Source organism: Rhodamnia argentea, chromosome 1 (genome assembly GCF_020921035.1).
Source record: "Rhodamnia argentea isolate NSW1041297 chromosome 1, ASM2092103v1, whole genome shotgun sequence".
Taxonomy (NCBI): Eukaryota; Viridiplantae; Streptophyta; class Magnoliopsida; order Myrtales; family Myrtaceae; genus Rhodamnia; species Rhodamnia argentea.
Window position 1 is genome coordinate 5,827,837 of NC_063150.1, and position 102,811 is coordinate 5,930,647.

The 102,811-nt window shown below is 39.5% G+C and overlaps 9 protein-coding genes across 18 annotated transcripts; 3 read left to right on the forward strand and 6 right to left on the reverse strand.

Annotated features, from left to right (window-relative positions):
• Nucleotides 1-7,942: 7,942 nt before the first annotated feature.
• Nucleotides 7,943-15,041, reverse strand: LOC115754547 (ribokinase-like). Of its 6 annotated transcripts, none has more exons than XM_030693599.2 (12): nucleotides 14,891-15,041; nucleotides 14,638-14,727; nucleotides 13,014-13,091; nucleotides 12,823-12,897; nucleotides 12,393-12,445; nucleotides 11,617-11,764; nucleotides 10,397-10,507; nucleotides 9,920-10,046; nucleotides 9,731-9,831; nucleotides 8,685-8,823; nucleotides 8,343-8,395; nucleotides 7,943-8,170 (listed from the first exon to the last, which is right to left on the reverse strand). In XM_030693599.2, exons 1-12 carry the CDS (start codon nucleotides 14,933-14,935, stop codon nucleotides 7,982-7,984), a joined length of 1,209 nt encoding a protein of 402 aa, XP_030549459.1. In that variant the 5' UTR covers nucleotides 14,936-15,041; the 3' UTR covers nucleotides 7,943-7,981. The 6 variants fall into 6 exon arrangements, with proteins under 6 accessions (XP_030549459.1, XP_048137437.1, XP_048137439.1 ...); XM_048281480.1 differs by having other exon boundaries at nucleotides 14,819-15,010; XM_048281482.1 differs by having other exon boundaries at nucleotides 9,731-9,828; nucleotides 14,819-15,004.
• A 5,372-nt stretch (nucleotides 15,042-20,413) lies between these two features.
• LOC115754546 (ketohexokinase-like) lies at nucleotides 20,414-28,400 on the reverse strand. Of its 2 annotated transcripts, XM_030693597.2 has the most exons (13): nucleotides 28,235-28,400; nucleotides 28,078-28,147; nucleotides 27,866-27,955; nucleotides 27,525-27,602; nucleotides 27,378-27,452; nucleotides 25,622-25,674; nucleotides 25,238-25,388; nucleotides 23,298-23,408; nucleotides 22,750-22,876; nucleotides 22,485-22,579; nucleotides 21,552-21,690; nucleotides 20,690-20,742; nucleotides 20,414-20,590 (listed from the first exon to the last, which is right to left on the reverse strand). In XM_030693597.2, exons 1-13 carry the CDS (start codon nucleotides 28,339-28,341, stop codon nucleotides 20,507-20,509), a joined length of 1,233 nt encoding a protein of 410 aa, XP_030549457.1. In that variant the 5' UTR covers nucleotides 28,342-28,400; the 3' UTR covers nucleotides 20,414-20,506. The 2 variants fall into 2 exon arrangements, with proteins under 2 accessions (XP_030549457.1, XP_030549458.1); XM_030693598.2 differs by lacking the exons at nucleotides 20,414-20,590; nucleotides 20,690-20,742; nucleotides 21,552-21,690 and adding an exon at nucleotides 21,889-22,410 and having other exon boundaries at nucleotides 22,441-22,579.
• A 1,730-nt stretch (nucleotides 28,401-30,130) lies between these two features.
• Nucleotides 30,131-34,290, forward strand: LOC115754572 (WD repeat-containing protein WDS homolog). 3 transcript variants are annotated; one of them, XM_030693628.2, is made up of 6 exons: nucleotides 30,131-30,282; nucleotides 30,499-30,574; nucleotides 30,715-31,511; nucleotides 32,282-32,383; nucleotides 33,030-33,665; nucleotides 33,879-34,290. In XM_030693628.2, exons 3-6 carry the CDS (start codon nucleotides 30,867-30,869, stop codon nucleotides 34,068-34,070), a joined length of 1,575 nt encoding a protein of 524 aa, XP_030549488.1. In that variant the 5' UTR covers nucleotides 30,131-30,282; nucleotides 30,499-30,574; nucleotides 30,715-30,866; the 3' UTR covers nucleotides 34,071-34,290. The 3 variants fall into 3 exon arrangements, with proteins under 3 accessions (XP_030549488.1, XP_048139385.1, XP_048139388.1); XM_048283428.1 differs by lacking the exon at nucleotides 30,131-30,282 and adding an exon at nucleotides 30,378-30,426; XM_048283431.1 differs by lacking the exon at nucleotides 30,131-30,282 and adding an exon at nucleotides 30,378-30,426 and having other exon boundaries at nucleotides 30,499-31,511; nucleotides 33,030-33,676; nucleotides 33,864-34,049.
• Nucleotides 34,291-38,735: 4,445 nt separating this feature from the next.
• Nucleotides 38,736-39,427, reverse strand: LOC115754571. Its single transcript, XM_030693626.2, has 2 exons — nucleotides 39,226-39,427; nucleotides 38,736-39,157 (listed from the first exon to the last, which is right to left on the reverse strand). The coding sequence occupies exons 1-2, from the start codon at nucleotides 39,360-39,362 to the stop codon at nucleotides 38,899-38,901; spliced, it is 396 nt and encodes a 131-aa protein (XP_030549486.1). The 5' UTR covers nucleotides 39,363-39,427; the 3' UTR covers nucleotides 38,736-38,898.
• A 6,105-nt stretch (nucleotides 39,428-45,532) lies between these two features.
• Nucleotides 45,533-50,687, reverse strand: LOC115754570 (acetyl-CoA acetyltransferase, cytosolic 1). Its single transcript, XM_030693623.2, has 15 exons — nucleotides 50,562-50,687; nucleotides 49,894-49,961; nucleotides 49,083-49,181; nucleotides 48,792-48,965; nucleotides 48,574-48,679; nucleotides 48,216-48,354; nucleotides 47,835-47,912; nucleotides 47,685-47,750; nucleotides 47,356-47,441; nucleotides 46,879-46,978; nucleotides 46,642-46,752; nucleotides 46,521-46,562; nucleotides 46,250-46,336; nucleotides 45,984-46,088; nucleotides 45,533-45,708 (listed from the first exon to the last, which is right to left on the reverse strand). The coding sequence occupies exons 2-14, from the start codon at nucleotides 49,940-49,942 to the stop codon at nucleotides 45,999-46,001; spliced, it is 1,227 nt and encodes a 408-aa protein (XP_030549483.1). The 5' UTR covers nucleotides 49,943-49,961; nucleotides 50,562-50,687; the 3' UTR covers nucleotides 45,533-45,708; nucleotides 45,984-45,998.
• A 6,083-nt stretch (nucleotides 50,688-56,770) lies between these two features.
• LOC115754588 (protein ACTIVITY OF BC1 COMPLEX KINASE 7, chloroplastic) lies at nucleotides 56,771-62,771 on the reverse strand. 2 transcript variants are annotated; one of them, XM_048282733.1, is made up of 18 exons: nucleotides 62,392-62,771; nucleotides 61,511-62,103; nucleotides 61,280-61,423; nucleotides 60,983-61,108; nucleotides 60,670-60,757; nucleotides 59,997-60,090; nucleotides 59,630-59,723; nucleotides 59,411-59,465; nucleotides 59,218-59,309; nucleotides 58,929-59,099; nucleotides 58,680-58,736; nucleotides 58,496-58,579; nucleotides 58,302-58,386; nucleotides 57,977-58,038; nucleotides 57,793-57,867; nucleotides 57,591-57,695; nucleotides 57,264-57,405; nucleotides 56,771-57,118 (listed from the first exon to the last, which is right to left on the reverse strand). In XM_048282733.1, the coding sequence occupies exons 2-18, from the start codon at nucleotides 62,084-62,086 to the stop codon at nucleotides 57,057-57,059; spliced, it is 2,112 nt and encodes a 703-aa protein (XP_048138690.1). In that variant the 5' UTR covers nucleotides 62,087-62,103; nucleotides 62,392-62,771; the 3' UTR covers nucleotides 56,771-57,056. The 2 variants fall into 2 exon arrangements, with proteins under 2 accessions (XP_048138690.1, XP_030549519.1); XM_030693659.2 differs by having other exon boundaries at nucleotides 56,771-57,156; nucleotides 62,392-62,760.
• Nucleotides 62,772-70,470: 7,699 nt separating this feature from the next.
• LOC115754593 (nudix hydrolase 2-like) lies at nucleotides 70,471-74,415 on the forward strand. The gene is made up of 9 exons (XM_030693662.2): nucleotides 70,471-70,989; nucleotides 72,080-72,306; nucleotides 72,411-72,476; nucleotides 72,640-72,777; nucleotides 73,130-73,207; nucleotides 73,291-73,341; nucleotides 73,438-73,472; nucleotides 73,607-73,715; nucleotides 74,018-74,415. The coding sequence occupies exons 1-9, from the start codon at nucleotides 70,854-70,856 to the stop codon at nucleotides 74,219-74,221; spliced, it is 1,044 nt and encodes a 347-aa protein (XP_030549522.1). The 5' UTR covers nucleotides 70,471-70,853; the 3' UTR covers nucleotides 74,222-74,415.
• A 1,774-nt stretch (nucleotides 74,416-76,189) lies between these two features.
• LOC115754589 (glucose-6-phosphate 1-dehydrogenase, chloroplastic-like) lies at nucleotides 76,190-80,720 on the forward strand. Its single transcript, XM_030693660.2, has 10 exons — nucleotides 76,190-76,474; nucleotides 77,510-77,703; nucleotides 77,804-77,898; nucleotides 77,976-78,090; nucleotides 78,317-78,522; nucleotides 78,605-78,754; nucleotides 78,847-78,967; nucleotides 79,223-79,452; nucleotides 79,566-79,766; nucleotides 80,227-80,720. Exons 1-10 carry the CDS (start codon nucleotides 76,285-76,287, stop codon nucleotides 80,468-80,470), a joined length of 1,746 nt encoding a protein of 581 aa, XP_030549520.1. The 5' UTR covers nucleotides 76,190-76,284; the 3' UTR covers nucleotides 80,471-80,720.
• A 1,646-nt stretch (nucleotides 80,721-82,366) lies between these two features.
• LOC115754590 (fasciclin-like arabinogalactan protein 2) lies at nucleotides 82,367-84,191 on the reverse strand. The gene is made up of 2 exons (XM_030693661.2): nucleotides 83,573-84,191; nucleotides 82,367-83,371 (listed from the first exon to the last, which is right to left on the reverse strand). The coding sequence occupies exons 1-2, from the start codon at nucleotides 84,107-84,109 to the stop codon at nucleotides 82,667-82,669; spliced, it is 1,242 nt and encodes a 413-aa protein (XP_030549521.1). The 5' UTR covers nucleotides 84,110-84,191; the 3' UTR covers nucleotides 82,367-82,666.
• Nucleotides 84,192-102,811: the final 18,620 nt, after the last annotated feature.

Genomic DNA, 102,811 nt, shown 5'->3' on the forward strand with positions numbered 1-102,811 from the left:
CAAAAAGAGGGCGAAGGCGTAATAAAAAGAGGATGAGTCGAGAAATACTTGAGTTGAGAAGCAATTTTTTTTAACTTCTCAAATTGAAAAAAAAATAATTTCAGAAGTAAAAGTTTTTACCAAACATATTTCTACTTCAGAAATTACATTACCAAATAGATTTTTGCTCCAAAGCTTCTGGAGTAGAAATCCACTTCCATAAATGTTACCATGCGCACCCTTGGATAAATAATGGCAAATTTCACGTGGAGCAATAAAGACAAATTTCCTTTTTTGAACTTTTTTTTTGCGCAGTCTTAATACATGCAATATGATTTGTGAAGGATATGTAACGGGCATTAAAGCAGAAAATTTAATCTAACTCAGCGTCAAAAATAAAATTTTCTTGAGAAAATCGGGACTTTGAATATTACAAAATGAATCGATTGATTGATAAATAGATTCAGCCCAATCAAAATCGTGCAAATAAAACATACCAATTACGAAAGAAAAGAATTAGGTAGAGGGGAAATCATGGTATCAAATGAATTATGTGGATTTGAAATGAAAAAAAAAAAAAAACTCACCAGATCATTCTTATTTTGGGTAAAAAATTCGACTATTCACTTTGCTTTTTCTTGTATTTTTCTTCTATAAAATTGCTCTATTCCCGTGAAGCTATTTGATTACTTTGAAGGAATTTCAAATTTAATTTTCGGTAACAAGATATTATTGAGGAATTTCCACCATTTCGACCCCCTCCAATCATATAATTGGTTACATATCAAACATGACGCGACAATAATTTTGTATGATTACGTATGATAATTAGGATGTTATCTACTTAAGGTGATTTTTTCATGATATATATAGTGAAGCCTATATATGTATATCGTAAAAGTTTCCGAGTATTTTGAATTAAGAAAAAGTCAATATGCATCATCAAAACTTGGTTTATGTGAAAAGGGAAATTTAATCTCTCGGTGAGGTTGATTAGCACTATTAATATCATAACATGTCGAGTCTACCCAGTCTTTGACTATGCATATCAATGCTCTAAAGCCGCTAACAGACTTGGTGGGGTGATTGGCAGTAGCCTCGTTGCCCTCGACCGGAGACCTAGTTCGATCAATAATTGTTATTCGCCTATTGCCACCTAGTCGATAACTTCCTTAACTAGATAAGAGGGCTAGATTGAAGCTAAATCGTCCACGTCGAGACCCATCTCTTGCAGATTCAAACAATTCGGATTCGACTATCGTTGACACGGCTCGTAACGATCATATCGGGATATGCATAACTTATCCACGGTCATTTTTAGTTCCTACCAATTAATCTTGCCTACTGTTGTGTCGTATATTGAGAAAGTACTGTGCGCTATGAAATTTAAATTGGGAAAATTATAGTATCGCTATCACATCAAATGATATTGTTCGAACCCGCTCGGCGTTTTCAAAAATCAAAATAACTATAGTAAAGCGCAATTAAATCGAAACCTTGGCCACGTGGTCCAGAAAATAAAAATAAAAAAGAAATGGAGAAAGAATATTCCACGTCCTTAAAATATATGCCTCCCAAAAAAAGTCTCGACTTTCTCAAGGAATTCGCGGTCGGAGCTTCCTTAGCTCATTAGATTAACGTACGAGAGTCCCTTTCCCCACTGTCAGGAGGGGAAGGGTGGACCACACGCGTCCCCACTGGCCTGTTTTGGCCCCAGGCTGACATACGAAACGGGTGGCGTGAGGACAAGACGCGACGGGGCGCGTGGCAGCGCGTCCGCATGACGTCACACAAAAAGGAGACGTGCGGCTCGCGACGGTGGGACGTGGAAATGATATGAAGGTGGGGGCGGTGGGTGAATCGGAGAGGACGGTGGCGATTGAGGGGCCGATGTTCGGTGCGATCGCGGCCGTCGGATGCGGAATGCGGTCGGGGTCCTTGACTGACGGAGTCAGCGGTGATTGGGTCCAGCCTCGATGATGGTTACGGCTTTTTCACAAGTATGACCAGTGACGAATCGATCGTTAAAAAAAAAAAAAAGTGTTTTTCAGAATTTAGCCCATAACAAAACAGATGCAATTAATGGAATAAATTCTTGCCTGAACCTGGAAAAAAAAAACCGGAGCGCTGGATTTGGTATAATCACAGCCGTTGATTATAAGATCCACATGGGAGGCGCACGAGGTTAACAATCATAATGCCAATCTATGTAGATATGCGTTCAGACAATAATTTATCCCGTGAGTTTTGTTTTGTTTTGTTTTTTTTCGTTTTTAGAGTTAATATCACTATAAAATCCAAATTTGACAAACCCCTGCTATACTTACCCTAGTTTAATTTTGTATAATAAAAAATGCTAAACTGTTTTACTAATACCATATTTACCTTAATGAAATTTCGTGTTTCCAAACCGATACTCTCTTGACAAGTCCACATTTTGTGAACTTGTTTCCAAATCCCCGATGCATTCCTAATGTGGAAACACATGTGAAAAAAAACTCGGATAATTCGCATAGAGTGGATCTACCACAGGAATTCAAAATTAAGTCTCATAAATGGTGTCATTTTTGGGTAGCTAGAACTGAGATTGAGAATTTTGCTAAAAAAATAACAACTTACCCTAAGTTTTTGGTATGTTAGTCGAGTGTACTGATTTGGGATTTCTTTTTACATGAAACTTCATTTAATGTAAATGTGATACGGATTTACCCGGTTTGGATCTTTAGTGGGCATTAATCCTTCTTTTCAAAATGTTGACAAAATAGGTTTTAATCTCATTAGGATTTGCCACGATTCTATTTACTTTCAAAATAGTTTCCTCAGCCGTGTGAATTTAAAGCTATCACATTTAGACTCCATTTGTTTTACAGAAAATAAATAAATTGAAAAATATCGTTTGAGAAATGATTGTTTGTATCGCTCGAAATAATAATTGATGCAAAATGTTTTTATTATCGACAACAATTCATGTCTAAATTTTTTTTATGAATGATGAAAATATTTTTTTATTCATTCAATTATGTAAACGATATAAGCGATCATCTTTAAAAAAATATTTTGAAAATCCTTTTTTTTTTTTCGTGATGCAAATGCACCGTTATTTTCTGTTTTCTTCGCGAAGAAGTAAAGTCCGGGCCCATAAGCGCGAGTGGGTGCCCGAGGAGATTTCAGACGAGGAGGTTGACGTTGATGGGCTTCGCGAGGCCGATTTGTCTTCTCTGCCCATGATTTCATCGTCAATACTAGACGTGTCAACCTGTTGAGTTAAGGTTAGCACCCAGGTTACATTGCAAAGCTTGTTTCCTTTCATTTTGGTTGATTGTTTTCGCTCAGTTTCGTTCGCGCGGACAACGACTCGGGCACCGCAAGACCGTTGTGACCCGTTGTCCAAGCCCGTCTCCTTTGTCGACCTTCGCCGACGGAAACTCGATTGGCCAGTCTTCCATAACCGATCGGCGTGCTCCCTGATGTCGCTGTTAAATGGAAGGCTTTCTCCAATTTGATCTTGCAGAATTGCCGATTAGTCCTAAAAACGGAGCCAAGCAAGGATCGGCCACGAAGGGAAGAACGGTTCTAGCTCCCGATCGCTCGCACCCGGCATACGCCTAGAGTTGGTTAACGATGGGATGAAAAGAACAACTTGGAACCCACCCATAGGTGGCTAAGTTGGTTAGGGCGCACTTGGGATTCTGTGATTAGACGCACCGGTTCCAAGTTTGATTCATCAACTAAGCACTCGTGATTTAAATGGGAGGTCATGGCGGTGGGTTACTATGCTAGTCTTTCTCGAGAAATAGTCGAGGTGCGCGCAACCTGGCTTGGACACCTCGATTATAAAAAAAAAAAAGAACAACTCGGAAGCGACTAATATGATGGAATTACGTAATGTTCCTTTCTTTCATCCGATTTAGCTAATGTTCAGACACGTAGGTATCCAAGATTGATGGTTAAATATCATGCGATACGATGCAGCCGACCTTTTGTGAAGTTTATGATACATAAGCCGACCTTTTGTAGAGTTTATGATACATAAGCAATTTGTAATTTTTGTGGGAAAATTGTCAATCCTAAGTCTATGGCACATTTATCAATTCAATCATAAACTTTTTAATTTTGTCAATTCAATTTTAAACTTTTTGTATTTGTGTCGATTCAATCCTAAACCTTTTGCATTTTCGTTAATTTAGTCCATCCGGCCATCTTTGGCTGGTCGGCGCTGATGTGGACCCAACCGGCGCTGACGGAGCAATTCGTAAAAATATTTTATTATCTTTTTCTTTCTTTTTCTTTTTACTGTCTATCTTCTTCTTCCTGGTTTTCCTCGTTAGTGACCGACTAAACTTCTTCCTCCTTCCTTGCGACCAGCTGGAGTCGAGGTCCTCGCCGGCCATTGGCGCTGCCACTGGGCGAGATCGGCCTCACCCTCGCCCAGATCTGGCAAGGCCGAGCCACCCCAATGCTGGGCGACCTTGGCCTCGCCAGATCTGGGGCTTCCACGGTGTGTATGGGAGGAAGGGACTAAAGACGAGATGCTTTTATCTTAGGGTCCCTTGTGCTTTCTTCATGACTGCAGGCTCTGGGTTGAATTGGAACCGTCAAGAAGGCACGACCTTAAATGTCGAGATAGACATTGGTGGTGAACTAATTAACAACGATAGACAAATTAGCAACGGGGTATCTGAATGGTGGTGAACTTTTTGTGTCTAATGAGGCATGGACAGTCTCCTTTATTTCAGTCGCTCCGCCGCATCCCCGCGACGAGGGATCCCACCACCAGATGGCGCCCAGCTGGGCTATGGCGAGGCCAAACATCGCCCAACCATAGCGGTGCCGGCCTCGCCCAACGGCGGCGCTAGCGGCCGGCGAGGACCTTGCCTCCAGCCAGTCGCGAGGAAGGAGGAAGAAGGTGAGTCGGTTGAGAAAGAACGTGCAAGAAGAAGAAGATAAACAATAAAAAGAAAAGGCAAGAAAAAAGAAAAAAATAGAAAAGAATTTGAAAAGATAATAAAATATTATTAAAAATTATCTCGTCGGCGTTGATCGGGTCCACGTCGGTGCCGGTAGGGTCCACATAAGCATCGGCCGGCCAAACATGGCTGGATGAACTGAATTGACGAAATGCAATAAGTATAGGACCGAATTGACACAAATGTAAAATGTTTAGCACTGAATTGATAAAAATTAAAAGTTTTAGGACCGAGTTAACAAAAGTGCAATAAATTTAGGATTTTTTTGATAATTTACCCCGATTGCTGTTATACCGATATGAAAATGAAGCATGTTCAAAAAAACAATTGCTTATATCACTTACCAAAAGAAATGAATCAGAAATGGTCTAACCATCCGTGAGACTATTAACGAAAATATTTTCATCGACTAGTTTTTTGAAACGATACAAGCGATTATTTTTAAAAACATATTTTCCTATCTATATATTTTTTCGTGGAGCAAACGGAGCGTAACTGTACAAACAAATAAGTGAAGAGTTTCTCGTTCATGGAAGCATCCCCGGGCCAGTTGTGTCCGACCAGCTCTGGTGGGTGGTATCCTTTCGACAATACCCACAACCAATCCACCGGTCAATGTCCCGATCCGCTTGCTTTCAATTCCACCACTTTCCGACAGGCAAATAGGGGCCTCCGTTCGTTTCGCGAAAAACTACATTCTAGAAAAATATTTTCTGAATTTTTCGGCATTTGATTAAGCATCATATGTTATTATCCTTATTGGAAGGTAATCCGGATCTACCAAAACTTGCGGGCTTACCGCTTAAACCCAGATGAGTTAAGGTTAGTAATCAAATCTCCACTCCTTGACCAAATAGGTTACGTGTTTCTAAATTAGTTTTTCGTTAATTCCGTTGGCGAGGACGACGACTAGGCGCTTTTGAGTAGTACTAAGCAGTGATGCTGAGACAGATGCGACGGCAACAGTACAAGGAAACCCGATTGTTAGGGCATGTCGCCGTGTCGACCTTCGCCGACGAGTGCAATTTGGTGATTTGCAACCGAGCTACACGATGTCATTTGCTCGACATGAATCACGTGCATGCTATCATATTCGATGGCAATCAACTAGACGACTTGGTAATATGCAAAATCTGGAGATCTCTAGGTGTAACTCAGGATCGAGTTCATATGGATCTCACATCAATCAACATGGTCGGACATCGCCTGAAAAAATAAAATGTCTCGGCGTTCGTCGGACTCTCCAATAGGTACACTTGCCCATGGCCGTCTTCCATAAATAACTGAGTAGGAGATAGATTACATAGAGACTTGATCACCGTGAGAAATCGATTAGGAAACTACACAGCATCATAAGTCCTAAAACCTTAATATGGAATGTAACGAGGGTCCTAAATTTTTCAATTGGTTCAATCCATTCCTAAAGCCGTCAATTGGTTGAACTAAATCCTCCACCTTTATCAGAAAATCAAACTAAGTCCACAAATTATGTTAAAAAGTGCAATTGAGGGACGTCACGTAAGCATTTTTTGAGTGACATGTAGGCAATCTAGGGTTTTGCTCATCAAAAGGTTTTGATTACATTTTTGAAAGAAGTTTTAGGAGTTAACTGAACCAATTGAAAGATTTCGAATTCGATTGCATTCCATATACGACATTTAAGACTTCCTGTGCAATTTCCCCTTTCAGAAAAGACACCTTCCAAAAATTATATGTAGCATGCCGACATGATACCCCGGGGAAAGTGCAACGAAAATCCTAAATCTTATGTAGGAATGCGATAAAGTTTCAAATCTTTCAATTGGTTTAATCAAATTCTATAATTTTATCATAGGTGGGAGATCATGTCTTCCTTAAGGTGTCGCCGATGCGAGGCTTATCTCGATTTGGGAAGAAAGGAAAATTAAGTCCAAGGTATGTAGGCTCATTTGAAATGTTGTAGCACTACTTGCTAGAGGAGTCATGCCTAACAGACCTATTGATTCAGACTTTTTCGAAAGGAATGGACTTCAGATTCTTTATCCTCTCACCAACCTGCAGCTTCACAACTCCACTTATAATGCTGGTGGCTCGGCCCACAAGAATATCCTAAATAGTATGCGCATACCCACAAACCTTTCAACCGAGTTCACAACTATCTTGAGCACCACAAAATCAAATAATAGTATCCTCCTCATCACCAGAATGTAGCAAAATCAACTCCGAGGTGGTCGGGCATGTATAGTACGGCAAAGGAGGCAGCACGCGCATACGACCAAGCAGCGTGAGAGCTATACGTAGTGAATGCAATCACCAAACTTCTCTAAGGGCGCTTCATAACCCGAATAACGAAACCCCCACAATAATTGAACTAATTAGGATCGAATTGCCCTTCAATTTGGCCATTGAAATCCAACTCTCAAATTTGCAATTCGTGCGCATGAATTGGGGAAGACGCCGCACTGTTCTGGACTCGAAGGAGCTTGGAAATTCGGATCAATAGGGTATCTTCCCTAGCTAGCGATCAGCATCGCCATCATCTCTACCGCCATTGTGGCTATCAGATTCATTTGGTTCTCCAAATTACCCACACGAGATCCGTTATCGGGCTTATCAGAGTGTTTTTATCATTTGTCTAGAACACCTCAGCTGCCGACATTCCTTCGTCTCACGATCCAATTGTTGACTCGTTTTGCTACGAGTTCTCGTGTTTATCAATCACCTGTTTTTTCACGACGCTAATCAGTATCGAGAACATTAAAAAATTTGAAAGGATTAATCCGTGGTAATTGCATTTTCTATGTGTATGCATGCAATGCTCATAAAGGAAATAAGTGCAATCAAGTCCTTTAGGAGGAACACTGCCAAGTTTGCCTTTGGCAGCTTTCGGTTGCATTTTTCACCATAAGTTTAGGACACTGATCACGTTCTAGTAAAGGTTTAAGGATTGAGTTACACCTTATGCTAAAAGTTTAGGGCTTCATTATTCCAATTTAGCAGTACCGTACCCAATTGCATTACATAAAAAAGTGTCCGCATTGATTGCATCTTCTTCTTCAAACACCTGACGCACAACCAGATGCCGATACCATATTGGTGTGCAACATGACGTGACCGTTACACGGAAGGCATTCTCCGTTTGATTTCGCAGACTTGCCCGTTTGTCCTAAAAACGGAGCCAAACATGGATCGTTCCTGTAGGGAAGACCAGTTCTAGCCCCCAATTCCTTGCACCCGGCAGCCGCCTAGAGTTGAAAAACCGCACGATGAAAGGAACAACTCAGAAGAGATCAATATGACAACATTATGTGATATTCCTATCTTTGATCTGATTTGACTAAGTTTAGACACTGTCCAGGTAGCAACTGCAATTTCTCTCATCACTTCATAAAATTCGATGGAAGACAGTCTACTTACCACCGTGGCAGCAAATGGAAGCATTTTTTCCGGGGGCATGTTCATACACAACGCTGCAAGAACGAGAACGAAAGTAAAGCACGTCAAGGACTTCATCTGAGAGAACTGATGCATCAGCACATTTATAGGTCGGCCATGGTCTGGCCAAGCTTGCGATATTTGTACAATGATCTCCGGGTTTATGATTTTCATTGTCATTTTATCACATGACAGAATATGAGTAAGGGGAAACAATTAGTTAAGACATGGTGTGAGCAACCAAGTTCTGTTATCCCAATATGATGATGAAGTATGATTAACTGCACAAACAAGCCAAGAGTTTCTAATATAATTTAAGCCTACCATAGAGAATAGCTCCGATGAAAGCATCGCCGGCGCCAGTTGTGTCAACTAGTTCTGATGGTGGTATTTTCTCAGCTGTGCACACGAACAATCTACCGGTCAATGTCCCAATTCCGTTTGCTTTCAATTTCGCCACTCTCTGCTAGGGAAAACAATCGGTGGTTAATTTTTATTCCAATGTAAACCTTGCAAACCAGACAATGTAATGCATTTTTCCAAGCTGAAAAACAAAGAAACAGCGTGGGAAAAGACAGTACTTCAAGTGCAAAACCAAATTTCTGCGCTAATAGTGTTGCCTGCTTCTAACACGGAAAGTACTATCAAACTATCAGCAACTGCAGAGCTGCCTTTGAGCAATGACAGATATGTAAGTGCTGAAAATTGCCAAAATATTTTTCTCCCCCAGTTACGCCAAACGAATGAAGCAATCGGGACAAAGCAGCTGTTGTACTAAATTAAAACCAGCCTTCCATTCAGGGATCATGGTGGAATGTAGTTTGTGCGAGGCAACTCCCATCCGAGACTGCTTAAATTGTGTTTAAACATCATATATTTATGATCCTAGTTGCAAGGTACGGTACTGGGATGCAATGTAGATTGTATGGCAGTTTTGGGAAGCAAGAAGAGAGTTCATGCTGTATTTTAAAGTCATTAGCACATGAGCACTTTGATCGAATCAGGCTGCATTTCCTAGACTGCTTTGCTTTATAAGCATAGAGGATTGACATGAACAGTGGCTAGAGGAAAAGTATAACCAGCATTTTCAAGAGTAGAGCTAACAAGATATCTGGCAACAAGTTCAAAAAAGAGATTAAGTTGGAGGCAGCTTGTTCACATTGAATTATGCAATTGGTTGGCAGGTTCAATCTCATAATCCAATTTTTCACTAAGCGACTTCCTATGATCCAAAACTTATTACCGGTGGATGTTATATGGAAATGGTTGAATTCACCACGGGATGCTGTTCTTGCATGTGTAACTGGCCTTAGACACAATGACAACACAACAAGCAAGTTTTTTTCACATCGATTAGAGAAGCACATTACTGAGGAAATGCACATTGGTGGGGCTACACTATCATCTTTTTCTTGCTCCAAAGAATGCAATAAGCTATCGGCATCTTCTTCGCCCATCAGCGGGTTCTCTGCTGGACATAAAGTTACAAGTAAGCATCAGTTAAAGGCATTCTCGCATATGGGGGGGAAAGAAATTGATGGCTGGAGTCCCGAACTTACCTTCTGATGATCTCTCCAGCATCAGGCATCCATGTTCCCCCAAGGTCACGATGGCGAATTTCAGTTTTGGTAATCTAAGAAGCATGGATATAAGGGCACTGGGCATAGATGGTGCCTCTGTCCATGCCTGTTGTACAGAAAAATCGTGTCTGAGTTCAGAGTTCATTGACAAACTGAACAGTCAGTAAGCACATACAAACGAAGCGGAGAAACCTCCAATAAACCACTCCAACCCTTTAGAACGAAGCATCAGAAGAAACTTGCGGAATATGGATATACTACAAGTGACACGCGCGATGTAGCGTGACGAGTTTCTTAGCAAAAGCATTCAGTAAAGAAAAACTCAGAAAAGTTTCCTCAACAGACAATAATTAGTTAGATATCAGATGTATATCCGAGCAGATGATCAGCACCTATATCATCTTGCCAAGAGTTCAAGAATCAATGACAGACAGGACTTACTTATAGTCGGTTTACCTTTGGAAATTTGGCTGAACATACGACGTAATCGGATAAGTCAAGAAGATCATCCAATCCCGGTCTTCTCTTTTCCGCATCGAGGAGAATGGGTATATTTTGCCTTGCTGCCTGCATGCACAAATGAGATGCAGTCTTAGAATTTGAGTGTTCAACAATTGCTCCGAAACAAATCAAGGGAGAGAATTCCTAATCTACTGTATCTCATATAGTAAGTACCAACAGAAGCTAGAAGCAAATAGTAATAAAGTGTACCGGAAGTTCTAACCGTCGCCCAGGCAAGGCCAGCCCTCACCGTCCAGGGCCTACGGCTGGTGGCTGGCGACCCGCCATTGGCAGAAAGAGAAGAGAAAGGAAAAAAAAAAGGAGAAAGAAAAAAATTATAGAAAATGTTAATGTCAGCACTGGCTATGCCATATAGGACTGCTGGAATTCACTTCAGAAAGAAGCACTTCATGAAGTCTCCCGGAATTTAATTGATTTCAGGCCTAAATTGGCTGGATGGACTTAATTGATAAAATGTGTAAAGACTTAGGTAGCGAGAACACCATCTCAAAAGATCCCTGAGATCACCCATTCTAGCAGGCTGCTAAGTTAATAAAAATACTTCGACTAGTTAACCCCATAAGTAAAATGTCATCTCTAATTCAGGAAACTGACACACAGACACCCACTCATTAGGGATAAAAGTAGCATTGAATATAAAAGTTCCATGCGAAACAGTAATAGGAACCATCGATGTTAAAAGAAAATGTTTCACACAGCAAATGGCCATTAGAAGCCATCTTCATCTTTCAACTGGAAACTGTGTTTGAACCACACAACATACTCTAGAATCTCTGAAATATAAAAGTTATCCTTGAAAATCCATTAAAAATATGGAGCCTAGTCTGCTCTATCCACTTCATGCAAGCAGTCTGGAAGTTGGAATATTCATGTGAATTGACCAAGTCCTTCCCCAAAGTGGCTCTGCTCACTCTCGTGTGCGTAGGTGTGTGTGTGTGTGTGTGTGTGAGTGAGTGAGAGAGAGAGAGAGAGATGCTATTCATGCAATAGTTGTGGCCTATCAGCATTTTTCGTTAGCCAAGTTGGACGAAGTTAAAGGAAGAACTTGATTACGCAACTTTGACAAGTTTTAGGACTCGATTGCAATTACTCGACAAATTTTAGGACATCTAGTGCACTTATCCCAAGCAAGTAAGTAAATAAGATGACTATACCTCTCTGGCAACAACTACTGCAGTATCTGTGTATCTTGCATCAAAGTAGACAAATCTTGCTCCTTTGACTGCAGATGTTAAGCCTGGGCAAACGTCAGCCGGTTCCATGAGAGGGAATCCCGGTGTAAAAATGCAAGTACGTGTTCTCCTGAAAGTCTCATCAAAGTCAATAGCCATAAGCAAACGCATTTTGTTCTGAGAAATCATACAGTACAAAGTAACACAATAGGACGTTTGGCATGGTATCCCGATAACTACCCTAACTTCTGTCTCTTTTTCAGAATTTGAGCGCATGTGAATTGCAGAGGGAAAAGCATCTTTGAACTCTTAGAAATGACAGTGTTAAATGACTTTCTTTCTGCGGAAAAGATGAACCAGAGTCCGGAGCTAAGAAAAGGCCACTGAACATTGAATGAACCAGAATTAGGAACATGAAAGAAGCATCCATCATCTACTGATTTTGCCACTGAAAAACCAGTATCCTATTCTTGATATCACGAAGTCAAATTCCAACATAAAAGATGCTATGATAGAGAAGCTCAATTGCTCAAACAGGCTTACAATACTTTTAAGGGCGTGTTTGTTTCGGTGAAAATTCAATGATAAAGGAAAGGAATTTATCTTCCTAGCTTTAAGCGTGCATTTCTTTTACCACAATTGATTTCTCTGTTGATTGAACATTTTCAGCAAACCAAACCCGTGAAAGTCCACAAAACCAATTCGCGGAAAATTCATTCACTCAAGCAAATTCATCCTAAGAGAAGAAAAGACCTCACGTTGATTGGTCAACAATAACATAGGAAAACGGCGTTCGTCCATCCTTGGCAACCTGGACAAAAGGAAAGGTTTTAGGTAGGAAAAAATTTACTCGGGGGTACAAGATGCATTGCTCTTCTAGGAAACAACTAGGGCCGGAATTAGTTTCACAGTGAGATCATTCTTTCTGCTGAAGTCTACATTGAAGAAACTGCAGATCAGTTACTTGAGCAAAAACTTGGAAGCAGCTGAGAAGATTCCCGTGTAGGAAAGAAATGATCTCCAAACGACTAAAACTAGAATCTTTTCGAGAGTATGCCGATGAAGAAACGGGTTTGAGCTAGATAATCTGCTCCTGTTTAGTGCAGAAGCTAATCATTTGCCAAGCATATGCAGATGATTACTAGGAGATGCTCCCTTAAATGTCAAAGGTATCAGTCTAAAGCTTACCACGAGAAAAGAGGCATCTACACCATCAGCCCTTAGCTCCTCCAACAGGCTCTTACCGTGGACGTCATCCGCAATCTAGCGAGTTCACAAAACATGCAGAGAATGTTTAGCCGAAAATCCAAATGCAGTCGTCTAAGGGTACCAATCAGACATGTGACTGGAAGAATTGACAGAAAAGCCAACCACTAAACCTTAGAAATAAGCCTTGCTGTCACGCCCAGACGAGCCAAACAAGTTAAAGCGTTCGCCACATCTCCGCCCCCTTGAACCTAACAGTAGACAATGGGTTTAAAGATTGCTCCAGGAATCCAATTGTCTTAAAAGCATCATTGCTTGCATACAATTTTGGTCCATGACATCAACATGAACGAGAAGCGTTTCGAATGATCAGAACTGATTAACTCTAACGTTGATAAGCGAAGAGAAAGAAAACAGATTTCCTCCTCCTGATATCTTATATCTGTTCAATCCTTGCACTTCTTCTCCAGGTTCGTCACCTTCCAACATCTATATTACAAAGCAGAATAACATTTCGTATGCAACTTCTCCTAGCTACAATGCGTGATCCTCACTATGCTTCTCTATGTACTCTTTATCATGAGAACTTGCTGAATCACGTGACTCTTCTATCTAACAATAGTCGGGTGAAATTCTTATCATTCAATGTCCCTTTTCCTTGACGTCAAGGAAACCCATCTTGGGTAGATGAATCCCGGGCTCTCGAAGTATCGCCCGAATCTAATGGACAACGCGAGACATGAGACTAAGCCACAGGACGAATGACCCAGGGACTACTCGTACTTCATCCGGTGCGAAGAAAATGTATGCTCTGCATCAACGACACAAACGGTCTGGACATCTTCGGAACACTTTCACTTATGGAAAAGGACCACATCGTATGTATGTAACAACCCCATTTTCATGTTAAAACTTTTGAATCGATCATTTAAGTAACATGACTTTTAAAAAGCCATCACTTAAGTGACCCGGTTGACCTGGTTTGCTGAAAAATCTGACGTGGCTTGTTGGACTCACTTAAATGCGTTTTCGCAATGATGTAAATTTGTTCTTCAAAAAGAAAAAAAGGGGAAGTAAGTGCAACTTTCTTCACCTCTCAGTAACTGCTAATTTGTTTCCTTCTTCGACCTTGCTCTGTTTTGAGATGGGACAACAGAACTTGCAGCATTATGCAAATATTAACTGCAAGGGATCGCTGCTAGGGAATGTTTGGAAACCAATTTAAAGGAATTTCTCAATTTGTGAACAGTTTGATACATTTATCGACACTATACAGAACATAAATTACGCACCTCACAATTCCATAATGATTCGTGCCAAGACCCTAAGAATTATAATTTTAGTGCCAAAAACTTAATGAACCTTCAATTTAGTGCCAAAACTTTTTAGAAGCCCGCATTTAAGTGACTCCGATGGACCAGTCAGATTTTCACTACTAGAGCGATTGCTCTTTTAAAGTTGTGACACTTGAATATCGTTCGAATAATTTTAACATCAAAGTGAGCGTCGTACTGTTAATACCATCCTTCTCACTTCAGGCAATTAGCAATAACTTCTCTGCAAATTTCAGGCTCCTTTGGCATGCTCTCCGGGAGGAAGACATCAGCTCCCCCTGTAGTTCTCAGTGATTTGAGCCTCCTTATAAGTTACAAAAGAACACAAACCGACACCCAGAACAATCTTCCCATGCAAAAATCAGTCAGCTCAGACCACTTAAAAAAACACAAAGTCCATAGCTATGAAAGGCCAAAGGAACAGATTAAGAAGAAACCACAGAGGAAAGAAAAAAGAAGATACTTTCATGCTCCTGCATCTGGTTTTGTCATCAGGCTTGGGGAAAGTGGACAGAACAGCCAGGTAATCCAGACAAATCCCACCGAAACCCACCTGCGTTTAAGAAAACACAAACATCAATCGCATTTGGGGGGGAAGTTTCTTTATTTCGTTTTCTTCGAGGATCTGAAGAGAGGTAATGAACTTTTTTGTGCCCTCTGCTTAGACGTGGCATGAATGAGGATGTATGCAATAAGAGCGTGTGGCGAGGACGTACAACGAGGCACTCCAATGGCGATGGAGGAAGAGACCAGGAGGACATGAATGATGTCTGGGTGGGAATGAAGAATAGTCAAGAGATAAGAGAGCCAACAGCTGGCGATGGACTCTTCTGAGGAAGAAGAAGCAACATGCTAGACTTTTTATAGAGTTTATTTTGTGTTAATACAATTAAAAATCTCAAATCAGCACATGTAATATTTTTACCCTAAATTAATTAACCTCTCGTAAAAACACGGGAAACTCCTTGACACGTTTGCTCTAAATTAACTTTTGTTTTACAAAAAATCCTAAACCAATACCCTTAATTTTAATTTACCTCAATCAGCATGGTGTCCAGTATCTCGTTAAAATGCATATATGTCAAAACGAGTGAATTTTTCGTGTCGAATTTGGCTATCTTCATGTCATAAGGATAAGTACATTGGGAGTACTATAACTTTTTTTTTTCGTTCACTAAAGTGCCATATCGAAGCAAAATCATTCACTTGAGTGTCATTTCCAGCAAATCGTCTTACGTGGACTTTTTATTTTCAGTGACATGTGGATTTTTTTATATTTTTAATATTTTATGGATTTTTTTATTTTTATTTATTTTTATATGTTCTAAAAAAAATAGATTTCCCCATGGCCAGCAGCTGCGACGGCCGTCGTGGCTCCCCTGACCAAGGGCGAGGCGACCCTTGTCCCTGGGCTAGCTGGCTGTGGCCGACTAGGGCCCTCACGGTGACCCTCGCTGGCCAAGAGGGGAAAAATGGAAAAAAACAACAAAAAAAAAAGTCAAAATACCTAAAAAAATAAAATAAAAATCCACGTGTATGTTAAAAAATTAAAAAAAAATCTCCGGTGATGCCACGTTAGATTTTTCGACTTCCACGTAGGATTTCCAATGGGGCAAATTGGCGATGGCACTTAAGTGATGGTTTTTTCAAAATTGTGGCACTCAAGTGAGCGAAAGAAAAGTTATGGCACTCAAGTGAACGTTATACACAAATTATGACACTTGCAATATACTTATCCCATGTCAGATGCGTCTTGCAGTGTTTGTCATGTGTATTGTTAACGTGATATTGGGTAGAATGTTAACGGATTGTAAGTTTTGAGATTTTTCATGAGAGAAAAATTTGTTTGCAGTAAATGTGTTATGTGATGCTAATTTGATATACATGAATATAATTTTTACATTTCGTAGAACTTAAGAATCAAATTAAAATACACAAACATTACGTTTTTTATGTGCAGCCTTAGTCTGCAAAACTATATGATGAATTATGAATACTTGAGAGGATAAGTTATTAATTTTTTTTTAATGAAAAGCAATTTGATATTTTATAAATTGGATGGATGGCTGGCATGCATGACAACACTTATGGAGTAGAATTTATGCTCCAAAAGTACTTATAGAGTAGAAATACGTTTGATAACACAACTTTTAAAATAGAAATTCGTTTGGTTACACAACTTTATTTTTCTACTTTTAGAGTTTTTTTTTTTTTTTTTTTTTGCTTCAGAATCAGTTTTAGAGCCACTTAAAAAAAAATATTTACTTCTCTCAATAAGTAGAAAAATCAACTTCCGGCCAGCAGTTGATTTCTAAAGCAGAAGTGTTGCCATGCACGCCCATTGGACAACTTTGAGCCACCCGACAAGTGGCATTTGGAAATTGGAATTTCCGCCAAAGTGAAGAAGGATTTATTGAGATAACGTGAATATGCCAATGGCATCATCACAAACATTATTCTAGAGCGGAAAGTCATGATCATGATTAGTAATCAAAAGAACAAAAAAAGGAAGCCATTATACCACGGATGAATGATGATGGTGCCACATTCACGCTATTGGAACCGCGTTAAAGTACGATAGAAAAGGCAAAGCTAATGGAAATAGAATAGTTCGGAGAATTCGCACAATGGCGGAGAGCCGGTGAAAGAATGCCTAGTTCCACCTCATTGTGGACCACAAAATGTGACTGGTCTGGCGATGAAAGATGTTACGTTTTTCTCACGAGATCACGAGTTTGATTCGCGCCTTCAACGAATTTTTGGACGGCTTGTGCAACGTCGCCTAGCTGCACGAACCCTTGTTCGGAGAGGGTTCCTTGCTGCAAGTGTCTTTCTGGGGCTACGGTAATCGATGGGCCAACCTCGAACCTTCAAGCTGTGAACGAACATTCCATAGTAGAAGATACGTAATTAATTGGTCAATTTGCCATGGCTCGGTTCGTTGATTGATTTGCGATAATTTAATGATTTGCGAGAATTCAATTTGCCATGGCATTTGGTGTGGTTCGTGAAATAATGAGACTACTTAGAAAGTATTTTCTTTTAAAATAGTCACTCGTATCGATTATAGCAACGAATAAGTTATCAAAAATTTCATCATTGATGAAGATGTTTATACACAAGTTGTTGACAATAATGAAATACTTTTATTGATTAATTATTTCGACAAGCCATACTAGTGATTATTTTTTGGAAATATGTTTTCTAAAATCATCTATTTTTTCCGAAACAAACGGAGCTTAAGTAAACGGGTTTTGCTTTAAAGATTGTTTGGAAAAAAATTACACTTATAAAGGACTTTTGTTATATGTTCTTTTTTAAAAAAAAAAAAAAAATACTTCAAACCTTTGTTGATAAGGCTTGAGCTGTCGGCAAGTTAGATCTAGCGCTGGCCAACCTCGCCGACAGTCATCGCTTGCTAGATTTCTCTTCGTCCGTGCGATATCGGACTTGACCGTGACGTCGCACAATAAAGCCATTTCCAAAATTTCAAAAGTTTGGCAAGGGCATAAAAAAGATAGATATACTAGTATTTTGGAAATGCTTAAAGCACAAAACTCCAATGGATGTGCCTTCGGTAAAGAGATTTTAGTAAAGCTTTGTCACGGCCTGCCTTTATCTTAAGGAGAAAATAAATTAAATTTAGCGAAGACCGACAAAATTAGGTGTCAACAAGCTTGCCAAAACTAAAGGCTTTTGGCAAAAGGGTAGCGAAATCGTAATCATAGTGCTGTACATCTCATGACACTTGTTATTGTAGCAGCCAATCCACGATGGACCAAATCTAAACAAGCAGCAGCCTCAAGGCAAGCTTGCCGGTTCGGAGTCACGGGCTACTTTGACCTCGAATGTTCTGTGTTGGGCGAAATCATTCCGAAACTCTTGGAGTTCAAACCCTCTGCCTTTACCAAATTGGAAAGTCGAGACAGTTGCCCAGCTACTTTTTTACCCAAAGTCTACGGTGGAGTTTTCATTAAACTCGCCTTTAAACCACCACCCGAGTGAGGTTGCAGAAGACAGAGAGTTAAGTGGATTTGGGCCCCGGAGAACCTCGCTGGCCCCAGAAAAAAAAAAAAGTGAGGCAGAAAACAAACTTAAAATTTTTTTAAAAATTCGAAAAATTTATTAAAATATTATTAAAAGTGTCAATGTCGGCAGTTTTCAGTCAAGATTGGCCGGATATACTCAATTAGCAAAAATTGAAAAGGTGTAGGATTGATTTGATAAAATTAAAAAATTTATAATTAAATTGACAAAAATATAATAGGTTTAAGATTTTTCGGACAAAACCGACAATATTGCTACTCCTCACTTTCTCGTGGGGAAAAGTACACTAGAAGTGTCATAACTTGTGTATGACGTTCACTTGAGTGCCATAACTTTCAAAATGTTCACTTAAGTGCCATAACTTTAAAAAATCGTTTACTTGAGTGCTACGTCGAAGTAAAATCGTTCACTTGAGTGCTACGATAACTTTTCTGGCGTGCCACGTCAACTTTCCGGAGTGCCACGTCATCTTTCCGGCGACTACAGTAACTTTTCCGGCGTCTACAGTAACTTTTCCGGCTGCCACGTCAGCTTTTCCCGCTGCCACGTCAACATGACACTCAAGTGAACGATTTTTAAAAGTTATGGCACTTAAGTGAACGTTTTGAAAATTATGACACTCAAGTGAACACCGTATAAAAATTATAGCACTTCTAGTATATTTTTTCCCTCTTTCTTGTGTTTCAGTTGAGTGGACATGACATTTTAACTTCTTCCGTTCATCGAATCGAACGTCACGGTAGGGAAAGGGAGTAGGACATGCCACCATTCAAGTAAAATTAAGACATCAGGAGACGCACGGCGAAATTTCGAGCCACATGCGGACCCTACATAAGGAGTAACGAAAGGTTCAGAGAAAGTCCTACTTTCCTTTCTTTGTGCCTTTTTTGGGTCAACAGGGTCGAGCATGCAGTGACGAGGATAGCACCACTAGTCTACTGGTAATTCACAAGGAGAATAGCTACTTTCGCGAGGACTTGTCCACTCCCGACGAATCTAAAGAAAGGAAATTTGCCGGTAGTTCGTGTGAAGCACGAGGCAGTATATTCGGTGAAGTGGCCGGCACGGTCCGCGCGTGAACCACGTGGTATGCACGGCTTTCGAAGACCGGTGTCAGATGAAGGACGGCAGGAGGTCGATGATGTTGAGGTACGGAGGCTGGGGAGGGAAACTATTAACGACACGGTTAGTACGCTGAAAAACTTGCCGTTCTTTTCTTTTGGTCGAAAAACTCGCCGTTTTCGACGGTCTGATTTCACTTCACACGCATGTTTAACTCCTTTGATAAATCCTCTCGATTGGGACATATTACGATGCCCCATGAGCACCATGCGTTCAGATTTCGTAGTTATCGAATCAGTCATTGTTTAGTCTCAACCGCGTCTTGTCTTCAACAATTAAAAAGGGTGCGATGTCAACGTCCTACAACCCTAACCCAGAGACTGATTACTCGAAAGAAGGCAAGGATGTATGGTCAATCGAGCGATGTTTTTCTATAGTAAGTTTTTCAACCAGTTCTTGGGTCCTCCTAACAACAATTCTTTGCTTATAAGATTCTATAAAGTAGCTCAGAGGTGACTACCGTCGAGCTGATTAAAAATATTTGAGGAGCAGATGGCTCTTGCCTCCCTCAAAACGCTCAATCGACTGGCCAACTCTCGTGGGGAACATGACAAACATTGACTTGGACGTCTTTCTTTTATGCCGACCGAGTCCAATAATGTCGATGCCCCTTGGGGGCCCCTAGAGATTGACAACGGACAAATGGAGTGGGGGCCCATAACAATGACCAATGAATAATTTCACGAAGACCAAGACTTGCAAGTATCATCGACCTGGGCTCCGAGGGGGACCGATCAGGCCAGTCGCTACACGAGCTTTGAATGAGCCGTCCCAACTACGTATGACATTACGTTTTATTTCAGATCTCTGAAACTTCAGAGATTACCTCACGAGGGACGAAATGTCGACGCAACTTCACCTCCTTTTCTTTTTCTTATTTTTTTAGTTTTCTTTAGTCAAAATGGTCATTTTTAACGGTCAGTGTTTTATATTGACACGTCGATGCTTATGGTGATCCTCATCACTGCTTTCATCGTTTGTGTTAAATAATCAGATTAGCTAGAACCACCAGGGCCTGTGGAGCAGACAAATGACTTGATAGAGGGATTGATAGCACAACGTTTAAGAACTCACCAATAAAATAATGCATAAAAGGCGAAGAACCTCAGGTTCGCCAGTGATGCCCTCTTTTTTCCATGTGCCTGTCAAGTCTTTGGGATCTATCAGCTCAGGAAGGGTGCTAGGCGCGGATCTGTGCGGTGCGGAAGACTTGTTCGAGCTCCCAAAGCTCGACAATTTGCAGCAGCCTGAAAATCAGATGATCGAATTTCACCAAATGAAGTCTTCGGCGCTGAAATAAGTCTTATAAAGATGTTCAGAACTCTAGTTTCTTTCACACAACTCACCACTTGAGCAGCAAAGGGCAACAGTTTTTCAGGTGACATGTTGGCACAGATGGCTAAAAACAACATAGAAAATCATTAGCATCAACAAGAGCCAAATCTGTCGGTGAATCCCTCAAGAAGTACATCATCCGGACTAACATCCATGCTAAAAGAAGCGCTAGTTGGCTTGATAAGTAGTCACAAAGCATGTCCTCTAGCACTTGACTGAAATAATGGGATAAGTGCAGTCCAAAAATTTGTCACGAAAGCACAATCAAGTATTAAAACTTTCAAAATATGCAATCAAGCCTTAAAACTTATCACGAAAATGCATTCGAGTCCTAAAATTTTCAAAAAATGTAATTAGCTCAAAAAACTTGTCATATTGGTTCAATCAAGTCCTTCCATTGATTACACATTTTAAAAGTTTTAGGACTTAATTACACTTTCGTGATAAATTTTAGGACTGGATTGCACCTTTTGAAAGTTTTAAAACTCGATTGCACTTTCGTGACAAGTTTTAGGACTAGATTAAAAATCTGGAATGGCAACATTTAATCGGTGGTTACTTGGCCAAAGCAATCAATAAAAGTTGATACATCAGATGATAGAGTACAAAGAATTTCCGTACAGAAGACGTGGTCAATCTTGAAATGGGAAAATATGGGATAAAGAACCAAGGAGAAAAATAAGGCATTTTTAACTTAATCAAAGAATATGGCCCCAAAAAAGAAAATTAAAGTGCTTTTGATGCAGTAACAATACTGATCTCACTCACTGAGATCATGTAAATGGACATGTTGGTTTTTGATCACTTGATAGTTTCTGACAGATAGCATGGAATTTCTATGAAGAAAACATTCTCAGTTGACTAAAGATGTACCATATAGGGTTGCACCGATGAATGCGTCACCAGCACCAGTTGTATCAACAAGTTCTTGTGGTGGTATCTTCTCAGCTGTTCCCAAGAGTAACCTCCCATGCACGGTTCCTATCCCCTCAGCTTTCAATTGTGACACCGACTGAAAAGGAAAAATGAAGCAAGACAGCTTAAGTCCCAACGAAATGTTACTTTCATGCGTTTGTGATCGATAGACTTAAACACTGCAAAGAAGTACAACAAAAAGCGGTACTCAATGACCAAATGGAAAATAGAATAATAACAAATCCCAAGCTGAAATACGAGAAAATCATATTATCTGTTTGTTGGTCCATCAAGATAACAAGAGAAAAAAGAAATGCTTTCCAGAGAGCAAGGATTGACCTCTCAAACAGGTTACATGTGGGAAAAGTGACATTAGACAGCAGAAGCTCCAACAGATGAGAATAAATTTTACTACGCCACTATTTGGTCACTGAACACTTCAAAAAGGAAATCACTGTCTGCAACACACATGTTCCAAGAAAGTCATGGAGGCTAGTTATCCTGATTCATCTATATGTTGACTCAATCAACCCTTGATAAATCAGGTGAGCCGTCTGCGGCTTGTCCATGATTCACAAAGGGTCCTTTAAACACGCGTAGAAAGAGTAGAAGATATCATGCGTGCTGTACAAGCCAGGGAATTTGAACTCCTCAGTTAGAAGCCCCGCAAAAGACTGAGCTGTGGGTGTCTCTGGGAACTTCATAACTGACAAGGTAACTTATCATGTTACATGGGCATTCCTCTCTGAACTGCAGGTTGAGATTCCACTAAAAAAACTAATAACAAATTTCATGCTCCCCCATAACTTATGTTGCTCTTCTGACTTAATAAACTACTGCCCTAAATTTGAAATCATGACATCCATAATAAAGTTTGCAAGCATACACTACCGAGGAAAAACATGTTGGAATGGTTGCAACACCATCTTTTCTCCGCTTCAGAATTTCTAACGAGTTGTCCACATCCACCACTTCTTGAGAATTACCTGCACTATGGAAAAAGAAATAAATACTTTCATACCAGACTCAAGCACTTCCGGAATCATGCAGTTGTTTGCCACACTTAAGAAAGCACTGTCCAGTTTTAGCCCATATTTGCATAAAAGACAAACACAACTGAAAGACCAAATCTTGAGCATCTGAGGTCGGAACTGACCCTCAATACTTCGCTCGAGCATAATGCACCCTTCACTGCCCAACGTCACAATTGCGAACCTCAGATTTGGTAACCTAAGCATCAAGGATACAAGGGCACTAGCAACAGATGGTGCATCTGTCCATGCCTGTCCCATAACAAATGTTGCAATCCATATTACACATAGTAATATTAGCATACAATGAAAATGCCATAACCAACAATTAATGAAAAAGGTTTGCAATTCAGATCAAACTAAATAAATATGAAACCTAAATATTTCTTTGACTGCGAATAATGATACTGAAAGCAATTGTGAAAAATGAGATGATTGACATGCTACTCAACAAGGAATAAGGAATATATATGGAAGACAGTCGACAGGATCAATCGTGTTTTCACAAAAAGATAAAACATTGTACAAATGAAAAAACTTCAGAATATGCCAACAGTTAAAAAAAGATGGCACTTGGCAGACACTGTACTGACACAAATGCTTCAATGGGCATCGCAATTCCTCCTAATGCTTTGCATGGGTGAGTAAACGCTTCGTAGAAAAACCAACTTACCTGTGGAAATTTTGCAGAACAAACTGCATACTCAGCCAACTTCAAAAGGTCATCCAAACCCTCTCTCGGCTTTTCTGCATCAATTAATATAGGAATTTTCCTGCGAACAGCCTGCACTTTAAAACCCAAAATGCCGACTACTCCTCAACAAGCCACATCGAGCCTCTCTTTTTCCACGAGATGCAAAGCAAGAAATTGGAGATAATTGTGAATTACAATTGGTTTCAAGAGACTTTCTTAGTTGTGCTTTTATTGTTGACATTCAGAAATTGCAAAAGTGGACCACAACCTAATGCTGATAAGATTCCATAATACCAAAAAGATGATAACACTGCATGGAACTAATCATGTCGATGTAAATCTCAATAACTCCTGACCTCTTGCACAGAATCTTAACATACTTTCAAAAGTTGCACAAGCTAGATATACCACAACAGCATCCAAGTGAATTGGCTTTGTCGAATTACAAACTTCCAACGGTTCTGTGGGATTAAGCCCAATAGCCAATTATTTTGTGAGTTTCCAACGTCATAACTACTCATGCTATCACCTTGTGTGAGACGCTCAACACTTCTATGCACAGAAGTGTGTGTCAAATATAACACATTTCAAAGGGACAAAGACTAACTAAAACATTGAGGAGGTGAATGTAAAAAAGAAAAAACCAAAAACAGAAGTCAAACACAAAAACAGAATCAAAAGAAGAAGAAAAAATGTGCTTATGCTGTACTCTCGATCAATTATTAGAAGAAGCAGAGAAGAATTCCAACCAAGATACTATACAAAGGGCATCCGAATCATGTTATGCGTAAAAGGGGTTAAGGTGGATAACTGGCAAATAACTGTGAAAACAGAAGGTTCCAAGATGAGGACTATTAAAATATTCGTGCAAGCAATAACAAGAGTATATGTTGTTCTCTCAACACCTTTGCCAATACAATCACCTATCTTCACAAGTTGAGGAAATTTATGGAAATAAAGAAAACTTGGTCACATGAAAAGGATCAAAGGAATTTAAGAGAGGATAAATTATTGACCAAAAATAATATAGTCATGACCTCACACTTTGGCAATTGCCTATACAAATTCTAAATGCTAAGAACATATTCATGTGACACGTAGTTGCACCTGGTGTTGAGCTTCAGAGATTTTCATTTGTTGAGATACAACAATTGTCTTTAAGAAACCAATTTCACCACCTACTTTAAGTTGGTCTGCAAATACTGTATTCAGTTGAGGCCCATTTGAATAAGATTTTTCAATAATATCAATTATGTAAACTGATTAGCCAATAAGCAATAAGGAGAATTCCATGAATTCCATCTGCAAAATCTCCTCTATCATGTTTGGAATTACCAAAACACGTGAAAATTAAACCACAAGCAGTCACCAAAGCTGTAGAACCTTCTCCTCCTTAATCCCTACACATAGAGCTCCAAAAATAAAAGCTTTCCCGATCCTAACAAGCATGCACCTTTCAGATGTTACTTCATGAAACATATTCATGAGCGCGATGGACTAATTGTTGCTTATGTGTTCCAAAAGACAACTACTATAATAAAATAATGAGAAGATGCTGCAAAGCTGTAAATTTCATATACCTAATATGGAACGGTTTACAACTAGCGATTCTTTTCTTCCACATTGAGCATCCACACATTAAAAAGATAGCTGTAAAGAGACATAATGACAGTTGTGACATCTTAGACCTGAGAGTTTGGACCCTAACGGGGGTCTATAGACCAAAAATTCCCTGTAGACCAATAAAGAATGTGCAATTGAGTACACACGATAAGCAGCGCAATATATCAAAATGTTATGCATTTATTCCTAATAAAGCTTTCGGAGGACTCGCAGGTCAAATAGCTTAATCACATAGCAATATGTTTAGAACGAAAAAGAACAACCGCCAGCATTAAAAGAAATGCTTGGCACATTACCTCTTGTGCAACAACTAAAGCAGTTTCATACAACCTCCCATCAAAGTAGACAATCCTTGCCCCATCAATTGCAGATAGCAAGTTTGTTTGAGAAAGGTCATGCGGCACCATGGGTGGATATCCAGGGGTATGTATACAGGTACGAGTTTTCCTGCAAGGACATGTAAGAACTCACTAAAACTACTATTGGTCTAGGGTGTTTCCTGATCCTCTCTCTATCTCTCTAAATCTGAAAGTGTCCGTGCACTACTCTCGAACCTAGAAAAATGCTAGCACTTTAGATTCTTTTCCAATTTGTTATTGTTCTTAAAGCTTACTTGTCACAATTGAACCTCAGATTTGAAAAGAGGGGGTTGGGGTGGGTAGCGTAAAAGTGATTCTCACATTTGGTCATCAACAATGACGTATGTAAATGGTGAATTCCCCTCCTTGGAAACCTGAAACAAAAACACAAAGTAAGCCCAAGCAACGTTAAGGTTTGCAAAACCGCGGAAGATTACTCTTCCTTGAGCAGTACAGTTTGTACTGGATGAGCTGTACTCGAATTTCTACCCAACACAGAAAGATTAATTCTTAATTAGCTGATGAATAAACTAACAAATTAATAATAATTCAATCAAGGCAAGATCCCAAGACAATGGCAGATTAACAACCCGAGCAACAGAGTAACCGCTGCAACTCTCGAGGAGAACTCAGAGAAGCAAATTGGGAAACTGATTATGTGAGATTCAACAAACAAGTGGCTTTTAATATATAGTTGGAAAAAGGACGAAACCATAGAGTGTGCTGCAAAATATATTGTCAAATGCTTCAGTTTGTTTGTTCAAATGAGTAAATCATGAAGTGGGATTAAACTGCAGAGCATTTCAGAGGAATCTCTTGTCAGGTGCATCATCTACAGCCATACTTGAATGCGTAGAGAGATTAGAAGGCATGAATTATTGACCATAAAAGTTATGCATGGTATTAACCGTTACCATTATGCTAATTAAAGCTAGCTCCACACTTAAGACAATATCTCAAGCTTTTCTGTGATTTCCACCATTGTTTCATACAGACATCTTGGATAATATACTATTGGATACCACAGAAAAATTGTCAGCTTAGGTGAAGGGGATGGTTTTGAGAAATATTGAACTCTTGTGCCACGAATTTAAGAACATCAAGCAGGCATATCCTGCATAGCACTTTGCAGCAAAAGTGTTCCTCATCCAAAATCTTTACCATCTTGACCTCAAGAAGTGCTCTGTCCACCTTATGGTCATCAAGAATTGCCACATTGCAGATACTGACAAAATTAAAGTTTCTTAAGGACACTCTCAAAGAGATCAGGGTAACTTACTGGAAGTCTATAGTAAAGTTGAAGCTATGACTGCAAAGAAGATCAGCAGTATCCACATTTCCAATATCCCCATACTAACTTCTTAGAATCATCAGAGGTTTTGACATCTAGAAAGGTTTACCATCACCAATTTAAGAACATCAAGCAGGCATATCCTGCATAGCACTTTGTAGCAAAAGTGTTCCTCATCCCATAAAATCTTTACCATCTTGACCTCAAGAAGTGCTCTATCCACCTTAAGGTCATGAAGAATTGCCACATTGCGGATACTAACAAAATTAAATTTTCTTAAGGACCCTCTCAAAGTGATGAGGGTAACTTATTGGAAATCTATAGTAAAGCTGAAGCTATGACTGCAAAGAGGAGCAACAGTATCCACATTTCCAATATCCAAATACTAACTTGTTAGAATCCTCAGATGTTTCGATGTCTAGAAACATTTACTATATCACGGGAAATGTCTTGAAGGTGGATTATGGATAGTTGGATCAGTTCATCAGAATCAAAGAAACAAGAAGCAAATGTTCAAGGTAGTGACACGTGTACGGAGCCTTCTCTTGCATTTGAAAGATCCAAAACGAACAACTTGAAGGATTGAATAAGTGCCTTTTAACATGTACAAGTGAATGACACGTGTCATTTGTGCTACTCCATTACTAACAAATGAAATTTACGTATTAGAACGACAAATGAATGATATGTTGACACATTAGTTTACCAAAGACCAAAGAATACAGTGACATCACAGAAAAATTCTTTCAAACCAATTTATCAATTGTAATGACAATAGGAGCTCACCACCAAAAAGGAAGTATCAACACCATCAGCCTCCAGCTCCTCCAACATACCCCTGCCTTGGGCATCATCAGCAACCTAATGATTGTCACATATAGTAACTCCACAACATGAATGCCACATAAATCTGCAAAGAGGTGCTTTCACAACCTTCGAAATTAGCCTCGGATTCAAACCCAAACGCGCAGCGCAAGTCAAAGCATTACCAGCATTCCCACCGCCTTGGACCTAAGCAAGGTGCACCCACCAGATTTTAAATCACAATCTAGCATACGCAATGGCACAATCGAAACCTTGTAAGTGCAATCCTCCCTCTACAATGCACACTAACCTCAAGGCAACTATAACAAACAGGCAACAAGACCTTTGAGCAAGCTTGTGGCGATCACAGAAAGTAGGATGCTAGGCAAACCCAAATGCAACAAGCAACTAAAGTAGAGAACGAGGACAAGGAAGGGGCAGTCAATCAGAGGGCGCGGCACAAGCAAAACCTTCAAGCTGGTGCTCCTGATCTTGTCGTCGGGTTTGGGGTAAGACGCCACCGCCGCCAAGAAGTCCAACGAAACCAATCCGCAACCTAGCTGCAGTTTTCACGGATAGCGGCATCACTCTTCTAATGCCACGGAACTCGTAAAAAAACAAAAAACAAAAAAGAGAGAAGCGACAGCAGTCATCGCAAGTTCGCGCGGGGAAGAGGACGGACCACGACGCGACGGTCGGGAACAGGAGGAGACTCCCGATCGGAGGACATGCTAGACCTCCTCCAGCTTCTGCAACCCAAAAGAAACCGACGGTGCGCGAGTGAGACTGGAAAGTGCGCATCGGAGACTGAAGACGAGAGGGAGAGAGTGGGAGGAATTGTCGAGAAGCTGAAGCGCGTCTGCTTGCTGAAAGACGACGGCGGCGGCGGCGGCAGAGAAACGGCGGCGAGAGCGGAGGAGATGGTGTTTGGACACGAGGAGGTCATCTTCTCTGGCGGTGAATGGCCGTGAAAATGGATTTGGCTAGACGGGACAACAGATGCTCTCCTCTATAGGGGTGAGCATGGTTCCACGTAGAACCGAGAACCTGGAACCGAAACTTGTAGGATCCGGTCTGGTTCCGGGTTCCAAAGTATGCAAGGTAGGTTCTAGGTTTCAAAAATCGAGAAAACCGTTCCAACGGGTAGGTTCCAGGTTCCACTATCTAGAACCCGGAACCTAGACCCTAGATTCTAAAATAATTTTTTATATTTTTCTTGGTACAGGTTTTTGCACAATCATATAATATTCTATGGCATCTGATGATGAGTGTATAATTTGGAGCCAAACAAATTTTTAGGTTTCGAGTTCCAAAAAATGATAAATGTGTTACAATGGATTGGTTTCGGGTTTTAAATTTAACCCGTATAGAGTCTAAAATCACTCACCTATACTTTCTCTTAGATGTTGTAGCGTTATTTGTCATTTTGCTTAACTAAAAATGAAAAAATAAAAGAAAATAACAGAAATTGATAGGTTCTCGGGTACCCTAGAACCGACCCTAGAACCTATGATAGAGTAGGTTCCAGGTTCCAAGGTATGATGGGTAGGTTCCGGGTTCCAAAAAATGAGGAACCTGTTCCGAATGGTAGGTTCCAAGTTCCAAGTGAAACCCGTAAGGAACCTGGAACCGCTCACCCCTACGAAATCCTCTCACTTCGTAAGCTCAAAAGCCCTTTTGCAAATGTTTGCGGCCCTTGCAGTTGCGGGTCAAACCGTTGTTTTCCTCTTCTTCTTTTTTTTCTTTCTATTTTTATTATTAATTTTCTAATATAATTTGAGGGGGAAAGTACTTGTAAATTATATTTAGGCTAATAGGGGTATTTATCTATTTTCCTGCCAAAATTCAAAATGGTATTCAAGCTTGTAAAAATTAAATGTAAATTCATGTGTCGATATTTATATGTGACAAAAGTCTTTCATGCTTAAGATTAGGGAAAAAAAAAATCTAAAGTGTGCATGCCATAAAATTTGTAAAAGAGAAAGAAAGTAAAATGTAAAAGTCATTCTATAATATTGTCAATTCACGGTCGTAAAGTTTCTTGACTTATTAGAGATCAACATGAAACGACCTACTTTACCAAAAAAAATAAAACATGAAACGACCTATGAAATTATTACTTCGTAAGAACTGTGCTTCTAAACACCCGCCCCCCTCAAAAGGGCTAATTTAGCTTGAGGGAGCATTAGGGGATTTCCAATTAGAAATTAGGGATTACTCGTTCAAACCGATGTACGGAAACGGTTTTATGTTTACGCCACACATGCAAGTTCAAGACGCGAGCTTAATCAATTCATGTGATTTAAAAGGGTATTCTATGGACTTTCAAATAATCGGGTCTATGTGCTCGTGCCCTTAGATTATAGACTAAGGAACTACACCTCAATCATAATCCAATCAAGTTTGGAAGTTACAAAAATCTCATTGTTACTTCCACTCATAACTCTTTCTACAAATTATATAATTAAATTATTGGCTTTGAAAATATTACTTCAGCATATATGATTCTAAGGTTCCCTTATCAATCATTCTGCTTTGAAAAAAAAAAATTAGAGTGCTTAATTCATGAATAACATAAACACAAAAAGAAGTTTGGGTCGACAATAACAACAAAAAGTAGTAATTTAAGCCTTTGAAGGAGGGGGGGATGGTAATTTTGGTCTTCTTCCCCAATACAACGACTAGCAATGAATGAACAGGGCGGAACGTCGTCGTTTAAGTTATCTTAGCTGCCTCTGATAGCGAGAAATTAGAGTGAAATCTACGGGGTTTCGCATCCAATTCCCAGTTTACTCCTACAAGCAACTTCCCCTCCTTCAATCGCCATTTCTCAGTAATTTTCTGCGAATTCCAGAAACCGTTCTGAGTTTTCATTCTTCATCTTCAGGTCGGTCCTCTCTGGCTCTCCTAATTTTATGCTGGTCGTCTCCTTCTTTCCGAGGTGCTCGCTGATTTTGAACACGTTTCGATTTCACGTGCTCTTTTACGCGTTCCTGCGTGCGGATATGGTGAAGTCGTGGGATTTTTTGATGTGGGTGCCCGTAAATTTTAAAAATTGGTCACGTTTTCAGTCTTTTGACGCTTAATTTCTGGTTTTCTCTAGTTGTTTTTCCGGCGGTCATGGATGGTGGAGCCTCTGGGCATATTAAAGCTGAGCCTGTGTGTTGAAGATATCGGTGGTCTGTTTGGCGTGGAATCTTGTTGTCTTTGTTTTATTTCTCCCGCTTCTTTCGGAGAAATTGAATTTGAAAATATGATATCAAGTATTGAGCTTGGTGGGATTTGCACTGTTGTACTGATCGTTGGTTTTGATTGATAGGTTCTATATGGAAAAAGGTAGTGCTAATGAAAGCTCTTTTGGAGTATCTTCGGTGACCAAAAATGATTGCCACTGAAAAATCTGCCTTTGACTGCAAGAGGTGCGAGAATTGGCTAGAAGTGATATAAAAGTCTTGGGAGATTTAATATGATATGGAGGATAATCTAACCCTGTTGGGTGCGGAAGGACTTATAAGGAAGATTGAGTTTGTGAGGATCATAATTCAATGCCTATATTCCTTGGGCTACTCAAAGTCTGCTTATTGTTTGGAAATCGAATCCGGGATAAGGTGCAAATCTGCGGAATTCGAATTGCTTGAATCGCAAATTCTTAATGGTAGTTGGGATGATTGTATTAGTACGCTTAACTCGCTTGAGGATTTGACGGATGGCACAAGGGCCTCGGCTTTGTTTTTGGTGTATAAACAGTACATCATGGAGTTTCTGAAACAGGGGAATGATTCTTTGGCTCTCGGATTACTGCGGAAAGAGATTTCGACTTCCGGGCTTGATAGAGGAAAAGTTCAGAAACTTGCGAGCAGTATCCTTTCTTTAAAGGAAATCAAGTTGTTTAGTATGAATGATAGAGCTGAAGAGCCTTGGAAGAATTTATTGATGGAGCTGGAAAATTTGCTCCCACCGCCATATATGCTGCCAGAAAGACGGTTGGTAAACCTGGTTGAAGCTGCTGTTACATCCCAAATTGACCATTGCATTTACCACAATTCATCAGATGCAGTCTCCCTCTATGAGGACCACTGCTGCAATGGGGATCAGTTGCCGACCGAGACCATTCAGGTAACCGTTGCTTGTGGAATTGAGTACATGTTCGTTTCATTAAAGCTTTGGAGTCTACAGCTGATGAATGAATTCTATCACATTGGGCTGGTGGCCATCCTATAAATTTTCGAGTGATGCTGTTTCTTGGAGTAAAAATTTTATTAAGCGAGACTTCATTTATAATCCTTATTAAATCCTTGTCCTGCCTCATTGGAACTTGGAAGAACTTTGATATTAGGAGATGCAAGGCCTGTTTCAACTGGTAGTGAAGCCCAATTGATTTTTTTGAAAGTTTATTCTTTGTATCTGCAAGTCCATGCATATCATAAGTACGTTAATAGTGCTTAAAAACTTAAAGACGGAAATTTAATGTCCCTATGTATTTATCCGCATGTTGAATCAGCATTCAAGCGTTCTGTTGGATTGCATATTGTTACTTTGTAATAGGATATATTAGGTTATGTGCATGCGTATGTGTGAGAGTTCAGTTTCTACCTTAAAAGAACCGTTACTTGCCGTGCAACCTTGCTATCTACCTACACAGGTAATTCATCTGCCAGCATTTTCGCTTACTACTGTAAAGCTTGTCGGTTGGGTAATTAATCCCGAAAGATGTCAATTACCGTCGTGTTAACATTTAGTAGAACCTGAAGTATTTTTTGGGGGGTGGGGGGTAAGACATTTAGAAAATAAATACACCTGAAATAATATCATTGCTTCCTTTTGGTCTTTTTGGCTTGCATGTTTAGCTTGCTACTTTATTGAATTACATTGTGTTGTCGTTGCAGATTTTGACTGATCACAAAAATGAAGTGTGGTTTGTTCAATTTTCGCATAATGGAGAATACTTGGCCTCTTCATCAAGTGACTGCTTGGCTATAATATGGAAGGTGGTTTCTAGATCCTGTACTGGAGTGCTTACAGTTAGAGTGTATCAATAACTTACTATTGTCAATTGCGCTGTTTAAGCAGTCGAGGAAGCAGGATAATCTTTAGTATGTCATTCTGCTGTCTAACGCTACTTTTGCATTTAGGGATATTTTGGTGATGTTTTTCACCCAACGAAAGGGAACTATTTTCTAGGTAACAATGCTCATCGAGTCCGATGAACATAGTATGTTAAAAGCAGTTTTCTGCGATTGGTGTTCCTTCTGACGCTTCTCTTCTCTGCTGAACCTGTTCCAGTTTGAACGTATTTATCCTCTGCTTTTGTTCCTCCTTTTTTTAATAGGAAGGATTTCTTTGTATTGTTTTTATGTACTTCTCCATTGACCAAAATTTTCCACAACAAAAGGAAAAAAGGGAAGCTTTTTATTTTTTATTTATTTATTTATTTTTGTTTGAGGGGGGGGGAAGGGGAAGGAGGGGTGGAGGGGATGTTTCAGAGCTTTTGAATTAAAGCCCGTTTGCATTCTTCAATTCTTTTGTGGAAGCCTTGTTTAGAATAGTAATTAACATTTCAATGCTGGCCTTTTTGTCGTGTAAGCAAGCGATGAATTGCAAGAAATGTGGCTGATTGTTTGTTCACGGTGATAGGTGCTTGAAGATGGTAAAGTAACACTGAAGCACATCTTACAAAGTCACAAAAATCCTGTGTCTTTTGTAACATGGAGTCCCGATGACACAAAGTTGCTCACTTGTGGGAATGCAGAAGTCGTCAAGCTATGGGATGTGGAAACAGGTACATGCAAGCGTACATTTGGAGATCATGACTTCATTGTGAGCTCATGTGCTTGGTTTCCCGACTCAAAACGACTTGTATGTGGCAGTTCCCACTCGGAAAAGGGCATTTGCATATGGGACTGTGATGGGACTCAGATAAAAGCATGGAGAGGGATGAGGATGCGCAACATTCTAGACCTTGCCGTCACACCAGACGGAATAAATCTTATCAGTGTTTTCTCAGACAGAGAAATCCGGATATTGAACCTAGTGACAAATGCCGAGCGAGTCATATCGGAGGAGCATCCTATTACTTCACTTTCTATATCAGGGGATAGTGAGTTCTTTATCGTCAACCTAAACAGTCAGGAGATTCACATGTGGGATGTTGCTGGGAAATTCGAGAAAGCATCGAGGTTTATAGGCCACAAGCAGCACAAGTACGTGATACGCTCCTGTTTTGGTGGGCTGAACAGCAGATTTATTGCCAGTGGCAGTGAGAATGCGCAGGTATATATGTCTTTTCGGCAAATCTATTGTCCTGTCCATTTCAATAGCTCATGATCTGCATGTTGTGTTGTCATAACGGACTATGGATGAGGACATACCCCGTGCCACTTTCTCTTGATTTTCTTTGTTTTGGTTGACAGCATTTCCACGTTTCATCCTGTTGCTTTATATGATCGAAGCACAGGTTCGCCTAAATTTTCGAAATCTTGGCAGGTCTACATATGGAACCGACGAGGTCCTCAGCCAATAGAGATTCTGTCTGGCCACAAAATGACCGTCAATAGCGTGAGCTGGAATCCTAGGAGGCCTCGAATGCTGGCGTCGGCCAGCGACGATCAGACGATTCGTGTATGGGCTCCATCTGGATCCAAGAAGACGCCGCGCCCCCACGGCTTGATGAAGTGAGAACGCAGAGTAAATTTTGAACCCACTTGTACATAGCTGTTGCTCCTTCGATGTATTCATCTGTAAAATTTCCGCAGCTTCTTCGTCTCCTCTCTCTTAAGAAAATTTTGGCAAACGTTTATTTGTGTAGTGTTCTTGTATCATTCCTTCATTTGTTCTCTGATGAGACGGTTGGAGCCGAATAATGCAAATTTTCCATGTTCCGTGGCAACATCGTAAACGACGCCCGTTTACTCGCTATCTGCTGCTTGTCGTGTCGGGACACCTGCTCTTTATAGCTTTAGAATATGAAATCTCCCTCATAACGTGAAGTCGTTTTTCAAACAACGGCGAAATTGTAGCCATTTTTGCAAGGATTTTAGAGAAGTTCCCAAAAAAAAACACACACACACACACACACCCATAACGAAAGGTAAAGGAAAATTATTCAAAAAATCAGTAATTTGAACATTGGAAAATGTAGGATCTTTTTACCACGAAACTTAAGTGACTAATTACTGAAATAGATTAATAATAAAGAATTAGTGCACAGAAAAGACTATCAAAATTAAAATAGAAAATTTCACGTAAGGGCTTGAAGTTTCCTCATTGTTTTAAAAATGGACTTGATCATAGGCATTTTCGTTATTTATATTTTTTTTCCTTCCTTTTTGCCGGTGGTCGGTCTCGGGTGATGGCCGCCACCGAGGAGGGTTGGGCGAGGACATCCTTGACGGTCATAGGCGAGAGCTGCCCGCATCGGCCACAACAAAGAAAAAAAAAAGAAATGGGAAATAATAAAACAAAAATTTTAAAAAAAAATTAGAATTAAATTATGGAAATGGCATTGGTTATACTCTTATTTGAAACAATGAAGACGCTTCAAACCGTTATTTGGAATTTTCCCAAGCTAGAAGAAAGTGAAATCTAGAAATGTTGTGGTGAACAGTAAAAAAATTTTATTGTAGATTCACTATAAAACCAAATCCTTTGCGAGGAACCCCATGTTTGCTGTATTAATCCATGTTAACCAACTTAACATGAAAAATAGGACTAACGTATAAAATAGATTAACCCAGTTTAGATAGTAGAATAAGTTATAAGCGTATCAATAATGACCCATTGTTGTCGGAGTAAAAATATTTTTACCCGTTGCTATAATGCCTATACTTCTTGTTTTCAAGGGACTATCTATAAAGAAGGGGATTTAGAGAAAAAAAATGGCCCAAAATTAGTACTAACATCTCCGCAGATATAAATGGATTTTCATCAAGGTTACAATATGATTTTTACCTATCCATGTCATTGTCAGCACGGTGTTAAAAAAGTGCCGAGGTGACCTGATTAATCTAGTTGGCGCTAATGTGATGTTGACGTGGCGTTTCACATCAATATTTTTTTTATTTACTGGAAAAGATTAACTTTAAAGAAATAATATATATATATAACTCAAGGATCCAAACAGAAAGAAAAAATTCATTGGACTGATCGAACATATCGAAAAGTTCAAGAACCTCCTATGCCTTTATACCAATTTTCATTTGTCATTCACCACCGGTCAATATGACAACTAATTTAGATATGCCTCTCGAGATAACATTGAGAAAAATTTCCAAAAAAGTCTTAAACATATTATATGATTGCCGGATCAGCATTAGATCTTTTGACATTGGCCGGAAGGATTACATTGGTATTTCGTCTAAAGGTTTGATACTAGATTGACCAGATTAAAAAATTTAGAATAGAATCGACGTTCGTAACAATAAGGTTATGACTTTTTATTTATAATTAGCCCATAGTATTGGCACACCATTTTCTCATATCGTTGATGTTACTCTCCAATTTTCTAAGTGTGCCTGTACAATAATCCAACTAGCTAATCCCCCATCCTATATTGACCCAACAAAAAAAAAAAAAACTCCAATTGCGCGTGACACGCAATAAATCCCTGGCCCATTTTCTTGGATGACCACAAACCGCCCATCTCCCCTAGTCTAAGATATCATAAGTAGCCTTCCCAAAATTGATCTTCTAGATTAATGATGGGATTTGTCAACCATCCTACAAAAAAAGTCCTCCTTGATTGGGTTGGGCCCTCCAATCACCTGATTGAAGTGCCAATCAATATCATCAATGTGATTGAGGAGGGAAACTTAGGCATATCTAGTAGCTTTTTCCAAATGACAAATTAAATAATCTCAATAAGGGCAAGTAATCTAGGTTGCATGAATTAAATTTTTTTTTATGGGTCGGAATTGCATGATTTAATTATTTATCAAAAAACTATTGTACCATGATTGTTGAAAATAAAGGAAAATTACCAAAAAAGCCCTCAACATATTGCAATTGTGCCAATTCGGTCTAATTTTTTTTGCCAATTAAGTATAAATATTTTGAAATTGTGCTAATTCGGTCTTGGCGTGTATATTTTTAATAATATTCAATAATTTTTTGAATTTTTCAATAATTTATTTTGATTTTTTCCTTTTCTTTTTTTTGGTTAAGACAAAAAAAAATTATTAAAAGAATAAAAAAATAATTGAAAAACATAAATAATATTAAAATATTATTAAGAATTGTCCACATCATGGTCGATTGGCCAAATGAACTAAATTGACATAATTATAATAGGTTTGGGACTTTTTGATAATTTTCCAATGAAGATAGTGTTTGTATTGTTTAAAGGGTTCACGGTTTTTTAAGAATGATAATGACAAAAAGAAACGAAAATATTATACTCCGAAAGCAGAAAAATTAGAGTTCGATAGATTAAGAAACCGATCATCTCAAGCTACTTAAATGCTTGTAGAAGCTCAAGATCCAGAGATGGGTTAGATGTGAATGGATTGGTTTGTGCTTAAGCAAGAGGTTTGTATTTTCTTGCAAGCCCCATTGCGGACGCTCGATGCGCCAAACCAACTATGCGAGTAGCCTCGTGTTTGAGTCATCCTCTCGTACTCCGGCTTGCATCTTATCTTATCGATGAAGTTAGCAAGGTACTTCATAATAATCAAGTTTATCCATTAAAGACGGAATCTAATGCCGCCGTCCTCATGTGTGTTTTAAGGTTAAATTGCAAGAAAACACATTTCGACTAATTTTGACCGCCATATTTTTCATGAAGGCCATAGTTTCCTCCGGTGCTGATGGTGAAAGATTTCCTCCGATCAGTCTACTGATTGATGATGACTTATGATTATGGACATCAATTACATTTAATTTTTCTTATATTTGCATATTGCTAGAGGTATGATTTGGAGGATTCCTCCAACGGAAGATAGAGCAAAGCATAACCATTTCGTGTTTTTTATAGTTATGTTTACCAGATGAAAAGCATATTCTTGCTCGAGCACATTAGCATGGTCACAAAATGGTGCATGCCCTGCCCAAAAAAGACTTAAGGGCTAGATGCTTGGTCCTTCCGCATTAGGAGGACAACGGTCTCATCCTCGATGCATTGGCCCGTATCGCTTGGTGCTTCATGTAATTTTTTATGGATTAATACCACGAAAAACTCCAAACCGATACACTCACGATAGATTTATTACAAACTGATTTTTTAAATACCAAAAACTCCAAACCGACACACATGTGATGAATTTACCATATGTTACTTTTTGTTAAATTTTGCTGTCAAATTGCTGAATTGGATGACACATGACGGTTAATGGGTGTACCAAATTTAGATTTTTACCCTCTATTTTACGTAGGTATACCAGTTTGGAGTTTTTCATAATAATAACTCAATTTAACGGAAATTAATGGATGATAAATTTATCACAGATATACCAGTTTAAGATTTTTTATGGTAAAAAATTAGTATGGGATAAACTTATTACGGTTCTACCAGTTTCGAAGTTTTAGAGAACAACAAACTAGCGGAGGGCAAATTTATCATAAGTATACTAATTTGAGATTTTTTGTGATGTTATCTTCGTCTTTTAAGATAGATAATACAAATTATTTCCATTTAAACGTGCGTTTATTTCATGAAAAACTCGAGATTTGGAAAATATTTTTCAATAAAGATTGGTTATTTCGCTTAAAAAAGCTAGCCATATTATTGATAATAAAATTATTCCCAATCATTTTCGTGAATGATGAAATTATCTATCATTCATTTTATTTTCGCAAGCAATACAAGCGCTCGTTTCTCGACAACTGCTTTCTCAATTTTGAATTTGTCGTCAAATAAACGCACCCTAAATTCTTAAATTAAAATTTCTCCGGCCCTCCCCCGGTCGAATAGCCAGTTGCCACCTAGCGTGGAAGAGAGAGAGAGAGAGAGACCCGTGTCCTATCTTTGCATCGTCCACTTTTGGGAAGAAGGGCGGTGACAAAAGCTTTGTCCAAGCCGCATCCTAACCAAAAAGGGAGGTGGCATCCACCCAGAGATTAGATCCAAAAAAAAAAAGCAACACCATAGAAAATATCTAAAGGGGATGACCAGTCAAAGGGACATTAAAAGCTCCATTTCAAAGCACCCAACCGCCCCCACCAAGAAGAAGCATCTTAGATTAAGTTTGAATGGGACCTGCATTGACCATTATCCTCCTTTGACCGCTGGCCAGAAGAGATCACCCTCTGATCACCCCACCACAACCTCTCAATGCAAAAAACAAACGAAAGACTGCCACACAGAGAGAGGGAAGAGAGAGTGGGGGAAGATTCAGATGGACAGTTCTGATCGAAAGAATCATAATTTGATGTGAAGAAATCAGGTCACAGGTAAGGGAAGAGGGAGCAGTAATCAGATGTACAATACAAGAGCAAGCTAGCTAGCATGTGAAGATTGACAGTACAGAAGCTGCAAAAGTTGGAGAAGAAGTAGAAGAAGTGAGGAGAAATACTAGGAAGAGGAGGAGGACTCGAATTTGTAGTATTTATCAACAGCAACAGAGACGTCCCAAGTGCAGCTGAGTCCCTTTGGGATGATCACGAGATCCCCAGCGCCAAACTCCACAAATTGGTCTTCTGATGGTGATGGTGATGATGATGATGAGGAAGACGACGACCCTCTTGGATAGACCTTCACTTTGCCCTTCACCAAGTAACACGTCTCCTCGGCATCAAACTTCAGCTGATACTTCCCTGGCGGACAACCCCACCTGAAACAGAAAAGAAATTCAAGTTTCTGTCGTGATTAAGGCAAGAGAGAGAGAGAAGGGTTTTTTACTTGGGCCAACACTTGATGTTCAGCTCAGACAATTTGGACTCCGGGGGGTTTCTTTCGACCAGGATTCTGAGGTTGTTTGCTGAGGAGGGGGAGGAGGAGGAGGAGGTGGAGGAGGGGCTTGCAGTACTTGAAGCCATATGGGGTAGGTATGGCGAATGTGTGTTTTGAGAGAAGGTTCTTGGAAGGTGATGTGAAGAAAAGAAGAGTTGCTGTTCCCTTTTATAGTGTGTTGGGTCTGTTCTGTGTTTGCTTCTAGATAAGCAAAAGGAGAGCACTGCTTTTTAGTTTAATTTTTATTTTTTTATTTGCCTAAAAAATATTTTTTATTGTGGTAGAAAAAAAACTTAATGAGATAAATTTAATGTCGAATTTACATCGAGCCGCACAAGAAAATTACTTATTTACGGCCGAAATATACTTAGCAAGGAGCTAGGTTGGTTTTTTTTCCACTCTTGTGGATCGACAGTTCTTCTAATAATACTTGTTCCGTCTCCTGTTATTAAATCAAATAGTTAGATTCCTAATTTCGCTTTTGTAAAAATTTTGTTTGAAAATATTTTATTAACAAGTGCCTTTAAAGCACCGACCAATCAAGTCAAATAGAAAACATTTATCAACGAACTATAACGAGTATATAATTATACTCCCTTTTCTTTCTTTCTTTTCCTCAAATGAAGGCAATGCCACATTGGGTAATGAGTTTGTATGGAGAGATAGAGAGAGAGAAATTTTGGACTTGTCTGACTTAATTAGTTACTGAAAATTACAAAATATTCAGCATTTAATGGTATTAAGAATTTGCACCCGTGTGCATATATAGGAGGATAATCAAGAACTTGGCATAATTTTCAATCATGAAAACACAACAGTACCCTAAGATCTAATAAGGATCTTTGGGAAGTAAGAAAAACTTTTTGCTGACAATTCTTTTCGTTTTCGGTAGCGGCACTGAGTTAACCCACTCATAAGATGTCATTGTCATGAAAATAAATTTATCCCACGTTCATAGCATGTAAATGATGCCGCAAAAAAAGAAAAAATAGTAGCACGGGCAGGTGACACCTAGTTGATAGTCTTGCAAAGCTATTTTTACCTTTTTTGAGTATAGATATATGCATCACAGCAAAAATATAAGACCCATTAACATCAAAGCTAGCCTTCATTTTCTCCCTTACTAAATGATATCCAATGGCAAAAGAGCACCTAGAGTCTTAGTATTTATATTCGGCGCTCACTTTAGTGTCGATATTTTTTTGGATCATTGAAGTGTCAAATCAGAGAAAAAACGATCACTTAATTGCCAATTACGACAAAAAATATCACTTAAGTGTCAATTCCGACCAAACAATACACGTGATTTTTTTATTAATTTGTTAATATTATTTGGAATTATTCAAAAAAGTATGTCCACATGGCATTCACATGGCAATTTTTCTTTTAAAATTCAGTCCATGTGGATGCCATAAGGGCTTTCAAACTAAAAATTAAGTTCCTTTTTTTAAAAAATTAAAAGTAAACAGTAAAATAACTTTAAAAAAAATTGCAAATGCAGCAACGAGGGCTGCAACGTTAAATTTTTTTATTTTTTTCATATTTTAGTTTATTTTTAATTTTTTTAATATTACGTGGATTTTTTTTATTGGTTTTTAATATATATTTTTTTGGCTGACTAGGATGCTTCGGCGAGCCACGTATGCTTTCCAGCGACGCTCATCGGAGTTGACATTGAAATAACCGTTTTTCAAGAAAATTGACACTTAAATAATAATAAAAATATATTGACACTAAAATGAACGTTGCACATAAATATTGACACTCTATGTGTCATTTTGCCAATATCTAATAGATATTAGAAGCCCTTGAAGCAAGATTTGTAATGTTTCTAATTTGCTAGACATTAATTACGAGTAAAATTATATTAGTCTCCTCAATTACTTGCTTCCATGCTTTAAACTCAGGCCAAAGTCCACCCTTACGCACGAGGGGAAATGTTAGGGCATTTAAATATTAAAGATGATTTCGTCTAATAGTTTAAATTTTTAGAACAGTCGGGTCTCAGTCCCACAAAATCAAACAGCGTTCCCCTCGTGTTCCTCGAGCCAAAGACAAATGAATTCCAACTTTTGCTGCTTTTCTTCGTGCCTTTTGATACCCATGATGTTGTATCGCTTGACCGATGGTCCCTCTCTGAAAAAAAAAAGCAATAAGTACGATCATTTAGGGAGCAGTTGAGAGATGCGTGAGCAAAGCTTTTACAACAGTCGGTCGCAGTCCCCGCAAAAACGAGCTATGTTTCCCACACGTTTCCTCGAGCCAAAGGCATTACATGTTATTGAATCTATACATTCTTTATTGTCATTTGGGTAATCCGAGAGAATTAAAAAAAAAAAAAGATAATTGCTCCTAATGGGCTTTTACTTCTGGACAATTGTTTATTGCTGATGGAAGGAATGGCATGCAAAGATAGATGCTTAAAGGGCTTCGCATGTGACGTTGATTTCTGATCACGTGATAATGTGAACTTCCGTTCACGCTGCCTTTGATAACAAAAGTGCGTCGGTTGCGCTGGGGTATTTGTATGGATAGGGTAAGACAGGATTGGATAGGGGTGTGAATGAAAGGGGACATGAGTTCTTATACGAAAAATTGTCCAAAAAATCATGAACCTATTGCACTTTAGCTAATTCAATCCAAAAAATCATGAACCTATTGCACCCGGTGCTGGCTGTCAACAAATCTTAATAATATTGTAATTTTTTTTTGAATTTTTTTTTATGTTTTCTTATCTTTTTCCTTTTTTCCCCTTAAAGTGGTGGATGCCCGCTCCTCCAAATGGGTGAGGGCATTGTGGCCTTTGCCGATAGCCAGCGAGGGCCTGATGACCCTCTCCCAATGGCCTATGAGGCTCGGTTAGTGTCCAACGAGTAAGTAATTGTAGAAGTGAAATAAGTTGAAAAAATAAGGGCAAAAAAAATTCAAACAAATATTAAAATAGTATAAAGATGATATCCACGCCAGCTAATTTTGCTCAAAATTGGTCGGATGAGTCGATTGGTAAAATATGAAAAAAAAATTATGGCTCAATTGACAAAATTAAAAGGTTTAAGACTTAATTGGTTAAAGTGTAATAGGTTTAAAACTTTTTGGTCTAGTTTTTTCCCAGCCATCAAGTCCCAAAGAAGAGTCATTTGTCCCTAATGGCACGAATGATAACCATTCTATTTCTTTGTTTTTTCATTTTTCAGTACTTGAGAACAAGTTTAGAACAAAAATCCGTTAGGTAAAGTAATTTCATTTTCCTATTTTCGAGACAAATTTTTAATCCGGATATAAACTTGAAACAAAAATAAAAAGTACAAAATTTTTTACTTTTCTATTTTTGTTCTCATGGCCTTGTATTGTATACCAACCGCATCGCACACTCCCCTAGGGTTTTTTTTTAGCCGAACTTAAATTGTGCGCATCGATTAGACACGCACTTATTGGTTTGGTATTTTATGTTCTAGTCGTGATTTCTTTGTTATAATCGAGAAGATAACATGTAGTCGAAGAATATTTTTCTACACTTTTTTGGCCTTCACGATACCCACCAAATCAAGCAAGGGGATAGCTTGTGTAGTTTCTGGATTTCGGAACACACCTCAGAGAATGTGGAGAGAACAAGTGGAGAAGGAAAGACTAAACTTGTTTAAGACGAGACAGAGATCTTACCTTCTCCATTCGTTCTCTTCTCGCACATTCTCTAACGTGTTGTTCAGAAATTCAAAGACTACGCAAGCTATCCCCTCAGCTTCGTTGGGCATGTATCGTGAAAGGGAAAAACAAAAAAAAACGTGTAGAAAATTACACGTCAATTAGCAGGTTATCTCTTTGATTATAACAAAGAAATCGCGGGTGAAACATAAAATCCCGGTGAGCGCGTGTTTAGACATGTTGGGCGGTGCAGAAGAATGCTGCGATGCGCGTGAAACAGCTTGTGATGCAAGGTGGGCAGCATTCCTAATGAGCTCAAAGAGAATGTTTTGGGGGGCACCGTGTTGTTCAGATGATTAACCAGGGGAGGGAGACATGTTCCATTGTATCATTATGTCTCCAATCCTCTTGAGAAGTTTTTTTTTTTTGGTCCAAATCCTCTTGAGAAGTTTAGATTGCATTTTTTTTGCGAAATATTACGTGCAAGCATTACAAACGGTATGGATGTGGGTGAACTTACTTCTAGATCATCGAAGTGGGGCAAGTCAAGTTCCTCTAAATTTGTAAGTAGCGGCGATTACGAACACAAGTACTGCTTCGCCTTTTCCTTCTAATTAGATCCATGTATTCAAGTTGGTTCTACTTTTACAAATTTTATGATCAGGTCCGTCCATCCAATTCTATATCCGACCAATTCGGCGTAAGGTGGATAAAATTTTTCTAATGTAGACATTCTTCTAGACGCATGAATTGGCTAATTTTTATCCATGTCGTACATGTGTCCGCATAGGCATCCGTATATTTTCTCTGCATTGGCAACATTAACTGGATTTAGCCGAATTTAGCGTCAGAGAAATTTGATTAAAAAATTTGTTAAGGTAGAATGTAGTGCAAGTCTAGGGAATAGTTTAGGAAAGGTGTAAATATACAAGGCGGCCAAATATCGATTTTTTCCTTTTCTACCAGTCGGTATGTCTTTCTATAATCTCGTACGTAACAAGCCTATCAAACAATCAACGGGCTTTCAGTCAAAATCAAATTCCAATAATAACTCTTAACAAATGATTTGTAATTATCCCAATGGAAAATATATTCACACACAAAGTAATTATACCAATCCATGCTTCATATGAACGTATACAAGTTCTGTATAATGTGTTTTTCTATTTTGTAATTTCCAACATGAACGTCCCTTGGACAAACAGTAGACTAAACGTTCCTAGATTGAAGAACTAAAAAGCATCGAGAACGAGCCGAGTTAATAACATAATATACGCAACAATATAACGTTTGTTGTAACTAGAAAATATAAATAAAGAAAAATAACTTTGGGGAGGCGATAACTTCAATAATAACAAGCAAGTCACTGAGTAAAAGATGGTACAATGACAAACCAAATTTGAACTTGAACAATTGCAATAATATAGTAACGGAATTAAGTACGGCTAATTGGTGATTAGCTCTTACTAATGAAGCTAAGCAACTTAACGAACTATGCATACAACATCCAGGAACCTGTTTGAATTAGCACTATGCACCGGACTCATTCGACCACTTTTCGACACCAGAACACTTAGAGAACCCCTATAGATAAAACTAGAGGAGTATCTCGAAGAGTCCTTCTATTTGAACTAAAAAGACATGTCTATTTATAGACAAGGAAAACAGCTACAAAAAATTCAAAGGACATGAACTCAAGAGCTATGTCGATTATGCTTATATTCGTTGAGCCGTTAACCCTTAATAATAACCATATTAAAGTCAGAGATTGCAGCAGAACAAAGAGTCAGTTGAGTCATTAACCCATAATTGTTGCAACATTTAGGACATTGATCCGAAGAGACATAACTTCTGAATGAGTGAGAGATGTGAATTGAAGAGACGTCTTACTAATGCCGAGCAATTAATAGCTTATAATTACCAACATTTAGCTGCATTTATCTTGGTTATCTCACTCTGGCTGAGAGTGATATTATGTGCAATCCGTGCAGCCTCCTCTTTCAGAACGTGAATGCGCCTCATTACATCTGGACGAGAAATTTTTGGATGGCCTCAAATTAGTGGAAAGGCGGCATAAAAACGACCACAGAAAATTTCTCATCCTGATCCAAGGCTGCGATGGTCCGAGCAAGGGCCCAGCCATCATCACCGGCTACTTTAAGAAAAAAAAAATAAAGAAAAAATAATGATAAAATAAAAACAAATCAATAAATTAGAAGCTGCCCCTTCTTCTTCTTTTGAGTCGGTGATATTTGAATATGTTAATCCCTTGCATATGAACTAAGGGCCTCATTGCTCGGCCCAAATCCTTTTGGGTCAATTTAGAACATGTTGCAACAAATATTAGAGGGATATTGCAATTTGCAAAGCAGAATGTCTGGTTCAGCTACACAACCCAATTTTCGTCCTTCAACGAGTAGACCCGTTAGACCCCCCATTCACAATTAGAAATGCAAAAGCCCCATTCACAATGAAAGTTATTTTCATCAAATTTTTTTTTTTTTTTTTTTACAGCAGAACATCGGTAATGTCGGGAACAAGGATAATCAGGAAACTCGAGTGATTAGGTCACTCAAATGGCTACAAGTAATTTGGACCGAGGAAGTTGCTTGACGACGATATAGTTAGAGAGAGATGAATTACTCAAGGAATTTATTGTTCCTTGTGGAAACTACATACATTTCTTGCTTATTGCAGCAGAAACAAAGAAGAGGCAATGAGGCGGAAACGCACAAGTAAACAACAGAAGGCTACCGAGGCTCATCTTCGAGAAAAGCACATACTCTTAACCTGTCAAAAAAGGAAAACCGACATCACTTGACTATGGATTGATTCATGACAACTAGTGTAAAATCGTAGATTTCTCATTTTTACACTAGAGTTTAAAAGTTGGGGCCAGTTACAACAGCCGGTGTGGCCGCAGGAGGGTCTACAACCCTTTACAGACATGATTACAACGCACATGCATGAACTCGGAATTCATCAAAACATGCATTTAACTGTGGGGACGGTCTGGCAAACAAGTCTGTTGTGCAACTTTCTACCGTGGCATACAAGATACATACCGCACGGATTATCGTTTACAGAAGCTCTACTACTAGTGCAGATGCACCTCCTCCACCATTGCACACGCCACTAACACCGTGCTTCCCGTTTTTCTGCTTTAGCACCTGCAATACCATAGAAATTAGATTAAGAAAGGCGTAACACGTTGCCATACTAAAATCATTATGCTTGCAATTATGGCTTCAAAAAGAATGGAGTGGATAGGCTACGTCATGCAACAGTACTACAGCATGAGTTGGAGCAACGGAATGAATTAGAGCAGTACCCCCAAAAGAGTGGCTATGATACGAGCTCCACTGCAACCTAGCGGATGACCCAATGAGACAGCACCTCCGTGGACATTAATTTTCTCCTGTATACACGTATTGGGATGACAAATAACCAATCAGAACAAGAAGACAACAATGCCGTTCAAGTCAGGATGCAAATCACACTTCATAGTTACTAAGATATTCGCATGCCACAGAGAAACCTATAAGGCAATCACACATGCACTAGTGCTAGAGCACAACTCATGACTAAGTGGTTCAATTTACCGAGTTAATTCCCAGAAGTTTTTGATTTGCCAGAGCCACAACCTGCACATGGATTAAACCACAATAAGTTATCTCCTGGATTAATTTATTTCTTGAGCGAAAGATAAGCCCATAAACATACAGCAAAGGCTTCATTTATTTCATAGTAGTCAACTTGCGAGGCCTCCAAGCCAGCATTTGCGATGGCTTTCGGAATTGCAAGGGCCGGAGCTGTTGTAAACAACTCTGGGGCCTGCAAAAATTGAGCTCAAATTAGTGTCTAATAGCAGACTCCATTGGATATGCAGAACATGCAGTTTACAATTAAACGGATTCGGGTAAACCGTTCTTCCGGCAGCATGCAACTTATCTCCATTACCTGAGCAGCATCAGCGTACCCTGTGATCTTTGCAATCACCTGAAGCCCAAGCTCAAGTGCTTTATCACCACTAACTAACACAAGGGCTGCAGCACCATCACTGAAAGTTTACAGTATACATCTCAGTCCAATCTTTCATTTATGCAATAGCTAAAAATAAGCAGTCCAATGCCTAGGATATGTCTATAGCCTAAAACATCAGGCTGTTCATAGAAAGATGTGGCAAATGCCCTAGAGCCTAAAGTTGTGACATTGATATCATGCAAATAGTAGACTTATCATGCAGAAACCTGCATGAAAATTCTCTCAAGCAATTCTATATCAATGCTGGAATTGGTGTCTGGTGCGATGCACATAAGGCGTTGAACAGTAGTAGCAAGTTAGGTTATAAGGCAGACTAAGACACACAAGACAGAACATCCTAAATGAATAATCAGCAATTTCTGGACCGCAGTGTCAAATTGTCATGTACCAGACCTTATGCTAGAGGCATTCCCTGCAGTAACACTGCCTCCACTCTCCTTGAAACTTGGACGGAGCTTTCTCAGCTTTGCAGGATCAAACTGAAAGAATACATATTCATGTCAGTTCTTGTACATAGTCAAAACATCGGGTGGTTGTATTTATGGATCTTTATGAGTTCCATTTGTACTTATGAACACTTAAGTACTGACTTTTATTAAATAGAAACAGAGTAGTGAAAGGCAAAACTATCTCCAAAGATGCATATTAATCCAGTCAATTTCTAAGATAGATAATATTCCCGCATTACCGATTTGTCAATGGTCTCTACAGTTATGGGTTACCTTTCCAAGACCTTCATCCTTGTCAATAACTGTTGATGGTTTTCCCCTTCCTCCAGAAACTTCAACCTGCATGATTCCAGGTCAACATTATGAAGGATGCGTAAAAATATCATACAGCTAGCATTAGTCATCAGGAACTATATGTCCCACCGGCACAATTTCCCATGCAAAAGCACCACAGTCTTGGGCAGCAATTCCCCGCTCAAAGCTCTGAATAGCATAGTTATCCTGCATAATCAAAGAGAATAACTCAATAAAAGAATCAAATTGTTTCACGCTTGTGAAAAACAGCGACTCACAATTGTATCTGAAGTACAAAAGAGGCTGAGTATACCAGCTTAAGAAAATAAGACACGAAGCATCTAGCTCTAGATCCATTAAGACATGTGGTGTCATTGGTTTCACTGTTTCTATTAAGCTCAACTTGAAAAATGCAATAGTATTTAGTTTGATGAGGCCCTCAGGCCAGTGGTCGTCCAGTGAACGAGAAATGAACAATGGCAAGAGGGAGGAGGGCTGGGTCATTGTTACCTGCTCTTCCCTTGTTATGGAGTGCTGTTCTGCACATATTTCAGCACATACTCCCATTCCATAATCATTGTAGACATCCCAAAGACCATCCTTTAACATTCCGTCTACAAGTGAATCATGCCCAAGTCTAGACCCCTTCCTGCAGAAAAGCAAGTCACTTTTGAGTTTATCTTGTGCTGTTCACATTGTTTTCCGGTGGAGCTTAAGTGGCAAGGTCATGGAATTGCAAATCTTAATTGGAGCATGCTTAAACAGTAAAATATATTGGGAGGCATCAAGCAAATCCACAAGGAGTGAACAGGGGCATTCTTCTACCATGTACATAATGGTAAAGAAAGATAATTTTGGGATGACTAACCTTGCCTCGGCAAGATATTTAGGCACATTAGACATGCTTTCCATGCCACCTGCCACAACAACCTCATTGATGCCCAGCTGGATGCTTTGTGCGGCAAGCATAGTTGCTGTGAAAAAAGAGAGACAAAAAAGCTTATGGCAGGTGTTTCACAAGCATCAAATGATAAAAGGCTCACTCATTAGTGAGAAATAAAGCTCATCTAAAGTTGAGGAGAGAACCTTTCATTCCGGATGCACAAACTTTGTTGACGGTAGTACAGACCACTGAATTCGGTATTCCAGCTCCTAATGCAGCTTGTCTAGCAGGAGCTTGCCCCAAGTTTGCACAGAGAACATTGCCAAAGAAAACCTCTTGTACTGATGATGGGTCCAAATTCGCCCTTTTCAGAGCCCCTTCAATTTCAACAAAATAAATAATTAGTGACATGAAGAAAAAAAATTTAAAGCGCTTAGAAGTAGTACACTTGGGAATACACATGGGAATGCCTAGAAGAAATGCTGCATCTTTACCTTCAATAGCTATAGAACCAAGCTTGGTGGCTGGCAAAGATGAAAGAGTACCGAGAAACCCACCCATTGGCGTTCGTGCAACACCGACAATGCAAACATCTGTATATGGTGACAAAGACGGATAGTTAGGTTAGTAACCATAAAAATCTCATTGTTTTTGTTTTATCCAGGTCTTGACATATACCTGACATGCTTTGCCAACATACGTACCATTCAAAATTTCAAACATATTATGTTATTTAAGGGATCTCTGCAAAATTACATCTCCTTAACAATGTTTGTATTTTCAATTACTTGATGAAAGAAATAAAAGATTGGATGAAAGTGCGATTGCTTCAGGGATCGCTGTAAAAGTACATCTCTCAGGTAGAGTTCACAAATCATTTTATAAGAGTAAAAATTTGATGGATACTTATTGCAGATGATGAATTCAAATCGGTGCTAGGCATCAGGTCAAGAACATCTCAAATGTCAGTTAGGAACTGGATTGAATCAGAAGCAATGACATCCACTTTCCTAAATGAAAATATTGGCACATATAAATTTCTTACGTGTTTCAGAAAGGAATGATGCATATGAAACAGGACAAACTAATGGAACAGTGGTCAAACTCGATGTTCTTATCTGTCAACTAAGCCGAAAAAATCACAGAGACAGGGCCATCGTCGAGAACTTCTCAAGTACAAGACGATTTCTTTAGGATATCAGAAAATAAATTTAAGTTAACGAGGAACAAAATGTCAATAGGACAATCTGGTGTGACAGCGTGAGGAAGACAGAAGATCTAATCAAGTTTGAGCATGATCATCACCTCTTGGCTTGATACAATCTGAAGAAGCTGTAGACGCAGCTGGAGCCATGGATTCGGTTTGTGAAGATCTGCAGTATGAACGAATGGTCACTCAAATTCGGCCAAGAACGAGCCCAATCATTTTCGCTGGCCCCCGGAATTCGGGAGGCGTGTCGCATGTTGAGTGAGCAGTTTTACCGTGTCGTAACCTCACTAACCAAACCATCTACACACGCAACGTCTCACATCGGATGCTGTAATCATCTCATCGAACGCCTTACACTAAGAAATGCAATACGAGCAAGTAAAGCGACAGTACTCTAACCGAAAGACAGACTCCGACGAAATCGGCTTGTTCTCCCGATCGTTTCCTCGTCGACTGAGTGGAGCGCGACGGAAGAGAAACAGGAAATTCGCATCAGAAACGATACGCGCACCCGCAGATCCAACGTTAAAAACTAAGCACGCGCGCCGAAAACGACAGACTCCGGCGCTGTTCCGAGGAATCTCTTAGCTCAACAGAGGAATCAGAGAAAAGGAACTATGAACACAAAAGTGATCCGATTGACGAAAACGCCGATTCCCACTACTGAAGGAGGATTCAAGATGGATGATAATGAAGATGATGATGGTGAAGACGAAGATGATGATGCGTGATCGACCAAACAGAGCGAAGAGAGGCTTCTTACCTGTCTAGCTTGGCGCAAGCTTTGTGCTCTGCGAGATCGAGCACGAGAGAGAGAGAGAGATTGTAGGCTCAGGAAGAAATGAAGTGGACAGCGCCCTTAAATAGAGAGACGGAGAGAAAGAGCAAGAAGAGCAAGAAGAGCTCGAAATTACCGAATTACCTGGATTATTCAATTTTTTGACTCATTACTGGGGGCTTTACTGTAATTTTGTTGTACTTCCTTTGATAAGGATTTCTTTTTTTTTTGGTCTGATTGATAAAGATTTGATTATCGTATATATTTGATAAGTAACTATAGAGTATAGAGTGCCTTTCCTTTGTTTCCGAGGAAAACTCCGTGCTAAAAAAAATATGCTTTTTGAAAAATTATTTTTTAGAAAAATGATTAATTTTCTTTTGTTTGATGATATGTGACTGAAAATGCTTTCTGGTATTTGATCTCGTTCGAAACATATTTCAATCTCATAATTTTATTTGAGGCAAAAAAAAATTAAAAATTAAAATTATATTTCATTCTCCTTTCCCTATTTTCTTGTCTTTCTTCCTTCTTCCTCCATAGCAATGTCCTCCATCGCGATCGGTCGATGGGCGAGCTCAAGTCTTGCCGGCCTTGAGCTCCCCGAGGTTTGGCGAGCTCGAGACTCCTAGGCTCGCCAAATGAACCAACCGGCCGGCATCAAGACCCGGTGTGCGGCGTGGGTAGAAGTACAAAGAAAAAGAAAGAAAAAAATAAAATCAAATATTAAATATAAGGTTTTTAAAACTTACAAAATCCGAGAGAAGTAATTCCAAAAGTGTTTTCATTTCTTCATATTGATGAATTCACTTCATCGAATTTTGTGCATGAATTTTCTATTGACCGAAAAATATTTTTTGTTGACTAAGTCAATTTCGACGCGCCGTCTAATTTTCGAAAAAAACTTTCACTTAAACAAACGCTCCTAAGGCTCTATTCGTTTAGCGAAAAACAACTTTCGGCAAAATATTTTCTGAATTTTCAAACGTTTGTTTCATGGAAAATAGATAAGTCAAGTAAAACATTTTCCACTCGTGAAAAAAAAAAAAACACATTCAAAAGTGGGGGAAAATGATTTCCTCTTTCGATGAGAGGAAATCATTTTCCCTCATCTTTGCTCCCTCTATATCTTCACCTTCATTTCCTTTTTAAATACTTAAAAAAATCAATCTTTTTTATAATTTTTATTTTTTTGATCTCATTCAGTTTCTTTTTAATTATTTTGGTTTTTCCTTTCTTTTTTTCTTTTTTTCCTTCTTTCTCGGTTGGGGGCTGGCCTATGGTGAGGTTCAAGCTTGCATGAGGCCAATCAATAGCGTCGCTTTGGCCAGCGATCGACTAAAGAAGAAAGGAAAAGAAAAAAAATAAAAAATAAAAAATAAAAAAATGAGTAAAAAGAGTACACGGAGCAAAATTAAATTTTTCATACTAAACGTCGGAAAATATTTTCCATTTTATTTTCAGGTTTTAGCCGATCATCGAAAAATATTGTCATTTTTTTGGAAAATGACTTTCAGGAAAATATTTTCTAGAATCACCTCATTTTTTCGCGAAAAAAAGTAATGTTTATATGTATTAAGGTCGATTCATGAAGACTGATATTGTGAATGATGAGGAAATTCTTACTAAGGATACAACTTTGCCGCTTAAACACCGGTTGAAATTTCTCGCATGTTTTGTTAAGGCTTTTCATTATTTTTTACTTGCATCCACCACAAATTTATCTACCTATGGGATTTATTCATAAACTTGGATCCTTCATCATCTATTCTTATCGTGTTGGCTGGCGCGAAAAGACCTAATTTGACGGCTCACTCTTTATATTAACTCCCAATCAGCAAGTAGAGATAATATCCTGCTCAAATCGCCGCGACGATTGATTTCTTTGGAATTATTTCGCTTTGAGAAAATGAGGAAACAAGGGGGGCTTGAAGATGGGCGGGGAATATCTTTTTAAAATTTGTCTGGGAAGGAAATGAAGAGAAAGTTTTAAAGCCGGCTGCAATTTCTCCCCATGTTCTCTCTCCCTTCGGCTAAAAGTCGCTACTTCTAACTCAGAATACAAGAAACGTTTCGGAAAATGATATTTGTAAGAACGAAAGCCGACCCATTCGATAAGCACACTGAGACATTATGCTACGCTGTCCAAAACATAACAAACTTAACTCTCGGAGTCGATGCGGCTAGTTAGAGTATTAGAAGACTTTCGAATTTAGGAATTATCTTCGATAGAGTTCGCCTTTGAACTTAATTGGCGCGTGAGCGGTCCTACGTTGGATGAATTCTTAAGCAGTTGGATTTGAGGGCTCGTGTCTCTTGGATCATGAAAGATCTCTTTTTGATGAGTTTGGCCAGAGACGCTTGAGAGTCCAAGAGGAAAAGTGCAAGCAATGTAAAACAAAAACAAAAAGGGCTGCAAAAATTTAATGTTGGGGAGGGAGGGGGAGTTGGTAAGGATAGTCAAAAAAGAGCAGCAGCGTCCATCTCCTTTAGGCGTCCGCCGACTAAACAAGTGGACAACCCGCCAAATCGGCGATTTATTCGTCACGTGACGCCCCGACAACGACGCCTCGCACGTGTCGGAAGTCCGGTTGTCGGGCACGTAGATGCCCTCGCATTGGTTTTTAGCTTTAACAACCGAGAGAGAAAGAGAGAGAGACATTGATTTGATTTGGTGGTGGCAATGACAATGGACCGATGGAGGAGTAATTTGGCGTCACAGGACATGTAAATACGAGAGAGATGGGTGGGAGGTGCTTACCGGCCCAACTCCGATGATAAATGAGCTTGATATCGTGGGCAGAAAAGTACGGAATCCTGCTCCCGATAAAGGTGTGAGCGTCCGGAGGAACCGCCCCGAGATATGTAGGGATGCCCCCTAAATTTATGAGCATCAGAGGACTTTTATAGTTTAAATTCGTATGTCTCCATCGGTTGTTTGTGTTTGAGTCCATAAATAACTATCGACATATATGTTGATTGTCGATTGTAATTGAGTGATGTAATGAGAGCTGCGATATACTAATTATAGTGAAATCCTCCGTTAGATGTAGCCTTAAATTAAGGGTAAATCAGGATAAATCTTGTGTTGATTTTTCTTTCTTGCTTTACACTTTACTTTATTGTGATTTGGCGCCGAATCTTAACAGAAATAGCATTTTTAATGAAGTCATTTGTGTCGAGATATACGCATGAGTTGTGTTAGAAAAATCATGAATCGGATAATTGGTGCGACGTTAAGTAGTTAATATGTCTTAATTATTGGCCCATAATTCCTTGAATTGAACTTTTGAGTAAACACGAGTCCAAACAAATATGTTGACGGTCCTTACCCAAAAAAAAAAAAACAAATATGTTGACGGAGCTTGGACTAGGCTTCCTCTTGACCGTCTCTCGAGGACAAGCCTCATGGTTCGGAAACATATCATGAATTAACAAATTGAGACATCTTGGTCCATGTATTGGTTTTTTTACTGCGCACTCCCAACAATGTGAGTCGCGACTAGTAAAGCAAGCGCCATTCATGTCGCCAGAAAATTTAAGAAATAGAACGATACCTGGACTTTTCCTTCTATGCAGTTACTCGAGATGATCGAATTTTCGAATTCAAAGTCGAAATAGTGATTTTTGAGATTTATTTTTGGGGGAGGGTTTTGATCAGGAAAAAAGGGTCATGAAAACATGTCCAAATCCACAACCCAAGGTTTCACCTAATGACAAAGTCAACGCAAACAGTCCAAGCAAAGAACTGCAGTGGCCATGGCCAAGCCAACTTTGATTGACTTGACTCGCGTAGGTCCAAGAAGTGGAATTCTTTTTAATGGATATATGCTTCTTAAATTTGGTCTTTCCCTTCACACTGACTTCTAAGAGTGGGTTTGGTTCGGCATTTTCAATGAGCTTTCAGCCCTCAAAATCTATTGGGAGAATGCTGAAACATTTGGTTTAGCTTTAAGCCAGCATTTGACCAAATGCTGGCAATGCTAAGAGATTTTTTTCCTTCCAAAACTAACCTCATCAATTCCCTATATTTTCGATTTTGCCCCATTTTTTACTATTTATCTTCTTCGTTGGTCCGGGAATGGGTAATTTTTTAATTAAAAATTAAAAAATTGTATTCAAAATCCCTTTGGAATGTTATTTTTACCAAATACCATTTAACTCAAAACCCATTTTCAAATGAGATTTTACCAAACGTAATTAGCATTTTCCTAAATCCCTTTAAATTGAAGGCATTTGCATTTCTTCAAAACTCATTTCAAATGTTGAACCAAACCTACCTTAAGTAGGCCGGCTACAACTTCCTCCTGCATTTAGAATATGGCGTTGGAACATCCAACAAAAAGAGTATAAGAAATTTCAATCTAAAGCTTAAAATAATAAATGGAACGAGACCACACATATATAAAGAACACATAAATATTGTTGTCGTATGAAATTAAACAGGTGGGGGCAGACGGACAAGCGAAATAATCTGAGGCAGAACAAAATCGTAAACTTGCAAGCAAAGGGAGACATTTAAACCTCATTGTCAAAGGATGTCAGATATTTCAACACTCTTCTCACGTGGATGCACAGTAGAAAAAGGGCCGAACCTGACTCCGATGCAATATTAAACGAACAATGAGGATAGGATAGTTAAACGCCCCCATCTCTCGTGGAAGTGGATTAGGAACGATGCATGAAATTTGATGAATCGAGGACTGCACATGCGAAAGCCGGAATAGATGCCAAAAAGCTTAAACTAATAAATGAATGTAGGACACATTATGTGTGGAAATCTCGTAAATCAATTATGTGAGATACTTTAACATATTAATTTTTCTACGAATTCTCAATGATCGAGCGCAGTCGTCCAATTGGCAAATGGCACAAAGAGGGCGTGAATTTTTATGCGTGTGGAACGTTGTGATTTCAATTTGATTTTTATGATATCCCAAGTCAAAGTTCTACCAACTTAATTATTAAATTAAAAAGTCACGGGTGCCTTTTGCTGACTTGACAGCGACTCATTCCATCTTCAATGGAGTTTGGCAGGCAAAATTGCTTTTTAGCACTCGCATGAAAATGCTTGAACATCTTTAATTGAGAAACCAAAAATGACACCCAAGAGGTTGACCCATGAATTGCTTATCACCCTACCCTACTGGACTCGACTCGACTCAAAGTCGTCGCTCTCGAGCAGCTTGCCGTTTAGTAATAATACCATATATATGTTGTCGTACCAAAAGAAAACAAGCCAACATTAAATGCCATCAATTTTTGGTGGAATTACCATTCTTTAGGCATCCCACGCGTCCCTAGTCACATAATAAAAAGACGAAAAAAAAAATGGGACCAACAATATCAAGAAGAAATATGGAGATTCGGCCATTTAATCTATACTTCGACAGTCTGTTGAAACGATTAAGTTTATTGCACTTAATTGAACATATAACTTAGAAAACCACGGAGAAATTACAAAAAGATGGTATCCGTTTGATTCTTCCATGTGAAACTACAAGTTCTTTTCACTTTAAAAATGCCTAGCTTACCCTATCAAATAATCAAAGCGAAAAAGAAGAAGAAGAAGAAGCAATTTCCTTCACCAACCTTAGCGATTGCGTACACTGAACAAACGACCCCATGCCATGAGGTGGGAAAACATTGACTACACACAATGATAGAAAACTACTTTGACTCCTCAACCGGCCTTTGATGACCAAGTGAATCATGCTTCGACAAATGAGTGAGCGTTGAGTAGACATTTGAGTGAGTTTCTAGTATGACTTCTTGGACTTTTCTTCCTCCATAATTTCGGTTTTTTTTTTTTTCAAAAAAAAGTTCAGAATAGCTCCTCACAACGACATGTTAACATGATTTCAACTCTATTTAAATTATCGAAAAAAATGAGACGAGTTTTGTAATCGTTTTCCATGTAATCTATAACAATTTATCAAGTAGAAAGACTGTAAATATTAGAGGAAATAGTGTGAAAGCACTTGATTCAGAAGAACTATGAAATATCGAACATGTCTAGAGTTTTCTTCTTCGGTCGACAAGGGATATCGCTTTATGTGAGCCGATCCCGGGTCGCTGAAGTATCCCCCGCTAACTCATGGGCCGCGTACGATGTGAGCGGAAACCCGGGTATTTGTCCAAACACGGGATGCATAAATGCAAAGATAAGCAAAATTCCCACGAAAAGAAGAAGATTGGACAATATTTGGCTCATTTCTTTGGCACTGAATCTGCATAGATTTTGGCACAAAAAAGGCTCTCTTTCTATTATTTGAACCAATGTCTGGCAATGTGGAGAAATTAAGCTGTAGTATTATCATTGCATATCTCTTTTTCCCTATTTTAGATCTTCTGCATCAGAGCCTATGAACAGGTCAAGTGAAAAAATTATATGTAGAGAAGCTATGCTTGGGCAAGAATACAATGAGTTAACAGTAGTATGCTAAACAATGGAGATTAAGATGCCTTGTAGGGGCGAGATCACTTCGATTTCGGGTGCTCGCCGATCATATCATCTTCTCGAACTTGTCCAACCTCCTCACCCGTTGCATCGACCTCAACAACAATGTGAAAAATATTCCTGGATTTGCACATAGGTTTTAAAAAGAACCATTTAGCAACATTAATGGTGGAAAGAAGAACATTTTGTCTCAATGTAAAAGAGGGTGTTAATGAATGATGAAGAACCTGCTCCAATGAATGAGCCGTTCGCGAAAATCTGACTGCCTTGGCTAGTGAGAGTAACTCCTAAGTTTAATAGCGTTCCTCCAAAGACTGTATACATGGTGGCCATCTGAAGTATCGTTGCTTTCTGAGCCGCTCTTTCAGACTGGACAAACCGAGAAGAAAACCAGTCATTTCACAAGCTCTTGGAGTTAACTTGTGTTAATGGCATCAGAAGCAGATAAAAGGGTCTCTTGGAGCTCCTATGCCTAACCAAAATCTTGTCAAGTAACGAATTGCGAACGTAACAAATTCATCGATGCCATGGTTAAAGTAGGAATAGTAAAATACCTCCAGCACCCGGACTCTGAGTTTTAAATCCCCCGACTCGAGTTGATTCAAAATCTCCTCTATCCGCTGGACTCTGTAAGGCATGCTTACGGTGGAGGTTCTGGCCTGAATGTGTGTACATGGTTGCTCTCAGTACAAATTCTCATCAAATAAGAAAAACAAATGGTCAGAAATTCATATCTAGATGGACTCAAAACCATACATCATCAGCTTGCTTCCTTATCTGCTGCACGAGTTGCACGCCAGTCTGTTGTCGCTGTCTTATATCCAGAAGCTCCTGCAGGCACGAGCGCATGATTATCATTTGGTAGTGGAAACGGGTTACTAATCATAGGAAACTACTAAGAAGAAAGCCATAAATTGGCTCCTGGGAAAAACAGTGGTACCTGAGCATAAGGGGCGGCAATCTTTGCAAAGGAAAAATTGGGGTCGAGGGTGTAGCCAATACCTGCAATATGAATATGACAGTTATAGCACGACACACAAAGGTCAACCTCATCACATTTAGATATTGCCATCTCTTTTAAGACAGAAGGAAGACTTGAGTATATTGGCATATTTTGCTCTTATGGGCAAAAGAGGACATAGCTTGTCCATCAAGAATTATCCAATAACCAGGGAAAAAGAAGGGCGTTCGAATTTGAATCATAGGAAGCCATTTTACATTGTAGCAAGAAAAGAATGGATGACAAAGAGAGATAGAGAGAGAACCTTCAAGAGTAGAAAATGCCCTCAAGACAAAGGTAAAAGTAGATGGAAATCTAAACGGCTGATCTTGGGCTATTGCAAACAAATCCTGTCATATAATCGCTGTCACGAATCAGTTTCCTCTATATTTGGCTGTAAAATAATATTACTTCAATTTGGTTTCCCTCGTGAAGCAAATGCACAACTCTTATGCATACCTCCCCAATTGCAGCGAATGTCTGCTGTTGATCCGGTGTCTGGCTTAACAAGTTGTCCAAGAAAAACTTCACGGACCTCCTCACCTGAAGAACATTCAAGAATTGGTGACACAAAATCTCAAAGCAACACAGTTCAAGAACAACAACCAATTCATCGCCTTCCCAAGCAAAACGCATTGCATACCGATGACAGGTCTCCGGTCGGCTGAAGCGCTCCAAGATCAATAAGGCTATGCATAACCTGTGCAATCACTGCTCGTGAGATTAACTTCAGCAATGCAGCATAACCAGTGAAGCCAATTCATTGTGGTTTTGAACATTCCTAAGTTTGCATATGTTTGTGGTATCATTAGCATCTAATGAAAGATGGATAATTAAGTTTTGGAAGCAGGCATAACAAGTTTATTTGCACTGATAAGTGATCTGCACAAACCTTTTTTGCATCTTTCTCATAGACAGCATAGAAAAGTTCAAGCAACCTTTCGCGGGTGAAAGATTTGATCTCCCCCATCATTCCAAAATCGTAGTAGATGATCGCTTCATCCACGTCAATAGCAAGATTTCCAGGGTGGGGATCAGCATGAAAGAAACCAGTTTTCAGTATCTGCATCATTTTATTTCATGACATCATCCAGCTGTCTGATGGAATCGACCAACAAAAACTGCATATGGCTTTCACCATCAAGAACTGGACTTAAAATACCGGTTTTAGGGTTCTGTACCTGAATCAGATATGCTTCAATAGCACGTGAAGAAATGCGAGAGCGATCAAAACCACGTGAATCAAGCAGATTTAGCCGATCAATCTTAACACCTACAACAGTATAACCAAGATACATGAGCCAGAAGTGGCCATACTGTTAATATAGATGATATTGTCTTGAACCAAAATGAAATTGTGGTCTCAGCAAAAACCTGGTACATACTCCAAGGTCAACACCTTCGACGCAGTATAATCCCAGTAAACCAGCTGCAACAAAAGAAACAAAGAATCATTTTACAGTACCGAGAAGCCAAAAGAACAGAATAACAATGGCTGCACTGTCTGTGAAAGTTAAATGCATCTCCATGTGTAAGTAGCAGTAGCAAAATACATGGCTAAAGTAGTTGGTAAGCTGTAGAGGGAAAACCTACAGGCACTCGGACCCACTTAACATTCCGAAAATCTCGGCGGAATTTATCAGCATTTTTGCCTTCATTGATGTAATCTATCTCTTCAAACAAAATCCTGAAATGAACAAAGTTCAACCGTTCAACTCAAAAAAACAAAATGCATAACATAGAACTTGCTAGACAAGGCAAAGAAGCAAGAGCTCTGTTATCCTACTGAACAGCACAGTGAACATGGATGAGAAGAATTGCATCTTTCGACCGCTTAAAATGAGAATGGTGCCAACACATTGACAAGTAAATAAACACCGCTAAAGTAAGAAGGGGAATGAAGGTATATAACAAAGGCACAACCCAATGACAAAGTAGTATGTTGATTTATTAATCTCACATCGAACATTCTTCATAAATACCAATCCAGTCCCTTGTTGGACCCCCAAGAGTTTCACTTCTCTGAAAGTACTCTGCAATGAGCTTCAAATTGCCTGGCAAGGAAAAAGAAGTCAGAGGCATCAAAGAAACCGTCAAAGCAATCTAACAAATAATTGCTCATAATGTTCATAATATTGTCCTATTAATGCCATATCAGTACTATTACCCAAAACTACTACATCAGAGCACTGAACTTCATGGTAGTAAGAAGTTTCATGCAAGTGCAGAGCTATTACTTTTAGCTGCTCAAAAGAAAAAGCGGCGAGCACCCTTGTCACCCTTGTCATTTTGGCAACTTAAATGCTGTCACATGAGCAAATGCAGAGCCCTGAGCGTGCTCAAGAAAGAGAATTTATGGAACCAAGCATTAGAAGAATATAAGCAAATTTATTTGCTGTATGGCAGAAGATGAATGCAACGACCAGGGCACAGGATGAAGTCTCTTCGGCTAATATCATGCATAAATTCAGACAGCTAAATCCACATCTAACAGCTCATTTATAACACCCCGCATGTTGGGAACAACACTTGGTGATGCCCATAAGGAAAGAAAGGAGAGGAATGAAGCATAAACATTCATGGTACAAGATATTTTATCCAAAGCTGATAATTTGAAAAGAGCTCTCACTTACGCAAATCAATGTCGAAAAGCTTCTTCAAGCCTGGTCTTTGAACCTTTACTACTACTTTCTCTCCATTATGAAGTATAGCTCGATGTACCTAAGTACAAGATCTTTCCAACGTCAAACGAGTAGTATACAATTATCAAGAAAGAATTACTATGATGAGGATGTTGACTACAGAACATGGAAAATCATGACTTTCTGCTGGTTTTAATCCTAATCGATAAAAACGTTTCTCACTGTCATACAGGGAAGTAAACCAAGTATCTAAAAACGTCCAAGGAACTAAGGAAGAGTTAGAAAATAAAAACGGATCAAACACCTGACCAAGACTAGCAGCAGCAATGGGTTGATCCTCAAACTCCTTAAAGATGACATCAACTGGAGCTCCCAGTTCACTCTCGATGAACTCTCTAGCTTTCTTGGGCGAGAAGGCGGGAACTCTGTCCTGGATTGAAAAGAAGATTTGTTTCATATTGCAAATGGTATAGATGCAAAATGTTGTGTAATAGTGGGTCGATGTAGAGCCACCCGAAAAAATCCCAGGCAAAAGCAGAAGAGCAAGAGAACAAAGTCCTTCTTAAAAGCAATCATATCAGAATCAAGAACCATGGCATACCTGCAACTTGGCAAGCTCATCCACAAATTCACGTGGAAATAGGTCGGACCTCGTCGAAGATAACTGGCCAAGTTTAATGAAGGTCGGACCCAGCTGCAGCACACGCTCCCGCAGCCAGGAAGCAGTTTTTCGTCGCCTGTTTTTCTGAGTGGTGAATGTCAATTAGCACCTCAAAATAGAAAATAGAAGTACCAACAGTTGTAAAGAGCATCCAAAAACCTTGAACCACACCTGCTTGTCTTCTGAAATGCCTCCCAAATAAGCCCATGTTGCATTGTCGAGCAAAACGCGGACACGCAGAGATAGAACAAAGGACCAAACATCTATGTTCCTCTGCCAGGAGCTATAGTTTTCATTGGCCCAACTGAATCCTTCGTCTGACGGCAAAACCTTGAGCTCATCCTCGGGCGGAAACTGTTCAGTGCCTCGAACTTTTGGAGTCTTGACAAGGGACAGGGTAGGTTTCCTCTTTACTATGCTCACCCCATTAAGAACTTGCTTCGAACCATTCACTGTCTCTATTTTGTTTCTCCCATTCGGGGCGTTCCTCTTCATTACCTCGCTCGCGGGCACCATCTTGACGGCTCTTCCATTGGTACCCAATCTAGCCGGAGAGTCGGTCTGTCTCATAATCACCCGAAACCTATGAACTCTATTGCCACAGTTCACATTGCGCACTTTTCTCTCAAGTTTCGGGATTTGATTTGATAGGGAACTCGAAAAGCTTAAATCATTATTCGTTCTTCCTTGATTCATCACCTCGGTGTCCCGGCAATAACAGCTCTGAGAAGCCAGTATTGCCGCCATTTAGCAAAAATCAATGCCTGTAAAATTCGACAGGTGAGTCGAAAAGTAAAACACATGATTGGAAAAGATGGAGACTGATTAAATTCGAGAGGCCATTAGATGCAGTCAACTTGCAATTTTGATCAAGAAGAGGCTATACAACAAGAAAGAAAGTCGAAGTTACGGAATCGCAATCAGCAACACAATCGCAGAAAGCCCCCCCACAAGAAACAAAAGTCGCCTTCCCCCTAGTTATATTCTGGAAACAGAAACAGACCAGAAGAAAGACAGGACACCAAGGAAAAAAGAAACAGAGGAATCATTACGTGGGTATGTCAAAATGATTCAGATCCTCAATCCTGCTTACACTTCAAGATCCGACCTTTGCAGTCTGACGATGAGCTCAGAGAGAGTGGGAGCGAGAATGAGATTGGTCTGGCCTTAATATAATAGTTCAAATTGGTGGGTGTGGCGTCAAAGAATAGCTCAAGCAGGTGACTGCCGATGGAGCAAGGAAGGAAGACAAAACGGTCGTGAGGGACCGAGTGGCCTGCCTCGAGAAGCACTGGCGTGCACTCTTTGCTCGGTCCAAACTCGAAACACCAGAACACCAGAGCGTTTGTTCTTGTGGGACTGCTCCGTCTTTTTCTTCACTTTCTTCCTTTCTGTTTCTGGTATTCGGTAAACGACGAGTTTGATATTTGAGGAAATCGATATTGTTTCCGTTCGTGACGATGCAAGTAGAATCTTTCGACGACCGCCATTCGCTTGGTTGGCTCCCGTTTGTTCGGGTTTTCGGGACGAAGAGTAACTGTTGGGGTTGCTTGGCGAGGATGCGAACGTGTCGCGGCCGCTGTCGCAAAAAAAAAATCGGCCCCCACCCAGTCCCGGTGCCGCCACGTGGGGCATGTGACAAGCGCCTCGAGTAGGACCCACCTAACCCCGATGCGGAGCACTTGCTAACGTGATTTGCGGGGATCAAGTTGCCAGATTTTAAATTAAGAAATTGGCATAAGCGACCATTAAGTGAGGCTTAATTGACCTTGACATCTTCGAAATGGAAAACCAAAAGATCCCTTTTATTAAATCAATCGTGATCGCTCGGTTCCGAACGAAACAAAGAAAGCTCGGGGAGAACATCCACCGTCTTTTATCGTGATTTATAGTTACGGCTTATGTAATATAAAATCGGCTTTCGAGACTTACATATCGAGTCTATTTGGCTCTTTTCCTCAAATTCGGCACGTAAGAACACATCGCATGTCCCAACTCCCAATTGGAACATGAAATCCGAAAAGGAGAAGATTTTCTCGACTCCATGAGCTGTTTTATCATCGCATGTTTCCAATGCGCACATGTGCCATGTGAAGTTGGAGGCTAAAATTGACCAGACGGCTACCAATAACTTTCTACCAGCTACACGATTAGCATATGCATGTGCTCCTGCTGACCAAAGGAAACATTGATTTGTTCCTTTCTAGACCACGTGGTTGGATTAACCTTTTTTGTTTGCCGGTAACCAACATTTCTTTTTTTAAATTAATAGGGTCGCTATTGATTTTTTTTTAATCCAAAAAAAATTCACTAGTCACGTGAATTAGTGACTAACCTCGTGTAAAGTCTTAGTCACCTACATCAAAACTAACTATTAATATTGCATAAAACATTAGTTATGTCGAAACTCATCATCTTTTCTTTTTTCCTTTTAAGTACCGGATTATAAGAATCAATAAAAAAAAAAATCGGTTTTTTCATTCGATGAGTTATTAATCATGTAAACTAGTGATTATTTCGATAGATTGAAAGTCGAAATTTCTTGTAGAAAATTACCGATCATGCGACGAATAATTAGCTACGTACTCACAAGTCGGAAAATTTCCTTTGGAAATCCCTAGAAGAGCTAGGAGGGGTTGAAGGGAATGGGACGACATGACATGGAACGGTCCATCGCATGTCTGTTGACATCTAAATTTTGGCTATTCTCTTTAGTCATGAATTTTTGCATAAAAATTAGGGACTAACTTTAGTCCCTAGAAAAAATATTCAAATCATTTTTTATATAGGATAGTTTATTTTATGCATTACGTTTCGAAGATGACAACGAGAAGGACATTGTCGAAGGTTTCTTGACGTCTGCGGTGAAACTGAATGATAGGGACTCCATTAGCGGGACGGTAGTGAGGAGGATTGGTAGTGGTAGTTTTGAAAGGATTCAACCAAAGGAAGTGAATCCTTTTCTTCGCAGGGACATGCAGGGGCTAGGTTGGCCAGTAGGATATCTTCTAAGGTTCATATGGTGCTGTTTATAAGGCTAGAGATAGAAGGATGTCAGAACTTGTCGCCATCAAAGTGATATCAGTTAGAGAAGGGGAGATTTGGAGAACCAGAATTGATTTCTCCAGAATAGATCTTAAACAGAATAGATTTCAATTTGCAAAGCGGGGGAGGTTTTCACACGTCCAAATCCCAAAAGATACGAAAAAGAAAACCGAATAGATTGCAAGGTGAAAGCACGAAATTCTCGGAAAATCCTCACATATCAAAACAGCTCCAACAGTTTTGTACTTCCCTAAAGATACATAGAGAAATCTGATCTGTTTTTGAAAAAAAAGCTCAAGCGGTCTTTGTCTATAAAAGGAACTCACGTCCTTCTTCACTGGGGGACGGGAGAGGATTATTGTGCAGAAGGGGGGGGGGCTTTCGTTGAAAAAGAGAGGGATTCGTCCAAAAAGGGTTTTCGGAGAGAGAGAAGAGTAAGAGGGAAGACTTCCTCGAAAAAGTATCACAGGGGCAGAAAAGTTGGATGAGGTTTTGTTTAAAAACAGAGTGAGTTTCGTCCAGCTAGAGAAAGAGAGAAGTGTGAGCAGGGGGGCTTCGTCCAGTGTGAAGAACAAAAAAAGAATAGAGAAAGGGGATAATATGTTAGTGCAGAAAAGTGAGAGAGAGAGCTTCGTTCAGTGAAGGTAGAAAAGAGGGAGGGCTCAGAAAACTTGGGGAAAAACGAAATGAGTTCGAGACGGAGTTCGAAGGTTTTCCCGCAAGGGTCGAAACCCTCCTCCATTCCAAGCTCGTTAATGCACTGATCCTCCCTTGTGACAAACTCCCCCGCACGAAAGCTCAAACAATCCAAGTCTAGCGAAGGAGCATCGCCTGCAATGATTCGGATGATGCTTGCAGCATTGATGAACCGCTACTGACCTCCATCGGCGGCGCCACCATCAAGTCCAGCGCGAGTCCCTCGTTTGAGCCGATCTTCATCCGCAAGTCCCATCTGGATCCAAACGAGGAACGAAAATCTGAATTTTTTTCAGATTAGGTAAAATTCGATTTCTTCATATTTCATTTCTTTTTTTTATTATTATTATGAGAATATTGGATGATTTTCGTTTAGGAAAATTTTAGCTATGTTTGGGCAAGTCTTATCCATTGATATTGCAATATATGATAATTGCCTATCCGATTTTTTCGGCATCGTTAGCATGTTTTATAGATTAGACAACCGTTTCGAATTAGAAGGGTGATTCCCTACCAACAACGTGCAAATTCGGACTAATCTCGATCCCGAGATTTGTCTCGATGGCACGGGGATTGAGATATATAATCTTAACCACCGGATTTGATTCCTCGATCCAATCCGTTACCTAATTCGAATCGTAAGATATTTTCATAAATGAACATGCATGATTTGATTTGTCACGTAAAATAAAAAATAAAAAAAAAATCCATTCGAAACACCAAAAATATCTCATTCATGTAGATTGCATATAGTTTAGAACATTCTATTCATGTAGATTGAACACATTCATTTTACATATGCACGTCGTTTAGGCCTAGTTGCATAATCACTATGTCATTTTCATGTCGCATTGATTAGTCACGTCATATATTTTGCCACGTCATTAAAGTTTGACATATCCTATGGTTCGGCATGTCATTTTGTCACGTTATTTTTACGTGTCGTATTATACGTTATGTCATAAACTTGATAAGTCATTGATGTCATGTCACATTCATATGTCATTTAGAATAAGGCTCGTTCATTTTAAATTAGTAGATTAGTCTAGTCTAATATAACACGTCATTTAGATTAAATTCATGTCATTTTTGCATAACATGTAGGTTAGAATTCATGTTGCTTTGCATGTCATTAGGATTCAAAAACTTAAAAAAAAAAACCATCACGCATTCATGTCGTGCTAGGATAGCCACCATTTATCAAGTCATTAGAATTGTGTTCTTAAAATACAATTACATTCATGCATTGCATCGCATCATTCATTTAAAAAAAATAAAAAATACACCTTTGGAACTTTAAATCACAATCTTTGAAAGTTGCCGACTCAGATAATTTTCATTGAAATGAAAGGTACCGAAAGGGCGTTAATAGAAATATTAGCGTAACCAAGTTCCTAAACTCAATGAATCTCTGGTTCGTAGGAATAAAGTATTTCTCCCGATACTTTATTTAGGTGACTAATCAGCCTACCATAAAATGATTAGTGGCGACTCCAATTTGAAAATCTTTTTGCTTATTAAATAGTGAACCATAAGTTGCGACTTGGTATGGACTTGGGAGAGTCCGAGTTAAGTTAATTAGATAATTAGCTTGATAATCCATTAGCTTAGAAACCTGGTTTTTAGGTCGCGACAATGTCCAATTTCAAACCCACGCCTGTGTAAGGACAAAAGGCCCAATATCGGCCCAATAGCAAACTGAGGGCCCATGACCTGGGCCATCCTAAAAACGGCCCAGAGAAACACATTCGATCCATCATGCTTAGCGGGACTTCGCCTGTAGAATAACAATGCTCATTGGGTTTCTGGTCTAGCATAGCAAAATGAATTAACTGGACGACGCTTTAATGGTCAGTGGGGATCCTGAGGAATAATTCGTGTAGCCAGAGAATCAAAGTTCAGAATTGGAAAAATCCAACTTGAACTCCGTCACCACCACCACCACCGTCCTCATTGTGTGGACAAGGGACCCCGGGCCCCGGACCCGAGTCCACGGAGGCATGCTCCTGTCGTTAGAACACTGCTGGCGCCAAAATATAAACACCAAGCAACCACGAATACAAAACAATTTTTGCTTGAAAAATCTCCTCGACATGAGGAGATAAAAAAAAGAAAAAAAGATACCATCGGACGGAAGTCCACCCAAAATCTTTACTATCAACAAATTGGGTGAACAAATCGGTTACAACATCAAGAACACCATTCTTTGCAATGCGGGCGAAATTCACAAGAGATCAAAGATAAACCTCACTAAAACACAGGTTCAGCTCCACTTATGAAAAAAAAAAAACTCGATGAAGGAAGGTCGAGATGAAAATCAAACCGATCAGATTCGAGAACAATGTATTATAGAGAGGCCCACTAAATTTCAAACTGGGCTGCCAAAGCCCATAGGCGAAACTCACTTCCCCTCAACGAACCGTGTTGCTTCACCTCCCTAAATCCATTCGAACCTCTTATGAGATGAATATTATATTTATTTTGTTATCTTCTTTTTTTTTTTATGGTCGCATTTTCATTTTCCTACGTTCATATTAATGCGTGTATTTCCCCTTGAAAGTATTAAAATCAATCATATTCTCAATATTATTAGCACATGACGTACACGTTCGCTTGGAATATATTGCTTTTTGCACGTCTACAGCCCAACGTCTTGGGAATAAAGACACCGACCGTCCTCAATTGTTGTTTTCAATTTGTCGGACTTGGACCAAACCTTTGATTTGTTTTTTTTTTTTTGTCGACTCGTTCGAGCTGGTCGTTCCGTTGAAAAAACTTTAACGGAAATGATGAAATGCCTGTTACGTTGCCGTTAAATGCTGATTGTACTAATATAAATTTCATATTGAAAATAGAATTCTGAAGAAAATAAAAATAAACGAATAAGCACCGGCAGAGGGAAGGGGATGGGCTGCGGTTGCGAAAAAGAGGTGGCCGCACCACCCCCATGCACCAGGGAGGGCTCGCCTGGTCACTTGATCATGCCGCCCCCTTCTTCTCTGTATGTGGGCACAGGCTGCGGCAACGATGGGCCGAGACACCAATGACGGTCCGACCCTCATCGGCAGCTGGATAGTGCCCCCACCACCGTGGAATAAACGAAAAAATTTACCATAAAAGTCATAAACTTATTGTAATTTGTGTCCGGTGAGGGTCGTTGGAGCTCGTCGGCCACCGGACAGGGCCGTGAAGCCTTCCCCTAGCCTTGCCGATCGAGGGCGAAGGTGACCTCACTTGCTGCCGCACCTCGTGATGGTCTAAAGCATGGCCGCGAAGCCCTCGCCGGTCACGGTGGGAAAAGAGGAAAAAAAGAAAAAGAAAAAAAAATACTCACAAATTTTAAAAATATTAAAATTGCACACATTAACGTCACCCCGATCAAGTTGACTAAATTTGCACAAATGCAAAATTTTTAATACTCTATTTACGATAAAAAAAAAGGTTTATGATTGAATTGACACAATTATAATAAATTTATGATCTTTTTGATAATCTTCCCCGAAATAAACTGAAAGAGTTAGGACAACTACGGACTATTTTTATCCTTTTATCTATCGATTCCTACCGAACGCCGTTGATTAATCGCGGATCGGAAATGTACAGGTGCCTCTCCTGAGAACGACGTAATTTTTAAGTTTAATTTGACTCGGGTAGGTTTCATGAAGTTACCGGGAACAAAAAAGGAAGATGGCGGAACGCGTCCCCTGCCATACGTCGTCGTCCTAGACTTCGACCCTCGCGGTCAACTGTTGACTCTGCCCCCATACGCGCTCCAAGAACATCTATCGACGAGAGACTCCCTAAAATTCCAAGCTCGAACCATTCATTTGTCTCGGTCCCGAGATCGAAACTTCCGAGGTCTTTACCATCGCGAAATCAAGACACGTAAAAGGAAGGCCTGGGAAATGAAACGACGATAAGCAATCCCTTTTGCTTTCACTTACCTCGATTTCCTTTCATGTTATCACGCAAGGATAACTTGTAGGTCTTAAGCAGTTGTAACCGCGTGTAGCACTTAGCCAATTTTGCTATGACACCGGCCACGTCGGTTTTTATCATCAAATAGATATGTTTGTCAACCACTTAAACCACTTACTATCGTGTCTCAATAATTATATATTATGTTCATCGATGATCGTTATTCAGAGTCACCGATTAGTTTTACCACTGTCGATTACTTCGTTGTATAACTGTCGGTGACTATCACATCGCTCATTGATAATTATATCGATCTCTTCACCAAACTCTGTATTCGACCAAACCGACTTGGTGTTGAACACAAAGAGCTATGTTTTGGCGTAAATAATTGTGTTATTTTATGTAATCATCATGTAAAGCCTATTATTTATATAAGATTAGTATAATGAAAAACCCTCAATTGATAAATCAGTAATAAATTTATCCTAAATTAATTTTTTGACCACCATAAATTTCAAATTGATATGCGCATGATAAATTTACTCTATGTTAGTTTTCGTTAAAATTTATCATTAAATTGTTGAGTTATATGATACATAACGATTGACGGGTGTATCGGTTTGAGATTTTGACCTTCCGTTTGTCACATGTGTACCGATTTGCGATTCATGGCATAAATTCAACTTAGCAAAAATTAACTTATGGTAAATTTGCCACCTACGTACTAATTTGGGATTTTTTATGGTTAAAAAAGTAGTTTGGGCTAAATTTGTCATACGTGCACTAATTTGACTTTTTTTTGTGGTAAAAAATTAATTTGGAATAAATTTGTGACAGATGTACCCGTTTAGGATTTTTTGTGGTATAGACCTACAAATATATCTCTAACATTTCGTATGTCTAACGTGATTTATTATATGGTTAATATCACGAAAAATCCCAAACCGGTACGCTTGTGACAAATTTACTCCAAACTATTATTTTGATCACATAAAGTTTCAAATTGATACACATATGACAAATTTATCTCAAAGTACTTGTTGACCATCAAAAACCCTAAAGTGATACACTTGTGATAAGTTTACAAAAAAATTATTTTTTTGATTACGAAAAATTTTAAATTGGTATATCTGTGGTAAATTACCCTCCATTAAATTGATCTAATGCCACGAAAAATCAGAAATTGGGTAGAAATCTCAAACAGATACGTCCGCTAACCGTCACGTGTCATCCAACTCAGTAATTTAATGATTAAATTTAACAAAAATTGACTGATGGTAAATTTGTTATAGATGTATCAATTTGGGATAAATTTATTACAATTGTATCAATTTAGAATTTTTTATAGTAAAAAAATAATTTAAAATAAATTTATTATATGTATATCAGTTTGGAGTTTTTTGCGATATTTTTTTTTTTTTTGGGTCAAATTTTTGTGGTATTAACCCTTAATAATAACTCTCATTATTCTTTTGTCGTTCTTGCCGTGTACAAGGGAGAAGACCAATCGCCAATTGACAAAGACGACGACCCAGAACGTTTCAAATTCTAATTCTTTCGAGGCGAGTCTTCTCCGTACTCGGTCTCTGCAACTGCAGGTACGTTGCCCGCACTGCCTAGGCATTCCTGCAATTTCCTTCGGTTCCGTGTCTGCGGAGGTTTGGAACCAGAGCACGAACGTTCACTGCAAATCTTCGAAGACCAGAGGACACGCCATTCCTTGGCATCCCTTCAACTTCGCAGACCCAGATGCCTTTATATAGTTACAGTTTCCGTCTCATCCTTCACTTCGCTTCTCCTTTAGCCGTTGGAGCGATCAGAATACGCTGAAAAAACACTCATCTCCACCCACTTGATGTTTGCGCTGAGGCTCAGAAACATCAGGCCTTTCAACCCACTCCTCCTCGCGCACCAGATCTCCGTACCAAGACCAGCTGTCCAAGGCCACTTTTTCAGTGCTCTGACTCCTTGCAAGCGAAAGGATTTAGTGGGTACGCGTGAATCGTCGCATTGGTTTTCTGGAGTTTTCGTTATTTAATCCATCGTCGGTGACCACGATAAAGCCCAGGGGTGAGCAAAAAAGACTGCCCGGACCGGACCGGGACCAATGATCCGGTTACCGATTTTAGGGGCATCCGGTCCGGTTCCCAGTTCCTAAAATTGGAACCGTTAACCGGGCGGTCCAGTTCCCGGTTCCAAGGCCCCGGACCGGACCGGTCCTCTTTTTTTAAATTTTTTTAAAAGATAAACCTAACGTTTACTTGTTGTTTAGGTTTAGGTCTTTTAGGATTTCTTTACTTCAACGTAGTGCCTCAAACATTTTTTCTTACCTTTACACTGTCCAATCTCCACTTATTTCGTTACACAGACGAGCCTTGAGTCATCTTACCGCTTGTCTCGCCTCAAACTTCATTGGCACCGTCTACAAAGTGTGTATCTATTTTTTGAAACCGCGGACTAGAAACACTTGGAACCGCCCTGGAACCGGACCGGACCAAAGGTCCGGTCCGGTTCCCGGTTCCAAGCGTGGCCGGTCAGGTCCGCGGTTCCGAAAAGTGGGAACCGGGACCACCGGTCCGGTTCCTGATTTTTGATGGGGATCGGACCGTACCGGGAACCGCTCACCCCTAATAAAGCTTGCCCAAAGTGCCCACCTTCTGCGTTTCTTTATATGCTTGATTGATGGACATTCGCAATTTTGGTTGGTTTTTGTGTTTGGTTCTCTTTTTACCAGAAAGTTTTTATTTTTCTTCGTGGGTTTCGCTGTCTTGATGCTCTTGGGCTTTGCGTATCCACTGGAATGCTGGATGAGTGAATAGTGAGGTTCATGGCTGTTTCTGGACACATATAGCGAGAAACAGTACAGGAGAATTCAAGGAGACAAGGAAACATCACCCAAGGGAGTGTTTGGGAGACGAGTTTACTTTTTAAGCCGGAGTCTATTGAAGTCTTCTTCCTCCTCCTCCTTTTTTAATAATAGGGTTCTGGGTATTTTCTATTAGGGTTTATTACTTTACTTTTGAGCTGGAAAATTTGTTTCCGATGTAAATCAGTGGATGAATCGTGGCTTCATTTGTCCAGGTTTCACTCCTAGAGTGCCATTTGCCATCAGATACACGTCCATGAGCGCATCATCAGCTCAGAGGCCAGGCATGGCTGAAAATGATGATGGTGGGATCGAGCAGATTCAACTGCTCGATGGGTCTCAGGATTCATATGGAGGAGTCATAGTGGAGATGAAGGAGCATATGGATGCGGATGTCTTTGCCCCTTTGCTCCGAGCTTCAATATCAAGCTGGACACAACAGGTGCTGGACCTGTGCTTCATCAGGCTTGTCAATTCTTTCTCGATTTGTAAGAATACCACTCTGTTCTACTGTGTTTCTTCTTATTGGGTATCTTTTGGTTGTAGGGGAAGACGGGTGTGTGGATCAAATTGCCTATTGAATATTCACATCTTGTTGACATTATAGTGAAGGTACATATAAATGTGTTTTCTTGGCAAAGAATTAGTATTGGCCCCTGTGAGATTTACTTCACCTTGACAGCCGATACTTGTTAAATCGCTTTCTAGCAGAAAGTTTGATTGGTTTAAGTATGGAATAGACGGTTCATTGAAATATAGTCTGGTAATTTGGCAGGAAGGATTTAGGTACCATCATGCTGAACCGAATTACTTGATGCTTGTTCGCTGGCTTCCTGAGACCACTGATACTATTCCTGTGAATGCTTCACATAGAGTGGGCGTTGGTGCTTTTGTCTTGAATGGTAAAGGAGAGGTAACTTTCTACCTTGCCATTGTCCCACTTCTTGCATTTGCCCTTTTTAAGACTATCTAATAGGAAGATGTAAAAAGATAGAAATGTAACATTGGATTTGCTCATTCAGTTGTTCTTAGAAGTTCGGAGTCGGACCGGACACTTCAGTAAGACTAGAGATGTGCAGTTCATGAAATCAGCCTGCTTGATAGGCATTAAATCCTTCAGAAGGATAGATAGGACCACGCTAATTTCTCCTGGGAAGAAAACATATGCACGCCTTTGCTCTGCCTTACCTTGTTTTCATCGTGATTCTAATGCAACCAGACACTCAATGCTTCAAAGAATTTAAATAACATGCCTCCCTTTCTAGATGCTTGTAGTCCAAGAGCATACTGGAAGGTTCCAAGGTACGGGTGTATGGAAACACCCCACTGGAGTTGTGAACGAGGTGAGTTTGTTTAAGACATCAAGTGCTACATAAGAAGTATCAATATGTATTGCAATGGTTTGACTGTGACTCTATCTCCGTAGGGTGAGGATATATGTCAAGCTGTTGTCAGGGAAGTAAAGGAAGAGACAGGAGTAAGTGATGAGTTCTATGTCGTATAGAAAGCTGATTCTCTGAGGCATTTCACCTTGAGAATTCCAATTAAAGCCTTATTCTTTTATGCTCTACAGGTAGACACTAAATTCGTCGAAATCCTCTGTTTCAGGTAAAGAAGATCCTGTATTTCAGATTGTGGTGTATCAATAGTTTTGGTCCTCATTTAGATTTCTGTGTTTAGCCTTCTGATGTTCGAATTTGCTTTCGCTTTTCTCACATACTATCTCTTATGTTCGATCGCAGGCAAAGCCACAAATCATTCTTCACAAAGTCAGATTTGTTCTTCCTTTGCCTGCTTCATCCAGAATCATCTGCTATTGAGAAACAGAATGTAGAGATCGAGGCAGCCCGGGTAAATTGCAGACTTGCATATCTTCTTGATTTTGGTGGAAGTATAATTTAATCATTGCTTGGGCTGGTCTTGTACAACACTCGGCTGTGTGCTTGAATCTTGCATTCTTGCTCATTTGTGCTAAACGATGAATCTAGTAAAACTCGATGTCTAATTTCTTAAGCACATCAACGATGATTGGCTTAACTGAATATCTGTTCCAATCCACCCATTTACTAGGGGTGTTGAAAGATGATAATTCATTAGTTCTTTCTTTGGCCAAATTTATGAACTGAACTAGATGGAATTCGTCTTGATGACAGTGGATGCCAATTGAGGAGTATGCCGCACAACCTTTCATTGTCGGAAACAAGCAATTCAGTTTCATGGCCAAGATATGCTTGGCGAAGGCTCATCATGGCTACCCTGGTTTCGCTGCTTTGGCCACGACTACTGGGAGGGGCAAAAGGACTTACGTTTACTGCAATAACCCTGAAATTGTGGAGAACTCCGGAAGTTCTCTTTAATTCCTGGGTTGTGAGCCCCACGTGGGCCTCACGTGTAGGTCTTACAAAATCAAAGGCTAGGATGGACTCAGTCCAGTGGGCCTGGGACTAGGCAAGAATTTTCCGGTTGTGATGTTGCATGAACGTTTGCTTCTTGTGTTATGGATGTACTGAATAAGTTGAACGAAACAGCTTCATATCTTGTTTTTTTGTAATTAGTTTATCAGATTGTGTTTACACAGTCTGGTTTGAGATGATAGTTTTTATATGTAGATTCATTTCTGTCATTGCGATTTCTAAAGGCCTAAACTCGACCTGTGTAAAAGATATTTTATGTGGCCGTGCATATGAAAAAGTCCCTGGGGGTTTTAATTCATCAAAGCTGTGATTTAGCATTCTAATGCATGAACAATTACTTCACTTCCCTTGTATAGCCATGTTTATAAGTGGCACTTCCCTTCTTGGTCTGGTGAAGGGCATTAAAGCATGAAATGAGTAGACACAGAACTGCATCAGTGAGCAAAAGAATCTTACAGGTTAGTCACCTCTAAAATGACTGTACATCGACCATGCTCCATTGAGGAATAAGCTGCAAGGAGTGATGGAAATGGAGAAGAAGACCTCCCCCATAGGCAACTACCTGGTGTAGTTAGGACTCGTGCCTTCATCACTCTGAGCACACTATGGCCGCTTACAAGCACACATCAAAATGCTGATGACTGTAATGCAAGCACACCATCTGTCTAGAAAGAGTAGGCAGCAGTACACCCGCCATTTTCTTTGTTTCGTCTGCACTTTTTTTGCAGCAGATGGCCCTATCTTTCTTTTGCCTATTGTCCGGGTTATTGCCACCTCTCACACTGAATGTTTGGTCCGGGTCTTCACAGTTAAAAGTCAATTCTTATAGCTTGTCTTCTGCTATACATTAAGCAGGTGAATTTGAATGCTCCATATATACTGTTTCATCTCCTAGGATTCCGGTTTTGACGTCATAAACATGTCCAGTGTGGTCTGTCATCAGCTTCAGATCTCGTTAGAACAGCCGTGTGGTTATAGGTTTGCTATCCGAAAGTCACAGGTTGCTACATAAGGAGAGTAAAAGTCCCATAAAAGAATTCAATCTTCTAATAGTTATTGCAGGACTTTCTCCAACTTGGTTATCTAATTCAGTAAATTCAATGAAATTACATTGCCATTAAACAAAACAGCTTATTGTGAATACGAAATAACATTTTAAAGGACGGTATAAACACATATCGGCCAACTCAAAGTTTTTCCAAGGAAACCAAAAAGGCCAATGTGTCGACCATCGAGATAAAAGTCAATTTTCTGTAGACTCAACTCTTGCCATGAGTGCTTAATTCTCGGTAATTTTTTTTTTGGCCAAATTTTCTAATATGGTGCTTAGCGACAAACTGTGTCTAACTAGAGATGTAAAATTGTTATGACAGGTTGAAACATGATGTTTCCTAACGCATAACTTGCTATTCTCTCATTTATTTATGAGTTTCATTGCGAAAGAAGCCTTATCTATGAATCAATCTCCGCAATAAAGGAATCAATTTAAGTGATTCCGGATATTTATGGGTATATACATTCTTATTTTTCAATACCCTTTTGACATGCTTTTTTTATATGCCAATAGGCATATAAATTAAATTCCCGCTTTCACTTTCCGCATGTCCCATGACATTAAAGTACACATCAATGAAAACCCTTGTTAAAGTCATATAAAGGAAACTGTCGGCTTCAGACTAGAGCTTGAACATCCTCTTGCGTTGGCCACCTGTGAGTCAATGATCTTGGTCAAACCAATCTTCTCCTAAATGAGAGAGAGAGAGAGAGAGTAGATGTTGCAGTTAGTACCTAAGTCTTTCATGGAGTTTGGTGAACACTGATGACAGAGGCTGCTCGACTAAAACAAGTTGAAGGGTAAGTGGATATATACCTCAGTCTCTCATATATGTGTATTCCCTCATAAAAGGCTGATGATATTACCTTGAAATCATCAGTGTAAATGATTGCTTCTGTCTCATGATCCCACAAAACCGAAAAAACAACTAAAAGCTTCAATTGCTTCTAACATGGCTTTACGTTTGGGTCCCTGTTCTCCTTCTTCTTCAGCTGCCTTTTCTTGCTCTTCGTTGGATCAAGAGACATTGCCAGCAAGAACGTCTGTAACGACCTGGTCGTGCCAGAGAGGTAAAAATGGCGCGAAGTTCGAGCTCAAAGCGTCCAACGTGCACCCACCGGGTGCTGTTTCCCTGCAGAATGGTTCGTTTCTTTTCTTTGCTAGTCATTTGATTGGCATATGAGAGGTTGATTTCGTAGTGAACCATCTGCTTGAGAAAATGTCCTAGTCAACAGATGATTGGTTGGTTTGCTAAGCGTGAGGGATCGATCTTCCGTGCTGTGGATATTTGGGTTGGGATTGGTCAAAAGGTGATTTCAAATGTTGAAATATTGCGGTTTTTAGAATTGAGGCATGCTAGATTGACCACTGTGGAAAAAAAAAAAAAATGCAGCATCCAGTTGTAATGTTGCTTGGTGCTAGAGATGTATGCATAATTTTGTCCACTTCGGACCCATGTGCAGGGGAACTATAATTGTGGGACAAGATGATAAGCATGTAGTAACTACTCATGCCTTTTAGCTGAATTTAGTACACTATTGTGATGAATCTTCATCACAGTTCCGTGAATATTCCAAGATCACATAGTTTTACTGGTGAACACGTGACATTCCAGTACTTATTAAAGGAACGGTCCGAAAGAGCCAACTTCCAATTGTAACTCTGCTCAGATCTCAAAAGTAAGTAAACATAAATAGGTTTGCCATATTCTCTCTCTTAACTCGCGATCGAATATCATTTATTGCTGGACAAACATTAGAATCTCATGCGTCTGGACCTTTTTTCACATCTCCTCATGCTTCAATTTGGTTGTGCAGAAAAACACGTCATATCGGACGCCCTTAATGTTCTTGACCTCTATGATGTAATGGAAATAGATGAGTGCCCTATTGCCAAGATCTGGTCAATGCATGACAAATTTTATTCGGGCCTATAAGTCTGATGTACCTATTGGCTGGCTTCCCTTTGTTTTGCAATCCTTGATTGCAGCTGAATGCAGTCTCCTCTTGCTGTTCAGGATGTCGTCTCTGTCAGATATGTTTGCCTAGGTTATGTTACTAAATGATAAAATCAGATGTCAATGAAATTAAACTTGTTTTTTTTTTAACTTTATTATGTATTTGTTGTCTGGTTTCTAAAGTAGTGCCGGTATCTAAATATGAGGCTTGTTGATGCAGAGGCTATCTGGACACATTCTTTGACTGCTAATCCTGTTAAGACTCAAGAAAAAGAGAGTCCTCTGGCCTTCACAGAATCACGAAAGGAAGAGTCAAGTCTCAGCATTGTGGTAGTTGGAGCTTCGGGGGACCTTGCGAGGAACAAGATCTTCCCTGCCCTATTTGCTTTGTTTTATGAAGATCGTTTGCCTGAGGTTTATTCTGCATCTATCATCAATTATCTGACCTGAAAGTTCTGTCTTTGCTATCTTATCGTTTAGCTTAACGTCTTGCATATTCTTTTGCTCGTTATAGAATTTCACAATTTTCGGCTATGCGCGGAGTACAATGACTCATGATGATCTGAGGAAGTCCATTAGCAAAAATTTGACATGTAGAATTGACAGGAGGTACACAATCTAAATATAGCCTGGTCTTACATGGTAAAGTTTGTTATTCACATGTGTTAATCACCTATTGCAATCAGGGAAAACTGTAACGAGAAAATGGATCAGTTCTTGAGGAGGTGCTTTTACCACTCCGGTCAGTATAGCTCCGAGGAGCACTTCCTTGAGCTCGATAAAATTTTGAAGGAGAAAGAGGTACTTGAATATACTTGGATTCTCTCTTTGAACTACACTTTAATTAAAGCTTGGGTTAAATGCATTACAATAAGTCAGCCTTAAGAATGTAGGTTTAGTATCCCTGGGAATTGAGCTTATTGTGTCATGCAAATGTAGACTATGGATTAGCTACAATCTAGCATTTCAGGCTGCTATTCAGCAAGTGATGGTGCACTGAATATAATCCCATAAAATCTCATTTCAGGCTGGAAGACGTTCAAATAGGCTCTATTACTTAGCGACTCCTCCAAATATGTTTGTTGACACGGTACGATGTGCTAGACGTCGTGCTTCTTCCCTTAATGGTTGGACTCGTGTCATTGTTGAAAAACCATTCGGCCGTGACTTAGAGTCATCCAGAGGTCTGACAAGGAGTTTAAGGCAATATATGTCTGAGGATGAAATATTCAGGTATTCATCTAGCATGATACCTACGGTTTGTACGGTAAAACATTATGTACATTGATGCTGGACACCTCTGATGTGCCTGCAGAATTGACCATCACTTGGGCGAGGAGCTGTTTGAAAACCTCTTAGCACTTCGCTTTTCAAATCTGGTATTTGAGCCTTTATGGTCCAGGAACTACATCAGAAATGTGCAACTAATATTCTCTGAAGATTTGGGGACAGAGGGTCAAGGCAGGTTAGTCGTATTTCCGCCCCAGAATTTTCTGATTTATCTTACCTGTGAACATCATCATGATCTGTTGCTTATCTATGCACTTCTCTTTGCAGATACTTCGACGACTATGGAATAATGAGGGATATACTGCAGAATCATCTGATACATTTACTAGCATTATTTGCAATGGAGACACCTGTTAGCCTGGATGCTGAGGACATAAGGAACGAAAAGGTAGGAAAATGTCTTCTTTTATCAAATTCCTGTTAAGGGATTTTGTAATGAGGGAAGGAGGCATAATGGACCAATTATTGGAGGAAGTCCATATGATCACCACAGAAATAACCTTAATTTTATTGTATTATATCTATGCAGCAACTGTTGCCATCACTACATTAACTTCTGTAGGTCATAAATCGAGCATGAGTAGCCATCTTCTGATTCTTTTATGTATTCCATTGACCAAATCTTCAACATTATTTGAATCAGGTTAAGGTATTACGTTCTATAAAACCTCTTTGTCTTCAAGATGTGGTCGTGGGCCAATATAAGGGCTGCAGTGAAGGGAATGCATCATATCCGGCTTACACTGATGATCCAACCGTGTCGAAAGATAGCCTCACGCCAACTTTTGCAGCTGCAACTCTCTTCATTAACAATGCACAGTGGGATGGGGTTCCCTTCATGATGATTGCGGGCAAAGCTCTCCAGTCGAAGCGGTATCTAAAACTTTAGTACCATTTGGATCCGTACAAGGTTCATTTTCTTGAAAAATGTATGCTGTCGAGTGTAAATAGTAGATTGAAATGTATCCTATTATACTGATTTTCAGTGCAGAGATCAGAGTCCAGTTCAGGCATGTCCCCGGTAATCTGTACAATCGGAACTTTGGAACTGACTTGGACAAGGCTACGAACGAGCTCGTGATTCGAGTACAGCCGGATGAGGCTATCTACCTAAAGATCAACAACAAGGTTCCAGGCCTTGGAAAGAGACTGGATTGCAGTGACCTGAACTTGCTTTTCAAAACCAGGTAAGGTACTTCAATTGTTCCCCGGTGATTTGAGCTTAGAGAGAGAGAGGATTTTAAAACGATTTTTGCTTGACAATCAACAATGCTGTTATAACATCTGGTGCCATCCATTGTTTTACGAAGGAGAGACTTTCTTTCTGATGGGCTATTGGCTCAAACCAGACATTCTGAAGTGGGGGTAAAACTCTTAAGGTAGTGACCTGGGGTAGTCGTGCTGGCTTCTTTTCTCCACCCTTTTATCTATTAGAACAAAAACAGCATAAGGTCAAGAGATAGGATACTAAAGGTGAGAAAAAGTTTAACTTCCAATGCTGGATCACGTAAAATGACTGGGTTTCATGATAAGTATCTTCTGCTTAAAAATGGCATGATGAGCTACTTCATGTTACTCCGTGTCATTCATGATGATGAATCGGTTGCACAATAAATTAATATCCTAAGATATGATTTCCTTGTGAAGATACCCGAGTGAAGGCCCCGATGCATATGAGAGGCTCCTCTTGGACGCTGCAAAAGGAGAGCGTCGACTGTTCATCAGGAGTGATGAACTCGATGCAGCTTGGGCAGTATTTACGCCCCTGCTGAAAGAACTAGAACAAAAGAAGGTTCAACCAGAGCTCTACCCATATGGAAGTCCAGGGCCAGTCGGCGTACATTATCTTGCCGCGAGGCACAATATCCGCTGTGTGGACTTTGGCTATTAATCTTCAATCAGTAACGGTTCTGTTCAGGCAATTATCCCCAGTCTATGTTTTCTCCATGGCGCTTCACGCTCTGCATGTTGTCGTAACTTGTAAGTGATCCGCGTGCACCGATATCTTGAACTTCCATCTGTAGTTTCTGTGCATAATTTCGACGTACTTTTACCAAATCAAACTTGTAAAGTCAGTCAATAAATGTATAGGAAGCCAACAAGCAGCAGATTATCAGATTGGTGCGGTAGTGATTCTTTGAGTGTCCTGGACATTCTTTTTACAGTGCATCTTCATCATCTTTGCATCCTGCCAATGGTGTTGTTCTTCAGTTTGCAAAAGATAAGAAACCGGATGCAGTAACAGCTCTCATGGAGCAAGTACTGTTGAATGGATTCATTCTTAGCTTCCTTATCATAATCAAAGCAAGTACATGCTCACATCTTCTTCATTTTCTGAAGTGCTTCTCAGTTCTAACAATCTTTCAAACTATGATTGATTTAGTCATTGAAGTGACATTAGACCAGCATGTCATGAAGAATGATTTGTGACTTATTGCTGACGATCTTATTCTACATAACAATTCAGGGAAATGCTTTCTAGTATTATGTACAATCTCAATCGTAAATCCACACATCATTACCGCGTGTTTTGCATAAAACACTCATTAATTGAGAGAACGTGTGGTTAGAAATAATTAATAGACTGTCGGGATAATCCGCGTCCCTAACAAGGATATTAGTATGGTACTTGGATTATGAATAGCATATTTGCAAAAGCTATCTTTATTAACATTTATTCATATGGTTAATTGATTACTAAAAAATATTTAAGATTATATTAAATCAACGAAGATGACATGGCTTCTTCTTTTTTAAATAAAGAAAAAAACTTACATTGTGTATATCAATTAAAGTATATGATCAAATTAAAAAAAAAAAAAACCAAAGTAATGAAAACCCAATACGCCATACGATATCGACATCTATATCGATGCAAAAAAACACTTATTACAAGCCACTCAAACAATAAACTTCAAGAAGGACCCATAGAAAATATAGAGGAATCCTTCGATGTGGCTAGGTTTTGCACCATTTCACTCAAACTTGAGCCGAACCGTTTTAGCTATCGCAGCTATATATCAAAGAGGAAAAAAACGGATGCTTCGACATTCGGGTTCGGGTTCGGGTTCAATACGAACCCGATGGACCTCAATCTGGATGTCTTCAAGCCAAGTGCTTAATGATAAATTGTGATCGTAGCCTACATAAGGAACCCAACCCCCCCGTTTGAAGCTGGAGCCCATTGCCAATTTGGTGTCGAAGCTAGAGCCGCTTTAGAAATCAGATGAGATTTTGGTGGCGGATACGGATACGAATAGGGCGGCAGATACAAATATTAATGTGATTGATGCGCCATAGCTTGAATCTTTGGTTTTGATGTATGATGTGCGAAAAAGAGAATTCTAAAATTTGTGTATATTTCGATGTAATAGTTAAGATTACGTGAGCATATTTATAGGGTTTACGGAATGACTATATAGGACAGCTGAATATAACAGTATCAACTATGATCAATCGGTATGAATCAAAGAAGATAATAATCGTCATTTTATAACCAATCAACTCTAATGTCTTGTGTTGCTATGTTGGAGGTTTTGTACTTCTAACCATAGAGAAATTGCACCATGCTTGGGGCATGTACTTCTTTTTCAAGGAAGAAGATAGAAATGTGGGGATGTCACGGGGGATTGCTGTGCTAGTTTATCTCTCGAATAGTCGGTTAATTACGATCATGCCTCTTATCATCGGAAAAAGGAAAAAAAAATGTCAAAAAAGAGAGAAAGGACGATCGAAAAACCAGACACGAACATTAATTTACACGAAAAGACAACAAATCAAACGAATCTCAAATTAATACCCCTCTCCGGAACCCATTTCTCTTTATTGAATCCTTTTCACAGTCGATGATACAAAAATCAACAATATATCTGTCACATGGGCCCACCTCTCTTTGATAGCAAATTATCAAAGATTTGTATCAATTTGAGGACACCCATGATTTTATATTCACATTCACGTCCTTCTGCGAACCCCACCGATCTCCAAATTGACCAATTTGTTCCGATATAACATTTTTCCACACATGCATTGATGAAAAAGAAAAAAAAATAAAAATGAAAAAGAAAGCTCCTTTTTTTTTTTTTTATTACAGAAAGACCACCGACAAGCACAAACTCAAGACCGCACCCACCACCATTCTCACCCCACTCAACGGACCACCGCCGACGCCGTTGCTGTTATCCGCCGTCTGGTCCGCCGAGTCCCCCTCCGGAGAGTCCGCCGCTGGCTCGTCCGCCGCCGACGGGGACTCCTTCTTCTTCTTGCTCCCCTTGGGCGCCGGCGCCGGGGCGTCCGCCGCCGCCGCCGCCTTGAACAGCTCCCTGGGCTGCAACACCTTGTCGATCTTGTAGACGATCAGGGGGTCCTGATCGATCACCGTCCCGGTGATCGTCGCCGTCACGACCTTGGTCTCGAGCTTCACGTCCTCGCCGTCGTTCTGGACGGTGAAGTCGTACTTGCTCGCGCCGTCGGTGGCGAGGGTGTTCATGACGCCGTTGTTGGACTTGAGCATCTGGAGGGGCTGGTACACGGGGACGCCGTGGTAGAGGAGGAGGGAGACCTTCTGGGCGGCTGTGAGGTTCTTGTACTTGGGCATGAAAGCGGAGAGGGCGGCGTCGGTGGCGCAGAAGACGGTGAGGCCGCCCTCGAGGTTGTCGTCGAAGGTCTTGAGGGCGCCCGAGGCGGAGATGAGGTCAGCGAAGGACTTGCAGCCCTGCTTCGACAGGATGGCCGTGATGTTCAGGTCGGTCGGGCTCGGGGTCGGAGCTTCGGCCTCCGGCGAGGTCATAACCTAGCAAATAAAATCATGAAAATAACGAACCGCGACGAATATCTAAGAACACATATAGCATCTTTCACGTGTGTAATGTGAAAAGGACAAGAGGTTATAGATACTTAGCTATGAATACAAGAACGATAGTAATTAACGGCGTATGAATGTCGGTGGGATCTTTAACATAGAAATTATGGCAAGACAGTGCATATAATGTACCTGGCTGATCTGCAAAACAGAGATGTTGTAGGGGATCTCGTCCACGGACTTCACGAAAACAGCATTGAGACCGCCCCCATTGTCCTCGGCGCCGAACCCAACCTTGCCGCCCTTGAGGTCGGTGATGTTGATGTAGCCGGAGGTGCCGGCGGCCGCGCCGGTGGCCTGGAACATAGTGGAGGTGAGGGTGGTGCCGTTGCTGATCTGGTGGAGCTTCTTGGTGCCGAAGTAGTCCACGAGCACGTGGAGGGACAGGACGTTCTTGAGGGTCCCGATCGAGAGGTGCTTGTCCAGGATGGCGTTCATGGCGGCGTTGTCGACCGCGAGGACGGTGATGGTGAGGCGGCGGTTGATCTCGGTGGCGAGGTGGGTGGCGGTGAGGTAGTGGTTGAAGGTGGAGAACTCGGGGTGCTTGGCGAGGATGCGCGTGATGTTGTGGGCATCGGCGGCGGGGGCAAGGGAGAGGCAGAGGAGGAGGAGGAAGGGGAGGGAGAGGGCGAGCGCCGCGGCGGCGGAGAGCAGCGGCGCCAGCTTCATTGTGGTGGAGGAGGAGAGAGCAGGGGGACTAGTGGAGGAGAGGGATTGGGTGGGGGTCTAGTGGACAGAGTGGAGTGGAGGGGGATCGTGGTGAGTGTCATGTATATATTTTGCTTTTGGGATTATATTGCAATGCCAGCTTTGTATTAGGTGAGATGGGTCCATGTGGGAGGTCCATTCTTTTGGCCATGGTAATGTTTCTACACTAACGGTTAAATTGTGCAACAATTTGTCTTTTTAACGGCTATATGTTAATTTTTTTTTCAATGATATTGATTTCTAATTGAGATAATTGGTGGACTATATTGAAGCAATCTTAACATCAATGGAGGAATCCAATATACTAACTCGCATTTCTGTTCACGATCCGGTACTTTTGTCTCTAGTAAATTCTATATGATTCGGGTTTGATATAGAAAACGAGCAATGTCATCGGTTTTTTTTTTTTTATGAATAATAAAAAAGTCCAATGCCGAATCTGCATCTTTTGATTATCGTCATTTTCCCTTGTCTACATATATGAGAAACATTCGAAGGAAGAAAGATTTTACATTTCGTTTCCGTATTTTCTAATAAAGTTCAGATACTTTTTAACTTATCTAATTAAACTCCTTTTGCTTTCACAAATATTTGAGTGAAGTCCCTCTTACCCCAAAGCCGATCGAATTCAACTGATATGGCTGTCGAGTGATCCCAAAATGCGCCGTAGACAAAATATACGGATCCCCGCGTGGATATGTGTGGAAAATATAGCTAACATAGACAATGTGAAAGTACGATGTGGATAAAATGTAGACACATTGGAAAAGAAGAAGAAGAAGAAGAAGGTTATCCATGTTATGCTACAACTTCGCTCGACGGCACACTTCAGCCAGGTTCGGTCTGAGGGGCATAATTAGAGAATTTTGTGTAAAGTAAATTTTTTTTTTCCCTTCGGACCAATTAATAAACAGGCGTGCTTTGGATACCACAATCAAGAAGGGGTGAATTACCAAATGGGCAAATCCAAAATGGTCCCCGTGAGATGCACAACATCTTGGACCACTTTGTTATTTGCCTGGACCAATGATCCTCCTCCTGATCGAAGCACATGAGCAAATGTGAAGCTAAAATGTCCGCGTGGCTTTAGCTTAACAAGGTGGGAATATCTGAGCTTTTAATGACTCTTCGTCCTGTCCACCTGACGACTAATTAGCACGTCTTCAATCATTCATAACAATTCCAATTTCCACCAAATCTTGGCCAAAAGTCATTACTCTTGTGATTAATTCGAAGCAGTCTTTTGTCAGTGTCTCTGAAATGCACATGCAACGTCCTTCCATAAACGAGTCATATAGTAATGGGTCCGATAAATTAGAATACGGGTTGCTGGTAGAATTAATTTCAGAATTCTTTTTCCCCTCTTCCTTTTTCGATGCGAAAATGGACCCTCTCAGGGCAATTTCGATATTTTCGGGTGAGCCTTTATTAGGAGCGCATAATAGAAATCCGATACCTAACCTATTTAGTTATAAGTCAACTTAGATATATTACCTGCTCTACACCACACCGATTCTTCAATGTGGGAGACTTTTCTAACACAACTCACACGTGTAACTCAACATATATGGGGGGTTAAGCTCTTTCTTGATTTTGTCTATAATTGAAGATGTAGGATGTCCTGGATTGAAGATTTGGTGGGAATGATCGATTAAAGCTACCTGTTGTAGATAAAATTATGTGATTATGGAGCAAATTTAATATGAATTTGATGTCGTATTCACATGTCTGCCGCGCATATAATAGAGAAGACGATTAAAAGGATGGTGATGTGATCCTTTTACCTACGATGGAATCCCATTTTCCAAGTAGTATATTTAGGGGATTATATTAAACGTGTAGTTAAGCCTGTGGGGGCCCACAGGAAGTGTCGGTGGCAACGGGAGACTCGCCTGCGAAGTCCAGGCTGGCATGGAGCGACCCACTGGAGCCCTGCCACGTGGATTTGGTCGCGTCAGGTTGCGCGCCACGTCAGCCGATGCCCTCCGCTGGTTTGGCTTTTTGCCCCGTCAATATTTAAGTGAAGGAATAATCTTGCTTGGTGATGATTTTTCCGAACCGCCAGCCAGCACACCTTCTTTTGTGTCCAGGCTGGTGTGGTTTTTGTCTCGTTTAATTTGTACTCTTTTGTCCTTTTACAACCTAGAGATCCCTTTTTCCTTTTTTTTTTTCCCTCGCGAAATGTTTGCGTGGACCCGTGTCGAGTTGACCGGATGCATGACAATCATCGATCTTACCGGACCTTGAAATCAACGGTTGTGATTCATTTGATCTTGTGAATCGAACAATCTTGTTAGTGTACTACAGCTTGTTTGAAGTCGATGTTGAATTGCTAATCAACTGGGTATTTGTCAATCTCAATCGAAGTATCTTCCTCACGGTTGCGAATGATTTTGAATATGACTTATACTATTATATGACTCATTTATAGAAGGATATTGCGTGTTCATTATATATGTAATGCACGAGGAGGGCATGGTGCAATTATGATTTCAGAATAGGTCAAATACAATAGAATGGGAAACGGTACAAAAAAAAGTCATAAACCAAATGCAGTGGAATTAATCTAGCCCTAAATATTTTAATTAGATCAATTTAGTCCAAATAATTTTGTATTGGTATCAATTGAGTTCATCCGGCCTATTTGGAAAAAATCATTAACGTGGACATGCGTGAACATCTTTTTACATGAAATTCTAATTATTTTTGAATTTTTATTTTTGTTTTTCTTTTTTCGTCCTTTTCTATTCTTTATCTGTTTTCTTTTTGCTAAGTATCGGCAAGGGTTGCAATGCCCTTGCTGCCCATTAGGCTAGGGCTTGCGGGCTCTCGTTGTGCCAGGCAAGAGTCTCTGTGCCTTCACCCAATGCCCTCACCGCCCATAGGGAGGAGGTGGGTGAAAGCCTGGCGAGGGCCAAAAAACCCTTGCCAATGGCCAATAAGGGTCGGTTGGCGGCCCTTACCGACCCTCATAGTTAGCGTCGATCGTGCCATATAGAACAATTTATATTTCATCAGCAATTTCAAGTCAAAATTGACCGGATGGACTCAATAGGTACTAATGTAGTAGGCTTGAGATTATGTCGGTTCAATTAAAAAGTTTAGAACTGAATTGGACTCAATTCGTTAACATTGCTAACCATCTTGTCATCAATTGATATCAATGTAATAAGTTTGAGATTAAATCGACCTAATTACAAGATTTAAGATTGAATTAATATTGAGAACTCTATAGACTTGCATATTGTTTTTCGCCATTCAGCGACTTAAAGCAACCCAAAATTCCTAACCTAACTTTTATCTGTCGTTTGATTTTAGCACAATCCTCTGCTCCTTTTTTCCGTACCTTCTTTATCACATCCTGCTTTAACGGTGTTGCTTGCGCATGACAATCTCTCTGCCTTGCAGCAAAGTATCGCACGGGAACCTTGGACAGGGAAGTGAAACAGAGAGTGCGAGGCATGAGAGGCCAAATCCGAGTAATTTTTTTTTTTTTGTTGTAAAAATCCGAGTACGTTAAGTGACTTTAAGGTTCGGTTTAAACCCAGTTCCAAGAGGCCAACGGGGTCTCGGGTAAAACCGACCGATCAAAGGCTTAGAACCGGAAACCAAACCGGTTATTGTACGAATTGGCTTGGAACCAGCTGATTAAGACCGGTTCGATTCGGTTTCCGAGTTGAATAAGTCCGATTGAGGGGTTTCCCTTGAACTCGTTGGAGTATCTTCCTAACTATGTGGAGCACAAAGGTTTGGCTTAAGTCTAGAACCACGTAATAATATCACGAACACTCTTGACATATTCCACCAAATTTCTTGGGAAATTGATCTGGCATATTTTTGGCACAATAGCAAATCCTAATACAACAGGTTTCTATTTGTGCTTCGAGATGCCTAGTTTAGTCTCTTTCTATTATATATACACGCACACCCATTTCTTGTTAGTAATCAAATTTGCTAGCAAATTCATGTGATTAGGGATTTTTTTTTTTTTTGGAGGTGTGGCCTCAAGATGGCAGGATCTTAGAAAGGCTATCGAGACTTTTGACTTGACAGCCTCAGTGCAAGTCTACTTAGAAAGGCCTGGCCTGCCTTATATCCCAAACTTCCTTCCGCTATTGGGCTTTGATGCTTGCCTGCTCTTGGCAATCAATGATGTGATGAGCTAAGCATTATCGAGTGTCCTCTTGACACGTGACCCCTTACTAACCGTTGATGTGCCTTTACATGAATTACACATGGTAAGATCCAGTCCTTTAACCGATGTAACCGTCTTGCTATATATTTGAGTACGTTGGGGAGAGACTCCGGCAATTGAGAGCTCTAATGACTTGCATATTTCCACATATACCTTTGGTAACGGGACTTAAATCAGCTCATACTTTTATTATTGTTTTTTTTTTTTTGGTAAGGAACTTTTATTATTGTTATTATCTATTATTACCATTAAAATCCTATGCCCCTTATTCATACATTTTCTATTGCATCTTGCTTACTGGTAGTGCTTGTGCATGATATTCTCTCTCCCTCATCGTAAAATATCATCTGAAATGACCCTTAACAATAATAACATTTTTGAAGATTAATCTTTGAAACCCTCACCTTGCTCGTAACCTTTTTAGTCATTGTATGGGTTTCAATATAATACTAAACTTTTCAATTGTTCCAATATAGTATTAAACATTTATGTGAAATTTCAATATGGCCATCGAGGCCAATTTTCTCCTAAAATTAGTGATGTGGCAATCTAGTTATTGACAATCAACCTACGTAGCATGGAGGCGAAGATATGATTAAATTCAGTTAAAATAATAGTTTTATAATTCTTATAATTTTATAAATTTCTCTTTTTTTTCCTTGTTCTTTTACATCACAGTTCATTACTTCCAAATTTTTTTCCTCAATTTTTCTGATCCTATCTCTGTCTAGGATGTCTTTCATATACCATAGCCGCATGTCCTCTTTGTCGGACAGCTCCAAGATGTTAGCCAAGCTGAATGGTCTCGAGCTCCACTGCGATATTGAGCCCCAAATTTGAAAGATGGAGCCCATTGCGGCATTATGCTCCATCAAATTTGCCACTACATAGAGGTGCTGTTAGTAAATATTTCCCAAGCAGAACAAAAGCATATATGAAATTCTGAAAGATAGATGCTGGATGACATGCCCCTTGGCAATCCTAGGGCATCCCAAATCCGGGCTTGAGATTCTGAATCATTATTAGGGCTAACTTCATGCCTACATATCCCAAAGCACCAATTGACCTCATCCATCCAATTTCTCATCTCATATCATCTACAACGGGGTGGAAGAAGGCAGAGTGATGGGAGTCAAAGTACAGAAACCTTCCACCAACAGATCTAACCCCATCCTCAATCACAGCATTTTTGAATCGTGATCGACGATCAACGTCCGGACGGCAGCAGTGGATTGTTTGATGAGGTTAGAGAGATGACTTGGAGAATAAAGTTGATTGCTGAAGAAATAGAAGAAAAACAGGATGAAACCCTTTAACTTGGTCGAATATTAACACGCCCATTATCACCCTCCTAGATCTCTAATTTGGTCGGACACCCGAAGGAGCCGCAATGAGCTCATAGTCGTGTCACGAGGAGGCGCCACCATCCTTGAGCCGAGATGAGCAGCAACACGTGATAGAAATAAGAGAAGCTATAAGAAGATAGAAATTTAACACATAAAGAAAAGAATAAAAGAATAAAGAAAGAAGCAAAATGGGGTCATTTTGTCTAAATTGCTCATGTTAGATTGTCAGCAATGCTACATAGGATAGTCGCGATGACTGGCTTAGAACATTAGGGATTTCATGCGACAAATTAGTCACTCCATGGAATTTCACACAAAAGTCTGATACTACATTATTACAATTGAAATGTTTAGGATTACATTCAAATCTAGATTTAGGATATAATTAATAATTTCCATTGTAATTTTTTTAAGGAATGATTTGTTTTATTCATTAGTGAATTCGTTGATGTTGTAATACTCATTTATCTGTAGGAGTTGAGCTGTAACTCTTTAATGATAAATTTTCCATTGAATCGTCTAATGTCATTTATATAATATAGAGGGTATCATGTTACAACTTTTCTTAATGATCTCTCTCTAATATCATAGTGCATTACCATGTCATAGTGTCCTTTTAAAGTGTAATATGCAAGTGAACTTTGGAAGAAAGATATTATCATGTATTATGAGGATGATATTATGAGTATTCCTGGAAATGCTTAGAAGTTGAGATACGTATATTCTCAAGGCATTTGACTCGGGGTATTATTAGGCTCGGATTCGGATCGAAAGGCTAACTTATGTACGGACTCGGACGCATATTGTACTTCCAATGGCTAGTGATCTAGCTTGGATTATACACATTGAAAAATATTAATTTAGATAGTCTCGCTAATTAACATTACATCAAGACATCTTGATTGACTGACAAAGACGAGATTATTTGCTAAATGAAGAACTCTACTTATAGAAACCCGGATTTAGGTAGTATGGGCTACCAAATCAATGGGAGATTGTGATCTCAATTTCAACGGCTACCTAATCTTCTTTTGGCAATTCTATCCAAGGGGTTGATTGGAGAATTGATCTTCTTTGAAGATTGTCCAATGGTAGATTGGAAATGGAGGAGTAAGTATAAAAAGAGATTAATTACTGGAGAGAATAGAGAATCAAGAATGTAAAATTCTTAAATTTGAAGACAGCTTCGATCCTACACTCGTCTTGGTTAAGCTTTAAGCTATAATCTTTGAGAGGTTCTTGTTAGAGTAATTGTGTAAGATAGAGTGATCTCTCAACTAGGGTATCATTATTCATTGTAACCTCTGAAAAATTGAATAGTGAAATCCAGCCAGTAGACTGTCGGCGTGTAGAGTGAACATAAACTTGATCTAAAGTAGAACCATTATAAACATCATGTGCAAGTTTCTCTGTCTCCGAACTTTTACATACTACATCCGATGTTCCTTGCATACATGTGAATCTGAATATATTATTGCTCATATGTTAATTTGTACTTGGTTGTTTAAAAACTGCAATAACTTATCAAGTTATTTGAATTCACCTATCACCCCTTCTAGGTGATTAAACTAGCTACATCATCAAGTAATTTTTTATCGACAAAGTATTCTTTAATGGGTAATTTATCTAGTAATTTGGTAATTTTTATTTGCTTGTAAAACATCTTTTATCTTCTTGTTTAGACCATCTTTACATAAATTATCTGTTAAATATGGGCCGTCATGTCATGTAATAATGATCACATTTGATTATCGTTTATGTGTGAAATAGGGAGAAATTATTTATTGATTATCATCAATTTCGTATAGATTGAGTAAAAGTGGCACATTCTACTATAACTTTGAGGAGCTTTCTAGTGGAATCCAGCCAATAGGGTGTTAGTGTGAGAGAGTAAACATAAGGTTAGACTAAGTCAAACCACTATAAAACTCTATATGCAAAGTCATTTATCTCTCTACTCATATTCACTTAGTAATTGATAAAAGCTTCAGCATTGCTGAATATTTTCAGTACAATGATCATATTCACCCTCCGTTTTACTCGATCCTGCTCATATTCAACTTGATGCTTTTAAACCCACAATTTTTGTCAAGTTCTTTTATATTATATATTCATCCCTCTCTAGGTGATATTCTACTAGCCAACATCACAAATGATGCCAAATATAAGATTTTTCTCATCACCTATAGAGTAATTCAACTTCTATCAAATGTAGGCTGCATTTGATTGTCATGATATAAGTCAAGATAGGATATATTTTATCCTATCCCGTATTCGGTAGCTATCTAGGATAGGATAAAGGGGGATATAGTTAGGATAAAAAAATCCTAGGGGAGGAGGTGGAATAGACCATGATAGGATTTTTCAAAAGAGTAGACATGAGGAGAATCAGATTTTCTCCATAACCATTGCCTAGCCTCTGCGCCTAGTTGCCTCTCTGTCGCGTTGGGCTGTCTCTCTAGCAAGGGGACCACTTCTCCGGTAGTGGCGACCGTCAAATGTGACCACCTCTTTAACACCACCAGGCCAAGGTTTTCGGCCACAAAGCCGTGTATCTCTATAACCTTATTCTTTAATTGATTTTTAGGTGTGATATGAGATCACGCCCCTTGTTTTTTAATCGCTTGAACATTTTCATTATACGAAAGGGGTCTTGACATGTTATGGAGAACTTGAAGTTGATCAATGACTTTCAAATGGGGTCTTGACAATCGAAAGGGCTCTCTTGGATATTCGAAAGGGCTCTCTTGGATGGCCTATATGAGCGCATCTTCAACTTGCAAAAAGAGGTCGGATAATTAGATTATTTAGCACTTGTATACTCATTCAATAAGGCAACGAATAAAGCCGATGGGTCTTTTTCAAGGATTCAACTTACCCCCGATTCTACAAAGTTTGTTCCGTCGATATTGTTCCCGAATTCAGATGGCATAATCCATTGCTCAACAATAACTCACTCATCAAAACTCGTTATTGAATCATTTCTAAAGAATCTTGATGTTTCAACAAAATAGAGTCGATCTTAGCCGTGTCTTAACCTCTGTTTATCCGACTTTAAATCCGTAGTTCACCAAACAGTAAATAAAATATGATAAAATCATTGGATTTCTTATCGTATCATATCTAGTCTTATATTGACTAGAAATTCGGATGACCAAACACAGAAGCGGGGTTTTGATTACAAGAGTTTTTTTTTTTGGTAAGGTTTTGATTACAAGAGTTGTCAAATAGTAATTCAACTAATTTATATTTACTTATTAAATATATACGATCGTGTAATTTAACCCTTTAAAATTTTCAATATTTTAAATTCATGATATTCATTTGTTTATAAAGCATGTTTTCAAAGATGATCTACTTTATTTAGTCATCTAACACTAATTATATGTCCAATAGAGACTACCATGTCATCGGCAATATTTTTATATCGTTAAGTTATTAGTAAGCTTCTTATTTAGCATAAATTTAATTAACATTTATATCATTGACTTGATCACGTTATTTAATTTTCTTTCTCAATTTGTTGATGTCATTAACTTGTGAAATGTGCAAAACGTTTTGCATAGTGGATATTCATACAACTGGCTTTTATAAACTTCATTAATTATTAAACACGTAGTTATCTATTATTTTTGAAATATATAAAGTCATGAAATAAACCCCCCTAAAAATACTGTTTTTACGTTATATTAAATTTTTGTAATGATGGGTATTTCTCCATTGTTAAACTTTTTTATTATCTTATTATAATCCTTAATTCAGAATATTGATAGAGATATTCTAGAGTGATCTTGAAAATTGAATAGCTAAAAGGAAAAATAGGATTAGAATATACATAATCAATATATGCTTTAGAATATAGGGATTTGCTAAAGTCAAAAATAGAATCATATGCATAAGCAATTTATGTTAAAGAATAAACAAAATATGCATAAGAAGTAGAGATTTTCTTTAGTGTAAAATAGAGTCGATATATGGATAGATTTTCCACTTTGTACATGGACGATGGAGTACTTAGTAACTCTTAAGTTATTTCTCTCTTTGAACCATGCGTCTATATTTGCCACAATCAAATGCATGAGCCCCAGTCAGCATCAAGATTTCCTTAACCTGTCAATGGAGATTTGGAGGGCAGTTGCTTCCGCTGAGAATCAGGTTAAACTGCCGTTTATGCGAATAAGGACCATCTATAATCTAGCCCTTTAGACTGTCATGCAGCAGTTGGTAGTATGCTTTTACTTAAGATTTCATCTCGTCGAAGCTTTATTTTGGGCTGGAAGACAATTAAATAGGCTGCATTACTTGGCCATTGAGAATCTGTTTGTCGATGCAGTTGGGGTACCATGCGCAAGGCGTCGTGCTTCTTTGCCTTGGCCTCGTGTTATCGTCAGAAAAACCATTTGGGCGTCGGCCTGGAGTCATCCAAGGGAGTGAAGAGCAATTTAAGACTATCCGTCTGAGGTACACGTCTAGCATGATTTCTGTCTTTCCTGACAAAACATACGTTCATAGTTACACCGATTTTGGACCGGGACTTATCTAATGTTTCGACAGACTCGGGCGAGAAGCTGCTTGAAAACCTGTCGGTACTGCGTTTCTCACTTTTGTTATGTCTTTTTGTTGGAAGGGTTCTCCAAGATGAGCACATACCCTCTGGATAAGTTTTGCTTGGTTCATTTTGAAGGCTATGCAAATGGTTTTCCTATTGATTCAGTTTCAGACAGAACAGACAACCCTGGAGAGTTCTCTAAAAGAGAGAATTTTCTGCCACCCCTGGTGCTTCTAAGCCTAGACTGATTCAAGTGTCTATTATGGTACTAGTCAATAAAAGATGCTGAAATCACAATAGATAATGATAAACAAGGTCACTTCAGAACTTTTCTGATTGATTGCAGGCTGGGGGCTGAGGAATCATAGATCTTCTCTGTCGCCGGGATGACAAAGTTCGTGACACCAAGATTCAAGCTTAAATCGAGGCGTGTCGTGGTATGGGCATTACGCATCACGGGATTCAATTAGATTTGAAACCTTGAGCACTTGATGGACCCGATTGATATGTCAATCTCGATCAAATTTTCTTCCTCGCAGTTGTGTATTCCGCTGACCTTATCTGATAAGAAATAGTTCATCGAACCATTTCCCTCAGAAACTGAATGGGGAGAATCAGGCATCTTCTTCAACTTGTGCACCTCTCTCTTCTTATGTCCACCAACGTAATGCCCGGTCGGAATGGCAATCTCGATAAGGCTCTCCTCATCCGAGATCGAACCATCTGAACGACAATCCTTCCCCTGAAAAATTGGCCACTCCGCTTCGCACTCGTCCTCGCTTGAACACGAGGGGTTGAGGCATTCGCTTTCCATTAGTGAATCTGCCGATGTCGATGATCTTGCCAAGAACTCATCAACAGAAAATGCCCCATTTTCTTGCGGGATCTCTTTCTCCACTGCGAAACCGGTCATGTGCGGTAGCCAAGTTTCCGGGGTGGATGTGTAAACCATTTCACCGACGGGTTCTTCCACCAACACAGGTTTCTGCTTAGGAAAGTTTAAGAAAAGAGTGGACGAAGCCAAAACTAAAACCAAAAGTATGCTTGAAACCAGAAGTGTGGTCAACAAGCGGGAGCCCCAAAAGCCAGCAAGAATGAGTAACATAGCTAGGGAAATAAACCTGGGCGCTAGAGAGTTTGGAAGGGAAGACATAGTAGAAGAAGCCGTCTTTTTCCCTAAAACTGGTCACCAACTTTAATGATGGGGGAAAACAAACAAGCCTGAAAAGGAGCAAAATGGAGCAATATGGGATGCTGAATGTGGAGGCGAAAACACATGTATCAGAGAGAAGAACAGCACTGAAAGAAAGGCCGAAAAATTAGAAAGAATGGTGGGACTAGAATGAAGAGTTAGGGGAGAGAATCAAATGGTTGACAAAGAGTATGTCGTTTTAGCTCATCACAAAGAAGACGAAGGAATCATTCCATCGTGGATGATGGAGACAATGTTTGCATGAACATGCTGATTATTTTTTTCCCTTCTTGCTTCGATTGCTTCTCATTTGTGTTGCTGCTGCCAGGTTTAAGGACTCGTGGCTCATGTAGCAGCTCAGTGTGGTGAGGAACCATGCACTAGTGAGATTATTTAAACTAAGAGGACAATGAGAAAGTGGCAGTGGCAAAGAAAGCTGTAGCTGAGAGTTGGACTGCCTAGGAATTCGAGGAACAGGACTGAACCAGGTGTGGCCTCCACTGGTCTGCAGAGAGGAAGCAGGTCAAATCGATCACATTCCTTTTCCATTCACGATCATCGATTTAACATAAGAAGAAAAGATCAAGAGTGCCATCATTGATGTCCCTGAAAACAGCATCGCCTATAGTTGTTGCCCTGAAACTTGGAAACAGCCTCAAAGCATGGAAATAAGATAACTATGAGGCGGATCACGTGCCCGTCGCTGAGTCCAACACATGGCCTTTCTCTCTTCTTTTGAGGAAAACTGGAGGAGCATTTAAAATAACAGGCCAGAGACAGCTATGGGAATTGCTTTGTAATCTATACTTTACCTTGGTAAACCTTTTCCTAGACCTTGAAGAACTTTCATCTTTTCTCTCCCTTTTCTTTGGCAACCATTTGATTAGCTTGAGAATCACAACAATGTACTATTATTTTGATAAAGTAGCTTTGGGTACTTGCCTCGCATCCTTGGCTTCTGAGCTAGTATTGCAGAAATTCAGGAATTCGGATGTTTTTAAGGCAAAGTAGTCCTGTTCGGTACTAGAAGGACACAAGAAAGAGGGTCTTGTTTCTGGTAAAGACATTGGAAGAGATCTATCCACACAAGGCAAATTTTCAAACTAATTAATCTTAGGAAAAATCAGCTATGTAACTTTCTTTTTCCATTCACATACCAGACGAACCGACTATGTTTTCACTCTTTCGATATGGTCGAGATGAATAGGCTTTCGGGAGATAATAAGGAAAAGTACCAAAAAAGTTCTAAACCTATTGCATTGGTACCCATTCAGTTCTAAACTTTTCAATTAGACCAATTTAGCCCTAAACCTTTTTACATTGATACCAATTTAGTCCATCGGTTAATTTTGACAGAAAATCACTCATGTGGATGCCGGCGGTGCCATGTAGGATGGCCGGCATTGAATGAATATTTTTTAATAATATTTTTTTAAAATTATTTTTTCATTTATTTTAAAAAATTAATTAAAAAAGAAAAAAGATATATATTATATATCATATGCTTTTTAAAAAATAATTAACAAAGTAAAAAGAAATAAAAAAAATAATTTATAACATATGCTTTGGCCAGCCAAAGGCAAGTTTTAGCAGGTTGTAATCCTAAAACTGATTTTACAATTTGCTCATAATTCTATTTTTACTTTTCCAAAAATATTAGATTTTTCCCATCCTGGTAATTCAATAAATGTTGATAAGTATTACATAATTGTTGGAAAAAAAAGGCCGCTATGCCTTCCTTTTTTTTTTTTTGTCGAAAAACTTGGCCGGCTAAAGCATATGTTAATTCAACCAAAAAAAAGCATATGTTAAAAGCATATGTCAAAAAGAATATGTTAAGAATTATTTTATTTTTATTTTTTTCTCTTTTTTTCCTTTTTAAATTATTTTTACTTACCTTTTTTTAAATGAAAAAATAGTTAAAAATAAATTTTTAAAGAAAAATATTATTAGAAAATATCCACGTCGGCGCCGGCCGTCCTACGTCGCACCGCCGACACTCACGTCAACTATTTCTAGCCAAAATAGGTCAAATGGACTGAATAGGTATCAATGCAACAAAGTTTAGGACTAAATTGGTTCAATCGAAAAATTTAGGATTGCATTGATACCAATGCAATAGGTTTAGGACTTTTTTTGGTAATTTTCCCGAGATAATGAGATCGATGAGGAAGTAATTTAACATTGTGGCCGTTTGTAACACCCGAGCCTCACATTTGGACTGAAGAAGGTTTATGACTTGACCAAATGTAGATATCCACTTCCAAGTATTCACTATTTGGATAATTCTTTTGGAGGCATGACCTTGACTCATGTAGAAGGAGTCGACTTTTTTCTATACACATATAAAATATGTATCATGTATGACTTGATTTCTGGGGAGAGGGCTGCCCCAAATGCGTTGTGACAAAGAAGGACAGACATATCAAGGGTAAAACGTGTGGTTGACTCTTTGGATTTTGATTCATTTGTGATGTCCTCCTACCCCTTCAAAGTCACCCCTTCTTCAGTGTGTTGCAATCAAGGGAAGATTGGACTTACCTTTCGATTAGTATGTTTACAAATCAGAGAGCATATGATGGTAGTTGAAGTATTTTGCGATATAAGACCTTTCCGAGTCTTGGACCCATAAAAACATTTTTCAGAGGGGTCATTACACAGATGTGCATATCGTAGGGCAATCAAAGTATAAGAGAGGAGCTCACAAACCGAGTTATAATAAAGAGGGCGTGCATACAAATGATCGAATATCAAATATCCAAAAGGGGATCAAATGAAGACAAATCTTGGCAAAAGGAAAGATGATGCAAGGGGAGATGGTGAGGCATGCCACTTGTCGGCCAGTTGCACGAGTAAAGCAGTGCCCACAAACCCTAAGACTTTCCACCATTTTGCTCAGCATTTGGACTACAGGACATTGGGAAGGACCCAAGATCCATTAAAGATAGTTGGATGGGTGAGAGATTTGTCTTGGAATGAGGTAAGTTTGGGCTATCAGGTGTGTTGGTGGTGGTGAGTCTAGCTAGAGGAATGTTTTTAGGTGGGAAAATCTATTCATGAGAGTAAGAGCCTAGGAGGGGACCATATCTAAGAGCCCTTGTCCATGTTTCATCGAAAAGTGTTCTTGGCTTTCGATAAGAAATTTAGTCCATGCTTCGAATTGGGTGATGAGACTTTTTAATAAGAACAGTGAAAATTGTTAAAAAAATTTGGCCTGGAGAACTTGCTAAGTCATATTAAACAGGCTTTGAAAATTTAAAATTTTTATTGTCCGATTTAAATGATTTTAGCTGTTTCTTCTAATTTTACCAAACTTAGTAGGGTCTGAGAATAATGAGATACGTTACCAGTGAGGAGGTTGGTATAGCGGTAAATGGGGTTGGCCATCTTCCATGAGATCCCGACTTGGATTCAAGTCTTGAGCATACCGAAGGGGTTTCGGGATTGTCAAAACGCAGCGGAATATGATTCTAAATCGAAACCCTAGACAGGATCCATGCATATATTGAAATCAATAGGAGTTCAAGACGTAATTTTTGCAGATCGAAAATAAATTGACGATCGGTTGTGTCCGGATTAGCGCCCCAAGTGTTGCGCCTCCACCGGTATCCACACACACGAACCGAAATCTCCAACGATCCAAGTGCTAGCTTACAAATCTTGGAACTCCTCTTACTTGATTGCCTTCGATCTTCGAGACTCTCTCAAAGATCTAAGAATAGAGAACGATTCTTTGTGTTTCCTTTTTTTTTTCTCCTTCGGAATAAGACTCTTTTATTCTCATAGGCCTCTCTAGGATTTTCCTTTGTCTATATATATAGCCTCAATATTTACGCGTAACAAAGAAGTGGGGCCGGGCGATTCGGGCCCGCCAAACCGCCTATCTCCAATCGTTATCTCAAAACATGTACGATTGCGTAGATATTTAGAATAGGAGAATAAATTAAAATTTACTTCTTAAGTAGATCAAGGCGTAGAGAAAATATGAACTCGGTTCGCTTTTGTGTGCGACCCTGTATGTTCACTAAACATTAGTATAGTGAAGGTTGTTTTTTGACACAACATAATCCACAACTAATGTTAGAGTATCAACCTTGATTAGTTCTTAGAGCAGACTGCTAACACATACTTGCCGTGTTGCATATTTGTGATATTCCTTGTGTGAAGAGATTTCGTTACTACCGATATCTTAGTGAGGATTCAATGATGACCTAAAGTTTGTGTATACACATTTCTGTGATAGATTCTTGATTCTATATGACAAATTAATTGGAAATACTTCTTTTCATATTTCTTTTTCTAAACTTCAAGTTATTTTTCAACTACACTATTTGCATGTGTTATCACTTTTCTTGAAAAAGGCAAACTTAATTGTGATCAATTCAGAATTAGGAGTTTCGGCCTAAAAGGAAAATAAGCATTGTGAGGAAACTTGTTTTTGGGCCGAGCTCTTGGGCCATTGGAGTTGAACTCTTAATTGCTAATCTCGAACTATCATGTGATATTTCTTGACCACTCTCCAGAAACATAGTTGACTTTGTTAAGATTATTTTTACATCGGCTTCCCATTTAAGAATTCTTTGCACATTCGTTAATTGTTGGATGAGCAACATACGCATGAATTCGGCTACAAAAGATACGGTAGAGCTAGGACAGTTTTTGGCAGGAAGAGTTCCAACTATCTTTAACTCTCATCCGGCGGAAAATGTGTAAACAATTCTTTACACCAACAGTGGATCTAAATGAAGATCTCTTATGAGAGGACCAAATAATTGGAACTCAGTCTTTAATCTTTCCTACGGGAACTCATGCGAGGACATGGAGTGAAAAGGGTATGGAATCTTATTTGTATGGTCACTTCATGAAGAGTGATTAGCGTTCGTTTTGATCATAACCTAGAACAAATCTAATAAAGCGTAATCATTGATTTTGAGGTGAAATGTCTCAGAGATAATAACTAGCCTACCTTTTTGCTATTCCTATGTGCCTTGTTTTAGTGATCAAGACCCTGTTTTGAAGTAAAGAAAGATAGAAAGCTTCTTTATATCGGGGACAAAAATTTGGGATGTAAGCAGTCTAACTCACACGTTTTGACCAACCTCAGGCCAAGCCATATTTCATATTCATGTTCTAAACTTCATCTGGATGGACCAACCGATTTGGCGGCAAGCTACTGAAGGAATATTTTCATTCAATTCGCTTACAAACTTTTATTGAGCCGCGTACATAAAATGGCAACAACTCCGAGATTTGAAACAAAAACTGCAAAGCTAAAGTTCGCGAGTGGAGCAAAATGATGTTGTGGAGGACACCAGCTAATGTCGTACCTTGTCGAGTTAACTTTTTTCAATTGATTCATATCTCAAACCCTTCTTGCCTGTTATGTGAAGATTCGGAAGAAAATTAAGTACATTTGTTCGCCACATGCCCTCTGACACGAATCTTGTGGAGGCAGAGCCCACGAGGTATCATCTCTTTTGCTTGGAACTTCAGGTCACTAGAGTAGATAGTGAACCACTTCCTTGATCCATGACAGAGAGCACAGAGAATGGGTTTGGATTACAAACTCTTGACCCTCTATGTAGCAATTCTCTGTACTAGAATGCGACGCCATAGGAATGCAAAGTTTCAAGATTAGACTTTGCCAAATCCTTCCGGAGCAATTGAGCTGGTCATACAAGATTTCATGGAACATTCAAATGTGTTCTGGAAGGAGAACATAGTTGAGCTAAGCGAGGAAGTATATTCTTAGAGTAAGGAGAGACTTATGGGTTTCTCGTCGAATCTAGAGTTGAAAGTTTAGTGTAGACGTTGCGTGGAATTAAAACAAATGGATTGTATGTATTTTTACACGATCGGCAAGGAGGCGAAAAATATATATACACACACGTATAACCATTTTAATGAAAAAAGGAGCTCTTTTGGAATTGGGGTCTCAATCATTCAGAGAGAATTCTTAAAATCTCGGATTTTATTTTGGGTTAAAGGCGTGATCTCTTCTTGCGAAAATGACATAACATTTCTAGAAAGTTATGAGACGTCCATCTCACCGTTTAAACTTTTGTCGCCCTATATGCCATGGCTAACTAGGTTCCTCTAACTCTATCTTTCAAAAATAATTGACATTGGTGCCCTACCAAACTCGTGGGACATGACACAACCTTATAAAACAAAACCAAAATAATAGAGGCACGAAAATACCATATTGAATAAGCCAATCATTATACATGTATTGGGCTAATCTATTTCACACCAGATGAACACATGCGACGTACCATCTGAAAAATCAGATTTTTTACAAAATTTTCTGAGCAAAGAATCTTTTAGGCAACCCAAGAGACTTCCCAACCTACTTTACCCAACTCAACCTCCTGAACATGGGAACTTAACTGAAAACCTAGGGCAAAACAAAGAAGGAACAACCTATCGTGCAAAATCAATGCTTCCTCCCACTTTCGTTCTTGCTTTTTTCCCATTCACATGTTGCTGTCCAAGGCGGGCCTAGGAAGCTGACGCATGGTAGATTCTCAATTGCTGTCACATCCTCAAGCCTCTCATGATGCCAACATACAACCACCAAACCCTTAGGTTATGTTAGATTCTCTTTCCCAAAGGAAGAAAAAGAAAGTTTTTAGGCTCGTTCGGCTAATGACACGACGAACACAACCAATCGAAGTACGAAACTTGCGTTAAATCTCATCAACTTTTAGTGGGTCCGATGCGAGTCTCGCCGTTTCTGGAAACACATGATCGCTCGGGCCCCGACTTTTTAGAGAGAGCACTAGGCGATAATTTCTTTTGGTTTTTCCCTGCATTACTTAACTTCTATGCCTTCTTTGCTAAGCGTTCTTGAAAGGCCAGGAATCACTCATTAGTTCCTTCCTGAATCTTCTCTTTTTTCTTGTTTGCCTATGAGCAAATGACCCCAGAGAAGAGAATTCCATTTTCATGTGCTTAAGAGCATCGATTGCTTTGAGCTTTGGTTGCTGCTTCTGATTGGATGAACCGAAAGAGACCCACCACTTCTGCTGTACTTTTGTTGCTGTTGCTACACGTCCATCGCTTGCCCACGTATGGGCAAGCAATCGATAGTGAGAGAGAACAGTTTGAAAGCACAAAGGAAAAAAGAAGCAAAAAAATAACAAAAAGCAGGAAAAAAAAAAAAAAGATGCGCAAGAAAACAGTGACACAGCAAAATCAAAATGTGTCACCAACTTCCTCGTCTGATTTCCATGGCAGGTCACATGGTGATACAGGTGGGGCGTGGGGTCCGTCACCCAGAAATTGCTGGAAGGACCCTTTTTTGCGGATCCAGTGCGGCTTCTTCCTTTTTTTTTTTTTTTTGGCTTTTTTCAGTTGTGATGTTAATTTGATAATTAGA

Excerpts from the sequence above, each read along its gene's own strand:
- LOC115754546 (XM_030693597.2), bottom strand. The coding sequence starts at position 28,341 with ATGACCTCCTCGTGTCCAAACACCATCTCCTCCGCTCTCGCCGCCGTT. Across the intron at positions 22,877-23,297 it reads GTTCTGCAAAATTTCCACAG|GCATGGACAGATGCACCATC; the intron begins GTAAGTTGGTTT and ends GTTATGGGACAG. Across the intron at positions 20,743-21,551 it reads CATCGGTGCAACCCTATATG|CCATCTGTGCCAACATGTCA; the intron begins GTACATCTTTAG and ends TGTTGTTTTTAG.
- LOC115754593 (XM_030693662.2), top strand. The coding sequence starts at position 70,854 with ATGTTTGCGCTGAGGCTCAGAAACATCAGGCCTTTCAACCCACTCCTC. Across the intron at positions 73,473-73,606 it reads GTCGAAATCCTCTGTTTCAG|GCAAAGCCACAAATCATTCT; the intron begins GTAAAGAAGATC and ends GTTCGATCGCAG. Across the intron at positions 73,716-74,017 it reads TAGAGATCGAGGCAGCCCGG|TGGATGCCAATTGAGGAGTA; the intron begins GTAAATTGCAGA and ends TCTTGATGACAG.
- LOC115754572 (XM_030693628.2), top strand. The coding sequence starts at position 30,867 with ATGGAGGATAATCTAACCCTGTTGGGTGCGGAAGGACTTATAAGGAAG. Across the intron at positions 31,512-32,281 it reads TGCCGACCGAGACCATTCAG|ATTTTGACTGATCACAAAAA; the intron begins GTAACCGTTGCT and ends TTGTCGTTGCAG. Across the intron at positions 33,666-33,878 it reads GTGGCAGTGAGAATGCGCAG|GTCTACATATGGAACCGACG; the intron begins GTATATATGTCT and ends AAATCTTGGCAG.
- LOC115754547 (XM_048281480.1), bottom strand. The coding sequence starts at position 14,935 with ATGTCCTCCTGGTCTCTTCCTCCATCGCCATTGGAGTGCCTCGTTGTA. Across the intron at positions 13,092-14,637 it reads CCAGATGCAGGAGCATGAAA|GTTCAAGGGGGCGGAGATGT; the intron begins GTATCTTCTTTT and ends GTCTACTGTTAG. Across the intron at positions 8,824-9,730 it reads CACCAATGTGCATTTCCTCA|AGAGTGGCGAAATTGAAAGC; the intron begins GTAATGTGCTTC and ends TTTCCCTAGCAG.
- LOC115754589 (XM_030693660.2), top strand. The coding sequence starts at position 76,285 with ATGGCTTTACGTTTGGGTCCCTGTTCTCCTTCTTCTTCAGCTGCCTTT. Across the intron at positions 77,704-77,803 it reads ATGAAGATCGTTTGCCTGAG|AATTTCACAATTTTCGGCTA; the intron begins GTTTATTCTGCA and ends TGCTCGTTATAG. Across the intron at positions 78,091-78,316 it reads AAATTTTGAAGGAGAAAGAG|GCTGGAAGACGTTCAAATAG; the intron begins GTACTTGAATAT and ends ATCTCATTTCAG.
- LOC115754590 (XM_030693661.2), bottom strand. The coding sequence starts at position 84,109 with ATGAAGCTGGCGCCGCTGCTCTCCGCCGCCGCGGCGCTCGCCCTCTCC. Across the intron at positions 83,372-83,572 it reads CTGTTTTGCAGATCAGCCAG|GTTATGACCTCGCCGGAGGC; the intron begins GTACATTATATG and ends TTTATTTGCTAG.
- LOC115754588 (XM_030693659.2), bottom strand. The coding sequence starts at position 62,086 with ATGGCGGCAATACTGGCTTCTCAGAGCTGTTATTGCCGGGACACCGAG. Across the intron at positions 58,387-58,495 it reads CATTCGCTGCAATTGGGGAG|GATTTGTTTGCAATAGCCCA; the intron begins GTATGCATAAGA and ends ATTATATGACAG. Across the intron at positions 57,157-57,263 it reads CGGCTCATTCATTGGAGCAG|GAATATTTTTCACATTGTTG; the intron begins GTTCTTCATCAT and ends GTGCAAATCCAG.
- LOC115754571 (XM_030693626.2), bottom strand. The coding sequence starts at position 39,362 with ATGGCTTCAAGTACTGCAAGCCCCTCCTCCACCTCCTCCTCCTCCTCC. Across the intron at positions 39,158-39,225 it reads AACATCAAGTGTTGGCCCAA|GTGGGGTTGTCCGCCAGGGA; the intron begins GTAAAAAACCCT and ends TTTCTGTTTCAG.
- LOC115754570 (XM_030693623.2), bottom strand. The coding sequence starts at position 49,942 with ATGGCTCCAGCTGCGTCTACAGCTTCTTCAGATTGTATCAAGCCAAGA. Across the intron at positions 49,182-49,893 it reads AGATTGTATCAAGCCAAGAG|ATGTTTGCATTGTCGGTGTT; the intron begins GTGATGATCATG and ends CACCATATACAG. Across the intron at positions 48,355-48,573 it reads AAATATCTTGCCGAGGCAAG|GAAGGGGTCTAGACTTGGGC; the intron begins GTTAGTCATCCC and ends GCTTTTCTGCAG.